The sequence below is a fragment of the Neopelma chrysocephalum genome, unplaced genomic scaffold (assembly GCF_003984885.1).
Source record: "Neopelma chrysocephalum unplaced genomic scaffold, ASM398488v2 Primary Assembly neopelma1_95715, whole genome shotgun sequence".
Classification (NCBI taxonomy): Eukaryota; Metazoa; Chordata; class Aves; order Passeriformes; family Pipridae; genus Neopelma; species Neopelma chrysocephalum.
In genome coordinates, this window is record NW_020924378.1 from 196,864 (window position 1) to 341,042 (window position 144,179).

A 144,179-nucleotide genomic window follows, 5' to 3' on the forward strand; every position below is an offset into this window, starting at 1 on the left:
AAATCCTTGGGGGTGGTCCTGTCTGGGGGGCTGCCACTGCCCAGGGGTGTCCCTGAGGGGTTGGCTGAGCAGGCAGAGCTGTGCTGGGTGTCCCACACTGGTGGGACTGGGGCCACTGCTCTCCGCTGCTGGCTGTAGGGCTGCAGCCGACCCTGGGTGGCACTTTGGTCTGCCCCAGCCAGGGGCTTCCCACAGATCCAGGGCCCCCCAGGGCAGTGTCTGACAGAGGAGGGACACCGTGGCTGCTTTCCAGTGGGGCTGGTGGAGGCAGGTCAGTCTGTGTCCTTGCGGAGCGGGAGACATGGAGGTTGGAGCAGTCACTGCCTGAAGCCATTTGCACACCTGCACAGGTGAGAGGGAGATGTGGGGGCTTGGGGCCAAGGTAGTCTCCTGGGGCACCCACTGAGCCGGCCCTGAAAACAGACATCCCTCTGCTCTGAGTGGGAGCTTCTGTGAGGGACCATCCCTGTGGGGATGTGCCAGGGCCACAGGCTTGCATAGGGGACAGCAAAAAGGGACAGATGGCCCCAAGATCCTGAGAAATTATCTCTAATGATCTCTAAAGAAAGCAGTGCCATGGAAAGGGACCTGGGGGTCCTGGTCGATGGCAAGTTGAATCTGAGTCAGCAGTGCCCTGGCAGCCAGGAGGGCCAACCCTGTCCTGGGGGCATCAGGCAAAGCATTGCCAGCTGGTCAAGGGAGGGGATTGTCCTGCTCTGCTCTGACCTGGGGTGACCTCATCTTGAATATTGTGTGCAGTTTTGGGTGCTGCAATATTAGAAGGATATGAAGCTGTTAGAGAGTGTCCAAAGGAGGGCAGTGAAGATGGTGAAGGGCCTTGAGGGAAAGCCGTGTGAGGAGCGGCTGAGGGCACTTGGTCTGTTCAGTCTGGAGAAGAGGAGGCTGAGGGGAGACATTGCAGTTACAAATTCCTCGTGAGGCAAAGAGGAGGGACAGGCACTGATCTCTTCTCTGTGGTGACCAGTGACAGAACCTGAGGGAATGGCCTGAAGTTGAGTCAGGGGAGGTTTAGGTTGATATTAGAAAAAGGTCCTTCCCCAGGAGGATGGTTGGGCACTGAACAGGCTCCCCAGGGCAGTGGTCACAGCACCAAGAGTTCAAGAATTGTTTGGACAACATGGTGTGATTCCTGGGGCTGTTCTATGGAGGGGCAGGAGTTGTACTTCAGTGATCCCTTCCAGTGTATTGGAATGATATTCTATGATTCTGTGATTCCCAGGCCCATGTGCAAATGAGTTGAGAGAAACGCACCAAGTAAACAGAAATCCCGGATAGTCCCTAGTGTAACTCTACTCATTGCATCTTGCCTGCCTGGCTTCTAGCTCCAGTCACTGCTCAAATGGCTCACAGTCCTACCCTGAGCAAAATCAGAGAGAGCAGTGCAGCCATTTTGCAGATGATGAGAAGGAATCACCAGCAGCACCCTGGTACGAGCTGGTACGTGCTGCAGGGACTGGGAAAAGCACGTGGCCCTCATACATGCTTTGTCCTGGGACAAAGGCATGAGGAGCTGAGGGAAACTAAAGGATGAGGCTGCAATGGAGCTTAATACATGCTGTTGATGACATTCAGCAGCCACCCCAGGCCAAGGTAATTAAAGGTGGAATGCATTGTCATAAATACCCTGCTCCTGAAGGGGCCTGGGGTAGGAAAAAATTTACCAGATTGAAGACACAGTTAGCCAGACACCTTACAAATTGCTGCCTCCTACATGTCAGAGAGAAGCTAGCACTGAGCGCTCCCCAATTCCTCAACACATGGATCTGAGACACTTAGACAAACTAATGACCTGAAGATATTGGCACACAATATCTTTGAAGTGCCTAAACCAATTTCACAACAGACACAGATTTAACAGTAATGTTTGCCAGAGGTTCTCATTTCCACAAAGCAGTGGAAGGTAAGAAAGGTGCCTGTAACTCAGCACCAGCGCATCCTTCTTCCCTCCAGTCAGCTCCTGTCCATAGCATTTGTTCTCACCATAAGCCATACCTACCCTCAAATGTAAACTAAGCAAGGACAACAAGACAAGATGCCTTATTTTTCATCATGGATGCCCTGTAATGCTCATAGGGCCCTTTCTTATTTGATTCTGTTCCTTTAGGTTGTGGTCACCACATTCACACCACTCCTAACCTGTGGGGAGTGAATCAGCTTCGCCTTTTCCTAGGTCACCACCAGCAACAGCACAATAAGCCATACTGTCACCTGCATTTGGCAAACCACACAGCCCCAGCAAAGCCTGGCTTTGCACGGGCCACAAGCTGAACTGCAAAGGATCATCTCCATGGACAAACACAAAAACTCTATCCTTTGGGGCCCCCTTGCGCCCACTCTTTGTGGATAATATCTCAAAAAAGCAAAACCAAAAAATAAACCTGAGAAACATGTTCTGCAAAGAAGATATGATCCTGGCAGTGGTGAATTACCTGCTACATTCACCTCCTCTTCTCTTCACAGACCCTTGAAGGAAAAAAAAGATGATGTCATTTCATCCATTTCTTCCTCAAACACCAACTTCAGGATGGTGATGGAAGAAAAAAAAGTTAAAAAAAATTTTTTTTTTTTTTTAAATCTGTACAATGAACTGTATTTATACTTCCCCATGGACCACCACTGGTGAAAATGGCTCCTGGGAATACAACACCAAGAATTCCCTGCAGAGAAGGAAACCCAGGCAGGTCTTTTTAAGTGTGATTAACACTCATGTCAACACTGCCCTGATCTTCTCTCTTCCTTTATCACCCTCAGCCTTACACGTCATGTCCCATTCTGTTTGCTCAGTGAGGCACATTCTTGATCTGTATTTCTGAGACGATGCCTTCTCACAAGGCCAGGAATAATCAGTAGTATATATACAGCATCACCTAACTTAAGCATGTGAGCTGGAAGCATATACCCTGCAGTCATTAGGCAGAGATAAAGGCTCTTTCAAAGCACAGAGCAAGGCGGTAACCTAATTTAGTTGCACTGCATTGCCCTCTGGAAAAGAACAAGGTGTTTGACGATAGATAATCTCTCTAGATAGTTGAGGATTTACCAGACATACCCAAAATGATGTGGCATGCAAGCTCACAGGCACAGGGACTGCACCGAGTGCTGAAATGGAGACTGGCTGCTCGGCACAACGTTGATGGGGAGCTCACCTGTGGGATGGGACATTGCTCTGCTCAGGCACAGATGTGGTCTCCCAGCAGTTGAGAGCAGATGTCCCCTCACAGCCCCTGATGCCCCAGCCCCTGGGATGGCCAGCAGGTGCCCATCCACGGCCAAGTCCCTTAGCATTTTTATTCTCCTGAACTCTGGCTCAGGGGAGGTCTGTGCTGCAGCACGTGCCATCATGCAGCGCTTGGAGATGAGGCAAACCAGCAGGCAAAGCACAGACCTACTCCTGCTCAGCAACTGCTCAGAGGGTGGTTTCCATTACTGCCTGACCCCCGCGGGCAGGGAAATGGAGTAATTCAGCTGCTTGGCTAAAAATAGGAGAAGAGACTTCCCTTTCCCCCTTTGGCCTGTTCAATGAAAGCTCTCCACACTGATTCAAGCCACTTTAACAGCTGTCTCCCTCTTTCCTTCCCCAGATCTGACCTGATATTCTCTGCCCCTACCTTTCACACCCAGCCTCCACACCTCTTCTCTGCCATGCCACTTTACCCTTTTCTGCCTTCCTACCCCTGCAAGTTCCCTTTCCCCATCCAAATTTGTACTTGAAGGGCATATTTAGGGCATCACACATGCACACAGAGTGTATATGAGACCATCACTTTGAGTACAGCCTCATTGCTACCATGCCCTCTGATGGTGACAGCTGGCAGGAATCTAGGTCTGCTGTAGGCATCTGGGCTGGTGGCTCCCAACCTCTGCAAAGAAGGTGCCAAAAGCATGAGCCCACACACAGCATCTGCCCTCCTGTGACCAGCACAACAGCACTGGGTTAGCATTGGAGAGGAAGGCTGAGGGGCATGTGGCAGCTTGGAGCAAATTGAGTTTACAGTAGCTGTACTTGAACTAATCTTAAATTCTTGGATTTGTTTTGCATCAAAATTAATCCAAATGAGATCAGAACCTGACCCTACATGTGTCCCATGTTTTTTTCCATGTGCTATTACATCATCCCTTCCAAAAGTCTTTAATTGCACTTGTAAATATAGTATCTGTGATACTAGAAAACTTCAGTGGTGTTTCCAGCTAAAATCCTGTGGCCAGAATCCACTGCTCCATGGAAAGCAAGAAGGTCTTGGGCATTGGGTTATTACGAAGCAAGCTGCTTGTAGGTTGTTTTTCTTTCCAGCCTCCAGGGAGGCTGAAGGATGATCTATGCCTGAAAGCATAGGACTAAATGTGCTGATGGCTTTCTTATAACTTCTTTTTGTAGTTTAAGGTGAATGCCTGTTTTGGCCCTGTTTACAAAAGTTCCAGGATAAATGTTAATGAATTTTTGGGAATGAAGTCATCAGAATGATACATGCCCTCCTCATCAGCTTTGGCACAAAGGAGTCATCGTGGAATTCACTGTCATTAGAGTACCTAATATTAAAATTTGTAGGTAGAAAGATAACTGCAGGAGTCAGTATTCTAGTCCCAAAGCTGCCACATCGTGCTTATATAAGAAGAGGAGCACTGACCACTTTTATGGAAATGAATCTACTCTTGTAATGTTTTTTGATATTGTCAGAACTGGGCTATACAAAACAAAAACAACACAAAACTAAAAAGACAAGCTTATTATAGTAACATTGGCATTGTTCTACTGAAAATATAAATCACTGCATATTTATTCTAGATGAACATAGCAGAATCTGTCCTGCTCCTTTGCAAAAATTGCTGTGAAAAGCAGAATTTACACTAGTCGAAGCAAAGCACCCCTGGTGTAGGAGATGCATAACTACATTGGAAATGTATCTCCCAAAGGGAAAAAAACAACCTACAATTTCTCATTAGGATATTGCAGATACTGTCGTGAGACATGTTTTATCTACCCAGAGACTAAATGGCATTCATTCCTCCTGAAGGTGTGAAGGTAGAGCTGCATCCTAGAGTAGCTTAATAAGTTACCACCTCTCAGGAGAAAATAAAAGGTTACCCCTGTGTGGTCTCTATACTGCTGACTCCTAAAGGCAAATTTCTGTAGTCTCCCATAAAAATGCTCGCCCATGTAACTATGCAATAAGTTTTCACTGATTTTGGAAGGAAAAGAGTTTTCTGAGAGAGGCTGCTTTTCTTTTAGTTCTTATAAGAACGAAGGTAAATGGAAGTAGGAACTGAATTTGGTGTCCAGATGCCTTGTGCTGTTGCAGAAAAACTGCAGTGCCAACAACGACGACTTCTGATGTGGCACTCTCACAATAATAATGGCAGCCACAGTCTGTCTCCAGCCCTATTTTATTTTGTTTCTCTAGTACACTGCCTTGTTTGCATCAGGTGGGACAGCCTGGGCAGCATAGAAAACTAGTCAGACTGAGACAGTAATGTCCTCTTGTGACTGGAAAATCAGTAAAACCAAACCAAGGCTTCTCTTGAGCAATCAGTTTTAGCAAGGAACCAAGTACCAGGTGTCGGGGGAGGAGAGTCTCTTCATCTAGAAGAAGAGAACTACTGCACTAGAGAGCAAAAGAAAAAAAGACGAAACAATAGACAAACCGAGCCAAGACAAAGGAGGCTGGAACATGGTGGTAATGGGACAAGTGAGTTTTTCACTTTGGTCTTTGCAGCTACTCTCTAGTTGCAAGCTGCTTGTCTACTACCACCTCACAGACAGCACAACCTGCAAAACCTCCGGTCTTCAGCAGGTGAAAGCCAGAATTCTGCTTTGGGAAAGTTGTCAAACATCACTCCCAAGCTCTTGCTTTAACAACTAGAAGCCTGAGTAAAAGATTAAATTAAAGAAGAGTAGTAGACCTTTTTTTCTTAGTTTAAACCGAACAACATGTTTGGGGAATTTGCAACATGATATCTACTGTGTAAAAGAAACATAGTTACTGGAACCCCTAGGAATCCTGGGATTTTGTCAAGAGGTTAAGTGTTTCTTTGGATACTTTAAAATTCAGGAATCACACAGATATGGCTTTTGAGCTCAACGTTTCTATCTCTTATGGTGTACATGAAAATTTGAAAAGCTTCATAAATGTCCTTCCCGTTCTTCTCCCTGCCCCCAATCTCCCACTCCCCAGAATAAAATAAGGAGAGAAAAAAAAGGGGCCTACTATGATTTTTACATCTCTGTTGTAATATTTGTGTGCCATTGTAACAATATTTCTTGGTGGAAAATTTATGAAAATTTGTTGCTACCACTAAACTTACATTCCTTGATAATAATCTAAGCTGTTAAAACAGATTTTTCCTTACATGAAAAAGACTGGAGCATTTAAATTAGCCTTCAAGTATTAGATAGAGATAATTTTCTCTAATTAACCATTCCAATTTCTTCCTAAATGACTTCCCCCAGTAAGTCAAAGATATTTCCTTTCTTAATTCTGCTACTACTGTGTCTAAAATAAGTCTACACTCAGTTTTACCTTTCATTTTCTGCTACAGTGAATATAATAAAGCACCTGATTTACAGAACAGAATGCACAGTGCTTTGGGGCTGAAGAGAGAGGTTGTCCAAGCCATTGGTTTCAGAGAGTAATTAAAATTTGCTCTCTCTTCAGCTCACAGAAAATCAGAGACATTTTGCAAGCTCGCTTTCCAAAGGTCAGCAAGGAGAACTATGACTGGAAGTAGCAGGAAGATGCTTGAGGTGACGTGCTGTGAGGATCACAGAGCTGGGAAAGCGAGTGGCAAATGCTCGTGCTCACACGAGGTGACCTGTGCTTGGTGCTGCACAGGTGGCCACAACAGGCAGAATGACCAGAGGTTGACAGTGGGGCCAGGGAAAGGACAGGTTCCCTGGGTGAGGACAGGTCACACAGACTTCAGATGAGAGCGACAGCTGGGGGAGGCGATGATAGTCAGGGAGGGACAGAAATCACTGCTCTCACGTCACAGAACAAGAGCATCATTGAACTCTGCAGCAGCTGCCCACAGAATAGGAAAAATTCTTTTACTCAACATAACTGAGCTGTCAGAGGTGTCGAGAACAGGATTTTAGGTGAATTGCCAAAACGTCACCGAATACTATCTCCCATATTATCCCTGTCCAGTAGAGCATTTGTCACTGGTCATAGTCAAAGGCTGGATACTGGAGCTGGGTGATCTCCGGTATGTGTTCCCAGTGAAGCCTTTCCTCCGCTTGATTTATAGACTTCACATGTAGAAGGGAGATCTTAGCCTCAGGGGGAAGATAATCTCTCTCATCTCGTGAAGTAGAAGCTTTCAACAGCCTGTTAACCATGAAAGCATTTTAATCATTCAGTGTCATGCATCTTCGCCCCCAACAGGCCTGCAGTGTTTCTCCTCATGCAGGGTTTTCTATAACAGAAATCATGCCCATGCAGAGAGAGACTTTTTAAAAGGGCATGCAGTGATAGGACAAGGGGGATGGTTTAAAACTGAAAAAAGGAGAGATTTAGATTAGATATTAGAAAGAAATTCTTCCCTGTGAGAGTGGTGAGGCACTGGCATAGGTTGCCCAGAGAAACTGTGGGGTGCCCCATCCCAGGAAGTGTTTAGGGCCTGGTTGGCTGGGACTCTGAGCAACCTGGTCTTATGAAAGGTGTCCCTGCCCATGGCAGAGGATTTGGAACTAGCTGATGTTTAAGGTCCCTTACAACCCAGGCCATTCTATGTCCAGCTCACTGCACAGAACAAGTCCCACCACAGACAAGGCTGTGCAATGATCCCCTGGCATGCTGAGTGACCTTCTCTACATCGTGTACAAAAAGCTCAACACGTTCATTTCAGTGTGTAGCACATACCAGCTCATCTGCAGTGCACAGACTTTAAATTTCTGTGTAATAACTCTGAGCAGGCCATTGAACATCTTGAAATACGGGCAAACATCCAAAGAAGGCAGATTTCAGCCAAACATCATTTTCAGCAAAGATGGCATATCTGGAAGAGCTGGAAGCATAACAGTTTTACAAGCTCTGAGACAACCCAGAACTGAAATCTCCTACTCACTCATTATAAAATCAGTTTCTCTTACTACAGAAAGCAATTTACAGCATTTCTTATGGAGGACATCAGAAGAGCAATCCTGTCTCTCTTTCCTTTCTCCTTCTCCTGCTCAGGTACTAACTCTCTGGTTTTCCTTGCTGTCACCACTGGCCTGACTTCTCTTGCCTTGTTCAAAGCCAAAAGGGTCACTAAATTTTTTTCTGCTGATTCAAGCCCTGAGCACACAAGCAGTCTCCAGAGAGTTTGTCAGGGAAGGATTTGCTTTTATCCAGTCCAAAGCTGTTTAGATTGCAAACTCAAGAGATGCCTCTGGAGTCAATAAAAGGAAGCTGCAAGTGTCCCCTGAGGCCTGCTGTGTCCCAACATTTGCTGCCTCCTCTCTGCTTGGTGAAGAAGTACAGACACGAGCAGGGCAGTGGGGAAAGATGGTTGCCAGCATGGGAAATACTAGGAGTAAAGAAAGAGAAAGAAAATCACAGAGCCAGTCTGTCCCCACACTCCAAACATCAGGGGAAACCTGGACAACATTTCCCTCCAAAACACTAACTCGGCATACACAGTTGTAGGGCCACCGTGAGATGCACATGCAGAGGGGACATCATCTGGGTCTGCAACTTCTAGACTGAAATGTTTGTGACAGTGGGATAGCCAGTGTTAGACCTCCATGTAGAAGAACATTACAGCTTTGGGTAATACATACTCCCTTCTTGTTATCATCTCTGAGGACTGTGTTGAAACAGGTATAAAAGCAACTCGTATCATGCATGCAAGTAGTCTTCTCACCTCCCTCCAGGGAGGAAAGGTTGAACCCAAACAAGTCTTAAAATTTTTTTCCTGTAAAACAAAACAAAAAAATCTCCTCTTTAGAGTACTTCAGTGTTACAGTGCATATTCACAAAGAAGAGCAGAATACCTTTTGCTAGGGAGAAGCAGTTTGCTATTAACAAATGCAGTGCCCAGTGGAGCAGAGCAGCTCACAGAAAATCTCTGTGCTTTCCCTTTTCATTCAAAAAGTCATGGAGTGCCTCAGAGACAGTACCTACTACTTTTGTAGCTACTTCCACAGCTATGAAAGAGCTGTGCATAGCTGTCTGAACACTAGAGTTAGTCCCTGGCACAACAGTGAAAATTTGGCCATTCAGCTAACAATGAAATTTGGCAATTCAGCTAGCAAGGAACCCCCTTCTGAGCTTTTGTGCAAGCTCTTATAAAACATTAATAGAGCCAATCACAGGAATAGGAGTGAAGCTATACTTCAATGCAGCTGTAGACAAAGCCACATCAACAGACCAAGTCCAGGCTCTGTCTTTTTCACTCCCAGAGTCTGGTCCCACATTGGTAGCAATTATTTCATTCAATCTAACTCCCTCTTGGAAGAAACAAGCACACAGCTGACAGGTCAATTTTTCCATTATCCTCTCCAGAGAGATGGAGAGACAGGCATTCTTGGGTGCCTTGTGCCCAGGACAGCTCCCTGTGATCATCCTGTAGACCTCCACCCCCAAAGATTATCCTGTTTCAGGGGCACAAAACACAGCATGAAACCTAGAGGGCAGGAGAGTTGTCTGCCATGAAATGTGGATGTGCTGGTCCCAAGCAGGAGAGACATGAGTCTCAGTTAGCCTGAGATGCTATTTCTTTTATGCAGACCACCTAGAGTGGTGTCGACATAGACAGCCCAAACATGCACACTACCAAAGCTAGGCTTTGACTTTATGATCATAATCCTATGTGTCTTGCCCATTATTCTTTTGACTATGGCCTTCCTTGACTAGGCTTAGGAAGTACTTCCTGCACAGCCTCTACCTCCCCGAAGTACCATGGAGGAAAGGGAGGACCTGGCATCCAGCTGTGGCCCTTTCCCCTCCGTTTCTCGCTCTCCCCCTTGTGCTCTCACCAGCATAAGTCAAAGCAGTACAGACTTGCCTTCCAATTGGATCAACCAGGTTTGGGGCCCAGGTGGAGTTATGGGAGCAAAAGATTATGCTGAGATAAAGGAGTGAAGAGACATGGTGAGAGATCTCTGATTCAACGTCTTCATAAATGATTCAAATGCAGGACTGGAAGGGATCCTGAGCAAGTTTGCAGATGACAACACAAAACTGGGAGGAGCTGTAGACTCCCTCAAAGGCAGGGAGGCCCTGCAGAGAGACCTTGACAAACTGGGAACTGGGCAATCACCAACCACATGAAGTTCAACGAGGGAAAGTGCCAGATTCTGCACCTGGGATGGAGCAACTCTGGATGTTCGTACAGACTGGGGAATGAGAGGCTGGAAAGCAGCACCACAGAAAGGGACCTGGGGGTCCTAGTTGATGGCAAGTTGAATTTGAGTCAACAGTGCCCTGGCAGCCAGGAGAGCCAACCCTGTCCTGGGGGCATCAGGCAAAGCATCACCAGCCAGTCGAGGGAGGGGATTGTCCTGCTCTGCTCTGACCTGGGGTAGCCTCACCTTGAATATTGTGTGCAGTTTGGGGCACTGCAATATAAGAAAGATATGAAGCTGTTAGAGAGTGTCCAAAGGAGGGCAGTGAAGATGGTGAAGGGCCTTGAGGGGAAGCCGTGTGAGGAGCGGCTGAGGGCACTTGGTCTGTTCAGCTGGAGGAGGCTGAGGGGAGATCTCACCACTGCAGTTACAACTTCCTTGTGAGGGGAAGCAGAGGGACAGGTACTGATCTTTTCTCCTTGGTGACCAGTGACAGAACCTGAGGGAATGGCCTGAAGTTGCGCCAGGGAGGTTTAGGTTGGATATTAGAAACAGCTTCTTCCCCCAGAGGGTGGTTGAGCACTGAACAGGCTCCCCAGGGCAGTGGTCACAGCATCAAGCCTGACAGAGTTCAAAAGGCATTTGGATGATACTCTCAGGCACATGATGTGACTCTTGGAGTTGGTCCTGTGCAGGGCTAAGGGTTGGACTCGATGGTTGTTGTGGGTCCCTTCCAACTTAGTACATTCTGTGATTCTGTGATCTGCAGGTAGTCCCTTCTCCAGTGTTCAAGAAGCTGGGCACCACGGGGGCTATCGACAGAGAAGCAACATCTTCTCCCTGGACCCCTGGCAAAGCCATACCAGGTTAGTGGCACTTCCTGCAGTGTCAACACCACGGAGGCTGCCAGTGGTCCAGCCCACCCCAGACCCCCAGAGAGCAGTAAAACAAGCCCTGAGATAAGCTAGGGAGGAGAGGCATTGCCACTGCATTCCTTTCTGATTCCTCCACCTCCTTTGTAGGATGCAACACTTGTAAGTCATTGTGGGGAAGAAGACTGAGCCCCAGTGCAGCCATCCACAGTGCTGCATGACCCTGTGGGTTAAAGCAAGCCTACACTGCCCTGCCAGGCCTCCCCAGGTGAACTGCAAAGTAGGGATTGCTCCTCCACTGACTCCACCTTCCAACTGGCAGGAGTGCTGAGGTTCAAGGGCAACTTCTGGAGCGAGAGATCCCACCACAGCCTTCAATTAACCCAGCTGGTGAAAACTACCCTTCACTTCTGCTTTGAATTTGTTTTGCTTTAACCTGCAGTGACTGGGTCTTGTTATCTGTCTGTCTGCCTTACTGAAGGCAGACAGTCTGCCCTCTGTCATCACATCCCTGTTCCCCGCAGGTATTTATAGGTTTGCATCAAGTAATCCCCTGGCCTCCTGGGTGATAAGTCAAATAAATTGAACTCTCAGTTCTTTCGTTACGAAGTCAAGTTTTCTGGTCTCCTGGTTGTTTTCATTCCTTTTCTCAAAACCTCCTCCAAATTAGGCCCATGTTTCTGAGGTGCAGGCTCAGGGCTGGACGCAGCATTTCTGCTGCAGTCACCCCAGTAGCAAGCACAGAGGTGACACTGTTCCCACACTTCAACCCCAGTGCTGTAGTTTGTGTCCCATGCTTGCTTTAGGATACTCCTCTGTGCAAATATCCAGCATAGGCTCTGTCATGCTGAATATGGGCTGCCTTCTCTGTTGACAAGACCTTTGTCCAAATGGTTTGTCTGCACCCAGGTCAGACTGGTTCCAGGTTCTTTCATAGAGTAGTGACTTTTCTCAGTAATTATTTCCTTTTCCAATCCATGTTTATTACAGTCTTCGTATTGTAATTTCTTTTATGCTCCCTGATGCCTCTATCCAATCCAGCACCACATCCCACAGCTATCTGGCTCTGTAAAGTGGACAGCCAGGTCCCTTCTCTTCTTAGAAACATGGGCAGACTTATCAGAGATGACTGATATGTTGGCACACGTTCCAGGCCACATCAACAAGTCCTGTCCCATTAGCTGCCAGTCTGAGAGGAGCTCCTGGGCAGATGTTACCAGCATGCCAACATCATAGTTGGCTGAAATATGGCAAAACCAGCCAGAAGAACCTCCTGGACGAGACAGTTTGTCCAGGGCAGAGTGGGATTTCAGGCCCCAGTTCTGCACCTTGTTTATGAAAAGCCAATAGCAAGGAAGAGGAGCAGTGGTTCCACAGCCATGGCCTCACCACCACAGAAGAGCAGCACTGCAGGTGGGATCCATGCTCCTGTCCCCTTGCCATGTCTGCTGTGCCAGGCTGCAGCTGTTCCCTGAGCAGTGACACAGCCCAGCAATTTCACGTCATCATGTGAGTGCTGAAGTTCTCACAAGGAAACTGTATCCCCCAGCACCCATCTCATTTTATCCTGCATCATGGCCAGTGCATATGCCTTGAGCACCTGGAACAACTAGGATTTGACCAAGGTGGCAGGCTGCTGGTCTCCAAACCTGTGTCATGCCTTCATCCACCACCCATCTGCAGCAATGTCACAATCACTGTTGTAAAGTTCAAGGTGGCTCCTTGCTAAATGAGAGGAAAAGAGAGTGGAATAACATTCCCTCTCTGTGCCCAGCTGCTGGAAAAAAACCTCAAAGGTATTTCCAGATGTTTAATGTGGAAAGGGTCTGTCCCAGCTCTGCCCCATAGTTGTGTCCTGCCCAAAGGAACAGGAGGGTGCTTCCACATGTTGTGAAAGTAAAGCTATGCTTGGAAACCTCACCTGGGTTCCCTGACCTGTCATCAAGGAGTGTTAAAAAAAAGTACCACTCCATGATCACAAACAGGGCTTTTCTGCCTCATTATTGTTTTCTCCAAGGCACCTATTTAATACACATTTAAAGATTTTGCTTAGTGCTAGTGTGAGCCCAAAAAAGCTCTTAAGCACTGGGACATCAATGGAACGGGGAAACATTTTTTAGACAAAAAATTGTTTAGTGTCTTTTCATTTAGAAGATATTTTGACTACAATTTCCACAGTGGTGTATTCAAACACTCTCTCAAGATCCATTTAATGTGGGTCAGATAAGACATGAGCATAACTGGTTTCAGTTTGGTTTGGATTGATTTTACTGCCTTTCCAGTGCTCTTGTTTGTTAACAAATGTCCGCTGTATGAACTTTTCAAACCAGAAAAGTATTTTAACACCTGCCAGAAGCTGTTTGGCTCCACTACTACTCAGGATGCTCTCAGAAACCTCACATTCCCTTTGATAAACATGGAGGTACTGTTGCAGGGGACTGAACACAACACAAAGGAGCTTGGAGGATGATGCAATTTTTTGTAAGGAGGAAAGAACAAGGGCAGGACTCACCCTTCATTTCTAACAGCATGTCTATCAGTACATTGCATAAGAGAAATTAATTCAGTAGACTAGGGATCCTTTTTTTTGGAACAAATGCAGATCAGACATATTTTGTTTTGGTTTTTGGATGAATTTTGTGTGTGTGTGACGTGTGTGTGCACATGTGCATGTGTGTGTGATGTGTGTTTGCACTGAATTTCTTGGCTAAGTAGCAGCAACCTCTGTAATGAAGTGGACTTAGAAAGAGCTTCAGCAGCCCAAGCGGTGGACAGAAAACTTGTCCTTCAGGACTGAGCAGTCAGAGAGTTATGCCTAAACTTGATGGCTCCAAGCAGCAGGACAAGCAAAAAGGAAGAGCATACAATTCTTGCCATGCTGTGGCTTACGCCAAACTTTTTATCATGCATTCTGGTTTTCTGTGGGAGAATTAGCATTTTATGAACATACCTTACAGAAATGGGGCCAGAAATGGGGATGTGATGACATAAGAAGAGGAAGGTTCATTCTGGATGCTGCAAGAAGAGCTTCAGGGATGGCCCCTGTGACTTACCAGGGAAAACAGGCACTAGTTTTATCATCCCTACAGGTTGGCCTCACCCCGTGGTACTTCCTTCTTTTCAGAATAGCTCCCAGAAGCTTGCAAAAATATACTTGCACACTGCTGCTGCTCCAACGTGTAACACAATTAGCCCCTACCTACCTCCAATACTGCTTCTTGCCACCTTACCACACTGGTCTGATGTGTGGGTCCCTCCTACTCCCACCATTCTGCACCACGGTCTCAGCCTGGGGGGAGGCAGGCAGCCAGTGATGGGATCCCTCAGCTGCTGCTGTCCCACCTCGGCATCACTGCTCTGCTTTCCCAGGGTCATGCAACCACCAGCTCCTCATGTCTGCATGCTGAAAAAGCACGTCAAAGCTTGAAGGGGTTACTGCAGTCACTAGCTGGAGCTCCTGTCCCAGATCAGATGGGGATCCCAAAGCTCCCTGGGGTTTTCAGAGAAGAAAATATTAATGCTTCCAAAATCACAAGGCTCCCAAGGGGCAGCGGGGTGGCCAAAGCCATGTCTGATAAAAACTCACCCCTCTGCATCCCCATCCAGTATCATGTGCATGCCCCTTTCTCTAGTGCATGCCCCTCCATCCAAAAGGAAGACACGGGCAAAGGGTTGTTTTCTCTGCTGCGGCGGCAGTGGCAATTTTCCCATAGAAAAGAAAATTTCCTCCAATGTACAAAAAGAGAAACAATAAAACCAGCTATATAATAACAAATAACAACATTATTTGCTTTAAATTGTCTGAAATTAGTATCTCCATGAAGTTCTCAGATCACAGAAAATGACTCTTAAAGTGAATAACTTTTAAATCTGTTATGTATGCATCGATATTAGTAATGCTACAGCAGTGGTCTGAGAGAGCGCACACAGAAACATCTAATCCTAATTCAGAACACAAATATGCTGTCAGCTCTCTACATTTCCTACTCTGTATCTTTCAACCACAGAAGTCACATTATGATCACTTCCAACTCTAGGAATCTTATTTTGGAAATAATCACTTCAAAATATGTTAATACTTTAAGCATCCCACACAGAACTGGTTGCTCTGAGTTCTCCATTATTCTTTTAGCATAGTGAATGCACACTTAATATCTCCTAATAGATACTAAGAAGCTCAAGGGAGAAAAGGCTTCTAAAATAACTCATGCTATTTTAAGAGGATCCAATTTAAACAAGTGCCAGCTAAAATATTTCTGGATTGAAAAGTTTTCTACAGTAACTTGCAAATGCAAAATCAGTCACCAGGACAGTTCTAGCTGCTATTTCTTTTGTCACAGATCGATACTTCTGTCCAGTTAAAAATTCCTGGTTTGAAAATAGAAGGGTGTGGGATGAGCACTGATTTTTATCTAAACATTAAAAAAACATGTTCATGTTTCTAAAACACAGCTTACATGTAAGGTCAAAGGATAAGCCTATGCAGGAGTTAGCACAGGGCTTGCTAGAGCCTTGCTAGGAAACTGAGCTATAACTTCTGAACACAGGATTGATGGTCAGGCTCCTGCCAGTGTAGGTTCAGGCATGTTGTGGTCAAACACAGCCTTTTATGTGGATCTCACAGATCTTGTGCTGCAGCACCTCAGAAAAGTGCATTTGCAAGATCAAGACCAGAAGACCCAATGCACCTGGTTTTAATCCTGGTTCCCCCTTTAAATTCTCCCTGCAAAGCAAAGCAAAGCAAAAGCTACTTTGTGGTATGAAAGGAGGAAAAACTGAACCTGGACATAAAAAGGAGGTAAAAACTGGATATTATATGTACAAATCTACTGGGTAGTTTTGTTGTTTTGTTTCCAAATGGTTTCTACTCAATCCTTTGGGAAGCCTCATAGTCTCTGCCCATCTGAAAGTAAGGCTGCAGATCTCAGACTCTATGTGAGATTCTAAGCACCCACCTTTAAACAAGTAGTTTCCAGACTCCAGGCTTTTGTCACAGCCTCGTGTGACTCCAGTTGCCCTCACTGTGTCCACCCAAATCAAAGAATCTGTTAAAAAAGGTATGGACATCCCAGGTGTGAAAGGTATGAATCATGTGCTTAATTGCCCAGGCAGGCAGGGAAACACGACACATTCTCTTCAAGATCTACTGCTGCTGTGGCACTCCTGCCCCCACAGTGGTGCTGGGCTGGGTCAGAGAGAGGGCAGCCCCTGCACAGTCCATCTGGGTCCCTGGCCTCAGGCTCATTCTCCTGCTCTGAACAGCATGGGTGACACCTCCCCTCAGGCAGCAGCTCACCTTGTCCCTGCACCAGTCCCCAAGCTCCCCTGCCCCTTTTTCATAGCTCGTTCTTTCTATTTAGCTGCTTTACTCCTAACACTGAAGATTGGTTCCCCTGGAGCAGAGGATGAACTCTGTAAGTGGAAGCAGCAGATAGAATTGCCTGTGCCAAGCAGCAAACAGGGGGAAAAGAGCTGCTTTAGCCCCAAAGAAGTGGCTGTGAAGCAGTGACAGACCCTTCTTGGAGAGATGGAGACTATACAGGTGCCTAGCACAACAGCAGAGCCCGGCACACAGGAAGATTTGAAAGCCTAGAAACTCAACAAGATCAATTTCACCAGGGATGGGGGAGCCAAGGCAGAGAACTAAATAGCACCCACATGCATCACTTCTTCCTCTGGCTTAGCTGGGTAGACAGAGCACGAGCCATCAGGGAAGTTCACACACTGCTGCTTTAAATAGCAGCTAATCCCCAAAGTCCACAACTCAACAGAAAGCTGCCTGAGGAAAAACATTCAACAGCCTTCAAATCCCAAATTAATTCATTCTGATTGCTGCCGCCAAATTATCTGAAGTGGATTAATGGCAGCAGATAGCAGACAACCAAACATAAAGGCTGGGTTTTAACTTGTTCAGTTCACCAGAAGACATCACAGCACAGTCTTCATGCAGGCAGTTCCAGCTGCTCGGTCCCTGAAGCAGCCTTTGTAAGACAGGAGGCCAGGGGCTGGGGCCATGATTCCACCGTGTGTGTGGACATGTATCTGCTTTCAAGAACATGTTGAAAATCCACAGAAATCATCCTGTGGAGACCCAGGGCTGAGTTTTAAACGTTCATGCAGTTGCAGTGCAGCTGCCTTGGCATAAGCAATGAAACCTGACCTCATCCACCCACATCTGCAGAGGCTGGCCTTCCCACGGAGGATCTCAGATGTTCCCATGAACTTACCTGCCATGTTCAAGACAAATTGGCTCATTGCTGTGTGAGAACCCCAAAACAGATCCTTGTGAGGCAGAAGCAATAGTTACCTCCAGGCAGTGCTAGTGCCCAACATAGATATGGGGCTTCTCTTCCCTCACAACCCATCTGTACCAAAACCTCACACTCTGAAAAATAAAATCTCCCAACCCAGCATGTACAAACCCAGGAAAACAGTGGTGGTTTTCTGTAGAGCAGAAGCTAGCCACAGAAATTAAAAGCTTCCCATCTTCCATTTCAGTTGGGAGACTTGTCCCTCGGCATGCCTTGGCTCCTTGAAGCAATGTCCCCAAGGAGCTGCATGCTCACCTCTCAGCACCTCATCAACTGACTTCTTTTGTTGGCTGCACCTCAGAGAGCAGCATGGCCAGAGGCCTGCTCCCCACTAGATTAGACAGTGGAAATCCATGCACACCTTCAGGTTTTTAACAGCCCACAAGCCCCTTGAAACTCTGGGTTGCTTTTCTTACAGGCCTTCTGTCTGGACAAGACATAACCCTTCTCACTCCACACAGTTAAAGAAAAATTTTTGTCTTTTCTTCACAGATTCTCTTTGAGGTCTGGTCTTCAGGTCAATAGAAGGGTCTCCAGCAGTTGGAAGGAACCATTGAAATGTCACTTCTCACACAGAGGACCAGACACAACAGAGAAATCACTCCTGTCCAAACACTTACATGAACATGGACATTCAGAAGTCTGGATGAGACTGCTGAGCCCTATCTCAAAGGACACCAGTCTCATGGAGCACCAGTTGAAAGCTCCTCACAGAGCTGCAGCAATTGGCAAACCCTTCCCTCCTGCACATCAAATGGGAGTTTTCAGGGCTTTGCCCAGCCATCTGTAGTATAGTAATCTGGCTTATTCCACAAGCCCTTGTAGAGGGCCACATCTGTCCACCTGTGGATGGGAGTGATAGAGTGGCTTTGGCAGGTGACTGCCAGCCAGGGTCAACCCACTACAAGGGTAAAAACACATACCAGTATACTTTGAGTAAGTGCTCCTGACTGCTTAGGGCTGGAGGGACTCAGACAACAGTACCCTCATGTTGTTCATGCTCTAATCAGAGATTATGATGGAGAAAGAGCTGCTACTGCCAGTCTTCACACCCATTTGGTGACTGATCTCCAAAGTTTTCCACGTCCCCCCAAAACCATAAAATAAATGTTGGGTATTCGGCCTCGAGTGGGGAAGCTGAGCATGGGTAGAAGCTCATTTTCCTGTGAACACATTAGTCAGACACAGCAGAAAAAAGGATAAGCTAATTCTTCCCCTCATGTCTCCTCTTTGCATGACCAGAACCTAGAGCAGCTGTAGTTTCCAGTCCAAGGCATGCTGCAGGACTCATTAGTTGCCAGACTCATCAGTCACCAGACTCAAATACTCTAGTTTTTGTGAGTGTTGTCTCACACGACAGACAGTAGTTATGAAGAAGCATGCACAAGAGAATGAGTTTGATCTCTGTAATTTAATTTGGAAAAGAATTTAATTTGTTATTTGGTGGAAGAGGATCACACACACTCCCCCCCCCCCCCTCCATATGTTTACATACCAAAAAGCAGTAATTGCCCTATGGAGGTACAAGTACAACTCTACCAACTAAAAGAGCTTTTTTGTCCCCTCTTGAAGCCTAGTTTGGTTTCTTTCAACACAGCTATGTGAAATGCAGCAGATGAACAAACACATACACAGAAAGGCATGCATAAACTTGTGAGATGCACCTTTAAAGAGGCACACAATGGTGATGGTCCCACAAGCTGGCTTGTCTGCAGCTGAGTGGTGCCAAGACTCAGAAGCTGCAGTAGTTGTAGCAAGAGAGAGTAGAAGTTGCCTGAAAGCTATGAGCAATGTCACAGAAATAAGCAAAATAAGCAAATACACATGCTGTCTTCCATTAGGAGTGGTCTTGCATGTTCCTTTGGGAGGTTGTGTTCAGAAAATAAGGGATTTCCAGGTATATTACCTCTTTGCAGGTTGCTGTGTTTTTCTTTCACCAGTAAAACCCTCTCTCTTTAAAGCAAAGAAATTCCCAGCTACTTTCTAGAGTTTTGCTTGGTCCTTCTTAAAACAAGCTTCTCTTCTTCATCCACAAGCTGTGGGCGGACCTTTCTTTAGATGTTACCTTCAGGGACCAAGAAACTCCATGAAGTAGGAGCCATAAAATGAGTGTTTTGTAAAACATTCATGCGTGAAAAAGGAAACTGCTCTGTATTATCAGCTCTAGCAATGCCCAGGGTGTAATGTCTATGGATTTTTGTACATTACATTTACAGCTTTCCCACCCTCTTCCTGCTTTTTGTAGAATGGTTTGGCTTGGAAGGGACCTTTGAAGACCTTTAAAAACATCTGCAACTCTATCATGATGCTCAGAGCCCTGTCCAACCTGACCGTAGAGGTTTCCAGGGATGGGCCATCGACCACGTCTCTGGGCAACCTGTGCCAGTGTTTCATCACCCTCATCATGAAATATTTCTTCCTTATATTTAGTCTAAGTCTCATAGAATCACAGAACATTTTGAGTTGGAAAGGACCTTTAAGATTACCCAGTTCCAACCCCTCTGCCATGGTCAGGGACACCTTTCACTAGACCAGGTTACTCAGAGCTCCATCCAGCCTGGACTTGAACACTTCCAGAATGGGGCATCCTCAGCTTCTCTGGGCAACCTTTTCCAGTGCCTCTGGTCTTCAAATTAGACTGATTTTCCAGCACTGCTCATTTTATCCAGCCTATGTTTTCATACCCTCCTTTATTTTCTTTGCATTTCAATTCAGGAATAGAATCAATTGAAATTAGTCACAAGCCCTCTACAAACACCTTGAAAACAGATTTACACACAGCTTTTTCGCGTTACCAACCAACAGGTTGAAGGATCACTGCCTGACACTGGATTCACGAACTTCATTCTTTTTCTTTTTCCTCTGTTCATTTGTTTCCTGGTGTTCTCTGTGTCCCATCTGGCTACTTCCATCTGGTTCCAAGCACTCCATCCATACTGCTCTTCTCCTGCCTGCACCTGTTCTCACCATCCTTACCCTTCCTTCCCGCCAAACCCCTCCCTCCAGCACTGCTCAGGGATGAGATGCAGCGTGCTTCACCTGGTATCCATCTGCTAAATGCAGACCCCAGCCTTGAACACAAGAGTAATTGGATGTCTGCCTCATCCCTGGAGAGGGCTTTCTCCACATGCCTAAGCATTTTTGGGATCTAGGACTTTGATTCTCAGACCCTTGAGTCAGAGAATGCATCATTCTCTTTGCACGATCAACAGCACTTAAGGCAATTACACTCAGAAAATAATACTCAATATGCATATGCCTACATAAAAGCAGCATGACACTGACAATTCAAATGCAGAATTAAAACTGATTTGGCCTTTATTTTCTAAGAGTACTTAAGAAATCTTAAGCAGTACAGCATCAGGCAAACAAAAGACTTCAATGATGGCAACTGGAAATTATTTGAAATTTAGGACTCTCTTGGCAGTATGAGCAAAATTCCCCTGATTTCAGTGGGGATGGAGTGAGGCCATTAAACAATAAAATTAAAAAGCCCATTCTATGGAAATGGTGTGTTTAGAGGGTTTTTCTGGGGACGTCACACGTAAAAATGTAAGAAAATCTAACTGGACTGATTAAGCCAGCAATTTGATTTAAGCATCTAACAGCAGGTGAAACACTGCCAGGGACGTTACACTTGCTCTGTATTCCACTAAGACATTTTCAAACTATCCCATACCAAAATACAGACTAATTATAATCTTTGCATCAAAGAGGAAAGCTGCCCAATCTCAGAGCTTTTGTTTCATCTAATCTATGTTCACCGCACTCCTCATGCAAATAAGCACATTTGTTACAAATGGAATAAAATTACTTTGCTGATCATTTAGTATTTTATCATGTGAGTTTTTCAGGCTTTAAATATTTTGTTTGTGCATACCTTGCATTGTGGTTAAATGGGAAGGATTCTTACTGAATTTTTTCGTACCACCAGGTAGTTCGGAGCATGGGGGACCGCCCCCTGCCCGAGCTGGATTGTGGAAGACTGTCCCCAGCGTCTCGGGACATGCTGGAATCTTGGGTCCCTGAAGTGGAGCATCCTGGGAACTTAGGAGATAAAAGGCAGGCACGTGGTGGAATCGCCCTCTTGGTGCCTGGTTTTTGCCTGCTGGAGCACCGCGGACTGTTGGAGCCTTTTCCCGGGGCCCACCCTGCCTCAGCTGAGGCTGCTTTGGCATCAGACCAAGGTCACCCTGGGCCCAGCTGAGCCGTCCCGGTGTGACCAGCCACCACACCAGCAAGGACTTTTCTTTAGATGAGATGTCCTTCCAGGGTTTGTTTTAACCTCGAGGAAAGGGGAGTAGCTAGGTAATATTTTTTGCTGTTGTTGGGGGTTTTTTTTGTTTCTTTCTGTTTTTAGTAAAATTGTTATTTTTCCTTCTCAATTCAGACTCCTAGTAATTTTTACCTTGTCTGTTCTGGGGAGAGGGAAATTAAAAATAAATAAAAAAGGAAAAAAAAAGGAGGGTTCATCTCATTAGAGGTTTCACCTCCCAAACCTATTGCCATTAAACCAAGACAACCTGTCTCCTAGCCATGGAATAGCACATAGTATACTTCTGGTATCATTGTGTTTGCTCTGCAAAATTCACCCTAGGGCAAATGAGCAGGCTCCACACAAGTGTTATCCAGGAAATGTGAAAAGACTGACCTTTGACTTTGTGTCTCTGCTGATCTGCAAGCCAGGAGAGTACTGTGTGTCCCTTCTGGTAGCAGACAACCCCCAGTCACATCCCCACAACACTTTGTGAAAGCTCCCAAGTCCCAGGCAGGCTGTGTGACACTCCTGGCTCTGTTTCTATTGAGATGGGAATCCAGTGCAGGCAGTGAGGAGGAAGGATGGAAAGGGTGACTCATTTCTATCCTGCACTTGTACTCAGGAACCAAAACACGCAGCAGCTGTCCAGACTCCACCACAAGGATGCTAAGGCACAGCTGCAGGTGTTGACCATGGCCTTCATCAAAACCTGGTAAATTCTGCTACTGAGGCACATTTGCCAGATGAATCTCTCTCTAGAGAATAAGAAGGACCTTGTAGTATCTTCTTCATTATGCATTTAAAGACCAGGGAAACTAGCAACGCCAGGTCTCAACACCTATATTTGCCTAAAGCCTACGTGCATGGACTGGTCAGGCAGCTGCTGTTGTGTGGGTGGACACTAGCTATGTCCTGACTGCCCAGTCTTTACAGAATCACAGAATTATTAGGGTTGAAAGGGACCTCTTGAGATCACCTAGTCCAACCCTTCTGCCAAGGCAGGGCCTCCTAGAGCAGGTTACATCGGAATGCATCCAGGTGTATTTGAATACCTCCAGAGAGGGAGACTCTATGATCTCTCCAGGCAGCCTGTTCCAGTGCTCTCTCATCCTCAACGTAAAGAAGTTCTTCCTCATGTTGAGGTGATACTTCTTGCATTTTAGTTTATGCCCATTGATCCTGTTGCTGGGCGTCACTGAAAGAAGTCTGGCACCATCTTCATGACACCCACCCTTGAGATATTTATTTGCATTACTGAGATCCCCTCTTAGTTTTCTCTTCTCTAGACTAAACAGGCCCAGCTCCCACAGCCTTTCCTCACAAGAGAGATGCTCCAGCCCCCTAATCATCTCTGTGGCCCTCTGCTGGAACCTCTCCAGTGGCTCATTGTTTTTCTTGCCCAGAGCCCAGCACTGGAGACAGCACTCCAGACCTGGCCTCACTAGGGCTGAATAGAGGGGGAGGATCACCTCCCTCGACCTGCTGGCCACCCTTTTCCCGGTGCACCCCAGGATCCCATTGGCCCTCCTGGCTGCACGGGCACACTGCCAGCTTATGGTCAACTTGTCATCCACCAGGACTCCCAGGTCTTCTCTGCAGAGCTGTTTTCCAGCAGCTCAGCCTCCAACCTGTCCTGGTACTTGGGCTTATTCCTCCCCAGGTGCAGGACTCTACACTTGCCCTTGTTGAACCTCATCAGGTTTCTCTCCACCCAACTCTCCAGCCTATCATGGTCCCACTGAATGGCAGCACAGCCTTCAGCTGGATCAGCCACTCCCCCCAGTTGCATTTCATCAGCAAACTTGCTGAGGGTACAGTCTATCCCTTTGTCCACATCACTGATAAACAGGCTGAATAGGAAACATCACTGACTACAGGCCTCCTGCTGGATTCTGCTACGCTGATCACGACCCTTTGAGCTCTGCCAGTCAGCCGGTTCTTGATCCACCTCACTGTCCATTCATCTTACTCACATTTCATGGGTTTACCTACGGGGATGTTAGGGGACACAGTGTCAAAAGCCTTGCTGAAATAAAGGTAGTAGCAGGGTCATGCCCTGAGATCTTTGTCCATGACACATTGCTGCTGTTTAGCTGAAGGATATGAGAACTCAGAATATCCTACGACCTCTGCTTTGCTCCAGGTTGCTCCAGGCTTGATTGAAACAGGTCAGCAGTATGAATAAGATCACATATATTTTGTTTCCTTACATTCCCCTTTCTCCCCCACCAGCAAAAATCTGAGTATGATGTTGAGATGAAAGCATATTGGAAGTCAGTTGTTGTGAGTTTACGTGTAGTGGAACTATTGCTCCCAGTCAGGCAACTGTCTTGATTATTATGGTTGGGGTTTTTCGGTTGATTTTTTTTTTTGTTGTTTTTTGGTTTTTCTTATTCTGGGGTTTTCATAAAAGGGATTCATTTTGGCCCGCTCAGAAATGTTACATGTGTTAAAAGGGCAGATGGGATGAACAGCACTGTCCCTAGGTGTGATTCAGCAGCATGCTTTCTTTAATTTGGTCTTATGCCCAGCTACCCAGAGGATCTGCTCAACAACTGCTGTACAAACCAACTTGTGCCAAACCAGTAAGCCTGAACAACTGCAGACACTACACCACATTCCAGAGCTGTCTTTGTGACCACAGGCTCAGTTTCTTGAGGGAACCACCCCAGACAAACAGCTTTTTGCAGATGAGAGAAAGCTTGAGACCAGATAGGGCTGTTTTGAATTACTGGGAAATTCTACAGCCTCCAAAACCAGCACCCTTCATTCAAGCAGCTTTCTTTTTTTTCTTTTTTTTTTTTTCTTTTTCTACTATCAGGAACAGTTAAGCTCAAGTCTTCCAGGCTTATCTTATCAGAGGAGATAACCAGGGTCTTCTGAGTGTTTTGGACCTCGTGTCTTCCTGCTGGTGACCAGTACCCCAACCATGCACTACTGGGTGCACATTTGCTGTGTGAGCTGTGCTGTGTCATGTCCTGCATCACCAGTAGCCTTTGCAATAGGCATCACCCAATATAACACACTGCAAAGGTAAAATCAGAGTCCTGAGAAAGGTACAGGTTATGACAGCTTTACCATGCATAGTTCATACTGAGACTAAGTATTATGCTTAAGCCAATCTCTAGTGGCTGGCACCCTTAACTCCTTGACAATAATGTCATGCAAAACCATTGTGCTTTGACCTACAGATTGAACTTGAGTTACACCTTAAGCTAGTGTCATGCTGAAAATTTGTCCTCAGTACCCTGCAAGCGGGGAGGACAACAGTGTTACACTGAGTGGGGGAGAGAGATGCTGAAGGAAGAGGGCAATTCCTCGTAGCAACCCAAGTTTTTTATCAAATGTTGAGATATAACAGGTCCTTTGGGACGAACCTGTGTCCCCAAACAAGCAAACCATAGGAATTACTGTCCATAGGCCTATTTCTCAATCTGAAAACAGAAAAACAACTTCAGAAATTAAGTCACCTATATGTGTCCTACCAAATGTACCTGGCATGGGCCTGCAGAAATCACAGCAAGACCACAGCTACATAAAAGAAAACTGAAATTAACTACAGTTTTCAGCTGTGATGCTTATCTCTTTCAGAAAAAAACATGACACAGATGTTTTATTTTCTGTTGGTTAATTTATTTAACTTTTAATATGAAATCAATGACAAAGCTCTTTCACTTCAGGAAGTAGCCTAAAAAAATGGTGAGTAAGAAATGGCAGAGACAACTTCAAACACAACAAAACCACAGAATGCTTGAAAAATGTTGATGGAGGGCCCCTCTGGAGCTCACACAGTACAACTTCCAGCCACCAGCAGGGGCAATTAAATGAGGTTGCTCCAATGCTGGAAGATCTCACTGGACCCCATCCCATCAGTAAACATTCAGGTGAGAAAAGTGTCCCCTAACCTCTTGGCAATGTCCTGTATTGCAACTTGTGCCTATTGCCTTTGTCTCTACCTGTGCCCTTCTGAGAAGAGTCTACCTTCATTATCTCCATGCCCCACCTCCTGGGAGCTGACTGCAGCCAAAAGGTCTTTGATGCTTCCTCATCCCCGGGTTGAAACATGGCAAAAATCATTGTGAACTTAGGTGATAGAAGTCATGGTTACACAAAGGTCTGGTGAGGGTCAGATGGGCAAGAAATGCAGAGGATCTCTGCTAACCTAATTGTTTGATCAGCAATTTATAGTAATTTATTTAGATGACTATCTAATCACTCACTAAGCAATTGGATAATTGTTCCTGGTGTGAAGCCCACCAGGATTAGTCAACCAAAGAAACTCCTCCCATTGAAGACCTTGCAGACTGAAGGAGCCTGAAGGACCACAGGTGTCATTATGAGATCCACAGGGAAAAGCACTTCAGGATTCTGTAAAACTTATGGCATGTTTTTAAGGGGTTTGATGGAACATGTCAGTCATTATGTAATACTTAGGGAAAGGACCAAATGTAGGGGAAAAGAAGGTTCAAGATGGCTCAGGAAGGAATAAACATGGGAAAGCAGAGGCAAATGTGGATAAAAAGGAATGGCTCAGTATAAACAAGATTCTGTTTATACTGAACAGTCAGTGTTATTTCTCTGTGGGAGTCCACTTCATCACTACTGTGTGCCCCATCCTCTCATTAAATTCTACTTCTTTGTGAGTGCATCCTCTGCTCTTGGCAGGTGCCTGTGAACTTGAGGCTGGAATCACCAGTAACAGGAGCATAGCTCATATCCTCTGGGTGCCAGCAGCAGGGCAGTCCGCTGGGATTTGGGCCAGGTGCTGGACAAACTATCTGTGCAAACACGTGTGTTTGTTTTTCCTTGCATACTGATCAGCTGGGGAACAAGGTCAGGCTATCAGGGCTGCTCACAGTCTCCCTTGCTGCCCAGTGGATCTCCAGAGCTGTTGACCAGCCCATGGGCCCCATCCTGCACCATTACCAGCCAGGGGTATTTGCTTGGATGGTACTGCAGGTGGTCAGCAGCCCATTTCTCCAGTGTTCCAAGGTCCCTCTAAAGGGTGGTCCTCCCCCCCAGCATATACACCACTCCTCCAGTTTGGCAGCATTTCCAGATTTGCTCTGGTCTTGCCATGCCCTCACACAACTTAAGGAAGATTTTAAATTGCCTTACCCTAGCACCGCACTACTGTTATCAGCCCCCTGTGGGACTTCAGACCACTGAAGTCAACCCTTATAGCTCGAAGATCCAGTTCACCTTCAAGCCCACTGATCCACAGCTCAAAACATGGCCACCAAGTACCTGATGCTGAAGGCCTTGCTAAAGTTGTCCAGCATCCAGTGGTCTTCCCTTCTCCACAGAGTGTAGGTGCAGCAGCCTAGCACACGTGCCTTGCCTGCTGGAAAGGTTGGGGTGCACACTGTGGATCTTCTGCTGGCTTAGACAGAGCCAAGGAAAACGGTGGCTTTTTCTTCTAGAGAGCAGAAATAGATATACAGTATCTGAAATACGAATAGATTTAATATTTTTTTCCTTAAACCTGAATTCATTTACAAGAATGAAGCTCAAGCTTCATCATGCTCTGACTCTGTAGGATTGATCCCATGTTACAAGTGAGCTGAGCTGACTGATGGTGACCTGGTGAATCTGGTAAAGGAAGCTACAGACCACTGTAAATGGTTGAACCTGGCCCTGGCCAACAGTAAAGGTGCTGAATGGAAAAAATTAACATGTCAAAACTTTCTCCCCACTGAGAAGATATTCCTCCTCAGAAGGTATTTATGGAGGCGTCTATGCCCATGCACAGGGCATTACGGAGGAAGCTGCAGCCCAGGCTGATCCCACACCAGAGCAGGGACTACTGATGACTTGGACAGAAGCAACTGGTATGCTCAGAATGGCAAAAAAATAGCATTCCTGCTTCCCACAGCACTTGTCTCCTTGACTGAGGGTTTGGAACACGCTGAACATGATATGGGGAGATTGGATGAGAAGGGAGGTGGAACAACCAACTAGTGAGATAAGAATTTGTGTTGAGGCATTTGCATTCTCTGTACATTCAGATAAAATACCAGAACTTGATGTTGATTTAAAATAAAACTATTTTTACATAATTCCCCAGTTAAAGTCTGTTTGCCTGTGGCAAGAACCAACTCATTCCTTCACTGCCTGAGCTTTGCATTGCTATTGCCCATAAGCTGATAAAGCTAAAATATTACTTCATTTGCCTGTGCCCAAAAGGGAAAGGGTGAAAAAGAATAAAAATGGCAATTCTGAAGTTGAAAGGACCATGTTTCTTTCATGTATCCCCTAAACTGTGAGTTAACTTGAGACAGGGACACAGTGTCTTCTTCTTCCTTCCTTTCCTGGTCTTGCAGACCTAAATAACACAGTTTTCCCAGGCCTTTTATTTTAGCCTGGATGCAATCTGGACATCTTCCAACTTCAAAGGAGAAATTATTATTTAACTAAGTAATCTGAAGAACTGCAACCCTAATTCACACACTGTATTTAAGATTCCACTATTTGATAAAATGTCCAAGAGATGTACTAGAAGCAAAAATTATCAGAAGGAAGGAAAAGAGGATCTTGTGAATGTCATCCCACATTGTTTTAGGGTTCTGTACACCAGAAGCAACTTCCTCTCCACCCTTTCCCCCTCTTTATTAGCACTCTTTCTCTCTGAGTCAAATATCTTATAAACATAATCTGTTTGAATGTTAGGGATAACTGCTTGGGAATTAACAAAGAAAGCAAACAGAGAATATGTTGGTAATGCCCACATAGTTGCTCACTAACAGGTAACCAGAATAATATAGGGAATGATAAAAATGATAAATTTGTACTACATTAACACCATATTTTCCAGTGAAAAGTGATTTATTAGAAGTAATTAATTTTACATCTTCCAACAGCTCACAGTGAATGGCAATACGTTGCCAGTGTACTGAACATTGTGGTTGTTTTATAGTTGAAAAAATTTCATTATTAGTGATCAAGATGGCCTCTTATTAATACATAAAAACTAAAGGCCTACATTTTGAGATTTGCTTTATCTGAAGTATGAGATGCAAAGTGTATTAATGAGCCTAACAAATGGGCTATCAGCTCTATAGGTCTTGAAAGCTTTCTTTTTCCAGATTTATAACAAAAGTTAAAGTTCTCTCTATGCTTCTTTTCTGCCATACCTCTAATATATTTAGATTAAATCCTATCAGCTACTAACATGGACAAAAATATGAGGCAAAAAAACACACATGAAGAATATTGATAGTCAGTGTAGTCATCAACATATATCTTCTTGACAGAAGCAAGGAAAACAACATTGTTAGGAATTAATTACAGCACATTCAAATGAGATGGCGAGAGGTCACTGGGGGAAGGTGATGCAAACTGCAAACACATCTTTTATTCTGCTGGTAACTTAGTCCATTAAACTATTTTCCTATTCACTGCTCACAACTCTCTACCATCATGTGGAAAACACGACCAAATGTTCAGCATGGCTGCCACAAACCTGATTTAACATTTATACATTGGTAAGAAGAAACACAACATTTTAGCAGTGGATGGACTCTACAGAAGATTCATTACTTTGTTAGACCATAAGCATTTCTTATTCAGTGCCTGAAGTGCAGATCGAAATCCATTACAGATAATGATTGCACTCACCTTACAAACAAAATGCTGCCTTTAAACAGAAATGCTTGCTGCCCGTGCAAAACAAGCAAAATCTCTTACCTGGGATATTTGTAGAACAATAATTTAGTAATCATTTCAATGCATCCGGTAGAAACAAAACAAACACAAAACCCCCCTGAGGCTAACGGACAGAAGATTTTGTGAACAGCACCAAGAAGTCCTGAATATTTTTAGGATCCTGTAGTCTAAGAAGATAAAAAACCTGTATGTGCAGAAGATTTTCTCAGTGCCCACGAGGCACCGGTCTGTATTTATATTAAGATATACATTTTAAGGTTCAAAACATGTAATATCACCATTCTGTTATTTGGGGAGTGCTATAATGGCAGCTACAGAGCAGAAGTTATCAAAAAACCAGTTCATTTCAATTCAACATTTTTAAAGCAAACTCAATTTTAACACAGGACAGGCCCTTCAAACCCTGATCTTGACCCAAATAAACGAGGTTACTCTTCAAATTCTGCACAACAGTTTAAAGCCTTTATTTTCCTTCTTCCATTCCAGTGACACCGGACTTTGCAACGCGGAACGGCACACCGCACACTTATTTTCAGTCTTGCACTCTGTGAAAGTGGTTCTGATCCATTGCTGTGAAGAACAGGCAGATAGCAGCTGTGATGAACACATGCACTCCCTCATACAGCAGTTTTGGAGAGAAGACACTCCATATGAACAGGTGGTACCGCAGACCCGTCACCAAAACAACGTAGATGGCAACTGGAATTGAGCGCATTAGAGCGTAGCAGAAACAGCCGTGACCCACTGCTGCTGAATTCCTGGCAACAAAAACAGAGGAGCTTATTCTCAGGCAAACTTAGTAAAGACATCGGAGTTCCTCCACTCTTGAGCAGTATTTCGCAACGCAAGGAATACTCACAGATCTCCACTTCATGTTAGAAAGCTGATTATTGATGCAATTATGTAACTAATAAAGCTTGTTCTTATCACCTCTATATATGCTATAACATGTAAGTATGTTTGGTGTAAGCATAGCAACTGTCACTGCAATAAAGGTACCCAGTAGTTCACCTCACACTTAAATGGTTCTGTGCTTTAATATTTTTTGTTCTAATTGTTAAAGTCTCCATTAGGCAGTTTCAAGATAGCTTTGTCTCCTGTTGGCCTTCCAGTGCCTTTCCACAGGATTTGAATGTTAAGAGGAAGAGAATAGACTTCAGTTCTCTTCACAAAGCTTCCTAACCTGTTCAGTGGATCACCATATGGAGTCTGTGCCCCTTGTAAAGAGCACTAGACTTGCCAGAGTACACTGCTGCCCATAGCCAGTAACGCTGTTCAAAACAACATAAAAATTGTGCTATTGGAAAGCTTTGCAAAGCTAGCTAACATAACATTCTCCAGGGAACACCATATTCTTAGGCTTGCAGGAGCAATACACGGCATTCCTGTCACAGCAGCTTTAGCTCAGCTGGGTCTGCTGTATCACAGGAAACGTCTGCCCCATGTGTAACCTGCATGGTCCAAATCTGCCACATTGATGTGGGTGGGTGACAAGAGTCAGATGAAAATGGAAGTGAAGGGGTTTTATGCACTTTGTTCTCCCTCTCCTGAAGTGCCAACTCAAAGCAATGATGCTGGGTTGGCGCCTGCCCAATTTCCCCAGACCACACCTGTAGAGGCTAATTCAGACCAAATTCAGATGTTTTGTCTGAACAGGTAAAGGAAGGAATAAAGCAATTTTGCTGGAATAATAAGAACATTTTCCTCTCCCTATCAAAATATTTTACATCATCAGTTCCCAAAAGAACTCACTGGCAAAATGCAGAAGTGTTTTTACACTGAGGTCCTGATCTGAGAATCTGTTCTGCTCCTCCCAGTTTTTAATCCTGATCTTGTTCCAAGTAATGAAAATTTAACATGACTAGCACTTCTGTGAGATGCAAATTAGTCACTTATGACTAAGTAAGCTACAGAATGCAGTATTTTACATAAAGCATTAAATTTCTTATTCTTTAAATAAAAATAAGTAGGATACAGCCCTGTTTTCCAGTGAAGTCAAGATTTAAATTCCAAAGGCTTTCAGTGGAAGGAAGAACAGGTCGTGTTGAAAGCAGAGTTGAAAAATCAACTAAGAACAGCAGGCATGAATGACTGCAAAACATACATTTAGTTCACAGAAAAGTATCTCCCTTGCTGTTTAGTCAAGGAAACTGTGACTTGGGAGTGAACTAGGCTGCTCCCCGCTTCTGTATAACTATTTTAGTCTTTAGTGAGCTTGTGTAAATAACCAGCTTTACGTTTAACAACCAATTTTGTTGACAACGATTTAACAACCTGCAGTTCACTCAGTCTTAGCTATTTTCATGCTGAGTAAAAACAGTATTTGTAGTAAAAAAAGTAGTTGTTGAACAACACAACGGAATAGACATAGAAAATGGCTTTTGAGTCAGAAAGGGCAAACAGCTAATTTTTAAACCACTTTCTAGAGTCAAAAAATGCACTTCACAGACCATCTAGATGAAGGCTATCAGTGGTTGTGGCTATCACATTTATTAAGCTCAATGATGGGATTTTAAAGGGAATACTAAAAGCAAGAAGTGAGCATCTATGGACTTACATATCCAGGCTCTTTCAAGAGTCCTGTATTTCAAAATTAAATTTCAGTTCATATATTTTTCCGTAGTTTGTGCTAACCTAACAACACATTTAGTGCATTATGGTGAAAAAGATCCTGATCATAAATCAATGGTGTTAAAAATTTTTTAAATGGCTATTTTTTAACTATGAAGAAACTGTCCAGAAGCTTATTTTGAATTGAATCTCTATGTGTTCGCTTCTTGGGCTCAAAAATTTGGTAAACATAATATTTTAGATATTTCATTTTACACTGAAATGAGAGCACACAGGGATCTTTACTAGTAACACTTAAATTTTGCATTTTCATATTCTCATTACTGGCAAAGAATCCCCAAGTCAGTGTTACAATTCTTCCTGCATTCTGATATCATCAAAATGATAGACTGTTTTTTGCTTATATAACAATAGCTTTACTTCCAAAAGGTCTCAGCACTCACTTCACCTCTCAAAAAAACATAGACAGCCACCTGCAGAAGAAAATCTTGGCCAGTTTCACAGTACAATGCAGAGGTGCAATTTAGAGAAGGCAACAAAAGCACACTGTATCCACAAAGTTAAACTGTCAGTGGGGTTCAACAGCAGAATAATTGGGTTTATTTTGGAACTGGTGAAAGGGTTCACATGTGTGTTGTTGAGGAAACAGCATTGGAATGACTGAGCACAAGCCAGTTAGACCGACTTGGCTGTTCTGATGCTACAGCAACAACTTACTTCTTCAAGCACATCACCATCCTTTCTTCTTGCTTCAGCCAGGGACAAAATTTGCTGAACGGCTAAGAATAATGACTTTGTGCACTCCTTCTGCTCATTCTACACACACAGTGACCACAAGAAACCAGGCCACAGAAAGGCAGCAGCCAGGGAACAGGCTGCTTTTGATAACATCACCATGACAATACAGCTAGTTCAGCTGGTTCCCAAGTGATTCTGAAAGAAGCCACCAGAACACAGAAAGCTGGCTGTGGCATGCCACTCATGTATCCTACTGTTTATGATCTGGATCAGCCAGTATTGAATAACCTTGCAACACCTCACTGCTGTTGCAGTAAGAATAATGGAAGACCACAGGACAAATCTAAAGCATCAATCTGTAAATACTCCATACCAAACTGTCTCTTCAGCAGTTAATGTCTTTCTGTATTTAATGGAGAAGAGCATAGAGAGATGTAAACTGGACACACTACGTCCATGTTCTGACAAAACCAGCCCAATACTAAGGCCTCTGCACAAAGAGGCAGTAAAAAAAGGAATAGTCAGCCTAATACTGAGCTCATTTAGCAAGTTCACTTATGAGGACTTGAATAAGAAATCCAAGTGTTAAAGATGACAAAGCATATCCAAACTTCATGCAAGATCCAGAAAAAAACCAATGACTTCGGAGACTTCTGAAGCAAAGAACACTACAGACTCACATCACTAGACATGCCATATTTAGACTGAAAGCATTAAGTGTGGTCTAGAGCACATATTGTCTTTCAACAATAATCATCTCTTTTAATTGAATCTTAAATACATAGAAAAACATGGCCAAGAAATTGTGCTATTAATAGGTTTTCTGCTTCTTTGGATATCCGAAATCCTGATTGCCAATGTTTTGTCAACAAATCTTTCACCTCTCAATCTGTCTCTAAGGTGCCATTAAAATGGGTAAATACAAGGCTTGCAAAATGAAAAAATTATGGTGCCAAAAAAAAAAAAAGAAAGAAAAATAACTCTTTTCTTGTGAAAATGTACCTCCCAGTTATATAGAATACATGGCAGATGGTGGCAACAAATTTTGTAGTTTAAAAATCAAGCAAAAAGCTCCACAGACGGCCCTACAAATGCATCCACAAGGAATTTTAAAATACACTGCTTTACAAGGGTTCCCACCCTTGTTCCAACCCACCAAATCAAACAAACATTTTAGAAACATGCAAGCATACGAGCGAGGAATACCCTAGTATTGCAATTTTTCTAGAGTTGGAGGAGGAGGGTTGTTTCTGGATATTACTGCCTAGATAATCTCTTATTACTGAATTTGCCTACTTGAGGCAATTTTTACTGTATTAACATTTTTTCCTGTATTAAGTGGCACTTTTCTTTCCAGGCATTCTGCAGTTTCAGTTTGCAAGATGTCCCTTTTTAGTGCTCTCTGAAAAATAGTTGGCATTTTGTTAATTTGTCCTGTATATACTAATAAAGGGTTGCAGTCAGAAACAAACCTTTGTAGCACTCCAAGTGCCTGCAACATCTTAAGAGTATCTGCAGTTTGTATGAAATTTCTCTGATCCAAGCGAATATCAATCAGTTTATCAGCAAGAACAAATTTGCTACGTCTCTCCCACATGTCCCACTCTCACCCATTATAATTCTTACAAGGCCTTTTTAGACTACAGCACAGAATCCTGCATTGTCAGGAAAAACACAGTTCCAAAGGAACCTGGAGTCCTTTGGAGATTTACATTCTCAACTCTGGTATAGAGCACCAATTAGAACAAGGTTAATTCTATAAAGTCACAATTTTTGTCGCCAAACACCATCAATGGACAGATGTAAAAAAGGGTGGTTGCCAGCAAGCTAAAAGGGCTATCGGGTATATTCTATTAGCATGGAAATTACGGAACTTGGGGATGATTACTGATTTTCCTGTGCATTCTCCTTCCGAGTAAGAAAGGCAGAGAAGCTACGACTGCCCGAGCAAGGTCAAGTGTCTGTGGCAGTAAATTACAGGGGACTATAGCATATGTGGACTGCAACACAGGGTTCAGCAGGTTCTCATAATGATTTAGCTGTAAAAATCTATTAAGACCTGAAGCTTCAATTCTCTTCATTTCAGCATCAAGAACAGGAAAAATAGAATCATATCAACGTTTTTTCCTGTTTTCACTGCTGGCATAATCAGTTGTGCTGTGAACGTCCTGTCTGCAAAATAAGCAGTCTCACTCACACAGAACAGCTGACTCTTCCCAATGGCACCCACTGCTAGCTAACCTGCTTAGAACAGAACTCTATCTAAAACGCAGGGCATGTATCAATTACGTTTCAGATTCCTTTCTCTCATATTTAGTCAGGCTTCGCCACTGAAAATCATTCTGAATGAACTCCCCTAAATTGCATACCTATCAAAGATTTATATTAGACTGTAAGTAGAAATCCAATTACGCTGGCATTGGGCCGCAAGGTCTGAACAGCCGCTCTCAATGTCTGCTATCATCATTTAATTGCTCAGGTAAGAAATCAACTGTACATTTAGTAAAGGCTTCTAAAACTCCTGGAAATGAGCTCATTTCTCCAAATACTGATCCTGTGGCAATCACCTTTAAAAGTACTAGAAACTCTCTGCTTTTCAGCTTTACTTGATTGGTCTTCACTTTCCTTTAAAGAAATGAGAAAACAGTTCACAAGCTCAAACATCTAAGTCTTTTTCAGGACTGCAGACAAAGAAATAACTAAACTGCACTCTAGGCAACATGGCCACGCAATCTCTAGATTTCTTCATAAGAAGCTACTCTTTTTCAGTAGGTAGCTTTGATTCAGAAAACCAGCTTTCTCCATGTAAGCTATGATGGCTATTGCTGATTTCCAGCCATTCTTCAAACACAGGATTTGCATGAAATCCCAAGTGCTATGCTTGATATGTTTTTCCTCACTACTTCTGTGGTGATCCGTGCTGGTATATATGCAGTGACTGTTCCTGCCTGTTATCATGGCTCCAAGAATTCCCCAAAGTCTCTGTTCAGGTTATCCTTAGCATGTGTTATTCTGTTCAGGTCCGAGAAAAAAAGAAGTAGAATCAGTCTATTCCTGCTGACATCAGTCCAGAATTTAGTGCAACAAGATATAACTAAATCATCAAAATTCCTAACAAGCAAAACACAAATAGTAAGTATTTCAAATCATAGTTATTCCATTTTCTGCAATATTCTTCCAAAATTCACTTAACATTTCAGAAGGCTTCCAGTAGAAAAAAACTTGAACCACTTTACATTGGCATCATACATGCAAGGAGTAACAATGACATTTATAGCTCAATTTTCTGTTAAGCTGTATCTGCGGGCTCCTTGCCCATCTTTGTAAACAGTTATTCTTCATCATCTAGCCAAAGGTGTAAAGAAAAATTGCATCTGGCAATTGTTCTTGACAGGCAGGGTCTGAACAAATTTAACACAGACTGTATCAAGTCTTTCAATTAAATTCAAAATTTATCAGTTTAAAATACACCAGTCTAACAGGACACATCAACAGTGATACAACGCGTTTCTAGAAAGGTGAAGCAGAAATTATTCAAGTATGGACAGGAAACTGGCCAACAACGCCACAGAGGGTGGTGATCAATATTTTTTACTCAGGCTGGCAGCCAGTAACAAGTAGGGTCCCCCAGTGATTGATATTGAGCCCCAAACTGCTCAACATTTTCATAAATTATCTAGATGGTAGGATGATTGAAAGCACCCTCACCAACGTGCTGATGACACTAAACTGGATGGTGAGGTGGACACGTCAGAAGGGAGACATCTGAACAGGCTGGAGGAGTGGGCTATCAAGACCTGTATGAAGTTTAGCAAAGACAAGTGTGAAGTCCTGCACCCAGCTCAGGATAACCAAAGAGCCCAGCACAGGCTAGGTTACATGCAGCTGGGGAACAGTGTTGCTGAAAGGGAGCCAGGGGTGTCAGTCGACAAGTTAAACATGAATCAGCAGAGCACTGCTGCAGCAACAGGTGAATCAGTCTGTGCTGCATTTTCAGGGGCATTACTAGCAGGGAGAGATGTGATCATCCCACTCTACTCAGAGCTTGTCAGGACATACCTGACAAGTATGTTCCTTGTACAATGTTCAGTTTTGGCCCCCACCACTCTGAAAAGACATAGACAGACTGGAAAGGGTCTGAAGGAGGACTGGAGAGGATCAAAGGGCTCTGCAAGGTAAGACTGTAGGAGTTACGTTTCTTCTCGTGGAGAAGGCTCAGGGAGACCTTGTCACAGCATTCCAGTATTGAAGTACGTAAAGGTGGTTACAAAGGGGATGGAGTGCTCTCTTCACCAGGTAGTACGTGGAGAAGACAAGAGGCAATGAGTACAAGTTGCACCAGCAGAGGTTTCATCTCAGTATAAGAAACACGTGTTTTACGGTGAGAACAATCAATCATGGAAACAATTTTTCCAGGGATGTGGTAGCGTCCCCATCACTGCAGATTTTCAACATGAGACTGGAGAGGATGCTAGATGATCTCATGGAGGCTCTCCCTTTCCCATGAAAGGTTGAACCAGATGATCTTTTGTGGGTGTCTCCAATCTGGGCTGTTCTACTATACTGTGAAGCAATGCTCACTCTTCTGCACTGAGGGCAGAGTCAATTCTTTCTTCTATTTTTCCATTACAGTAACTATTTTTAAACTTGTGACAACTAAAATAACAGCTCTCTCCTCAAATTACTCCTGCCACAAAAACAAACACTCAAGAAGAATTTGTGAACTTCAAGAAAAGGTGTGAGAAAAGGAGATAGAAAAATCCTAGATAAATGCAGAAGGACAGTGTCTCATGTACAGTCCTATCCACAGATACCAGAACCAAGGATTCAGTTATCTTGGCCACAGAACCGAGGAGTATGGAAAACTAATGGCGAAAAAGTAAAAAACCTGTGAGAAGAGTAGAACAAGGCCATTAACAGCAAAAAGTACAGGTTACATCCAGAAACACACCTTCAGTGAAGAAGGATGGAAGCAAAAGTCCACAAATATGGTCCTCCTTCCGGAACTGTTCCTCTGAATGGCTCTGCATCTGCTTGAATAGCAGCATAAACCACTGAGAGACCAGCATCGACAAACAGCTCTTACGAATTTAAGAGAAGAAAAAAGCTGGCACTATGCTTTAATCTGTTTCAGAATTAAAATGAAGGAATATCCAAAGTACTGAAGAGAAAGGGGGGACAATTTCTTCAGTGCACTGTGTATAATTCGTGCATTGTATCAGAATACTGCCCTCAACTTTCTTCATAACTTTTTCTGGCACAATGCACAGAGACTCTTTATTCCTTGTGGTGCAATGAAAGGTCTTCTGGGATTACACAGGGATACTCTTACTAAGCCCAAGTATCATACACACTTTTTACTTTGGCAAGTTTAAAGGCGTGTTAGACTTACAAATAATTTACACTAAGCTGAATTATTAAAAAGAACAATACTCGTCATTAGCGTAAAGACTGTAGAGCTCCACACACTTTCTCCTGGGAAAAAAATGGATTACAGTAGGATCTGTAAACCCATACCCTAGGATCTCTGCAAAGGAGGAGACAATGATAATACCGTGAAGCATAAAAGGAACAACAAACAAAAGTGGTTTAATCTTGGCAAGAAATGAAGTGCAAGACCAATTTGATTTTTGAGGAAGATACCTTGATATAGTAGCTGCAGACCCTCTTCCTCACTGGACTCAAGCTGAGAAGGCAGACAAATCAGCACAGGATTTTTCATGCCATAGCTTTGGTGATACTTTAATGGTAATCTTGGCTCTGACACAGAAAATGTAAAGCAAACAGACAGGGCACAACTTTCCGAAGATTGCAGATGTTAACTTTGCACTTTGAGTATGTTCAATAGGGCCTAGGAACTTAAAAGACAGCTCTGAGGAAAATGTGGACATCACCTGTTAGAGAGAGGGAGAGAAAGGAGACAGAAAGAATGAGGGCAATAGCAAGGAAAGGGGAGAGCTTGAGAGCAAAAAGGGGAGAGAGGGGGGAGCAGAGACAGGCAGAGTGCAGGAGGGGGAGAGCAAGGGAGATAGGAAGCAGAATGAGAGGAAGAGAATAAGCAGAAGATGAAAGGAGTGTGAATGAGGAGAGAGGGGTACAGGGAACAAGCACAGTGAAAGAGGGGACAGAGAGGACAGAGGTAGGAAGAGAGGGAACGCAGGAGAAAGAAGGAGAGGTGGATCCAGATGGAGGTATACAGAGAGAGAAAGAAAGGACATGGAGAGAAGTAAAGAAAAAGGGAGAGGCAAGAGAAGAGAAACAGAGAGTAAGGGAGAAAGAGTAGAGGTAAGAGGAAATAAAAGAAAGGTGGAAACCCAGAAAGGAAGGCTAAGGAGGGAAGCAGACACAGAGGGGAAGAAGCATACACAGGGCAAAGAGCGAGGAGGGGAGGAAAGAGATAAAAGTTTGGGGGCTTTATGCAGAAACAGACTGTGAAAGCCAAGTATTGAAAAGAGGAGACAGAGAGAAGGGTGTAGGGTGAAAAAACAGGGGAAAGGGCAAGAGAGTGACAGGAAAGGGAAAAGACAGAAGGAGATGGTGGGGAGAGAGCAATGGAGAAAGAACCTTCAAAGAAACTGAGAGAAAAAAAAGGAGAGAGATAATGAGAGATTGACAAAAGAAGGTGAGGAAAAGGGAAATGGGAAAAAGAAGGGTGAGAAGAAATAAGAGAGGGAGAAGAAGGTGGAAGACAGAAAAGGAAGACAGAGAGACAATGAGGATAGAGAAAGAGGGACAGAGAGGAGAGAGAATGGGAAGAGAATGGGGAAAATAAATTTGACAGAGAAAAGCAGAAGAGAGGGGGAGAAAAAGCAATAAAATGAGAGAATGAGGAAGAAGACAGAAAGAGGACTAGTAATAAGGAAAGATAAATGGAAAGAGAGGGAACGGGAATACAGTGAGAGAGATAAGGGGGAGGAGAAAGAAACAAAAGGAAAAAGAAAGAAAAAGAAAACAAGTGGAAAGGAGAGTAATACAAAGGTGGAAAGAGACCATGCATGAAGGAAACTGCATGTACAATGGAAATAAGAGAAGCAAAGTAGAGAAACTGGGCAAGTGAGAGGGAGGAGCAAGAAGGCTGGAGGGAGAAAGTGAAGAAGACAGAAGAACAAAGGTTGGCATGAGAGGGAGATGAGGTGAAGACAGGCTGAGAAAGAAGTGAGCGCAGAGTAAGGGGAAAGAGGGAGAGATAGGAAGGCAGAGAGAGAGGCATGGAAGAGAATGGATGGTAGTGCTGTGGGTGGCATGACACTGGGAGAGACGAGGAGTGAGTAGAGGGGGTGTGAGAGAGATGAGGGGACCGAGGGGAAAGGAGGGGCGAAAATGGGAATGAAAAAGAGGGCAGTAAGGAGGAAGATACAAAGGTGGAGTGGGACAGCAATGGCAGAAAGAAAGGACAAGTAAGACAAAAAGATATGCAAAGAAAAGAGGGCAACAGAGTGACAGAGACTTGGAAAGGAGCATGTGGGATAGACAGAGTGAGGGAGAGGCAAAGAAATATAAATAGAAGCAGGGCAAAGAAAGCAGAGTGTGATTGAGAGAGAAAAAAAGAGCAGACAGAAAAGACTGAGCAAGGAATAAAATGAGTCAGGCAGAGGGAAAGGAAAGCAAAGGTAAGACAGCAAGCAAGAAGGAAAGAAGAGTGAAAGGGAAAGGGCAAAGCATAGGCAGAGATTGACAGGGAGTGAACAAGAGAGAAGGATGTAGAAGCAAAGAGGTAGCGGGTAAGACAGTGAGGATGACATGACATAAAGAAGGAAAATTGTACAAGGAAGACACAAAGAAAGCCCAGGACAGAAAGAAACAGCATGCAAGAGAAAATGTGCACAAGAGAGAGGGAAAGCCCTTACACGCAAGAAAGAGGGAATGAACATGACAGAAAGAAGAAAGGGCACAACAAAGAGGGAGCACAAGATAAAAGAGGAAAATCACATGTGAGAGAAAGGGACAGTGTGCATGCATGAGAGAGAAGCACCCAAAATTAAGGGAAAGAACACACAAGAGAGCAGAACCTACACAAAATCTATAAATAAAGTGGACAGATAACAAAGTGTTAAAGATAGAGAATGTGTGAGAGGGAGGACAAGAATGCAAAACAAAGTGTGTACAGGAGGTAAACATGAGATATAGAGAAAGCCTGACAAGAAAAAGTGTATAACATAAGGGAAAGTGTTAACAAAAGAAAGTGCAAGGCAGACAAAGAAAAAGTGAGAAAAACACGTGTAAGATACATGAAGTGCAGGGGAAAGTGAAGACCGAGCAGGAAAACAGGCAAAGGAAAAAGGGGGGGCATGAAGAGACAGCAATTGTGGTAAGGCATGTGACAGAGACAGGGAAAATATGCCTAAGGGAAAGAAATCAAGGGAGAAAGAGCAGAAAAGTGCATCAGTGAGAGAAGGATGGTGAAAGAGAGAGAGGTTATGTGCTGTGTGCCAGAGAGGAAGAGAAAGCTCACACATTAAAGGAAGAGTGAATGACAGAGAAGTGGTTAGAACAGGAAGGGGAGGAAAGAGAAATCAAGAAATTATCGAAGAATGTGAAGAGTGTCCAAGAGAGGAACAGATGCACAGGACAGAAGTAAAGCACAAAAGAGAGGGAAGGAAACCTTACACGACAGGGAGGAAGAGAAAGCATGCAAGAGAGAGTGAAACAGGGTGAGAGAGATGTTCAACAAAGGATATTATTTGAGAGGGGAAGTAGGCACAACAGGGGAACATATGTTGAATGAGAGAGATCAAGAGAGCATGAAAGTAATAAACATGCACAGTAGAAACAAGGAATGCTTGAGCAAACAAGAGGTAAAGCGTGTGTATGAGAAAGTGAAAGAGTGTATCAGAGAGGGAATGTGCATGATAGAGCAGAACACTGAGTAAGGGAAAGCACCTGAGAGAAATATGAAAAGCATGAGAGAAAGATGAAAAACATCAGAAAAAAAAGAGGGAAAGCATATCAAAGAAAGAAACTGAAAGTGAATGGGGAGGGTGTGCACATACAGGGAAGTGAGAGGAAATGTGCACATGAGAGAGGAAAGGTGCAACAGAAAGAATGAAAAGGTGCCAGAAAGGGGAAAAGCATGGGAAAATAGATGGGTAAATGTGAGAGAGGGAATGTATGTACAGAAAAAAGGAAAAAAAAAAAGATGTTCATTAGAGATGGAATACGCATGTGAAAGACCAAAAGCATGTGACAGAACAAGAAAGTGCACAGTGAGAGGGAAAGCCTGAAAGTCAGCAAGAGAGAGGGAGGGAAAGGGTTGCATTAGGGAGGGAAAAGGTGCCCAAGAGCAGGAAAGTGCAAGCCAGAAAGAGAGGGTAGGAGCAATCAACAGAGGGAAAGTGGAAGGCTGTAAGATTCAGAAAGTGTGCAAGATAGGAAAAACACAGGCAGAAGAGCGGGAGACACTATAGAGAGAGAAGAAAAGCATGCATGCAAGAGAGGGAAAACTTGAGAGAAAGTAAATGGATGGTAGTGTGTGGAAAAGAGAGGGGGAAGCACACACAAGAGAGGAAAGTGTACAAGGATGAGCAAGGAAAACTGCATTAGACAAAAGCGTGCATGAGAGGGATAGCATTCTAGAAATCTAAAGCATTAACTAAAAGGAAAGTGATGGAATGTGTGAAAGAGGGACAGAAAGCATGAGCAAAAGAGGAGAAGAGGGGGATAAAGACCAAGTGAAGGCCGGGAGAAGAGAGAGGCAGTGTGCATAAGGGCAGAACAAGCAAGAGAGACTGGGAGACTGTTCAACTAAAACTAAATGTGGTAAAGGGAAAGCATTAAAAACAGTGAAGTATAAAAGAGAAACAAAATGTGTGAGAGGGAACTCACAAGAAAAGGAAAAAAATGTAAGGAGTGCAGTAGGGATAGGGAAGAGCATATGCAGAAGAGCCAAGGAAAGCATGCTAGGAAGGGAAACCCTGTGAGGAAAGTGTGAGAAAGCAAGCAAGAACGTGAGAGAGGGAAATGTGTGATAAAGAAAAGGAGGCAGGGTGTGAGAGATGTCTGATAGAGGGAGCCAAAGGGAGAGTCAAGGTGGGAGGGGAGGGACAGCCAGAGAGGGTTGCAAGAGAGAGGGAGAGACCCCGAGAGAGATGGAGTGATGGGGGAGGAGTATGTGAGAGTGACAGAACCTGTGTGTGACAGTGAGTGCAAAGGTATGTGAGAGGCAAAGGGAGGAAGAAAGCAAGAGAGGAAGCGCTGGGAAGAATTTCAAAGGGAAAGTGAGGGGGCAGCAAGACGAATAAAATTATGGAGGAGAGGAATGCAGAGAGAGAGGGAACTAGCAAGCAGACAGTGAGATGAATGCTAGTGAGAGACAGAAAGCAGCAGTGAGAGTGGCAGAATGTGCAGGGGGTAAAGTAAAGTGAGAGACGGTGAAGCATATGAGTGAGGGAGAAAACTACAAGAAGGTGAAGTGAGACAGCATTATGGGGGAAGAGCATAGGGAAGATGGGGAAGAACAGGAAAGCATGTGAGAAGGAAAGGAAAACAAGAGGAAGGGAAAGCAAGAAGAGACAATGAGAGATCAAAAGGGACAGCATGAGAGAGGGAGGAAAGAAACACAGGAAACCGACAGCAGGAGTAAGAGAAGAAGTTCAAGGACGAGAGAGAACTGTGTGCCTTGTACAGCAATGCCAGAAAGGGGGGCAGCAGAAGAGCAAAGTTAACACAGAAGGGGCAAGGTGTGCAAGGGCAAGGTGACAACACAAGTGAGACAGATACAGAAAGAAAGAGAAGGGATGAGAGTGCATTAAAGACAGAGGGAATGCATATTCAGGAGAGAGGACATGAACATGCAAGGCAGCAGTAAGGCCATACGACAAAGAGGGAAACATACAGCGAGAGACAGAAAGCTAGAGAAGGGTAACAAGTGGAACAAGGACAGAGAGCAATAGAGAGCGAAGTAGCAAGCTAGATGGGGAAAGCTTGAGCCAGAGACTGAAAGCATAAGTGAATGCAAAAATCCAAGAAAGAGGAAAAATGTGAGAAAGGTGGGAAAGCATGAGAGAGGAGGTTAGTGAGAAAGACATTACATGAGATAAAATGGGAAACAGTAAAGCACAAGGAAAAGGAAACACATGCAAGAGAAGCAAAGCACGAGAGAGCGAGCACAAAGACAAAAAGCACACGCTAGATAATCAAACTGCATGATGGCAGGAGGGAAGATGTGTGTGAGAGAGGGGATATGAGGTGGAGATGGGAAAAGTGTGTGTGAGAAAGCACGAGGTGAGGGGAGCATGAGATCAGCAAATGATATTAAGTTCAGGAGAAGCACATGACAGAGAGAGGCACTGCAGGTGAGTGGGAGGCAAATCATGTGCTGCTGGGAAAGTGTGTGAGGAAGAGGAGGCAAGTGACAGAGAGGGTGGGAGTTGAAGAAAGAGAGAGGTAGGGGAGAATTGAGGACAAAATGAAAAAAGGAATGAGATGAGAGGGGGGAAGCTAGAGAAAAAGAGAGGAAGCAAGACAGAGAGATAGTGCCAGTGGTAGCAGAAGAGAGGGAATAATGACACTAGCCAAGACAAAAAAGCATGAGTGACATTGCAAGAGCAAACAGGAAGGGTAATTGTGTGAGACAGCATGCAAGAGAGGGAGAAAGACACAGAAATGAAGAGTAAGAAGACGTGAGAGCGGGGAGTGCAAGAGAATGAGAGCAGCAAGCAAGGAAAAGCACACAAAGGAGATAATGAAAGCATGACAGGCAGAATTCATGTGAGAGGGGAAGCACATGAGAGAAAGGGGGGTGCATGCAGGATGGAGGCTGTTGAGACAGACAAGATGCACCACACAGAGGTAAAGGGCACAACTGAAAGAGGAAAGGCTGTGGGAAGCCTGAGAAAGGGAGAAGGTGTGAGAGACAAAAGTAGAAATGCAGAAGAAGGAAAGAGGCGAAGCATCAGAAAGGCAAAGCAAACAGTGATAGCAGGAGGGGGAGGAAGAAAAAGCACAGGTAAACATGCAAGCAAGAGGAAAAATGCAATCAAAAGAGAGAAGTGTGTGAGAGAGAGATGAAGCACATGGGAGAGGGGGAATGCAAGATGAAGAGTTGGGAACAACAGACATTGATACAGGGAAGCATCTGAGAAAGCATAAACACAAGAGAAATGGCAAACAAGTTAAGTGAAGTGAAAGTAAGAGGGAAAACACTAAAAGAGGGAGGTAAAGCATGTCTGAGAAAGAAAACAGAGAGGTGTGATCCATGAGAGAGACATGCACGGGATGGCAGAGACATGAGAAGTATGCCAGTTAGGAACAGGGAAGGGAGAGAAGGCAAGGGGAGGGAAAGGGATCGATGCAGAGAGCAGTAGTGGGAGAGAAGGGACCAGAGAGAGGGTGGCAAGAGATGCAAGGGGCAGCATAAGAGAGACAAGAAAAGCCAACCTAAGAGACTGAAAGCACAGGCAAGAGGGAAATCACATCAGTGAGGGAAGTATGCCAGAGAGTGCAACTCCATGTGAGAGAGGCAAAGCGAATCCACAAGAGCAGGAAAGTATCTGAATGAGGCAAAGCATGAGCACAAGGTAGGCAAAGTGCATATTGGAGATGAAGTATGTCAGGTGGGGTGATCAAGACAAGGCAAATGCTTGAGAGAGAAATCTGGAGGGAAAGGGGAGAGCAAGCACATCAGAGAGAGAGAAAAAGCATGACTGAGGCAATGGGAAAACGATAGACAAAGAGGGAGGGATAACAAGGGCAAAAGAGACGGATACTTAGGGAGAAGTAGCAGTAGCTAGCAATAAGAAGAGAGATAGCAAGCAACAGAGGTAGGGAAAGCATGAGAAATAGAGAAAATGCATGCACCAAAGTACAAAAATGTGTCCTAGATGGAAAAGCACCCAAAGGGGAAGAAAGAACAACAGAGAGAAGTGGGTGTGGCAAGAGGGAAGCGCAAAAGAAAGTAGCAGCACTCAAGAAAGGCAAAGCATCCAAGAGAGTGAGGAAGGTCATGACAGAAGTAGTGTGAGAGAGACAAAGAAAGTAAAGAAGAAGGAAGAGCACATGAGACAGGGAAAGTGAATGGGAAAAAATATCTGAGAAAAGTTAAAGCAAGGGTGAAGAGAGACACAGACTGGGGAGATGGGAACATCCAAGGAGGGACAGAGCGAGGGCGAAGGGAGACGAGGAAAGAGGAACAAGAGATTGAGAAGGGAAAGCAAGAGAAAGAAGGGGATTGAGAAAAACTGATTGTGGGAGAGAGGGACAGCATGAAAGAAGGTGGGGGAGCATAATACACAAAGCATGAGGGAGGGAAGGTACCAACAGGAGAGAAAGGGATTCTGCAAAAGAACGCATGGTAGGAAGAGGGGGAGAGAAGGATAAGCAAGTGCAAGATAAAGAAGAAGAACATGCAAGGCTGAGAAACCATGGAGAGATGCAAAGTGCATGTGACAGGGCAAGGGCACCTGAGAGAAGGCAGGCTAAGAGAGAAGAAAGCATGTCACTTTGGGAAACTATGGAAAGGAGAGGGAAGGGAGAGAAAGCATGCCAGAGAAGAAAGATTATACAGGCAAAAAGCATTTGAGAGAGGGAGAGGACAAATGAAGGGGGAAAAGAGAAGAAGTGAAAGTAAAAGGAAAATAAATTGAGATGGGAGAGCGAGAAGACTGTGAAGGGGAGAGAGGACAGGAGAGTGTGAGAATGAAGGGGGGAAGCAAGATAGATATACGGATAGCAAGGGTTAGCAAGGGCTGGCAGAAGAGAGGAGAAGTACAGGAAGCATGAGCAGAGGGAAAACTGGAAGAAGGAGATATGAAAATTGTGCAACAGGGAGAAAAGCATGCAGGATAAGGAAAGAGAGACTGGGAATGCAAGGCAGAGAAGTAAAAAGCACAAGAGTGAGAAGGAAACACAAGAGAACAAAGAAACAAACAAGAGTCAAAGCACGTGAGACACAAAAGGATAGCATGAGAGAGTGTCAGAGTGTGTGTAAGGAACCGAAATGCAGCCAAGACAGACAGGGACAGTGGGGGGCATGCTGTGCATTAGAGGGAGGGATAATGAATGACAGAAAGAGGAAGGCATGAGAGAGAGACTGAAAGCATAAATGAGGGAATACAATACACAGTAAAGGACATGTTTCAGAGATGGACAAGTGTGCAAGGGGTGACTAAAAATAAGACTGAGCAGCAGAGCAAAAGAGAGGGAGGGAAAATGAGGAAAAACAAGGAAGGGACAGGGGAATAGGATTCAGAAAGATGAGAGGGAAATGAGGGAAAAGGGAAACATGAGAGGGACAACAACAGACAGCAAGCAATAGCACAAGCAAAAGAAAGAGCAAGTGGGAAAGTGAAACCAAAAGAGGAGAACTGCAAAAGAAGGAACATGTTAGAGAAAGAGGAAAAACCTATCAGAGAGAGAAGGAAAGCATACCTGAGAAAGAAGGGGAATTTGGGGTAGAAGAGAGAAAAATACATAAGAAAAATGAGAGCAAGAGAAAGAGAAAGCAATGGGAAGACACCAGGGAGGAAAAGTGAGGAACATAGAAGAAAGGGAAAATAGAAAAGAAACATGCAAGATCACAGACGCTCACAAGAATGTAAGAGATAAGGAAACCAAGAGAGAAGTGATGCATGTGGTGAGGCAACATACATCAGAGAGAGTAGATGTGTTTAAGGTTGTAGGAGAGGAGAAGGGTCTGTGAAAAGGGAGGCTGATCAGAATGGGAGGGAAAAGCACACCTACAAGAGGGAGACAGAGTTTCTATGAGAGGGGAGGAACAAGGCCAAGAGGTAGGGAAAGGTTTGGAGGCCAGAGGAAACTAAGACAGTGAAAAAGTACAATGCTAGGAGGGAAAACATATCTAAGAGAGAGAGACAAACAGAAGGGCAGAGAGAAAGGGTCCAGAGAAAGGCCAAGGCAAGCAGAGACAAAGAGGCAGAAGCTAAACAAAGAGAAGAAAATAAAAGTGAGACTGGGGGTAATTTGTGAGGGGGGAGAGAGAAATACAGGTGTGCTTTGTCTTAGCACATCTAAGACAAAGGGAAAGCCCAAGAGACAGGTGGATAGAAAGGGGGAGAGAGAGTGGGATGCTGAGAGCAAAAAAGGGGGGGTAACAGAGAAATAGCAAGCAGTGAAGGGAAAGCACAAGTGAGAGACTGAAAGCACGAGAGAGAGGGAAAGTGCTTGCAAGGATGTGCCAAGAGGTGGGAAAGCACATGAGGAATGGAGAAAGTGCAAGACATGAAGCAAGGGAGAATGCAAAAAGGGAAGCACAAGAGAAAACAAATCATAGGAGAAGCAAAGTGAGTGAGGAAGAGAGGCAAAACACGTCTGGAAGAGAAGGAAAGCCGTGGAATAGGGATACAACTGAGAGAGGAAAAGCACATCTCAGGGAGAGGGAAAGATAGAAGACAGAGCAGAAGAGATAGAGGTAGCAAAGAAGAGAAGCCAGAGACAGATGGAGACAGAGACTGATGGGGATGAGAAAGGTGAGAAGAAAGAGATGGAGAGTGAGATGGAAAGGTCAAGAGGGAGAGGAATGGTTGGGGGCTGTGATTGAGAGGGAGGGATAGTGAGCAGAAGAGAGTAGTGAGACAGAGAGTGGGACAGCAAGTTAGACAAGGACGATTGTGAGAGACAGAAAGCGTGAGGGAGACAAAGTGCTAACAGGGAAAAACTGAGAGATGGAAACGCAGGAGAGGGCAGGAAAGAATGTGAGACACAAAAGCAAGACAGAACAGGAGAACAAAGTGCCTAAATTGATACACTAACAGCAAGGCACATAAGATAGAAGCAAAATGCATATAAGAAAAGGAGAGTAGCAAAGCATGCACACAAGAGGCAAAGCTCATATGCACAAGAGGTAAAGCATGAGCACAAAAGACTGAGGAGAGAGAAAACATGCATTCAAGCAAAAAAGAGAGAAAGTCAAAGTACATCCACATGAGAGGCAAAGCACAAACGTGGGAGCGGCAGAGCACACGAAAGGTAAGCTCACATGAAAGGCAAAGTGTGTGAGAGAGAAGCAGCATGCATGCAAAGAAAACATGCACATGGGAGTGAAATGTACCTAAGGGGGGGAAGTGTGGAAGAGGGGGTAAATGCATGCAAGAAGGGGAATCACACAAGTGGAGGGAAGTACACACAAGAGGCAAAAGATAAAGCACAAGGGCAAGGTGACAGAATGAGACAGGGAAGTATGGAATTACAAGAAAAAAAGCACGTGAGAGAGGCTCAGCACAACATACAGGTGAAAGGCAGGAGAGGCAAAACATGCAGGAGAAAGCAAGCATTGGGTAGCAGGGAAAGCATGAGAGGAACATACATGCAAGAGGCAGAGCATATAGAATCATCTATGCTGGAAAAGATCTTAAGATCTTTATTTACAACCATTAACCCAGCACAGCCAAGTCCACCCCTAAACCATGTCCCAAAGTGCCACATCTACACATCTAAATACCTCCAGGGATGGTGACTCAACTATTTCCCTGGGCAGCTTGTTCCAATGCTTGATAATCATTCCAGTGAAGAAATTTTTTCCCAATATCCAATCTAAACTTCCCCTCGCACAGCTTGAGGTCACTTTGTTTTGTCCTATCACATGACACCTGGGAGAAGAGACCAACCTTCGCCTTGCTAGCACTTTCTGGTAGTTGTAGAGAATGACAGCCTCCTTTTCTCCAGGCTAAACAACCCTGTTCTCTCAGCTGCTCCTCATAACACCTATGTTCCTAACCCTTCACCAGCTTTTTTGACCTTCTTTAGGCACACTCCAGCACCTCAATGTCTTTCTTGTAGAGAGGGATCCAGAACTGGACACAGAACTTGCGATGAGGCCTCACCAGTGCCAAGTACAGGGGGGCAGTCCCTGCCCTGGTCCTGCTGCCACAGTATTGCTGATACAGGCCAGGATGCCACTGGCCTTCTTGGCCACCTGGGCACACTGCTGGCTCATGTTCAGCCTGCTGTTGAGCAGCACCTCCAGGTCCCTTTCTGCTGGGCAGCTTTCCAGCCACTCTGCCCCCAGCCTGTGGTACCTCATGGGTTGTGACTGACTTTTAGGACCTGACACTAGACCTTGTTGAACCTCATACAACTGTCTTGGCCCATCAATCCAGCCTCTACAGATCTCTCTGCAGAGCCTTCCTACCCTTCAGCAGATCAACATCCCCAGTTAACTTGGTGTCATCTGCAAAGTGACTGAGGGTGCACTCGATCCTCTCATACAGATCACTGATAAGGGTATAGAAGAGGGACAGGCAAAGCACATTAGAAAAAGGCAAAGGCTGTCAGAGAGAGGGAAATATGGGTGCAGAGAGAAAGAGAGGGGAAGTCTCAGAATGAGAGGGAATGTGAGAGGGGGAGAGAAGTGGGAAGGAACAACAGAGAAGGGGAAGAGCAACAAGGAGACAATGACAGAGGGAAGAAAGGAGGGGAAGCCACTGTGTACGTGGAAGGACTTAAGAAAGCTTCAAAGACAGAGACAGGAAATCCCTGAGGGAAGGAAAATGCAAATCTGAGGGGAAGAAAATCAGGTTCAAGACAAGCCAAAAGCAGGGTATGGCTGGGAGAAGCTTTACAGATTTAGTGGAAAAGCTATACAGACAGAAGGTACAGGGAGCGAGTGGGAAGGAGAAAGCACAAGAGAGATTCTGCAAGCTTAAGAGAAGGAGAGTGCATGAAAGAAAGAGAAAGTCTGTCAGAGACTGGAAAGCATACAGAGGAGAAAGAGACAAAGAGGCAAAGTGGCAATGAGGGAGGGAAGGGCTAGGGGAAGAAAAGGTATGCAAGAGAGAAGATGTGAGAGAGGAGGAGGACCCAGGTAAACGATTTAATGTGGGACAGAGGGAGAGTGCAAGGAATTTGAATTTGAAAGCGTTTGAGTCTGTGTGCAAGCTGGAATATCTGTGAGACATAGGAAAGCATGCAAGAAAGGAGAAAAGCTACAGAAGGGAAAGGAAGACACAAAAAGGAAAAACAAGAGAGAGAAAGATGCAAAGACAAAGATACACAGGAGACCAAATGTGCACAAGAAAGTAAGCATAGGAAAGACAAGCACATTCAAGTGAAAGAGGGAGAGCATTCCCGTGCATGTAAGAGGGAGAAAGTGCATGCACAAGGAGAATGCAGGCATGAGAGTGGGAAGCATGCAAGGAGGAAGCTGCAAGATGGGAACCCACAGAGGAGGAAAGGAGCACCCAAAGAGATAGAAGTGTGCCAGCCTGGGAAAGAGCATAAAAATGAGGGAAGCAGGCAAGAGAGACAGAGAGACGCATATGAGAGAGGGTGGAAGGCTGTATGAGAGGGGGAGAAGTGCATTAGAGAAAGTGGAAAGAGCACACAGGGCAGGGAGAACGCACGGGTGAGAAGGAGAAAGCAAGACTGGGAGAGGCAGAAAGTGAGCATGAGAGAGGGGAAAAGCATGATGGGTAGTCATGAAAGGAGAAGTCCGAGGGAGAAATTATGTGAGGAGGAAAGCACACGCGGAAGCATAAGACGGGGGAAGCACGCTTGCAAAGGGACAGAAGCATGAGAGGGACAGAAGTGAAGTGGGGAGGAAAGCAGGAGAGTGGGGAAGCCCATGGAAGAGAGGTAAGCAACTGCAAGGAGAAGAAGCACAAACATGAGAGGCGGGAAGCACAAACGTGTGAGAGGTGGGAAAAGTCTGCACACAGAAAAGGCAGGGAACATCCACGTACGAGGGATGATGAAAGCACAGGCGTGAGAGACAGGGAAAGTGCACAAGGAGGGCAAGGGTCTGTGATAGGCTAGGAAAGCAAGAGAGAGGAAAAGCTGGGGCGGGGGGGACAGGGAGAAGACAGGTGTAGTGCAAGACAGAGAGAGAGACTGGGATAGCAAGAGAGAAGTGCGAGTAAAGGTGTAAGAACCCTGTGTAAAACCACACCCAGGTGCCCCAGTTTGGCTGGGACACCTCATGTGCATGAATAAATATGTACTCTTGTAATTCTGTGCTTTCTGTCGTGATGAGTCAGAGAGAGAGAGAGGGAAAGCACGCAGGAAAGCGCAACTTCATTTTATAGCAGCACCAAGCTTCACAGCCCTTCCTCTACTATCAGCTGTGTGGACTAATTAAAATCTTCTTAGATGCCAGTACAGACAAACCTAACCCCTTTCATCAGAATTTACTAAAATACTGTATCCAGTACCTACTATTTTCGAAAATAACACGCCCCATGACCACCTGTTATCCTGCAATTCTGATGAAAGTTAGCTTTCCTCTGTTATGTTCCAGTAGCTATGGTTCAGTAACAATAGGAAGGACTGCCATAAGTTGATTTACAGACTCAAAACTTAACCAACATTCCTTTCATTATTTTTTCACCTTTCCAGTGGCATTTTAAGTCTTTCTAGAGTCCTACTACAGTTTCTGGCTAGACTGTCATTATTCTTTGAGAATACTCTGTGTGCTTACCATTGGATCACAAAATTTCCCCTAGGTTACTCATGCCCAACATTGTTAATGTTGATTCTCTTAATATATTCAATAAGCTTATGCATGTATTAAGATTGGATGAACTTTTTCGTGTCAGCAGCATTTGGAAACCTAACCATACAGGATGACAGAAAAATATTGTCTCACAAGACAGAGGTTCCAAATTAAAATAAAAGACAAATACAGCAAAGTGACGCTGCATACCTGCACTCTGGGTAGAGTAAGCGACAGTTTGCAGCTCTACAGATGCACTGAAAACTGGAAGACTGTACAGCCAACTAAGCTATACGCTCTTAAGCATACCTCTATAAGTCACATGAACACCAGAAGAGTAAGAGGAAGAAGACAATGTAACCATGACAACCTCAAATCAGAGCTTGGGCAGAAACAAAAAAGATTTTCAGAACGCTTTCAATTCAATACTACCCACAAAGAAAAAGTGATAGACCACTTTAATTAAAAAGCATATCTGATGTGCATACGTGACGCGATCTCTACCCAAGCCTGCAGTTCTGTTGATGAGAACAATCTCATAGCAATGGCAGTACATAGCATCACTAAGACCATTTAAAAGCTGAGTGGCTAACTCTACAATGCATTTGGGCAGCAGCTAGCACACTGGAGCATGAGTTGTCAATTAGGGGCATCAGTCACTACTAGAAAACAAACCTCGTGGTGGATATGCTCACTCTACCGAAAACTACATCATAATTTTTTAAGTTATAAATCTGTTCAGATGCTTACTTCTATCTACAGAAAGCAAAAATAAACTAACCTACCCCAAATCTGTGTATTTATAAATTCTGTGCACACAACTTTCCTTAATATTTACACAGAAAGTGCTTCAGCTCCTAAAGCACAGCTGCAAAGCTGGTCCATGGAGCACGACGATGACATCTGTTTTGCAAATGGCTTTGAAGCAACTTGTCATTCGTTTATGACAAAGGCAACCCTACTTTGCTGGATCACTTTCTAATAAGAAAATACTTTTCAATGCTAAAAGTCATGGATGCCTGATGGAAACCTCATAGGAAAAGTTAGTGTCTCCCCAATATGACAAAGGAATGAATGAAGAGGTATTTACCACAGAGCAGTAACTAAGTCTGAGAGGAATCTTCAGCTACCTCTACAATGACAGTATCTCAGGAAATACTCTTCCAGCTTGTGGCAATAAAACCCCAGCCCAACTTTATCAAATCACTTCCAGATTTCCATGCACATCAACAAACAAGTAAATAACTTCTTCTGCACTGTTTTTATTTATTTAGAGAGTGGGGCTGCTAGCAGCACAATAGATAAAAAGTATTACCATTGTAGAGAATGCAGCAGTGTATATTCTTAGACATAAATATTTTTTTCAGCTTTAATTAACCTAAGAAGAGAGAATGGAGTGAAATCCAAAGAATAAAAAACTACTTGTATAAAATACTGAAGAGTTTAGTCTGAAATGTTTGTATCGTTCCTTTGTCTTTAAGGAGAGCTACACTTTCTGCCTAGGACTCAAAAAAAAGAAATATATTGAAACACTCGCTGCACGTCCAGCTTATGTCAGAAAGAAAAATGGTTAATGTATTAACATGGATTGTGAATGGGGGACTCAATGAATCAAACACATGAGGCTAAAAATGGCAAAAGCTGATATTAACTGCTGAAATTCCTTTAGCTAGCATGCCTTCCTAATTGTGTTTAGGTCAGTATTATAAAAGAATTCACAGCGAAACTTAAGTTTGCTGTGCTGGAATCCCACATTAAGAAAGTCAAGGCATAACATTAAAGTTATGACACTATTAACACCCTCCTGTTGGGCATAACTTCCATTTTCAACATCTGAAAGCCATTTACTAACATGAAAACACCATTACAACTTTTATCACTGAGGAAGAAAAGCCAATAGGCATGCAGCCTTCAATGCTAGGAAACAGCCCCCAGTTCACCCTGACACTTAACTCATTACACCAATTAAAACACAGATTCCAATGTGCAGGTAACCTAAAAACTATCACGATGCCTGGCTGAAGAGTTGTAATTACAGAATACTGTGAACATCACCCACATAACAATTTTGTTTGGGTAGGAACTTGAAAACTGAATCCATCTGGAGTGTACTGCACAGTGAGGCCACATAATATAGGTCAGATGATCCAACAACATGGCCCCTTTCCAGTCAAGGATCCAAAAATACAAAGTTCTACCTCAGATCAGACCAATGGAGTAGTCACTGTAAAAACTATCCTTTACATGAATGAGGTGCTCCCTGGAATTTATGCAAGTCACACACAGAACACTTGGTTAAGTTCAGGCATCAGTTTAATCAGTACTCCCTGTCTCAAAAACAGTTTCAAGAGTTATTGCACAGTTTCCATGGAGACTGAACCTAAAGAATTCTTCTTTCTATTTCTGTCTGTGAAAATCCCATCACATTTAAGCTGCCAAGTTTCTCAGGAGAGCCTGAAGGATTAAAAGTGGCAGTTATATCCATGTTAGTGTCTATCACATGCCACTTAATTATTTTGGAAACATATTTACCTTTCCATATGAGGAAAATATCTTACAGTTTCACATGTTTGATCAGATAGAAGCAAATTATTTAAGGACTTCCAACTACATTTCCACAGCGAATGTATTATCTGAAAACCTCCTTATCTTCTATTCCATCCTACCATACTGGCCAAAGATATATGAGCTACATATATCTAATGCACTTCCACCTCACAGGTAGGCTCTTAATGTCTCTCACTGCATGCCCACAGGCAAACTGATGCAGTCCAGGCTAGGAAAAGTGGATAGTCAGGTGGAATGAAAATTACTGAGATACTGCACAAAGGCTACTTGGAGGCCAGTCACTAGTGATCAACAGGATGTCACACACTGGGGCCAATACCATTTCATGTCTTCATTAACAACCTGGGTGATGGGACAGAGTGTCCCCCTCAGCCAGTCTGCACACAACACAGAACTGGGAGGAGTTGCTCTGTTCAGGAGGTGGGTCTGCAGACGGGTCTGCTGCCACTCAGGGGCATCTCAACAGGCTACGGAAATGGAATGACAAGAAACTCAAGGAGTTCAACGTGCCAAATTCTGCACCTGGGGAAAAGTAAACCCATGCACCAGAACAGGCTTGGGGCTGACCATCTGGAAAGCAGCTTGGCAGAGGGCATATGTTAATCCTGCTGGACAGAAAGCTGAGCATGAGCAAACAATGTTCCCATGAAACAACCCAGGGCTGCAGTTGGAAAAGTAGAGCCAGCAGGTTGAGAAAGGTGATCTTTCCTCTCTGCTAAGCAGTGGTGAGATTTCATCTGGAGTTCTGGATCCAGTTGTGGGCTCCCCAGTACAGGACAGACATGGGTGTACTAAAGTGAGTCCACTGAAAGCTCACAAAGATGATTAAGGGATTGGAGCATCTGACATACAGTGGGAGGCTGAGAAAGCTGGGATTGTTTAGACTTGAGTAGAGTAAGCTCAGCAGGGTTCTCACTACCGTTCATAAATGTCTCATGGGCAGAGGTGAAGCAGATGTACTGGGATTCTTCTCACCAGTGGTCAGTGAAAGGATGAAAGTCAATGGACAAAAACTGATATACAACAAATTCCCCTTAAACACCAGTAAACAACTGGTTAACTGCAAGTGTTGCCATACACTGGAACAGGTTGCTCAAGGAGGCCCTGGAGTATCCCTACTGGCTCTAGCTGACCTTCCTTTGGACAGGAGGGCTGGACTCCAGACTCAAGTATTCTCTGGTTTCATAAATGCAAAATGAAGAAAGAGGGAAAGGTATACATGTGTACTTGCCCTTAGGCAGTGATGCCCAGTGGAACTCAGCTTCAAAGAACTTCACCAAGAAGCTCTGGTAAGCCAACACAACAGATGCAGCTATAAATTACATGGGCTGTGCTAAGCAGCTGGAATAAACAAAAATAGCCCTGAAGTCAGTTTTCCCTGTCTAGGTCAACCTCCTCTTTTAGAGCAACAGCTCTAAAAGAGACTGCAGGATGCTAGGCTCTTTGCTAAGAACGGCACTGCTGAGTGGTTCTGGGGGCATCCATTCATCGAAGACTGTACCAGGATGGGTCAGGAATCCTGACGACATCCTGTGGCAATATAATGGGACCCATTCAGCACACTCCACAAAGGAGGGCAGCTGATTCTTTTAGACCTTCCCATCTGGAGGAAGCAGGGAAAGGATCTTCATCGTGCTCTCAGGACCACATTAGAAAGGAAAGGGTTTGAATTTCACTGACCAAGGCACATTGCTTATAAGACAGTTATCAAGAAGCTTTTATAAAGAACATCCTAAAGCATCTTAGCAGTTTTTTTAAGAAGTTCAGTCTCCCACACATTCAAGAAAACACATGAAGCAGATGACCCTCTGCCTTCTGCATTTCCAGCTTTGATTCCAATGAATATCAACAAGGTAATGGGACAATCATTTGGACAGCAATGGCAAAGCACAAGAGTAAAATAAAAAGCATACAGACCAAATTCTGAGCAGATTAACATACCAATTTAAGTAAGTCCCAGCAGCTAGAGATTCCAGTCCATTTTTGTGCACTGTTTCATAGAGGAAACAACCTTACCAATTGACCCAAATGAATCTTAAAAATGGCTACAGACACAAGCTGCTCAATGGAATCTACTTACATAAGTGATGTGGGTATTACAGGTCGTAGCTACCCACTTGAGCGCAGGTTAAACCAGCACTGTACCTGGCAACACTAATAGCTGAGCTTTTAATCTGCAAAAATTCAACCAAGAAAACATCAGAACAACAACCAACACTACTACAGAGGCATATTATTTGAAACAATATTAAACAAGTACAGATAAAGATTTTGTTACAGGAAGTTTTTCATTATTTTGTCAGAAGAGCTTTCAAAAAACATGCTATATGGTATCATTTTCTCTTCATTGTATGTTAGTGTTCATCACAGCCTGTAGTCTAGGTTTTAAACAATGTTAAAACTGCAGCTTTCTAAATTATGGGAACTCTTACTCTTTCCCCATCCCTCCCCAGACAATGGCATGAGCAGTTTACTGTGCTCACAGTCCTCCAAGCACAAGCAGAAAGTGTCAGTTTCAAAGCACCTACAGTGTAATAGTGAAGAATGGAAAGTGGGCCTGCTAAAAAAAACCCAACACGACACGAACAAGGTTGTGAACAGTGAAACCATACAGCACTGTTTTAAACAAAGCATGGTAGAGGTATAAAGGAATTGGGAAAAACAGGACTTTAATAGAATACAAGCAATACCCGGGTTCATGGGTCACATATTTCCTAGAAGACAAGTGGCAGCACTTTTTATATGTACATGAGCCCCCTTCTTAAAGAGAGTTGAAAGAACGGAGAAAACTTGAAGAGCTTGGATACTAGAAAAATGTATTGATGGAGTAAAGGAGTAACTAAAGCTAAACTGAGGAGCGTTAGAGTTCAAACTTAATCTGGTGTCAAGTCAACAGGTAGTAAGGAAAATTCAAGAAAAGGATCTCTTGTCTCTTAGGATCAAGACATCAATAATTAGTGTATTCCACATCTACTCCTCCTGAAGCAAAAAAAATACCAAAATGAACAGAGTAAAGGCTGGTTTTCAGATGCATTATACAAGAACACCAGTACTTAGACCGTAGGGATCTATGTAAGACCAAAGATGACTTCAAGCTAGCTGGCCTCAGGCTGAGAGGTAATGTTCTAGAGTGAGTCTCAATCTACACTAAAGGCGTGCATTACTAGAGCAATACAATGGCCCAGCACTGGGCTGCATAATTCCACAGCAACCAAGCAGAGTTGCTAGACATCTTTAGAGAGCAATATAGCAGACAGACAAATCAGCCAATAAAGGCTAGTCACTGTGAATACCTGTTAAAGGTGCCTGTTAATACAGAACAATGGACACAGTGACTGTGCAGGGATTTAGTCTGTTAGAACAGGTCCCTGCTGGCTCGAAAACCTCCCCTAGATAGTGCAGCTGGATCAGCTGGGGATCCCATCTCTTTACACCTCTAATGAACACACACCAGCCAACACAAGTTCAGAGTGCAGGCACAGCCCAAAACAAACAAGCAGAAGATGAAAGTAAAACAAAAAAAAAGCACTGACACGATGAGACTGGATGACACTGTAGATAAAAGGGAGTCAGAGATTTACAGAGGATGACCATGAATAAGGCAAAGAGCTGTGATAAACTCAATACTGCCTAAAAATCCCACCTGCCAATCCTACTGCAACATTTTCTTCATCAATAAAAAAAATGCATTTCAATTCCACAGAAAACAGAGAAAAGACACTGAGATGGTAAGAATTTAGTCACTGTCAAATGTTATTTCTGTGAAAATATATCAAGTTTTTGAATTTTGGCATTGATACAATACAATACAGAACTCACAACTCCTCTGTCTATTTTAACATACTGCATCACCCCCTTTGAGTACCCTGAAAAATGAGTTAAAAACAATTTTAGAGAGTCCAATTGGATTTTACATGAACACTCTTAAATTATCTGGCATTTTTCAACTGTCTTCTTAAAACTCTGAAGCACTAACTCATTTTAACTTTTTCGCCACACAAGATACCCAAAGCACAAATATTTTATCTACAAATGACTGCAATAACCAGTAACATACAATAATATAAGTATGGTTTATCCATAAAATGTTGCATGTCACTATGTGAAAGAAGGACAGACATTCAGAGAACACCACGTTAGTTAAGTCTGAATTCTATTCTACTCCTTTAAAAAGTCTTTCTCGGGTCTCTGACTCAGTAAGTTCTGAGAAGAATGTTTTTAGGCAGAACATGCTGTCACAACAAAACGTAATAAAATTTTAAGTAATTTAGCACAGCAAACTGAGAATGCATTCAGAGAAAAAAAATTAGTGAAACATACATGCATGTTCCCAGTGCAAAACTTCTGCAAACGAAATTAAACTGGAAGAGTTAGGTGATACAAATTCATGCCGAAGAAAGAACGTGCATTTTCTTAATAGAAAACTAACTTCCAAGGAAAAAAAAATTACCCGACCAAAAACTATTTCTTTGACAAAACATACACTTTATGGATGGTATTTATATCTGCAGTACACAGAGGAGCATTACTTTAGTTCAAAGCATGATTACCTGCTAACTTCAGAACTTAAGTAGCACAGCAGATGAATGGCCCAAAGAAAAGGTCCCGCATATGTTGCAAATGCCGTAAGGAAGATAGCTGGTATCTCCACATAGCTTTCTAGTCCCACAAAACCTGCTGAAACATCCACAGTAGCAATGCCATTTGAATTTCCCTGAAAACAGAGATAAAATTGCAAATACTCAAATATCCCCAAAGACACATTTAGAATACATTAGAATAATATTAATTGTTGCACCATTTAAAGACTTACTCTTATTCTTTACATCTGAATTTTAATAAAACAGCATACCAAACAAATGCTTTTATTTAGGATTTACAGACTAATGAAGGCATAAACAGCATGCTATTTTGCATATTTTGTCTGCAAATAAACATGACTATTGTTTAATAAATTACATTAAAATTAATCTAAAGAAAGCACCTACACTTGCTGATTTCAGTTGCACTAATGAAAAAAGCATTTTTCAGCACACATGCTTCAAACACAAGATTTTAGAACTGCTGCCTAAAATTACACCAGAAAATAAATATTCCTTGCCCTTAGAGACAACAGGACTCTAATTTAGAGCTGTAATGGAACATTACATCGCCCACCTGCCTGTCCCATGGCACAAGTGTCTGCATGTAAACAGATTAAGACAGGAAAATTTAGAAAGGTTTCTGCTACCCAAGTCTTATATCACAAAAGACTGCACTGAAATGGACCAAAAGTCAGCCTAGATAGCCTGAATCATCAATAAAAGACATTTAAAACCTAGTAAATGAAAAATAGAAGGAACATACAGCAATTACCAAGACTTTTGTATTTTATGTAGTTTTCCAGTAATCAAACCCACTAAATACCAAGGAATAATACGAAATTGAAAGAATTGTTTTTGACTGAAAATCCCCAAGTATTTAACTTTACTCAAATACCTAAAGTAGCAAATACACCCTGTGATTAAGGCAGAATGGCCAGTTACCCCAGGAAAGAAGTGCTATCATCACATACACATCTGTCACAGAGTCCAGAGTGCACGAAGAAGCACCAAACATAGGTAGTTTTTCAGGTACATAACTAGGCAGGCACCAGTGACAGCAAAAAGAAAAAAACTGTTCCTGAAACAACTCTAAATTCTAAGAGGAGAAAGCCATCCATGTTGACAGAACCCTTCAGGGTTCATTATAAGTAGTCACTGTCCTCATGGATCCTACCATGAAGATGTCCTCAACATGTAAGGGGAGCCTGAAGCTGTAAAGAGGGCAGTAAGGTATGAATTTTACAAAGACATCATACAGCAGAAAAATCTTGACTTATGACCGTCAGTCTTCCTCATTTTGCCTTTCATCATGCACCACTGTAGTAAATTGCTGTTACACTGACCGGTGTAATAAATTACTGTTATGCATTTAGTGTAATTTTAAGCAATGACAGGAACAGAGCAAAGAATAACTAATGATGAGCAGCTAAAGAAAAGGCATATCTGTGCCCTAGAATGTGCAAGATGAGATTGGAAAAGAAAGCTGAAAATTAAGGCTACTCCTCAGGTTTAAGGGGTATAGACTGAGGTCATGGCAAGAGCAGAAAGGTCAAGTGTAGCACTTTGAAAGCAGGGCAGGGTGCTGCTCCTCAATGAACAAAGGTTTGACAGGGACAGGTAGGGAGACAACCTGTCTTCTTTTCCCCCGTCCCTGTCCACAACAACAGGTCTTTTCCCCACCACAACTTATTTTTCACTCCCCTCCTTCTCTGCATGATGTGCACAGAGTAGAAAAGCTAAGACATCAGGAGATCGTGCTCATGCCACAAAGAGCTGAAACATCTCTTTAACACTGTTTACTCCACCTTGTTCTACACCTTCATCATTTTAAACAAAGTCAAAGACAGAGGGAGTGAACTCGGTGTAGAAGGAACTCAGGGAGTTGAGGAAAAAGGCGAGAGCACTGTTCCTGATTTCTTCTTGCCCTCACCACCTCCCCAAGGGGAGTACATCTTTTTGCCCTGTTCTGCAGGACCAGTGACATGCACTGCAGTGCTGCATTTATTCTTGCTCTTTCTCACATGTAGTGGGGCGGGGAGGTTCCCCAGGATGCCAAGGTTCTGCTGTCTGCAGACAGACCCTTGCAGGTTTCAAGACCCCAAGCAATCTGGTTTGAACCTCACAGCGGACATTGCTCTGAAAACAGGATGGAACTATGGGCCTTCCGGAGTCCTCCCCAATGTAAATCACCCTACGATGCTTTGAAATCATAACAAGAGAAAGCTACAAGCCATTTGAAAACATCACTCAGACCACCTCTTTACCTAGAGGCAGGATGAATTAGATATAAATGATTCTAAAAATGTACAAACCTATTCTGTTTTCTTCCAATGATAAAAAGCACCAGAAAGTATAAACCAGTCTTAAAGGTTTTGAGACTGTATTTTCTTTCTCCTGTTCTGCAGATATACTGCACTAAGGATGGGAACAAACCCACACAAGACTAATAAATAAACATGTGGAATTTTTGTTCATTTATAAGCTTTACCCAAGGTAATGAAAATATTTTTAAGACATATTTGCTGCAAAATAGATTTTTTAGGAGCTGCTTTAGTTAAGAGAAACAACCAACTCATCTATTCTATTCTCACTGCATTTGAAGGGTAAGTGGCAATGATAAAGATACAGCATACTTTTGAGAAGTTACTGATGAGTGACAAGATGTGGACAACAACTCAAGAGCTTAAGAGAACACAATCGACCATTCAAGCTCATTGAAAAATTCATCAAGAGGTTCTTGAGCTTGCAATATCTTGATAAATGAGAAGCATTCCGACAAAATGTATTAATTTCATATATTTTTGAAAATTCTGGAGTATTTTTAACTTTAAACTTTTGCACAAAGTGTTAAAAAAGCAAAGACCCTACTTACTAAAACAAGATTCAAAAACAAATTGGTTTTACCCAGTTCCACATAAATAACACAGCAGTTTATCCAGAAAATCTCTAAAAACCTCCAAGCATGAAGACTGTACCTACGTGAGCAACCTTTTCCACGGCTTACTATTCAGAAAAATCTTGCTAAAAGACTGGAAAAATGAGATAATATGTAGTTTTCCCATTTAAATTCCAACTGTTTAACAAATTTGCTGTTTAGGTTCAAATTGTGAGAGAACAGAAAAGGCCAGCTGGTTCTGCAAGGGAAGGTAAGCTGCGAAATGAGTGTGAAAACAAGGCAGGTGAGAGCAGTAAGTCAGGACTGTGCAGTGGCAATGTCCAAGTCAGGGCTGGATCTGGAGACAGGGATGAGGGCCAGATGCAATCCAGGGATTGCAAATCTGTCCAAGATTAGGCCAAAAAGCCCAGCCACCAGGTCCAGGTCTAGGTCAGGATCGAGAAAATACAAGACAGGCACAGACACACCCGCTTACTCAGCTGTGATACAGCACAGACAGCATCAGATTAAAGCAGTTCCAAAAAGTAAAGTCGTGTCAGGCCCTTCTAGCTTTTCTCCCAACAGCTCCTGTCTACGAAGGCTGAACTCTGCTAACTAAACTCCTAGACAGAGATGCAATCAGGATCCTGACACAGATGAAGCGTAGAATGCAAAACTGAGTGTAAGATCAAGGTATTTGTTTTCAACCTGGCCTTAATTTGGGGTGTTTTTTCCTACTTATATTCAAAATTTAAAAATTAGCTTCCACACCCCTGCACTTTATTTTTTACCCCATGTTCATCGGTTATACCAGTTGATCAATGAAAAATAGTATCTGTCCCTATGAACCTTGCTTACTCTGTACACTTAACGATTTTCACAGCTCTACGTCCATAAAGTCTTGAAGGACCCTACAGTATTCTTTTGGAAGAACACTGCCTCATTCATTAAATATGCTATCCTGAACAGGGCTATTTTTAGCCAGTATCATATTCAAAAGGCCAGCACTTCCATTCCACGCTCAGCAAGACAGAGTTACTGCTTTTGTCATTTAGTACCCCCTTGTCTACCAAGATTTAATAAGGCTCAGCAACACGGACAAGAAGTCTCATTCTCTTCCTAATCACACCAAGACATGTGCAAAAAGCAGTCCTCCAAATCTCTCTCCTATTTCCAGATGGAAGCGCTTCATATTTATTTTATATTTTTCTTCTCCTGCCTCATTTAGCTAGCACAGTTTAAATTTAGTATCCAATCTGATCGACATCAACAACAAATTTCAGCAGTTTTCAATTTTTGTACTTGAACCTGCTCTCATTTTTATGTGTACATTAGATCTTTATGCCTGTCTGGAAATTAAAACTCCAGCACCACTCTAAGCCCAGTCAGTTTCATAGCAATAGCTCTAGGAACCACAAAACTTGAGGGGAAAAAAAGTCAGGGAAGAATTTAAATCTATGCCAGCAGTGCACACGACACCTAATAATACATTTGTGCTTCCTTCACATCTTAGAATTCTAGCACCAAAAATCAGTCATCCAAAACGTAAGACCTCAGTGCTCATGGTCCTGGTCATGGACAGGACAGGCAACTGCTAAATCTGGGACAGCTGCACTTTACTCAGTAAGAATGGTGTCACTTCACTGTAAGGCACTGAACTAAGGAAGGGATCTGTAAGCCTTCACCAAGCAAAGATCTTCCTGGTTTTCCCACAAGGTAGCAGGTTAAATGGCTTATTCCAACAATTAAAATCGGTTACTAAACCAGCATGGGTACTTTCAGAGTTCCACCTTTCATCACCCAGTTAAGGAAAAGCTGGAAAACGTACATAACCACATGAAATCACCTATGGCTTCACCCAAGGTCACTTGCCTATGGTACTGCTGAGAGATACAATAAATACTTAAAAGTTTGACTGCCTGCATTTCTCACAAGAGGTGTGAGCAAACAGGAAAACTGCATGGCCATGAGAAGAGACTGTTTGGAACACACCTGAAGGAGAGATTATCTCTACGTGTCTGGGAGAGGGGAGTCCCAGTGTAGGGAATAGATTTTTTTTTCCAAAACAGGTATAGAAAATGGCGCAGAAACTGGTAAATGTTCACCTGTTGTATATCTGATACGGATCCTGCATCTATAGTTCAGCAACTAACAGTTAATTATCAATATATAATTGTCAGATAATTAATGTGTCACTAATAAAACAATAAGACACTTCAATCCTGACTTTAAGCTACACAAACTGAGCAGTTTTTCCCTTGCAACAAGTCATTCTGAACTCAAAGGAAAGGGAACAAGAAACTTAAATATATATATATATATAAAAATCCCAATTAATAGGCAGTGGGTTTTTTTAAGGTTATCAGCTTTTAAATTTTAACTGGTAGTGCAGATCAGAATGCTGCATACTGAGCAAAACAATATAAAAAGGTCATGAAATCAAACATAATTTCTGGAGGAAGCTGCTTCTATTCTTGGATCTACAGTCCCAGACTGGAAAAGCTATTCTGAGAATAAATTGAGAGAAATTTACCAAATGAAGAGAGAGCATTAATTAGATTCTAGGGGCCTTTGTAACCTCTGTAATTTTATGAACGACCAGCTCGACCATTCTGCTTTTCTATGCTAATATTTTGTACATCAGATAACTGCTTTCAATTGTGAACAGCAAAAAAACCTGTCCCTCTAAGCCTTGTATGATTTAATTTGTTTCTTTCCATGCCTTCAGAACAGATTTTTTGTCAGAGAATAAAAGAACAAAGGTAACATCCGAAGACTGGTGTTTTGGTCAAACTCTTAATCTCCATCCTAAAAAGGGTATCTAATGTAAATGTACTTACAACACTTTTAAAAGAGAACTGAAAACTTGTTCTCTAAGGAACAGGGGGTGTTAAAGAAAATCTCATCTGTCTGGACTCTTAAAAGCACTTTTTCCTTTAGCAGAATTGATTTCTCTATTTCTGAAACATCTCTAAGATGTTCTGAAAATAGAAAAAAAAAAAAAGAGAAATAAAGAGAGAAAATAGAGAAGTAGGTCCCAATCACAATTCTTCTTTCTCTTCTACTACAATTTGTTTGCCATTTTAGTCAGTCTTGGGCATGGTGACTGCACACACACACCTTAGTAGACAGACACAAAAAATAATTTTTTGTAAAAGACTGTTGGCATGTTCTTTTAAAATGGATACATTTATAAAAAGTCCTATGCTAAAGAGAGTTAAGAATTTGTCAGAATTTTTGCTAAGCTGTTGCTCAATCACAGAGTCACAGAATACACTGAGTTGGAAGGGACCCACAAGGACCATAGAGTCCAACCCTTAGTTCTGCACAGGACCATCCCCAAGAGTCACACCATGTGCCTGGAGTATCATCCAAATACCTCTTGAACTCTGTCAGGCTTGGTGCTGTGATCACTGCCCTGGGGAGCCTGTTCCCGGCCACCCTCTGGGGGAAGAACCTTTTCCTAATATCCAACCTAAACCTCCCCTGACATAACTTCAGGCCATTCCCTCAGGTTCTGCCACTGGTCACCAAGGAGAAGAGATCAGTGTCTGCTCCTCCTCTTCCCCTCCCAAGGAATTTGTAACTGCAATGAGGTCTCCCCTCAGTCTCCTCTTCTCCAGGCTGAATAGACCAAATGCCCTCAGCTGCTCCTCACACAGCTTCCCCTCAAGGCCCATCACCATCTTCACTGCCCTCCTTTGGACACTCTCTAAGGGCTTCATATCTTTCTTATATTGCAGTGCCCCAAACTGCACACAATATTCAAGGTGAGGCTGCCCCAGGTCAGATCAGAGCGGGACAATCCCCTCCCTCGACCGGCTGGTGATGCTTTGTCTGATGCCCCCAGGACAGGGTTGGCCCTCCTGGCTGCCAGGGCACTGCTGACTCAGATTCAACTTGCCATCAACCAGGATACTCAGGTCCCTTTCCGTGGCATTGCTTTCCAGCCTCTCATTCCCCAGTCTGTACGAACACTCAGGATTGCCCCATCCCAGGTGCAGAATCAGCACTTCCCTCTGTTGAAGTTCATGTGGTTGGTGATTGCCCTGTCCTCAATTTGTCAAGGTCTCTCTGCAGGGCCTCCCTGCCTTCGAGGGAGTCAAAAGCTCCACCCAGTTTTGTGTCATCTGCAAACTTGCTCAGGATCCCTTCCTTTGAATCATTTATGAAGATGCTGAAGAGCACAGGGCTTAAGATGGAGCCCCGCAGATCCCCATTAGTTGTACCAGCTGTGATACTCTCAGTTAATTTCTGGCAAGTTGAAGTCCCCCATAAGGACCGTCTCTCATCACATCTCCATGAAAAAACTGATGTAGTCCAGGCTAGGAAAGTGGACAGTCAGGTGGACTTACAACCGCTCAAATGCTGAGCTCACAGGGTTGCCATCAGCAGCACGAAGTCCACTTGGACGCCAATCACCAGCAATGAACCACAAGGATTGACAGTGGGGCTGCTACTGTTTAACATCTTCACTAATTACCTGGACGATGGGGCACAGTGTCCCCTCAGGAAGTCTGCACGCAATACATAACTGGGAGGAGTGGTTGATACAGCAGATGGGTCTGCAAATGGGTCTGCTGCCACTCAGAGACACCCTGACTGACTAGAGAAATGGATTGTGAAGTTCAGCAAAGGGAAATATCAAATCAAACACTTGGGGAGGGATAAAACTATGCCTTTCCTCACACTGGGAACTAACTGTATGGAAAGCAACTTAGCAGTCATTTGCCCTTTGTGCAAAGACCTACAGCACCTAGGACTACATTAGGGAGAGCCTCACTAGCTGATTGAGGGAGATACTCTATTCCTTCTACTAAGCCAGATCACATCTGGGTGCTGGGGTTCAGTTCTGGGCTTGCCACCACAAGAAAGCCACGGCTGTACTGGAAAAAGTCCACTGAAGCACCTCACAAAAATGATGATGGGAAGAAAGCATCTGTAATACAAACAACTATCCAGAAGAGCTGGGTCTGTTTACTCTCAAGAGAAGAAAGCTCAGCAGGGATCATAACAATGTGTATAAATACCTGATGAGGGGGTAGTACAGAAAATGCAGTCAGACTGACCTTTTAAGTCACTCAAGAGTGACTAGCAAAAGGATAAAAAACAACACACACAAACTGAAATACAAGAAGTTCTGTTTAAACATCAAAAAAAGCTTTTTTAATAGCTATGGTGGTCAAGCACTGGGACCAACTGCCCTGAGAGCTTGCAGAGTCTTCATCCTTTCAGATATTTAAAATAGGGAGTGGACATAGTCCAGACCAACCTGATCTATTTGATCTGCTCTTAAACAGAGGGAGGATGGACTGAATGATCTCCAGAGGCATCTTCCAGCCTCAACTCTCCTGTAATTTCATGGTTCTTTGAAATTCTCAGCCAAGTGTGCCAAGAATTCAGCATCACTCAAAATGGATTGCTTTACAAAAACATTCATAACATTCTTTATTGTCCCTTTTCCATAACTAGGATTTTCTTCCCAGCCTTTCCCGCCTATCCACCATTAAATTTCTGGCAGCTGTTTTCACTTGGTACCTCAGTACTGAGAGGGCTCTCTCTTCAGCCTCCTGCCAGCCACACTAAGAGCTGCTCTCTTAGTAATCAAAGGCCGTCATCAAAGCTGACTGGTGAACAGTAACATTGAAAGCATGCAAAAGCCATTCAACCAGTAAATGTTACGTCCTCTGAGCAGGAAAACTGGGTAGGAAGGGAAGAACCACGATGATCTTACTTACATCAGCAATATGCTATCTGGACATGTACTCCCAAAGCAGAGTCAAGCCAATCCTCAGTCTGTAGATATGGAGTAGGACATACCCTAAGCTTGACCACAGTTTTAACATCCCCAGCCATGCCTTAGAAGCAAAGCCAACACAGGCCTCACCTTGAACTTTCACGACAAATCAGAAAACCTCTTCTCCTAAACCAGAAACAACCTGATTCCCAATATCACAAACCTAACTTTAGATAGCCTACTACACTGTTTCCAATGCTATTAAAAGGAGAAAAATCCTGTCCAATGGTAAAGGTCCTTTCCTTCCATGCTAAGGAAAGTTTTTGTGCAATTTCAACTTTATTTGCAATGCAGACAACTATGTTACTGAAATCAGTAAGGCTCCTTAGGAAAGAAGATACAATTAGATAAAATAACAAAGAAAACTAGTTCTGATATGAGAGATACTACATGCCACAGTCTTAAACTGTATGTATACCTATTTTGATGCAACCAAAGTCTTGTAATGCTCAAGAATCAGTGACAAATAGTCATCTGCCTTTTATCGGTATTAATCAACTCAGATGACATTTTTTAATTAATTATCACCTGAGCAGTATTTATGAGGCCCACTAACAGACCAAAATCATGCTGGTATAGGTATCTGATCCTTGCCACACTTTTGGAAATCTGTTTTGAGGATTAGACATCAAGGTATGCATCTTTCCCTGATTCTAAAAACAAAACATTAATAAAACAATTAGAAATCAAACCCTTCTGAGAACTCAGTAAACTCTTCCACCCTAATATTTAGTTACCATTTTATTTACAATGGACAATATTTCTTTGAAAAACTATTCCAGCTCCCACCTCTGCAGCATGGAGAGTGTTCAGCTTACCTGAAAATAGAAGAAAGCTTGGCCAAACCAGTAGTGCATGATAGTAATCTGTGCTGCGTCAAATTTCAAAGGTCTCCAAATGTATTTTGTCATCATCATCTGAATCAGCAGGCAAAACACCAAGACTGGTAAATTGTGAGGTCTAAATAGAAGGGCTGCTAGTAGAACCAATCCGCTATATACTTCCCATAATCCTGTGCTCTTCGTGCTGGAGTCTGCAGAAATAACCTGTGACTTTAGTAAATCTTTAGTGCCAGTGAAGACTATGCCAAGAACAAAGACATAAACAAAACGAGCTTCAGTGATCCCCCTAAAGAGAAAATAAAATTGGAATAAATAAATAAATAAATAAAACAGAAAGATGAGTTATTTACTAATACTTACTTCACACAGTCTTTCAAGAGAGGTCAAGACCAACCAGTTCTGCCAAACAGGTCAAAATCTAAGGTTACTACTGGTCAACTTCATGAGAGAGCTTTCTTCAATACAAAAACCCTAGGAAGGGTTCATACTTGAAATAAAACAACTCCAAATCGACTTCAGCAAAGAAAAAAGCTTGTGCTAAAAAACTAAACTAATCTAAAATATAAAAATAAAATTGTATTTCACAGATTTCACAGAATATTCTGAGTTGGAAGGGACCCACACTGATCATCAAGTCGAACAAGTCACTCTCCCATACAAGGATTGAACAACTAATGTAACCAAAATAAACTTATGCTAATACTATTCAAGATCTAGATCCACAAATATATCCATATAAATATGTCATTTATATAGCATAATGAATGTTAATAAAAAATACTCCTTTGAGAGATATGGAAACTTTATTTCAGAAACTAAATTGACTTAAAAATTCATATATCTTTTAAGCTGTTCAGTGATTTTTCACAACTCATTCACACAAATATGCTTCTTTTTAGCCCACTAAAACAACAGTGAGAGTATTTGAAGATCCTTATTTCAGTCTGAAATCTTTGCATGCTTCAGACATTTTCTCACCTTAGACAGCTGCGTAGATGTACATATGTGCTGGTTTATACCAGCACATTTTTTCCTTGTTAAGTGTAGAGACTTTTCAAATCCATTTGAAAAAAGCAATTCCATTACAAAAAAACCCTGAGTTTTAAGTAGTAAGTGTAATTGGCATTTATGCTATTTTCAAACCACCTATTAATTCATTTGCCTCTTAATTACCAGTGAAAGGCAGCTTCTGAATAAAACACAGCATGTATTCCAAAAAGCTGATAAGGGCAAGGACTAGTAAGCTTAAAAACTGTGACCTGCTATTTTAGAAGAGCAAGGTCTGAAAAATTAAGAAAGCAAAAGCAAATATCCGTCAAAATGTAGTGACATTCTCATGTTTTCTGGGCAAAAAAAAATGGATCACATTGGTGTGCGCTAGGCTGGCAATAATCCAATGAATTCACCAAACGAGCACGTGAGAAAAATCTGTGGTTACAGATCTATTTTTTTATCTTGCAAAAGATAAAAATGCACATTATCTACACACTTAATCTGTAATTTAATATACATTATCCTTAGGTTTCACAGGATCACTGACACACAGAATGGGTCAGGTTGAAAGGGACTACAGAGGGTCCTCTGCTCCAACCTCCAGCAGGTTGGCCCCCAACCAGGTGCAGGACCGTGCATTTGCCTTTACTGGAATTTCAGGTTATTCTCTGCCCAGCTCTCCAACCTGTCGAGGTCCTTCTGAAGGGCTGCACAGCCCTCTGGGGTACTGGCCACTCCTCCCAGCTTTGTATCACCAGAGAACTTTCTGAGGAGGCATCTGCCCCTTCATCCAAGTCACTGATGAACAAGTTAAACAATACTGGGCCCAGTATTGAACCATGGGGGACACCACTAGTGACAGGCCTTCAACGAGACCCTGTACCACTGATTATGACATTTTGGGAACTGCGTTCAGCCATTTCTCAATCCCCCTCACTGTCCTCTCATACTGTTCACACTTCCTGAGTTTGCCTATGAGGATGTTGTGAGAAACATCAAAATCCTTGCTGAAGTCAAGGTCAACAATATCCACTGCTCTCCTCTCATCCATCCAGGTAGTTGTCTATTGTAGTAGGTAATCAGGTTTGTTAAGAACAATTTACTGTTAGTGAATCCATGATGACTACTCATGATCACCTTTTTTTCATCCATGTGGGTAGAGATGGCCTCCAAAATGAGGTGTTCCATCACCCTTCCAGGGATTGAGGTGGCCAGTAGTCCCCTGCACCTTCCTTCTTGAAGACCAGGGTGACATTTGCTTTCTTCCAGTCCTCAGGCACCTCTCCTGATCACCATGACCTTTCAAAGATGATCACGAGTGGCCTCACTGTGGTGTCCGCCAGCTCTCTCAGCACTCGGGGATGCATCCCATCAGGGCCCGTGGATTTGTGGATGTCAAGTTTGTGTAGGTGTTCTCTAACCCAATTCTCCTTGACCAAGGGAAAGTCTTCCTTTTAACATTATTTTACCTGGTCTCCTGGGTCAGAGATTCCTGAGGGCTGGTCCTGTCAGTGAAGACCGACACGAAGAAGGTGTTCAGTAACTCCACCTTCTCTGCATCCTCTGTCACCAGTGTCCCCCGTCCATTTAGTGATGGGGCCACGTTATCCTTTGTTCTCCCTTTCTCACTGATGTATGATGTAAGAGGCCTGTCTTGTTGTCCTTGACATCCTTGGCCAGATTTAATTCCAGATGGACCTTGGTCTTCCTTATCTCATTTCTACCTACTCTGACAACCTCTCTACATTCATTCCAAGTGACCTGACCCTGCTGTATACATATCCTGTGTACTTCCTGATTACACTTGAGCAATGACAGGAGCTCCTTGTTCATCCACATGGGTCTCATGTTCCTTCTCCCCGATTTCTTGCTCATCAGGATGTGTCATTCTTAAGCCTGAAGGAAGTAATCCTTGAACATCAATCAGCTGCCCTGGACCCCACAGGGCCCACGGGATACTCTCAGGAAGATCCCTACAGAAGCTAAAGTTATCACTCCTGAAGTCCATGATTGCTTGCTGCCCTGCTTTCTCTTTGCCCAGTACTGAACTCCACAAGCTCATGGTCACTACAGCCAAGGCTGCCTCCAACCTTCACATCTCCAGCAAGGCCTTCCCTGTTTGTTAGTATGAGGCTGAACAGCACAGCATTCCTTGTGGGATCCTCCACTACCTGTGTCAGAAAGGTGTCATCAATGCTTTCCAGGAACCTTCTGGACTGTTTGTGCTTTGCTGTGTTTCATCCAGATGTCAGGGTTAATGTCCCCCACAAGAACCAGTGACTGTGACCTTGAGGCTGCTTCAAGCTGCCTGTAGAAGTCCTCAATCACTTTCTCCTCCTGATGAGGCAGCTTGGAACAAACACCCATAATGTCACCCTCACTAGTCTGGCCTTTTATCCTCACCCATAAGCTCTTGATTTGCTCATCATTTATCCCAAGATAGAGCTCAATACATTCCAAGTGTTGCCTCACATAGAGGGCTATTCCGTCACTGTGCCTTCCTGGTCCATCTCTCCTAAACACCTTGTGGCCCTTCATGACAAAATTCCAGTCACGTCAGCTATCCTACCACATCTCCATAATCACAGTGAGATCAAAGCCCTGTGACTGCTCACAGATCTCTAGTTCCTCTTGTTTGTTTCCTACACTGCACTGGTGTACAGGTTCTATCTAGAAGTATTTTCCATATAGAAGTATTTGATTTATGTCACTATCCAAGTGGGGGGTGCAAAGTGACAATCCATAGCCCTGTCCTGTGGTTATGTATTTGGCTGCTTGCGTTTGCCCAAGGTATCCCTTTTTAGGACTCCTTTTGCTACTTCTGTGGTTGCTACAGTCCTCCCCTTCCCACACCTTATCTCTGTCAAGCCCAGCTATGCCCCCATCCCCCTTCAAGTCTAGTTTAAAGCTCTCTTAAGGAGTCCTGCTAACTCCTAAGCTATGATTTCCCCTTTTAGACAGGTGGGCAGGTGTTGCCAGCAGGCTCGGTGTCATATAAACCGACCCATGATCAAAACCCTCAAAATTGTGCTGATAACACCAGTTTCAAAGCCAGGTGTTCATCTGCCTGATTTTCCTGTTTCTTGCCCCATCAATTTCTGCAACTAGCAGGACAGAACAGAACATGACTTGTGCTCCAGATCCCTTGACAAGTTGTCCCAAGGCCCTGAGATTCCAATTGATTGTCCACAGACTTCTTGTTAGAACTTTGTTGTTACCCGCCTGGAAAACCAGTAGTGGGCAATAATAATGGCTGTACCAGGCTAGGAAGTTTCTTGGTGATGTCCCTTACCTGGGCCCCAGGGAGGCAACACACTTCCCTATGGATTGGGTCCAGTCGGCAAATCAGGCCCTCCATTCCTCTCAGAAGGGAGTCACCAGTGAGTACTACCCTTCTTTTTTTCTTGAGGAGGTTGTGATGCAGGGGGTGAGCTGCCCTGCCCTAGGTAACCTCTTCAACCTGGATGGCCATCCATTCACATTCATATTTTTCTGGTCCTCATTTCCCTGGTTCTCAGATTCCAGGGCCTCTTATCTATCGTGGAAGATAAGGTAGGTCAACAACTTGGGAAGATGAGGTGGGTCTGGAGGAGATTCCCCTGCCACCCGGAGCAGAAAGCCATTTCCACTCCCCTCCATCCCTAAGGTGCTTCTGGCTGGTGGTGAGAGGGTGGGAGATCCATTACTTCTTGTGGAGTGGATGGTGGGTCTGTTTGTCTAAGGCATGGTAGAGTACAGCTCCACCAGTTAAACTCTTACTACCAGTCCCTTTTTACATGAGTAATGAGTGAACACGGTCTCCTACAAAGTTAATATAATTCACTCAGAAGTGAGGATTCTTGAGTCATCATATTCTTGAGTCATAATATATGGAGGATTAGACCAGGACTCTAAAAATAGTAAGAGTATAGTTATACTCATCTAAGCAGTGTAATTAGCTGACCACAATAAAACACCACTAGTCAAAATTTCTAAAAATAAATCTTATCAACAAAAAATATAATAATTTTGTAAATAAATAACAATTAAAACTTTAATTATTTTTTCAGTCTTTGGAAGGTCACCCTCCTTCTCAACAAATTACTAAGAAATAAGCTTGAATTCAATCTTCCTTTTCACAAACAGGAAAGAAAAAGCAAGAGGAGAAATAACAAGCAGGAGCATTTTCATGTTCAATTTTCTTTTTGCATCCACAGAAACAAGAAATAAAGGCAAAACCACCACACAACACTAATATAGCCCTCCTAAACCTGAATACAATACACTGTTCTGTCTTTTAGCTATCAAAGGTTCAAATTTATACCTAATGGTCCATGCAAAAGGACTTTACTATTTTATTTCCTTAAATAGCAAGCCTTTATAAAAAAACCCTGTAAGGCCCATTGGCTTTTTCTTTTAAGGGGAAAAAAAAAAGTAAAAAACAGTAAAGTTTAGAGAGTTCCTCTGTTTCTGGCTAATGCAGAAACTCAATGACCTTTTTCAGAGTCTCTGATAACTCTGAATACTTATATTTTGTGGTAATAATTACATCAAATATATTCATATGACTTAGAAGTAAAAGTTTAGGAACCAGCTTTGCAAATTGGTCTATTCAATGAGTTAAATGAGAACTGAAATTAACCAGCTGACGCAAATTCAAATAAAAAAATATTTCTCAGGAAATGCACTACTATTATTTTGTGTTAGTACAGTATATACTCATCTTTTTCATTGCTCAAACTACAATTTTTTAAAATAACTGTGAGGAAAACAGAAGGCTAAATTACTTCTTTGCGTTTTTTAATTTAGAGGTTTTCTTAGTGTAAGCCACAGAAAATGTAGAACACTTAAATTGCCTCTTCTCCCTCATCCACCTTCCAGCAGTTGTCACATCCAGAGAAAATCTGCAGTAAAGGGTGCAGAGAGGGAGTGTTTGAGAGCAAAGAGTCTCCATCTTAGAGAAGAATGCATTATGCATTTGGAGTTTCATTTCAGCAAAAATATAGGGTATGACTACTAGATTTTCCTCATATTAATTTTTATCCGACTGGCCTCTGATATGTCACAGTCAAAAGACACTTACTTGGGCTTAAAATTAAACACACAACAAAAACTGAGTGCTGGTCACCTACAAACCAGAGCTCCTTCATAAGAATGTAATTCCAACCCAGACATAACATCCCCTCCACCTCATCCCCTGATATCCAAAGTGTTAACACCTTGCTAGAAACAGTGTAACAGATCTGTTGATTAACTTACTTTGAAATATCTTTGCCACCATGTTGCCATGGAAATATGACATTTCCAACAGCTGCCCGGTAACTGTAGACTCCCAGGAGCCCGAGTGCCATAGCAATTTTTGAAACCAGGGAGCATCTCCTTTGAACCAGAAAGAAGATCATAAGTAGGGAGACTGCAGCCAAGAAGGAGAGTTCAGGTTTATGTTCAGAGCTGGGAAAAAACAAACAAACAAACAAAAATCTTTTAAAACATAAATTAGAGCTAAACATATTAGCTACAGCATCATATTAATCAATTAATAAACCGTATTAATTAATGCAGCACCAAGTTAATCACTGCACTGATATTTGTTATGAAGTTGCTGAGAGGTATGGTAAAATATTTTAGTATTTCTAGAATAGCACTTTTATTAATAAGGTTTTCTATTCAAGTATGCATATTTAAAAGTGTAATTATTGTGTCCCACCATATGCTAGTTATTCTGTTAATTATACAAAAACTGAGCTGCATATTACATCATGGAAAAGGGTCTAATACTTTTAAACTGGGGTTTTGTTGTTTATACATTCTGAAACAGTGCATTTCACTTATACTACAGCATTTTATTTTCTAGCACAATGAAAAAGATTGTTGCCCTACAAGATTCTGTCTTTTGAAGTAACAACACATGTATTTCCTTTGTTTAATTAATTTTAGTCATAGAACACACTACCTACCTAGAATGACCACAAATATACTTACACAGTTTACAACACACATATACAAATTCATTAGCACAATGTGATTCCCTTATGCAACTACAGCACCTTGTACTATGTGAGAGAGAAATTTGCATCATTGACAGAGAATACTAGAGGCACAGCTTGTTTGTTCCTCTGCATCCTCGATAGAGGTAACAGTCATTCCAGAATAGAGGGCATTTAACTGAGCACGCTGCCAATGTTATGTATTTAAATCTTCAATAGTATGAATTAGCACTGCAAAATGTAATGGGGTAAACTGAAGATCTGCAGCCAACCCCTACCACAGCTACCTACACACTTTAAGAAAGCCCACTGTAGTACAAGAATTGCCAACCCACGCCTACTGCAAATATTCCCAGTATCCCAAATGATGTAAAACCACTAATTTTGTTAGATTTACCTTCTGTTAAGAACATCATGTAGAGTGTGAGAGCCAAGGGCTCCGTCTTCTGTCTTCCACATTCAAAATGCCAAGATAAAAGATCACTAACTTCAGAAAACTAAGAGTGAGCCTGGGCTATTATCTGCATTAAATCCCATCACACTTATGAAACTCCAGTTTTATCTCTGATCTAATAAAAATCACTGTACTTCAAAGATGTTTACTTTCCTGTTCCTAGTGTTTGATTTATTATGGGTTTGAACAATAGTTGTTTCAGCTATTGCACTTGGAAAGTCACGAAGGGAAGGTTGTGAGGCAGAAAAACTGTCCTGCTACTCCTCCGTGCAGGACCCAGTCAAGTACTTCATAGAACTTAACAAGACTCCCAAGAGATGCACTGCTCTCTGCAAGCCAGCGGAGAAAAGTGAGAGGAATAAGATCTAGAACACTATGGGAGAGAAAATGCAGTCTTGATGTTTCTTTTTCTATATAAGGAGTCAGCAGAAGCAGTGAATAGATTCCTGCAGCAACCCATGAAGATTGTGCAAGCACCATCTCATATGATCAACACATAATAAACTATTTTGGTAGCCACTGCACCTTTCAAAAGAACATTTTTGAAAATTTTAAGTTTTCAGGTCGTATTCTCCTTGGCTACTCATTGCATGAGAGCAAGACAAATCAGGAATAAATAACATCACATCATCATCACCTTTGTCTCTTTATCTAAAAAACTCACTGTACTTTTGTTAAGAGACTCTTGCAGACAAAGCTAACACAGCAATACAAAAAAATTTAAAAAGCCATTGCTGTCTGTAAGAAGTAACTGCTATTGCTATGTCAAGCCAGACACTAACAGCTGCAATTCGTACAGTGAACATCTGAAATCATACTCTAACACCTCCCCCTGAAAAAATGGGGGCACAGCAAAGTTATGTTCAAAGTAATGTGCACATCAGTCACATGACTTTGCATTCTTGACCGCTAGAGAAGGGGTTTATACACAAATCTGTCCAGGTTTTTGGGTAACAGTCCTCTGTGATTTCTTTTGGGAATTTTTTTGAACCATATAAATTTGCTCAAAAAAACCTACCCCAGTGTTTCACAGTGTTTGCTGAAGAAAAAAGAAAAAGATTTATAGCAAGTGAAGTCAGGTCAGCATAAATCACCTACAGTTTCAAGGCTTTCCAGCCAAGGTTCCTCCAGTTAGTCAGCTAAAAGCATATGTAATTAGCTTGTATCTTGAAAGGCGATGGTAGTTGCTCAACGCAGACACAGAGACTCCAGTCATTTAGCAAAGTTCTAAATGATTTTGATAGTCTACTCAGAAATACAAGCAAAACATGCTACTCTGATCTCAGCTGCAATGTAGTGGGTTTTGCCCAAACCACAAAATGAACCAACAGCTTCCTGAGAGAAAACCTGGCTATATCTTCTTACTGTAACATCTTGTGGTCTACACTCATACTTCTGGTATGCTAGCTTCGGGGAAAGGGAATTTGGGGACGGTTAAGTTATTAAGTTATTCAGATAATTAAAGGAAAATATTATCATCTTTCCATGCTGATGCTTCTCATCACTACTCTTGGAGCTGATTCTGCCATGTAGCAGCTCTGACACCTTTCAAGTATCAGTTCTGACCAAGATAACCAGCTAAATGAAGCTAACTGAATACCAGCTAATTAAAAAGAAAACCTGACTTCCAGTCAGATCTAGATTAAATGTTCTCTTCCATTTCATCTATTGATTTTCTTTTGCTCTTTTTCCCATCAAAGTATTTTTTCCTCTTTGTAGTAGATTTCACAGAGTCTGTCTGCAAATAACAAAAAACATTTTCCTTATTTCAGCACTGCTGAATGCATCTCTAGTAGCCAAATTCAAGACACTACAGGCACATTGATTTTCTGTGTTTTGGTACTTACATTTTTCTATGGACAAACCTGGACAACAGTGTGTCTGTCTCAAATGCTGAGGCCATTAAGCACTGTCCAGATAAGCAAAATATTAGTCTGAGCATGAGCACAGATGTCTAAAAGGTCAATACAGGGGAATAAAAAAAGAGGGCAGTTTGTTCATTAGTTTATTTTAGAGACAAAATAGAAGGCTGTCTAGAAAAAGCCTGAGCAGCTGTAACTCAAACTAACAAGGGTACAAACGATATAAGTAAGGTTCTAAATACTTATTAGTAAAAAGAGAGCTATTAAGACATAACTATGCAAATTAAACTCATGCTAAAAATAAAACAACAATCAACCTTACAGACTAGCAATGCATTTTGGGAAGAGGAATAAGTGCTTTATGCAACTCAGCTTATCACCAACTTTTAATTCATGCTGTTAAGGAAAACACATCACCTCAATCTTGATCAAAACACTAGGGAAACAGACATCTCTACCACCCTGTTCTCTTGTAAAGGAGAAGGAACAAAGACATTAAAACCTCTAAACAAAGAAAATCCAAACATGTTTGCCAAATAGGAATTCACTGACACTTTACAAACCCCAGGATGTGTAAAGATTTAGTGGCATCATTGACTGATCTTTCTGAAGCTTGTCCAGTGAAACACAACAGAACTCAAGAACTCAACTCGAGTCCAAAATCTGTATACTTCAAATGCTGCTAATCTTTTAACCCTTTAAAGCAAATGAAGTATACATCAGCATGGTGACATATTGTATTCTCCTATTAGATTAAAAGCTGCTCCATTGTTAAAGTCAGGATATAGCTCCACAGCAGCCCAAGCCAGCCTGTGCCAGGGCTCTCTTCTTTTCACCTGCTCCCTAAACATATCAATGAAGGGGGGAATGCAGAAGTGTGACAGTCCTAATCACATATACTCTTAGCCTGCCACAGCACTCTGGACTTTTGCATAGTGTTTTTAAGTCCCCCAGAATACAAGTTTGTGAATCATTGCTTCTTTCTCAATCACACTTGAAAGGCATGCACGTTCTTGTAAGGAATGCTTGACAATGGTAGAAAGAAAAGACTGTTTATGTCTGCAGCACTTCAAAAGATACAGATACTTCCACATTCTGTTTCTACAGTAATTTCAACAACAGCAGTGCTGATTTGTACACTTTTCCCTTCCTGCATTCCTGTTACTAGCCAGCCCATTTGCCTGTGAAACCTGATGGTAAATCAGAGCAGGATGTGATCCAACAGAAAGCCAAGTGTTTCCCATGCCATCTTGAGTTATTTTTCCAGTCATATCTATTCAATTATTTAGTTCACCATACTGACATGCAAACAGGTAAAATATAGGGCCAGTGAGGGGAAGAGTAAGAGAGCAAGTACCTTGCCTTGTATGGCAAGAGCTCCTCCAATACACTATTATAGCCAAACACTCAGTCGTAGCCTAAGACTGTAGCTGTAGAACCTTTTCTCTTCTACTTGCTTTGAGACCCAAACAAATACACCCAATGTGAGGCCATAATTTGATAGAGAACACAGGGAGTAATTCACCTGTAAAATTCTGAAGCTTTTTGGTTCTTTGATATCTAGCTGCTGTACTTCAGCCTAACTGAAGGGGGAGGCAGACAGCTTTAATAACACGGCTGTTACAGCTTTATGAAGGAGAATACTTAATCAACCTCACAGACTTTTGTGATGAGATGACAAGCTCAGTGGAAGAGAGTAAAGCAGGCATTGTTGTTTATCCGTGCTTTATCAAGGCTTTTAACACCAGCTCCCATAACATCCCCACTGGCAATCTGATGTGGTCCAGGCCAGGAAAAGTAGACAGTCAGGTGGACTGAAAACTACTCAAATGCTGGATTCACAGGGTTCCCATCAGCAGCACAAAGTCCACCTGAAGGCCAGTCGCTAGCTGTCAACCCCAGGACTTCACACTGGGGCCTATCCTGTTAAATGTCTACATTAATGACCTGACCGATGGGGCAGTGTCCCTTCAGGAAGTCTGCACACAACACAGAACTGGGAGCAGTGGTGGGTCTGCTGACATTCAAAGGCCCCTCGACAGACTGAAGAAATGGCCCCCCAGGGATTTCAAGAAGTTCAACAAGGGCAAGAGGCAAGTCCTGCACCTTGGAACAAATAGCTACACACATCAGGACAGGCTGGAGGCTGACCCTCTTTTCAGAGATGGCTCTGAGCACACTGATGAACTCTTGACTTGATAATCAGCATGCAATGTGCCCTTGCAGCAAAGACAGCCAACAGTATTTGGAGCTGCACCATGAAAAACATTACTAGAAGACTGAGGAAGGCTGTTTCTTCCCTGGTGTTCAACCCTGGGCCCAGTTATGAGTTACTCAGAACAGAGAGAGATATGGACATATTCAAATTCACACAAATTCCAATTTATAGGGACAAAAATGAAACACAAAAATAGCCTCCTCCCTCCCTTCTCCCCACTCCTTCCTCAAAAAGAACAACAACAGAACCCCAGAGGAAGCCAGAACAGGTGTAAAAAGCCTTGGGTTTAGCTGAGTTGGTTGCTTGGAAGCTCCTGACAGATAGTAGGTGTTAGAGCTAGGTGTACAGGATTTCCAAGGATTCCCCAGCTTTTGTTATAAATCAGGAAGCCCTAGAAGCATCTGCTTTATCTGCAGACTATGCTCTACCTGTGCTATCTCCCTGAGATCCTACAGCCCAAGGCTGGAATACATTTTGTTGCTCTACAGGCATACCAAGCACCATGAAATCAGAGGTAGGAGCACATTACACTGAAGCAGGATGTTTGGAAATGAAGTCCAAACATGCATACAGAATTCTTAAAAGGCTGATAACATTTGCAAGAGTTCCTGGTGGACCACATGAGTAAAAGCATATATCTGAAACAAACACAATTTTTCAGCTGCAAAAGTATCAGGTCCTTGTTTCATGCCTTTGTGGCACAAGCACATTCCAAAGAAAAGGCCTGACAGTCTGAAGAAAACATCTGGCTCAGGATGTTTTTGGGCAGAAGCTCAGGATTAACTGTAAAAATCCTCATGCTCGCACCAAATCACGCCTCATCCTGCTCACACATTGGCTTAGCTCATAATGAAGGAGTTATCTATCACGTGGAGTTGATGTTGAAAATATGACATTCTTTCCTCAATCCCTCACCTCATCTCAAGAGCACAAATGCATGGTGAAAGCCCTGGAATAGAACAACCGCTGTAATGTGACAAATTCCCTACTAACTCATGTCTTTCAGCACTCGTGCCTGTCACAGCAATGAGCGTTTCATCTGTGAAGTTGCCAATAAATAACAAGTCTCATATTACTCCATTTGCTCATGTCATTTTTAATGAATGATGAATGACATTTCATCCCTGTGTTGTAAGATACTGGCAAGAAATCTATTCATCTTACACAGCATAGCCTCTTCATCTGCTGCCTGCAAAACCTTGACTAGGCAGTCACAAGGTATCACTTCTCCATCCACCAACTGAAGTACAGAAGACAGGTCAAATATCACACACTTTTTATCACTGAATAATGACTGTAGTTCTGCAAAATACTAAGAGGTAATAGAAAAAGGAGAACCTATTCTCTGGTGTACTTCAAGTTATAAAAAATTCCTCTTCTTATCATATTACACTCAAAAAACTCCTTCAGTTTTCCACCCATACGTTAAAAGCCTGTGATAGACAAGGAAAAATTCTATGTGAGGCATCTTCTCCTATGACTTCATAACATTCGGAATTATGCAGAACCTTCCTGTCTTAATTTCAAGGGTTTAATTCTATTAAGCGATTTTTAATTTCTCAAACCAGACACTCCTGACTTACATATGGAAAATATTTACTTTTTGCTTCTGATAAACCTATCGTGTATAATTGGCATTAATTAGATAAGTCATGGCGCAGGGCAAAGATTATAAACTACTGATAGCACACAGGGAATCACTCCTGCATGAAATAGCAGTGAAAAACTCCTTATGTTACCTCCCTATTTATCTGCTTTGCATGTTTGCAGCAATTTCTAATCACAGACGGCATAGAAATACCTATGTACTTCACCAAATGAAGCATACATTAATTTCTAAATAAGGCAGAAAGTGTGACTGTAAATCAGATACCCACCTTGTCAACCAATGTCCAAAGTCTGGCCGATGAGCCCACTGGACACCTGTCTGATTCAAGGATCGAAGCAGCCGACAGCAAATAAGGATGACCCATGGAGTTGCTAAGCTTATCCACTTATGTGATCCTTTCATGAATTCAGATGAAGACGTCGCCTTGTCCAATTTTGAACTACCTGCTGCTGGAATGTCTATATTCTTGCATTCAGAGGTTTCCCCGAGACTATCAAAATTTTGCTTTACATTGGTGCTATGTTGAGGGTCACATTCTTTTAGAAGAAAATTATTTCTACAAAGCTCCTGACACAGCACCAAACAAAGCGTATTGACAAGAAAATACCAAGTTTGATGTTCCTCTTCTATGAAACTGCTTGCCCCCAAACTCAAAACATGGCCAATCGTTCCAGCCAGAATCAGCACATCTATTTCTGACCAACTAGAACTGGACACAGCTGGATTCTGAAAACAAAAAAACAAAACACAGGAGTGGTGAAAGGGTGTAAAAATTTCTCTTGTGTAAGTATTCACAGTGTGCTTACAGCAATTTCCTCTAAGAAAACAAAATAAATCACAAGACAAGTTATTTCTATCTTAACAAATCTCAAAAACTTACACAAGAATCATTTCAATGTACCATGTTTAGTTAGCATTACAACATAGTAATTATTTTTATAATTGCGTTCTGTTTAAGGGCTCAAACTTCCTATGAACAATCATCATAACTGTGCAGATTCCCTACCATCCTGTGACAGAAGGTTCTAAACAACTTCAGTCTCTGTTGCACATTTGTAGAAGTAAAAACAGAAATCCTGCAGAAATCAAACTTGAGATATATATAATAGGTAATTTTCTAATAGTTTAAACCCGTGATATCCTCAATACAGTGACAGCCTTCACTACTCAAATGAACAAAAGTTACTGCCTGATGGCACCCTTAACCTTGCTTCGCTTAAAATGTGTCTCTCATCACAAAATCTACTTTAAACCTTACCCATCTATTATTTACTTCACACACTGTGCCTATCTAAAACCACAATATTTTTTGTCTAATGCCTCCATTAGTTTGATTTCTTGTTCTCAGCAGATAATTGGAATTGCCTCATCATCACTGCCCTCGATGACAGGGCTAAAAAGAGAGCTAAGGGCATGTGGAAGTTGAGAGCACTCAGCTCATTGATGTTATCATGTAAAGAACCATTCAGCACACAGGGAAAGCCATAAAAAGACCACACAGAAACACAAACATGATAAATAAGCACTAAGGGAGAGCATAAAGATGACCAGAGCTCTTCAGCCATTAACTGACTGGCCATTAGGAAATCACAGGCATAGCTCTGAAGAGTGTCAGTCTGGACTTTATAACAGATAAGACGTGAGTGACAGACCACAGGTATTATGGATATCTGATATCTGACCAACTCCTTAAGCAATGCTTCAGGAAGGTGTCAAAAGTGGGGAAGAGGGGGTGACAGGGAATAGGATGGAAGCAGGGAGCACAGTGAGAGGAGAAAGGGTAAAGGAGGCAGTTACATAAAGCAAGAGCCAGTCAGTGCACTTTTCTGACTGAGCCCCCTAACATACCTTAACAAATAGGGTTATATACTCGTGAAGTATTTTGAGAAAAACACAGTCAAAATCATCCATTACCATTTTATTTTCTCAATTTTTGCTCTATTAGAGAATATTACAAACTATTTCTTAAAACGGCATTTTAAGCACCTGATAACAATTTAAAAGCCTAATTGAAACTACTGTATGCCATTTTTACTTCAGAACAAAGATCTCTGAACCTACTGGCACATTCATTTCTTTAACTGCATATTTCAACCACATCATCCTCCCACATTTGACCTATGAACAAACTTTAAAAAAACATGGTGAATATTCACAGTGATAAAATTCACAGAGAAAATACTCACATTGAAAAATGCAGTGCACTACAATTCCTAAACTGTTTCAATCAAATGTTAGAAGAATATCAAAACTCACTAATCTTGGAGCAGGTAACAAGAAAGCAGGTGTAAACAATACAAGTATCTCTTAGCATCTTAGATGCAAGTCTCTCTTGTGTTTATGACTTACTGACAGCAGCATATGTACTTTTGTTTAATAAGCAGGACCATGTAACATGGAGAAGACAACAAATACACTCGATGCAAGAACCTAGTTAACCCTCTCTGGAACTTTGGTTTGGGGAAAACAACTTTTGCAAGATCAAAATTTTAAGAGACGTATGTGAAAGAATGCAGGAGGTATAGTTACAGTTATCAGCTACTCACAGCCCTTTCATTTCCTCTGTTGTTAAAGAATACATTACACCAAAGTCATTTCACTTTACAAAAGAAAAAAAAAACACCCACAACCAAAAAAGTCTCCATGAGGTTACACACAACAATAATGGGGGAAAAATACTAATAAACTGAAAAAAATGCCCAGGGCCAATCTAAATTTACTAGTATTTGAAATTTCCTTGGTGCTCAAAAGACCACTTTGGTTTGTTTAGTACTCTATTCTGAAAAGCAAATACCATAAGCTGGTATTTGGAATAAAAGGACAAGGTAGTCTGTGCAAAGACCAAAGAGCATGAAATTCACAAAGCTGAGACAAGAATAGTACATGACTGAACTACAGAAAGTTTAAATTCCAATAATTCCATCATGCTGACCTTAAAGATCTTGGCTAACTAAATAATGAGCACGTAAGTATTATCTGCTTGAAGAGACAAAGGAATCTGAGACCCTCAATAAATGACAATGAACAAGTCTTTGAAATAATTCATCTTCTTTATAAGACATAACAGAAAATCTATGGAACAATTGGTCTCTTGTATGTGGTTGCTGCCAGCAACTGATATGAAAACTGAAGAACTGATGCTTTATCAATGAGGAATACACAAAACTCTCATGAGAATGATGGCATTAGTATGAAATGTTCCAGAGTCAAAATCTGTATTTCTTGCCTGCTTGTCTCTCACAACTCCAGTGAAAAGAGAAAAAAACTACTCTTACATTCACATCAAAGGATTAAAATCCAATGATATTTATTGATAAACCACATTTCAGATCAGAGTTAAGTCACTATGCAAAATCAAAAATCATGTTGCAAATTATAATCTCCTGTGCCTTGATAATCTAAGAAATTCTGAAAATATCTCCACTGAGGTTTTCTAAATTTACTGGCAATCCCCTATATATGAACTGTGCTTTATTAGGTATGTCATGAGTCCAGTGTCATACACAGTCTGACCTTAGATTATTTACATTGTACTTAGTTCTTAGATGTGGTTTAAAGGCATAGAAATGTAGGTCTTACTCTGCTATTCACAGCTCTGTCTTTCCAGCTGCTGAACACGTCCAATTCTCAGGAACTCAGCAGTCACTCCAGGCACTAGAACACTTGTACAATTCTCACTGCTATCTTGGCAAACAAACTTAATACAGACTCTTTTGTTCAGAAATTTATAAGTCCCAGGCTTCAAATCTAAGCATATCATCTCCCAAGCCAAGGTAGCTTTAACAATTGATGTACCAGCATTAGTAATTAATACAGAAACTGACCCCTTGCCCCATCTTTGAACACATCTTGCTAGCTTGCAGAAATGCCAGTACATAAATGATAAAGTATGTGAACCTCTGACCAGTAAATTTTGAAACTTTTTCAAAAACTTTGAAATAAAACCTCCTGTAGTCTATCTTCTGTGTCCAATTCCAGTTATCTGGCTTCTGTGATGTTAACCATCCACAGTTAATGCCTGCGGAATTTTGCAATCACTTTTCAGATATGAAACATTTTACTTTTCATGTCCAGCATCACTGCCAATTTAAACACTTAGCAGTTTGCTCCCTTCTGATACTTGAGCTCCCTGAATCCAGTCTTGATTCCCTATGATGGTAACTTTCCCAAGGCAAAGTACTACAGATGACACTTGCCGCTACATTTTTATAGCAGTTTGGGATCATTTTTGTAAGCTATCAGGTAAAGACATCACCCAATCACCTTTTTAATTCCTCAAGTCAAAAAATGCTAAAAAATTTTAGATGTAACTCCATAAAAATGTATCACTGTTCAATTAACCAAGAATATCACACAGGGGAGGAAACCCAAAAATACTGTAAGGTGAACAGGGTACTTCAAAATAAACTGAAAGAGGAACAATTTGTTTATGCAGTAAAAAAACACTATAATTCTGCATAATGAAAATTCTCAAAAACTGTATTTGACAAGCTTTAACTTTTGTGTTCTAGTTTAAAAAAAGCTTAGTTTTTATTTCTATCAGAAATAGGGAGAAAAAAACCACAACTAGTAGTAGTAAATACCATACTTATGTCAACTACCAAGCAATTACAGTGAGGCTATGAACAAAAAGTTAAAATTTTTGATGATTTTCTGGAATTCATAAAGGGCTGCAGAACTATTTAAAGCCTTAAGTATCATTAAAAGAAGGGACTGGTGCTGCTAGAAACATAGCAATCAGAATCTATAAATAACAGTCAGGAAGCAGATGTTAACACTGCCTGCACTGGTCTTCAGAAAATTCATGAACTTGGTAATCAGTTTCTATATTCAGCCACAGTGGGAAAAAAAGCATTACAAATGAGAAGCACTTCAGAGAAATCTTTAGATGTGAACGGAAACAATTTGAAGGAAAAAAGCTCTGAAGCCATTAACAGGAGAGCTTATCTTAATTACTTCTAAAATACCTACATTTTATCGTACAGCTTGAGCTTGGAAAAGGCTTTTTAGCTTTTTTTAACTGGCAAGACCGTAATTCAGGATTCTGCTCCTACCATCAGAAGATCAGGGCTTCAGAGCTCTTTCAGAAGTGGGCCCCGTCCACAGATTCGCACTGTGGAGATGCGCAGGTCACACACACTTGGATTTAGAGTTACTTTAGCATAAATGGTACTCCTAACTCACGCAGAAGGCCCTTCAGGATCAACAAACAGCATACAAACACAACCAATTTCTCCCCCAGAGTCTAGGTATTCTTTTATAAAGGGGGATGAAGGATGGAGGTGAATGTTTGGGACACATCCACACTGCAAGCAGTACCAGACCATACGCTGCTCCTTTCACCTTCTCCAGGATCTATATTTGTATAAGCAGTGACCCTAAAAAATCCCACAGTATCATGCTATAGTAGTCCTCAAACTGGTAAAAATGTTAATCAAAACCAGGTCACTGCTTTTATCCATGACTGGAATGAAGCCTACCTGACTTTGACGAGATGAGGTACGCATCCAGCAATCCAGTCACCTATGGAATAGGACTGAACACAGGAGGACAAAAGGGTATCTCTACAGGTCTGAATACAAAGTCTGCCCCAATCAGAATTACTATGACCTGCACCTCATAAGACATACTCAAGCTTCCCACATTTTCAGATATATCTCAAGTAGGAATATGATCACAGGCAGACCTGGGATGGAGAATCGAGTATTTTTTATTTCTATCTGCCCCAGCCTTGAGAAAACAAACACACGCACAAACCTGGAAAGCATTGCTGAAAACCTCCTCATTTGTGTGTTATCAACTTGAAGCAGCTGATCTGCTTCAAGTGAGCGTGGTGAGGCACTGGAACAGGTTGCCCAGAGAAGCTGTGGATGCCCCATCCCTGCAAGTGTTCAGTGCCAGGCTGGAGGGGCTCTGAGCAACCTGGTCCAGTGAAAGATATCCCTGATCAGAGAAAAGGTTTGGAACTGGACGATCTTTCAGGTCCCTTCCAACCCAGACCATTTCATGATTTTCTGATTCTTTGAGACTATCCACCTGGAGAAGAAACCTATCACCTGTTATCATTGGTCTCAATGCTACTGAAGTGGAATGTCTGTAAATTTTATGCAGGTCTAGAAAGTCACCATATTTAGATTCCTACTGTCCATTAAAATTAAAAAAAATGGTAACAAGATGGAAAACAGCAAGTAAACATGAGGTTTCTACAGAATACACTGAAGCATGAATTATTCCAAGGCCATATTATTTTTCTTTTTCTAAGAATAATTTCTACCTCAATCACAGTAAAATACAGAAAGCTAATAAGAACCCTAAGCAGAACAAATCAGAAATGGCAAAAGTGAACTGAGTCCATTTAAAAAACAGCACACCCCTATGTACCAACTGTGTTAACAAACTGTAAAACTAGACATCTCATTCAGAAGATTTCTCCATTCATGTTGATGAATTTTACCCTCACCTTTCATTTGACTCTAAAAAAAGACCCACACATACATCACTAGCTTTGGCAGCAAAACATTACTACTACTTTGACACAAAACCTTCAGTGCCAAAACCAAACTGTGATTTACACTTACAAAGACTATTTTGTTAGCAGCTATACTCGAGAGGAAACTTCTTTCTCTGATTTGATAAAGCAGATATTTGTAGCTGACCTGTTAATCTATTTCAGTCTCCCTAAACAATCGGACACATCTAAGTCTCATGTGAACGACGAATATAAAAGTAAGAATGATACAAGTTCTATCAACATCTCCTTTTTTCATCACTTTCAATAGACTGAAGTGAATTGCACTGAAGAAAACAGGGTACTGGCAAAGTATTTTCTTCTCAGAACATTAATGTCTGTTGTATTTGGGAAAGGACAGATCATCACTGGGGCATGTTGTTGCAAAGTATCATACATCTTGCTTTAATTGCAAATGTGAAACATCACTGTGTAGCAACATGGAATTTGTACACAGTATAACTGTTTCCGATCTCATGAAGTCAACTGCAAAGTATTTTACAATATTAGAACTTAAGTAATGTCAAAATAAGCACTTCTGTGATCTTTATCATACAATCAGTATCATGCCATGGTGAAAACACCACATTTCAATTACAACTCTAAATTATTCAAATTACATTACAAAATAAACATTTCTTTAGGCACACAGAGAGAAAACTTAAGAAAATTTTAACTGAAAGCACACCATGAAAAGCAAAACATTTTGAACCATAATTAATGCACGCTCTCACCTTCAGTGGAAGTCGGGAATTCTCAAAGATCTTTGCAATAGCAGATAAAATACCGCACATGAGTGCAGAAATCAGCATCATCACTCCAACTGCTGTTAGCCAGGACATACTGCAGAAATAGCACAAACTTTCTGCCGACGTGCATACAATGACATGAACTGCACACAGCATGAGACACATCAAATAAAACAGCAGAGAGAATAGTGGAGGGGAGAGGGGCACTTCAAATTCTGCCCGCTTGCTCAGGGCTTTTGGAACACTGAGCAAAAGCAGCAGCAGAACCTAGAAAAAAAAGATAGGAATTAATACTTTAAAAATTGGGGTTAGCTAAAACATACAGAGAGAATTCACACAAAAAAATCATGCTGTAGTCATTCATGTCACTCTGTTAGTACACGTGCTTCATCAAAAAAAACCCTGTGAAGAACTATGTAGGGGTTTTTCCCCCAGTAAGATAATACCATATAAATGGGAGAATCCAAGATGGTGGTTTCATTTATTAAGGGCTTGGACACACAAGTTCCCAAGTTTAATAAATCACCATTTGCCTCCTCACCTGTGGTAACTGATAAGATGTATGATCTTTATTCCCTGTAAAATAAGAGCTCCCAACATCAAAATAGTTCCTAAGCAAACAAATTTGACCCGTTATTTGTCACCTGTAAATGCCTGAAGTTACATGCACCCTATCAAAGACAATTCACCTCCTATATGAGAGATACACATATATGAGATCCTGCCGAGTTAAATAGCTTCTCAAACCAGGGAAAGTTCTCATACTATCACACAAGTGTATGCTGAATTTCAAGCTTATGAATTTTCCCAGTATTTATTTTTCGTACCTCTCCTCATCTTGATTTATTGGTTTTACTTTAACTTTGCTCTAACCTGCACACAGATCAGGCAGAATTCCAAGTTTTCTCTCAGGTAACTGCAGCAGTGGAGATGAATAATACAATGAAAATTTCTGCTACTGTGCAAACCTTTACAAAAAATAAGAAATTTCAGCCACATGCTAAAATGCTTTGCAAGCTGAACAGATGGAGCTTGGACTACACTGACCTCAATCAGCCTCTGCTAGGGCAAGATTAAAACAAATCAAGATAAAAACAGACCACTGCCAACCTGTAATCTTTCACTGTCACTTGTGAAGACCTCTGCCTAAATTTTTCCCACATTACAGTGAGATACAGTAAAGTAGCCCAAAAAATATTGAATGCATTGCACTCATCTGCTGCTTCATCATATTCTACTCCACATTTCATTTGGTTATGAAAATATACAGCTTCAGAGTATCAAACTGGCTTAGGTCTTACATTTCAACACAACCCTTAAAACTAAAACAAAGACAGCACTCACGGTGGAAGGCACTAGTTATCTACAAAACTAAATTTAGGTCTTTTGAGCAAGTGCAGTATTATCAGTCCATGTCCCAGAGGTATCCTCCTCATCCGATAAATGGCATTTCTAGCACGGTGTAGTCTGAAGTGACATGTGAGTTTCACTACTGTTATTTGTTCAGCAAAGGTGGAAAATACATATCACGACAAAAAGATTTTGGAAAGCAAGGCAGTTTCTTGAGTATTACGCTGGAGAAAATAAAAAACTCCAGCCTCTTTGCACCAATTCTTACAGTGATGCTGAGCACACACTGCTCAATGAAAATTTGAACATTTCCATGGTTAGTAAGCTCCATGTGTCTTTGACGAAGGCCCAGTGAGTATAACACCTAAGATTTGTTTTCTAGAAACAGTAAGCATCTACAAGCATTTCAGAAGATAAAAAATAATCCAGTGGTTCAGCTGTCCACAGCTTGAATCCATAGGTTTCCAAAACAAAGGAACAAAAAAGAAATATAAACACTTCAGCTTTGCACTGAGCTTTGCCCACCTCCAGATCCTCCATCCGTAGAGAAGGAACAGAACTTGCCATCTCATCTACCCAAGGGCACAGTGGAACTCATTCCTGTGAGGGGATCAGCAGAGGGACAAACCCCACCAAGCAGTCTAACCACAAAGCCATTTCAGAAGCACTCTGTATGCAGGGAGCAGTGCATAGGAGACAAGGCACAGAGCCCTGCCAGGACAGAGGAGACTCAAATATTAATGAGCTGCTCACATATTGTTATCTATTCCAGGCACTGAACAGTAACAGAGTCTTGTACAGCACCACATTCAAGGACTAAGCTAAGCTTGTAGTAGGTACCTCCATTCTACGGAAAAATGCTTTTAGTTACAAAAGTTGACAACCTTGTAATCTAAAAGGTGAGTGCAAACTTTGGTAAAAAGAAGTTCAGTGTCCAGGCATGCTATTCCTTCAGCATGGTTCTCAAAGCATTACACTATTTCTAGGCTTTTGATTTTGATTTTGATGCTATTTCCAGCATTTGAGTTTTGCCCAAGAGATCAGTTGAAGAAATCCACTTAAAATTCCAGACATGGCATATCTTATCTTTATTCCTAGAGGAGATACAACGTGGCAACCCAGCACCTCACAGCAAGTATTTATTTCAGGGCCCTAAACCCATCAGCATGAAGAACAACTGGAATTGTGAAAATCGCCCATATAAGGTATTGCCTGTTTTGAGCAGCTACTCTCAACGCTAGATAAACAGGAATGGGTAGGAATCTACTTGCCAGACTTTTTTTTTTTTCAATGCAGTAAAGCTACTCAAAAATAGAAGGCTAACTAGCATGGGAGTAATTTAAGTTGTAGCACTCTGTATATTTACTGTAACTAGCTACACCGAAACATTAGTAGTTCATATCAAAAGCACTCTTGAATCATTATAAAGGCCAGATTATTAAAAAGAGTATTAACCTCATCCAAGCAGAATGTCAGCTAACTCTAAGAATTCACACTCGGTAATTTTTAAGACCAGTAAGTGTATACATTAAATAGTCAAAACCAAGATACTTTTACTTTTGTACACTTAACCTTTTCAGTGAAAGATCTATTTTCATACCTCCATAATGATCACAGTCCCCACCATCATCGAATACATGTCATATTGTGCCACTTGTTTGCTTAGTGAAGAACTCAGAGTCTTGAGGGCCTCCAAGTATTGCTTCAGGACCTTTTTGCCAAGATTTAAGAGTACTTCTGAATTATTCCCCTCTAAATACAATTTGATCCAATTACCATGGGATTTTTCTGCTATCTTAAAATGTTCATATCCAGGATCTGGGGGGTGGGAGAAAAAAAAAGAAGCAAAAGGATCCATGAACAAAGGATGATTAAGTAGCATTGTGATCATATTTTTATATTTGCTTGTATAGTATATAAAAATATATAATTCCTATGGGGGTTGGAGCTTTTTTTCAGACCTACAAAATCACACTATCTTCCTGTAGCAATACCATGATGAGCCAGTTACTCAGAATAAAAGCAATTAATCCCTAACCTAATGAAATGTCAAGACCTCTAGCAGTTGAAAAACTTATTAAATATCCATTCACTTTTGCAAAAAGTTTCCAGGACAAACAATTCAAATGCTTCAGATGTTTAAAAAAAAATAAAATATCAATGTTTTCCACTGGAACCACTCACTATCCTGGGCATATTGTACAAGCTGAATGAGAAATGATCAACTAGCCGATCTCTGGAAGAAACACCAAAGGAGACACACACACTGCATTAGCTGGTAGTGCAGGCTGGATGAGTGGATGGTGAGGTGGATTGAGAAATGACAGAATGGCAGAGGTCAGAGGATTGTAATCAGCAGCACAAAGTCTAGTTGGAGGCCTGTCACTAGTGGTGTCACCCAAGGGTCGATATTGGATCCAGCGTAGTTTGACTTGTTCACCAATGACTTCGGGAAGGGGCTGATGCCTCCTCAGCAAGTTTGCTGACAAAAAAGCTGGAAGGAGTGGCTGATACCCCAGAGGGCTCTGCAGCACTTAGAAGGACCTCAACAGGTTGATGAGACAGGTAGAGAAGAACCATCTGAAATTCACCAAAGGCAAGTGCAGGGTCCTGCACCTGGGGAGGAATTACCCCAGGTTAATAATAACCCCCCACAGTCTGGGGGCCAACCTGCTGGAAAGCTGCTCTGCGAAGGACCTGGGGGTCCTGGTGGACAACAAGCTGTCCATGAGCCAGCAGTGTGCCTGTGTGGCCAAGAAGGTCAATGGGATCCTGGGGTGCAGCAGGAAGAGCATGGCCAGCAGGTTGAGGGAGGTGATTCTGCCCCTCTACTCAGCCCTGCTGAGGCACATCTGGACTGCTGTGTCCAGTTCTGGACTGCTCAGCACATAACACACAAGAAGCTCCTGGAGCAGGTCCAGCATAAGGCTACAAAGATGACTAAGGGACTGGAGCATTTCTCATGTGAGGAAAGGTTGAGGGAGGTGGGCCTGTTCAGCCTCAAGAAGAAACAAATGAGAGGAGATCTTATCAGTGCATACAAATATCTGAAGGTAGGGTGTGAAGAGGATGGAGCCTGATGCTTCTCAGTGGTGCCAAGCAATAGGACAAAAGGCAACAGGCAGAAAGTAGAACACAGGAAGTTCTACCTAAACATGAGGAAGAACTTCTTTACTGTGCAGGCGACTGAGCACTGGAATAGGTTGCACAGAGAAGTTGCAGAGCCCTTCTCTGGAGATATGCAAAAGTCGTCTGGACACATTCCTGAGTAGTTCTGTAGGGGACCCTGCTTGAGCAGGGAGGTTGGACTAGATGATCTGTAGTGTTCCATTCCTACCTTACCCAATCTGTGATTCTGTTTTTAAAATATTGATCACTGAGTATAGTATGTATTCACAATATAAATTCAGTTGACAACACATGGAAAGCAAGAGTGTAACATTCAAAAACTTGCATCTCACTGAACACTATGCTGTGCATGGATATTCACATTTATCTGTATTTCTTGCAAAAAATAAATGTTTAGTTCCACTTCAGATTAATAGTCCTTGCTATTTCCTTGCTATAACTGAAAATTAATGATAACCTAAGTGTAAAAGGGTCAATTTGGAAATTTTTATATAACTTGCAATTCTTCCCTTCTTAGCTAAAGGTAGGGTAATATATTTGCTGTACAGTTTCAGACAGTAAAGGTTAAAGCAATAACTGAAATAACTTTGGTGTCAGAAAGTCTTAAGTTACAGTTCATTTTTACTCCTGGTAGATGAACAGTATATCAGATGTGGAAAAAAAACACTATATTTTTTGTTAAGCCTTTTCAGCAAAAATACATTATTAAATCCAGAATCATTTTTAATTTTATTTCAAGTGAATGAAAATGAATGAAATATGTCTATTCACAATTCTTGCACAGTTATGAAAGAATTGTGCCTACCACTTGTAAGTCTCTTATCACACAAGACACTTTGTGATCTACTGAATTCAAAGTGAGAATTTTAGAAACCAATATTTAACTCACAGTGTCCAGTCTGTTCTACCAGGACTTCTAGCAGACTCCAAACCATGCTGATCCTACAATGCAGGAGGCTTTCAGGCATCTGCTAGAAAGTACAATTCAGCCAGCAGCAAACACTGGCATATCAGGAGAGCTGCCAGGACACATGGATGATTTTATTTCCCTCCTGTAGTTCTTTGAAAAATGAATTCCCTGCAAAGTTTCTCTGACGGTATGCTTGAAATAAGAGTTAAATATTCATACTTTTGAGAACATCCACAAAGGATCATCTAAAATGAGCTTTAATCAAACTGAGATTTGACATGACGCTATTTCATTATACAGAACACTGAAACGAGTTCAAGCTATATTTTGATACATAAATAAATTCCCTCCACATCTTCTGCTCCTGTTCTGCTCACTTTTCATGCTTCTTGCCCAGTCTCCCTCTTCATTTCTTTTAGCATTTTTATTTCGTTCTCATCTACCTCCTTCCATGTTACTGCCCACCAAACTCATTCCACCCATGTTATGTAAGATGACTGTTTAGTCAAACACACATATGAGTGAATGATTTAAAGATCTTGCAGACAGGAATAAAGGACCACAGTTACCAAATTTCCCTTCCAAGTCCTATGATACCTGTTCCATGGCACATTTGTACGCAGGAAGTATAAAGTAAGAAGGGTCACAGGCACTAAGTTGTTGGTAACTGGCAGGTAACACTGGCAAGTCACTCCTGCATGGGATACTCGTAAGACAAGTTAAACTTGAGGAAAAATCCCAAGTGAGTCTGCCCAGTTACACATTTCCCAAAGCACTAGCAATGGTTTACTTTCACAGAATTACATTGGCAATTTGTGCTTGAGCCTCACTACCATCTCATCACAAGCAGATGGCTATGCTTCACAAGCATCTGTTTGACAAAAATTGCACTTAGTTACAGTCACAGGCAGCAATCACTTAGAAAGAGTTCTAAAAGTAGACTGAATAATGTAAAGGTGACTTCTCCAGTTTCAATATATAACTGTTCCAGTAACAGAAAAATTATTTCAATCAACACATGCATCTAAAAAGTTCAGGATCAGTCCCAAATTGAAAAACGGGCACTCATTTTAATAACAACATCCAACTTGTTCTCAGGTGTGACTCTTCAGTCCACTGTGAAGTGCCTTTCAAAAAAAGTCCTAGTTTATCCCTCACATGCATGTTGAGAAGTTCTGCTAGATACCTAGAGCTGCCTATCTCACACTGAGGTACGAACTTGCTCAAAAACCCAGTGTGTTTTCAGATACTTCTTTCAGCTTCCTCATTTTGGCCAGCTGTTTTTATTCTCCTTTTTCAGACTTCTTACTTACTTGCATGTGCCCATCTCTATTAAAAGAAAAACTAAGGCCTGACATTAGCATTTATTAGTATGTTTCAAAAAGTTATTTTTAAAATAATAAAGCTCTTAGTCAAGCTTCAAGTTTCTCATGTAAAATTTAACTTACTTGAAGACAGAAAGGATCAAAATTTGAGTCCCATGAAATGCTGTACTATCTCTTGGCTAGAGAAAGCATGTTTGTATAACAAACACTAGGGGGAAAAAAAAAGTTACTGACCTGTCTTCATTCTGCTCTTTATTAATAGATATATTTAAAACACACTTGAAGATGAAGATATTTTTGTGTACTGTTCCAGTTTACTCTTAACTTTGGAGCAGTTGAATCCAGGGAACTCCATGGCTGCTTCATGAAACAGCTTATAAAGGTCATTCTGCCTTCCCATCTGACTGTGATTCAACTCAATTGACATCTGACTTCATCTTACTGCATTAAAAAGGAAATTCATATTGCACCAAAAATGAATATATATGTTATGCTATAACTTACAATGGATGAAACTTTTCTTACTATGACTGATTCAGTCATCATCCTCATGGTCCTAATAGCTGGTGCCATAACCTCTATGCTGTAAATTAAAATACTCTCCACAGGAATCCCATGTTTTCCCCTTCAGAAGAGCCTATTGGTTTCGACCTCAAGAGTTGAAAATAATAATAATTTTTTTAAAAATACCATGGCTTAGGTTATCCCTGCAAATATCTTTCACTTTAAACTCCAAACACAGACACTTCTCTGAGCATTCAACCGAAATGTTACGATCCACCAGTTGTTCCTAGCTGAGAATCTGCAGAGGAAAGCTTGAAACTGCAGCAGCAAATGCAAGTGAGATGTCTAACTGACTTATCTTCTGGGATTTCTTTCCCTCAAAAAACTGGCAGCAGACCTTGCCTGTGGCATTGAGAAATTATATGGCTCAAGACCTGTCAGCACAATTCTGATGAGTGTCCAGATGTTCTACAAATAAAAATCAAAGGCTTTGAGCAGGATGAGCTAAAGCAGATTGCTCAGATCTGTGTCCAGTCAGGTCTTGCATGTTTTCAGGTATGAAGCCTCCACAACCTCTCTGGGCAACTCATTCCAGTGCTTGACAAACCTTACATAAAAAAAGTTCCTTTAATTCAAGCAAATTATTTTTGTGGGGACCACCAATTAGACCCTGGTTCAATATTCTTTATTCCCTCCCATCACATATTACTTACATTGATAAGAACCCTGTTGAGTCTTCGCCTATCTAAGCTGAACAGTCCCATCACCTTCAGCCTCTCCATGACAAACATTTCAATCTCTTCATCACCCTTCATGGTCATTCACTGCTCTCACTATTTCTTGTTCTGAGGAGCCCAGAACCAGACACAGGACCCCAGATGGGGGCTCCCCACAGCTAATAAGAGGAAGGATTGACCTGCTGATGATTGTCCTCCTAATCCAGCCTTGGATGCTATCAGCCTTCCTTCCACAAGGGTGCATTGCTGGCTAGTGTTCAACCTGGTGACCCCAAGGACCCCTTGGTGGTTGACCACCAAGCTGTTTTTCAGTCAGTCAATACCCAATCTGTACTGATGCATGGGATTATTTCTTTCCAGGTGTAGGATTTGGCATTTCCCTTTGCTGAACTTTAAGAGGTTCCTGTCAGACCATTTCTCCAGCCTGTCAAGGTACCTCTGAGTGACAGCAGACCCACCTGGTGCATCAAGCACTTTTCCCAGTTTTGTACTGTGTCCTCCCCTTGCTGAGGGTGCACTCTGTCCCATCGCCCAGGTCATTAATGAAGATGTTAAATAGTACTGGCCTGTGTGGACTTTGTGCTGCTGATGACAATCACAAGTCCAGCAGCTGAGCCACACTGTCCAGTTATCTAGCCTGAACTGCAACAGGATGGCTGAAGCACCATATAAGCACCATGGATGATGAATATGAGGCTTCCTCTAGCTGTCTGAAAACTTACTAATTCTTCCCAATCACAGTGTCTGTATCAGACACCCATAACAATATTGCCCATATTGGTTTGTGCATTAATCCTGACCCAGAAGTTCTCAACTATTTCAACATCTGCTCCCAGAGCTCCATGCCTGTCATCACTCTCTCACTTTAAGGGCAACTTTCTCTTTTCACCTTCCCAGCTTACAATCACAGAATGGTTCAGGCTGAAAGGGAAGGTACCTTTAAAGACCATCTAGTTCACCCCTAGCAGTGTGAAAACAGACATCTTTCACTAAATCACACTGAGCCACTGACTTTACAGACATGGCCATGCATCCAACTTCTTATTCATTTAAGAGTCCACCTGTCAAACCTGTATCACTCTAACAACAGCACCAGGAATATTGAGGGAGGCCTTATAGAAGTCTAGGTAGATAACAAACATAGCTTTTCTCTAGTCCACTGATGCATTTACCCCATCACAGGACACTAAATTAGTCAGGCCCAATCTGCCCTTAGCAAAGCAGTGTCGGCCGTCTCTAACAACCTTCTTGTCTTCCAGGAGGATCTGTTTCATGATCTCACCAGGCTCAGAGATGAGACTTACTGTTAAGTAGTTCCCAGAGTCCTCCTTTTTAACCTTTTTAAAAACAGGGCAATCTTCTCAGACATGAATCAGATTATGGAATATATTCACTTCTCTGCAAGGTAACTCTTTCTACGGGAATCACGACAGATTTGCATACGTGTGTGTGCCTGTAGTGGGATAGGTGGGATGGCATTCATCTTCACTTAAAAACCATGCAAAACAAAAGGCCATTCATGCACGCTTTTAAATTACATATATTAGCCACTGAGTCAGTGACCTTTTCTTTAATATTTCTACAGCCTGAAGTATCCACATCAATCAAATAACATTAAACAAACAGCACATAACTTTTCCCTGCCAGTCTTAATCATACACACCAAATTATTAAGCAACAGCCTTGCATATCTAGGACACCCTAAAAAAAACAAGACTACTTGTGAAGATATAAACCAGAAGCTGGTAGAAACTTCAGTCTGTTTCACCAATGTGTGAAGAATACCATCAGATGGAGTTTTGTGATAGAAATTTCAGCAACACAGCCATATTCTGAACTCCCCCAAAAGGGCAAGTTCCTCACTTGACAAATGGGTTAAGAGAGGAAATCTGTGCAAAAAAATAAAATAAAATATCAAAATAGGTGGAGCATGGGTCCTGTTATTGACATGTTGCTACCACAAGCAGCAGTTTTGGTTGAGTTCCTGGACAGGGTTTAGTTACGACTAGAAGCTGTGATGTTGAAAGATAATTGATTCTTGACCTACAATGATCACCTTGCAAAATTTTACGTTGTTATCCACTTTCATTATTCATAGCTGCAACACAGCTCTGCATTCTCATCTGGTTATTTTAATGATTTAACAGATTATAAATCAAGTGACAAGCTTCACAGACACTTTATAACAATATCTTCTAAGGTCTAGGGTAAAATATTCTCCTTCATCCTCTGACTCAATTTTTTTCACATAATTATCATATTAACTTCCTTATTTATATTGCAGTTTATATCGTGCTTCTTAACGAAATACTACATTTTGCTAGATTGGGGTTATTTTTTCCACTTGTTTTTTATTCTTTCCTCCAAACACACACGCATGTATTTTTAATAAGCAACTCTGCAGTTCTGTAGGTTCTCACTCCAAATAAACTCATACCTAAGAATGAAATAAAAAGATAACTTACCCTAAATTATTTCCAAGTTTTACTTGAAGAATCTTTTTATTTAAACTAGAAAATTCACTCCGTTGTGCTAATTCTCCAAATAGCTCAGAGTAAGTGCCCTATGTAGGACACCTCACAAAGAGCAGTTACGAAACCACTGAGATTTAACCACACTGGCAGTTTTCCTTTAATCTTAGTCCTTCATCATTATTTCTGCTCTTTTGCCTACTAGGAGTATTACTGGTCATTAAAAAAGCTGTATTCAGGGGCAGTGTATCAAAGTAAGTTACAGTAAAGACTGAACTCAGTATCATTCCTCTGAATATTGCTCTCAAATGAACAGCTACTTTGCAGCACCGTGCTATACTCTTGAATCTGGAAGTCCAAACTGTTTAATTAAAAATCTTCTTTTAGTATCTATGTAACATTTTTTTTATAGCTGATTTACCTTTTTCATATGCAGGCGTATTCTCTTGCAGCAACCTGCTAAGCTGGAACCCATTCAAGTGCACAAAACGTAGTTGTTCTCTCATTGTCTTGCCTCCAACAACTGGCAATATGAGGTTTCCAACACTATTTCTTGAAATTGGCAGACCAAGACCTACTGCCAGTGTGCTGGCTAAATCTGTCTGTTGCACACGTTCAGGTTGGGTTAGAGGACCTAGAATCAACAAAAGAAAAGAACAGGGGGAAAAAAAATGAGAGAGGTATTTCAATAAAAGGCCCATTCTATTTCTCCAGAGACAGCTGGCACCTTATTAGTTTCAAAATTTTTTCATTGCTGTTAGCTCAGCTATTTTAAGTGGTCTACAGAGAGCTGACTGATCTTTTTCAGCTGCTGTCCTCTGCTGCTGTAAATCCAAAATTTATTAAATTCTCAGCCAGTATCACTCTTCAATGCTAACAACTACTGTAAACACAACATGAATGTTATGCAAGTAAGAAAACAGATGGTCCAGGAGATCACCTTAACATCAAGTTGCAGCCCACATCTTAAGAGGGTTTCATAACTTTTACATTAGAAATAGCAGGAACCACTACTGTAGACTAATTTAATGCATGAACAAAGAATGAGAATCTAAAATAATGTTGACAGCATTCTAGAAGCTTCTCAATATAATGCCAACAGCTCAAGATTCAATTAATATCAGGTTGCTAGGCAAACAGAATTAGAGATCAGGTAAAGAATCCTGAGGCTCAGAATCTGTAGCTGCATGCAGGCAAACTCAGTCATTTTTAAAGGGTTCTGTGCAGGATCCCATTAACTTACAGCAGTTATCAGGATTAGCCTTCAGTCCCACAGACATCGGTACACGTGAATGATTTCATTAACATAAGCAACCTTTTGTTTAAGATTGCTGTGCCAATTGTTCCTTTGCATGTTGAACTAGTTACGCAGCAGTGTTTTTCTATTACGCTTTTGTTTTGTCCTCGTTGTAACTCCAGGCACTGAGTGTTTTAACTTAAGCACAGTACAGAAAGAATTCTATATAGTCTTTATTACTCTCAAGGCTCCCTTTAAGAGCATTAAAACTTCTCTCATTTCTCATCTATCTAGCTCCGATTAATCCCATATTTGTACGGAATGCCATAATCCGTAAAGCTTCTTTGCACGAGTGCCTGTATGTCAGCAGTTTTCAGATTTTATCTTTAAAGGCAAGTACTTAACTGGTTAAAAAAAGCCAAACTACCAACTGCATTTAGCCAATCATGGGTGACGCATCTCCGTAGAAGGCTACACGAGTAATATTCTGACAGCATACTAAATGCAAAAAGCCCACAGGATTACTATTTTGAGGTCTACCAAATTAACCACAGTACATTTTGTTTACAGTAGGATCATAAGGAGCAGTCACTAGAATCCTAATTATTGTACCAATGAGAAGTAAACTGCTGGATATTTACAAAAGCATCATTCGAAATCACAAACTCTATCCCAAAAGACAGGTGAAAAGATATATTTCACTGTATTATAAAAACAGCATGTCTAGTTTAAACCTAACAGAAAGCAATCCCAATGAACAGGAGATTGCATTTACAGAATCTATGCTTTCATGGCCTGGCAGTCAACACATACTGGTGAAATTCATAAAGCAAAAGCTTATCCAAGAGCTTTGGTCCACTCTTGACTTTGTTTTGTTTTTAGACCCAAGAAATGTTCAATGAGTCCTCAAGCAATGCTTTCTATTGCAGGTGAATAACAGCCTTATAAATGACAGACAGAAAAATGTACTTTACTGTGCTGCAGGAACCTCCAGCAAGATAAACAAATGAAGGTTCTGCAAACAGGCTTTAAAAGCAAAGAAATCAGATGGAAATGAGCAAGAGGCAGAATGAAAGGCAGAAGAATGCATTATAAGGAAGATAATCACTTCTGGTGAATATCACTTCACATTTCACCAATTCACTCAGTCAAGGAGTTTCTTTAAGCACTACTATAGAAATTAGACTAAAGATTCTCTACCACTCCATTTCCTTCTTGCCTCTTACCTTAAGCTATCTTACTTTTATCTTACATTATTACCTACAAGTAGGAAATCATTTTCAGAAACACACCAACTCACATCAATGATATAAAATTAACTATCACATCAATGATATAAAATTAACTACTTGGCCAATACAGTAAATACACTCACGCTCCATATTCTTTCCTTAAGGCTTAGTCATCAATAGTCATGTTTTCACTGCTGTCACCTCTCACCCCTTCACAAGAGCAATTCTTCCTCCTGCCTGTTAACTCTCAGTGTGAGAAACTAATTCATTTCTCTGTCCTAGCTGTCTGAGAGGGAAGAACAGAGGCCAAGGAAATATTCTGGAAAATGAAAGACAAAACTTAAAACTCACTTCAAATAGGATTTTGCTTCTAAACCTATTCATTTACCAGTAGCCCAGGATCTTGACAACAGATCTTGTTAGCTCTCAACACTCAGGTAGGGCAGTATTGTAGAAAATTATCATCCAAAAAAGACACAATTCTCTCAATGGTTACAAAGCTTAACTCATGGTTTTATCATGATACAGATGCTAGCTTTGGCTAAAACCAGAGTTTTGGGTCACACAGAATGGGCCTTACCCTTTCTTCTACAGATAGCTGTAGAAGAAACCAAAGTACTTTTCAGGAAGAACTCTAGAGCAAGTATAAATTAGAGTTGCCAATGTGTTCTTGGCCTGGTTTCAGCTGGGATAGAGTTAATTTTCTTCCTAGTACCTGGTACAGGGCTGTGTTTTGGATTCAGTATGAGAATAATGTTGCTAACATACTAATGTTTTAGCTGTTCGTAAGGCTTACCCTTACTCAAGGACTTTTCCATTTCCTGTGCTCTGCCAGTGAGCAGGTACACAACAAGCTGGAAGGGAACACAACTGGGACAGCTGACCTGGACTGGACAAAGGAATAGTTCATACCACAGAGCATCATTCCCAGTATACAAACTGAAGGGACTTGACTGGGGGCTGTCCATTGCTTCTTGGGGACAGGCTGTGCACCTATCAGCAGGTGGTGAGCAATTGCACTGTGCATTACTCGTTTCTCTTGGGCTTTATTCCTCTCCCTCTCTCCTTTTCATTACAATAATAATTATTATAATCTACACATAATTATTATTGTTGTTACTATTACAGTCATATATGGTAGTAGTATTCTCAGACTATTAGGGTGCACTATGCACTGGTATCTACTGGAGCCTTACACCAAGTACCACACAACTGCTCACTCACTCACACCCCCACCCTGGGGGGAGGACAATCAGAAAGAAAAGGTAAACCTCCTGGGTTAAGATAAGAACAGCTTAATAACTGAAACAAATAAAATATTATAATAATAATAGCAATGAAAAGGAGAGAGGGAGAGGAATAAAGCCCAAGAGAAAGAAGTGATGCACAATAAAATTGCTCCCCACCTGTTGACTGATGTCCAGGCCCTTCCCAAGTAGAGATTGGCAGCCCCCAGTTTATATACTGGGCATGATGCTCCATGGTTCGGAATATCCCTTTGGCCAGTTCAGGTCAGCTGTCCTAGCTATGCTCCCTCATGGCTTCTTTTACACCTGCTCCCTGGCAGAGCATGGGAAAACAGGAAAGTCCTTGATTCAGAGTAAGCACTAAAATATCAGTGTGTTATCAATGTTATTCTCATACTGAATCCAAAACACAGCCCTGTACCAGCTACTAAGAAGAAAATTAACACTATTTCATCAGAAACCAAGACAGTTCTGAAAAAGGTCATGCTTCTTTGATCCTTACCATTTCTCTTTTCAAAAGCAGAGCTGATAAACAGAAGAGGTGTGTGCACTTCTCCTTCTGAAGAACCACCATGACTACCCGTTTCAGACATCCCATGATCCCCACACACAACTAGCAAGTTGGGCAAAGAAGCTTCTTCCTGCAAATCACAGAAAAAAATTTAAGTTATTGTACTAACATGAGTCATATATATCACTTCACTATCTCTATCATTTTCAAACATGAATATGTCTCAAGGTGAATTTAATTTTTTTAAACTTGCTCACAACACCTGGGGCAGAAAACAAGAGATGTCTGCAACTAAATGTCGTGTGGTAATAGTAATTTTTAGAAATTAAGGCACATACTTACTAACACACTTGTCAATATATTAGGAAAAAAAACCACACAAAAAAATCCCAAACTTTAAAAACCCCTTAATTTACAGTCTCAAGAAACTCACTGAAAGATTAAATAAAGGCTATCACACTGCAGGAAGAAAATCAGGAGTTCAGGAACAGTAGCATTAATAGAGAAGTATTTCCCACTTCTTTTCTTCACCTTCACTGAGTTTTTAGTATACATGCTGAATTATTAATATTGCAAATGGTAATATAATATCAATTTAATATGAAAAAATAATCCTATTTCTAATACTCTCTAGTGTCTCAAGTGTTTTTGGGATCATGACTGATGTTAAACGACGCGTATGCTTCTGAATAAAGAGAACAACAGAAGCGTAAGTGAGGCCTGTCCAAGAATTTTAAGCTAACAAATCAAAGATGGCAGAAAATAAACAGTCAATCCACAACAAAGTCATTTTTTGTCATCTCTAGTTATTACCAGTACCTGTTCTACCCAAAAAGTAAAGTGCCTTTATTATTCCTGTATTCTAAAACTGAGATAAAGGCTTTCAGTTGACAAAAGCAAACATACTAAAAAGCTGTAGCAAAACCACTACAACATTTATGAAACTTCCACATGCAGGATTTAACCTCTCTTTTCATACAACAGTATCTATTTGCCTAAAAGTACTACTCAAATTTTGTGAGCAGCTATTCTGAATTGCAGTTGCCAAAAACAAACAAGAAAAATGCTTCGGGCCACTTGGTAGTTCAACACCCAGACACGGATGTTTAGGTAATTGACAACCTGTATATCCAAATCTAAAAACAGGTTCAGATGTGCTGCATTTAGCATAACACAAAATGCAGTTTACAATCACCATTTCCATCTGAATTTTTCAAATATGTAAGAATTAGGTATGCCTTCATAACTGTAGACATTAGAGCCATTAACTACACATGCCCATTACTCCTCCTGCTGAATTTCATTACTAGAAAGCACACCAACCACCACCATCCTAATTCACGAGTGATAACAGAATTTTGGCATGCATTCCTCTTGCTGCACACCAAGAGGGAGTTATTTCCCACAGCTGCTCAGAGGAGGCTCTTAACAGATGTTACTAAAGTCAGCCAGTAAATCCTTAAAAACACTACACTGTGCTGTTAACTAGGGAATGTCCTGGGAAGGGAAGGAAAAGAACTGAAGAATACCCACTTTAGTCCAGGAATAAACGAGCTACCATCCACAACCAGCGAGCATTTTAATGTCAGTCCACAACTAACAGACACTGATCCAAGAGGAAGCTATATTACCTTTGAAAGAAGAGAAATATGAATCTTCTTCAGTATGTTATCCATTTCACGAAGTTTTGGTCCCACTAATGGGCTGTTTGGTCCACTAATATGTCCAATATGGTCCAATCCCAGGTAATGTAGTATTAGGATATCCCAGTCTTCTCTCTTTAACACTCTATCCAAATGCCTGGTAACATTATCATCAACCTCAAAGAAAAGGAATACAATTAAAAGGTAAAAATAACTTCTCTCTTGTAAAAAACATGGAAAAAATAGATCGCACTACCCATGAAAATTCTGCAGAAGTTGATGAGAATTACAGTCACTCGCAATGTTAATGAGAGAAAAAAAATCAGACCAATTAGTTCAATGTCAGGCAGTGAAATACATTTCTCTTACGAAAGAGATTCTTCACCCCATTTACTTGTTTCTGGTCACGATGCATCAGATTACATACAAACAAGGCAAACGGGTTGCCAAGCTTCCACAAAAACTTAAACCACTTTCATCCTTCACACTCCTGATCTCTCACTTCACGAATTATCAAGTACATAAAGTATCATAAGCACAGGGAAAAGCCTCTGTTTAGTGCTTGGAATCACAGAAGGGCAAAAAACCCACACTTGCTTTTTCAAATCAGTTTTTGCTAGGCAAACACAAAAAGGTTGTACTTACTGCGAGTGAAAGAATTGGTAACATAGCAAGAAAGTAAAATTATTTGAAAAGTGCTATTTGGTGCCTAACTTACCTGTTTTCCTGCTTAGGTTGACAATGCATTTTTAGTTGCATATTTTCTCCCTGGATATTAAAAATTCTTATAATATTTCACATGCAACATCACTTTGTTGACTCTAGATATAACTACCAAAAAAATCTATAAAAAGCTGTGTGTTTAAGGGACTATATTCAGACAGATAAAGACTGTCTAAAGAGTTTGAGAGTTACATAATCACAGATCCAACAGCATACTTGCATTTTTCCACTGCATGTTGAAGCTTTTGCAAGTCTTACTAGTGTAACCAGTTAGAAGTGTCTTCCAATCCATTTAGACCTTTCTAACTGCATTACACATGTTAATAAAATATGTCAGTAGCAGTGGGTCAACAGCCTGAGGTTTAACAAACCATAAAGGTTCAAAAATGAACTAAAATTGCCAAAGCATTTACTCTTCGAGTCCAGAGTGAGAATTTTCACTATTTGTTTCATTTACTTTCTATGCTCCTTCTTTGATAACATAATGAAACACTACTCCTATTGCAATTACAAAAGTGATGCAATACTACAAAAGTATGCCTCTAGAAGACCAAGATAATCTATTAATTGGCCGCTTAAAGACGGCATTAACTAATATAAACATGATAGCAAACTGGAAACGTGGATAGTGGAATTTTTAAACAAAGCAACTGGTCTAACTTCCTACCACAAGAAGTTTTGCAAGGAAATCGTACATTTAGGAAAGTTATACAGTAACTGCATCATTCAAACACTTCCCACAGCATATGCACGAAGGACTGAAATGCTTAGTCCACAGTGCCCGTACCAACCACACATGTAAAACCAATTTCTATTCAATTGCCAGGTGTATATTTCAGAACAAGGATAGCTTTACTCATTCACTCTTACAAGTTGCCACTGTGTGTTTGTATTCACTTATTTACCTTGGGATCATACAAAGCCTCTCACCTCTGTAAAGTCTGACACAAAAAACGATGTAGTTCCATCATATTCCATGAAGTGCTTTGGGAACAATTTAACCCATGTATCATCACCATAAAAGATTATTCTTTTCCCAGCTGCTTTTGCCTGCCATATCAGATTGTCGTCCAACAGAGCTGGAGAATTGAGGTTCACAACAACATCAATGAAACCAGGTATGCTACCTGTCATCAAAGCCTACATGCAACAAGAAAAGAGACAACATTAAACAAGAAGCTTCCAGGGCTCAGAAGACAGTAGCAGTGTAAGCAGGAGGAAGCAATAAACCAGATGGCAGGCAAATTATACTTAAGTAAAGAAACATAACAAAGTAAAAGAACACAAGCTGCCCTGACACATAAGCTCACCTGCCAAAATACAGTTCTAGTTGATGTGAGAGATAAAGATTGCTTTACAAAAGGTAAAAATAATATTGCCTTAACTAGTGGACAGCAAAATGACTTTGTATGACTTAGTTGAAATTTGTTTCATTTACTAGTCATTAAATCACCAAAAAGATAGTTTAGAAGGTCTATAAACTGACTCAACATTCACAATGATAGTACATTTGAAACACTAAATAAGAAACTTCCAGGAAATGAAATTAAGTCCACCTATGAATAGTTACCAGACTGTCTCCCCCTCACTCTCTCACTGGCCTTCTAGTTGACCTACAAAGATCACTGCCCCAGCTTCTTCAATGCAGAGGTGTCATTCAGATCCATCACTAACAAGCCTGGATGATTAAGTATTTTGATGATACCGCCACAATTAATCTTTTAGTTACATGGAACTTCGCACAGTTTCCTTTTTAAGCTCTTCAAAAACATGACAAAACAATTTAATACTAAACTGGATTTTCTATCCAAGTTACAAGAACACAGAGAAATACCAATAAAAATGTTCTTGGATAGAAGTGGAAAACTTGACAACTGAGAGGCTACTGGCCTTCCCATGACTGCAAATAAAGAGATTATGCACTAGGGCCTTAACCTCTGGGCCATGGCAAATCAGGACTCTATCACATGCACTCCTACAGCAAAGAGAGATTCAGCCACAGATTGCCCTAACACAAAAAACCTGTCCTTCATGCCAACTCCAAGCATACAAAACAAACACTTCAAAACTTTCTCAAATGAAATGGGAAAAAAAAAAAACATTTACCTTAATTCGAGGCATAGTCACAGTAGGTGGCTTCGCTTCAGCAATGAAGCTGTAGGAAGTCCCTTTTTCAACAACTTGCGTAGTATATGGCATGAACTGTTTCCCTTTGGATCCAAACACAAAGTCATCCCTCAAAGCATCTATCAGCACAATGACAACTTTATTGAAAAGCGGTGCAGGAATCTTGGTCCAGTTGGAAACCATTCCTAAGCAACAAAAACAGGGTACACAAAAGTCATTAACAAATTTTACCAAAGACTAGGCAGAAGTTAAAAGGACAACTTCACCACAGAAATTAGTGCTTTCAGCTCCTTTATTATTTTTACATTTGGAAATGAGAAATTGCAAACAATGGCCAGTGTGAGAAGTATTCAGAGGACGCTGGATTTTCAGGCCATCCAGCACAGGAATAACACAACTGCAACTCCAATACAGCATCTAGGAAGTAAAACAAAAGGTGAATGGAATGTGTGATGTGAAATTGGGAAAATTGAGGAAAAGCTTTGAAATGGAGAACGTTCAAAGCAATAAGAAGGGGTAGCTGCTGCTTTCTCTCTTGTTAATTCATTAAAGCTGAACTACATATATCTGACAGACTTTTGTTAGAAAAAAGATGCTGCATTCACTTGTACTAACGTACAATTTTGCACATCAGAACATAAGTAAGGCCTCTTAATCAAATCTCACCATAAGATAACAGGAAAATTACAAAAAAAACCATGAGACAGCAGGAAAATTACAAAGACATAGACAATTTTTCTGAAACTTGAAGGTAAAAGATCTGTGCACACTTGCTGCCTTCAAGGCAGAAGAAGATTGAATGCCAGGTTAGTTCAGCCAAAATCCAATTCCAGAATTTCCAGAACAAGGTACATGGGCAGGCACAGCAAAATGCTGTGCATCAAGCAATAGGCAATGTCCTGCCTTCAGGGCCACCCTTCTCTTGCACAGCCTTAATTCTGGCTGCAGCAACTCTTGATCTGCATTGAGTTTGGTCCACATGGTGACATTAAGCTCTTGGCTCACCCTCTACAAGTCTCATTTCTTTACCAGGAAAAAACACAGAAGGGCAAAATGGAAGCAGAATGCATCCTACCCACAGACCTCTATTCAGACAAGATTGTGTTTAATCGACTTCTCAGCACATGCATTACATAAAGCTGGGGTTTCTACACTCCTTTAGAATAAAGTTTGTTTCTGCCTAAGCGGTTGACAATTTGGAAAGGTCACAGATAGCGATGCGTCTAACACAAGAAACTCAAAAAAAAAAAACAACCAAAAAAAAAACCCTCAGAAACTGTGTTTTGGAGTACATAAATAAGCATCAATAAACTGACATTCACAGACTTGTTGCTGCTAGTGATTTTTACAGATCAGGAAATGATGGAGGAGGGCATAGCAGGGGGAAGAAGGAAATCTCAAAAACAACAAAACGCTAACTACCAGTAACCCTAATTAAACTGATAATTTTGATTTAACAGGACTTGAATTATCAACTAAAAGGCATGCTTCGGCTCTCCATGAAAAACAAGAAGGCACCACTGGATGTACTGTCGGTAAAATCTTTCTCATAATTTACTCCTATCCACCTGCTTAGTGAAAGAAAGTTTCCTGGACACCAAAAATGATCAGATCATAAACATATATACCCTACTCCTAAGTTCCTCCTGCAGTGTAATTTATCAGTAAGTCAAAGTATTGAGAAGTTCAAATAAATTTTGAGTCACAAGCTATCTGAAAATACTTATTGCAAGACAGTGAAAACAACACATGGTGCAAGTCTTGGCATGTGGCGTGCTTATTTAGGGTTACTTACTTAGAGAACAGTTACTTTAAATGGAGCTGAACTTCTGCAAGCAGTGAAGAAAACCACAGGTTCTCTATCAAAAACTTCCTACAATGATGTGCTGCAAGGATTCACTATTACAGTCATCCCACAGGCAAGACAGCATGGAGTCAATGGCAGTCAGGACTCACAAAGGAAACAAGCAGGAAATACAGTAGCACTGGGGAAATAATCTTTCCTGAATAGACCTAAAGCAGGTTGAAAGCCTTCTGCATCATGTGTGTAGTAAGCAACACCTTGCCTTTAGAGCTTATTGTCCAGACCAAGAGATCACTGTGCAAGCAAATCATAACCCAAGAACTACAGAAAGAAAGTGCTCTTCCACTGTCACTCCATTTTTGCCTACTACATCTGGGACTACCAGTGACACACCTAAATTTAAACTGCCTGTAGAGCCCTGTGGTGCACACTAACACACTTCAACACAAATCAGTCCTCCCAAAACCCAGTTATCTGACGTCTCCATCCCACCCAAGCAGTCTCCCTCTGCATCAGTCTCCAGCCAATAATCACACGTGAATGCAACATTTCACTCACAGCAGCCTATCAAACATCTCTGGCAGTCTTGGTAAACTCTGGCTAAAAAGCAACCTGCCATCCAGCAGAATCCACTCAGGTCTGTTACCAGATTAGATTCTTTCATTGTTCCTGCTTAATTGGTATCAGCACATCACATTCGAAATTACACAACCTTCTCTTCCCTCCACTGTGTCTCACAATTTAAGTAACGACCCGATGATCTTTGTGGGTCCCTTCCAACTCAGAATATATTGTGATTCTGTAAAAAAAAGTCACACATTTTAGAAGAATAACAACAAATAACAAGCAGCTGAAGACCCAGTTTGGCAGGTACAGTCCTGTTCCACAAAGTTACTAAGTAGACGTCCTGAGCAAGAGCTTTGTACGAGCAAAATAACTCCTACTCCATTCAGCTGCCCACTGAACCTGAAGTTTCACCCTACAAGCTCCAAACACTGGTGAGGAACACTCCTTCAAGTACATAGTCCTCTTCTTCGCATTACTTAAATGCAACTTGAGACTGAACATATAAGAAAGTTATATTATCAACATGTCCTCTACTGACTCCCATTATAAAGATGCTTGAAAACTTTGGTTTCGCCAATTCAGCTACAGAATAGAGCAGGACCTGTAAAGACGGTGATTTCACATAAATAATAATGGACAGCAATACTGTGCACGTTGCAACCCGCATTGCTACAGTCACTTTGTCACTACTGAGGTGCTAAAATCCCAACGAGGTGGCGTTAAGACGCTCACACACCACAGAAGCATCACAGACACGATGGTTCTTGGGCACAACACAACCAGCGAGTTAACTCAGGGGTTTTAACTGAGACGGCATAATTTAATGCAAACTTGCCATTAAACAGGAGGGGTATGACGGCAACATCAGCGTCAGGGAACGGGGAATAAAAGACAGGAAAATCTTCCAGAGACGTGACAGCTGACGCTGGAGGCTTTTTGCCACCGTGAGCAGATGCTGCTGGCAGTAATCGACAACTACATGGAGACCAGCTAAGTTCTAAACTACTCCGGAAGCAGTTCTGGAAGCACGAAGGCGTCTCCAGAAAGGTGTCCCGCGGCACCGAGGGAGAGGGCGCGCTGGGCGGCTGCTCGCGTTACCTGGGCCGGGCGGGGCCGGCTCGGCGGGAGGGTCCGCACGGGCCTCTCTGCGGGGCAGAGACCTGACGGGTACCGGGAAGAAACCGCGGAGGAACAGCGCGACGCCCAGGGCCTGCACGAGGAGGCAGGAGGAGGCGAACACCCCCGAGCGCAGCCGCATCCTGGTACGGTCCCGGTGGCGGTACCGGCACCAGCCCCGACCCGTCCCGGACGGCGCTGCGCCGGCTCTGAGGGGCGGTCCCGCCGGCGGTCCGGCCCTGCCGCCGAGCCCCGCCCCCGACCCGCACCGACCAACCAGCGACCACCGCGCGCGCCCGCCGAGCCCCGCTATTGGCCAGCGGCGACCCCGTCCCTTCGCGGGCGAGAGGCGGCAACGCCGGGCCGGAAGTGTAGCCCCGCGCACCGCCCCCTCAGCAGCGAGCGCGGCTCCGGAACCGGCATCCCGCGTCCCGCACCCGCATCCCGCATCCCGCATCCCGCATCCCGCATCCCGCATCCCGCATCCCGCATCCCGCATCCTGCCCCCGCATCTCAGACCCGCGTCCCGCATCCCGCCCCCCCCCCGCCTGCGTCCCACTCCTCCGTCTCACCCCTGCTCTCCTACCCCTGCGACCCACCCCCGCGTCACACCCCGCCATCCCACCCCGCGGTCCGGCCCCGCGTTCCCCAGCGGAGAAGGAGCCGCTGGAGCGGGAGGTAAAAGGAGACTTTATGTAATGTTGCCACAAGGAGAGCATGGCAGGTGAGGAAGGAGTCCAAGCCGGGGACTGTTGCAGGTGTTTGGCAAAGCAGAACCTTTCCTCTCCACACACGCACACATTTCTCAATACAACTGAGTAGTGATAACCTTTCAGTCTTTCCATTGGAATGGAAACAAACTGGAGCAGGTGGGTCGTGGCAAACAAATGGGGAGAAATAAGTTTTAAAGGTTTAATTTTCTGAAAGAAGAAACTGAAGACACTCTGCAAAGTGAAGCAGTTTATACTGGTCTCACTATGCTCATGGATTTAAGAAGATAGCCTCAGAATTTCGTTCTTCCAAACAAAACTGCTTCTCATCTCTACTGGGGCAGTTCTTGTATGGCCCACCATTCCACCAGCAAGGTGTGGTAGGTGTTTCTGCAGCATACGTGACAAGTCCTTAGCATTACCTGTGAGTGGCACGTTTTCCCTGATCCCACAAGTGCAGTACCCCAAGGCTGCGCTCACATTTACACCTGGACTGGGCTGGCTGGGGTCAGTCCCGGGACGAAGCTGCACTGCCACAGTTTGCAGCCTTCACCCACAATTGTGTGTGTTGATGTGACACTACAAGCGACTCCAGAGCGTTTTTCCTGCTGGGCCTTTTGCCTCAGCACTAAGTGTTACCTGTTTTGTGTCATCATGGCTAGGCTTCGCGACGAAGATTTGGGAAGGGCTCTACCCACGTTTGTTGCAAGCGCGTTGGTGGCTAAAAAGGCCAATACGAGAAAGGCAAGTCCAGTTGCAAAAGGCACAGCAGAAAGACTCCTTAGCTGGTATATTCTGCAAGGCTCGATTCTTTCTGCGTTGTCTTTTCTCCTGAAGGGTGATCCTGCGTGCTTTCTCAAAAGCATCAGCAGCATTATAGATGGTGTGTCTCCAGGCCTCCCGATTGGAGGCCAGAGTAGACCAGTTATGGTGATCAATGTGGCCAAGGCTGAGATGTTGTTTCAGGGAGTCCTTGTATCTTTTCTTCGGGGCTCCTCTCTTGCGGCAGCCGGTAGCAAGTTCACCATAAAGCAGGATCTTAGGGAGGCGGTGGTTGGTCCTTCATCCTTGAGATGTGCCCTGCCCAACGCAGCTGTGTTCTCAGCAACACGGCCTCAATACTTGTGATTGCTGCTTGTTCTAGAACAGATGTATTGGTCACATAATCTGACCAGTGGATGTTTAGGATTGTACGGAGGCAGCGTTGATGGAAGCGTTCCAGGAGACGCAGGTGGTGGCGGTAGATGACCCATGATTCAGATCCGTATAAGAGAGTAGACAGCACTATGGCTCTGTAAACACTGATCTTGGTACTTTTCTTCAAGTGTTTATTTCGCCAGACTCTTTTATGGAGTTTTCCAAAAGCACTATATACCTTCGCTAACCTGTTGTCTATCTCCCCGTCAATCTTATCATCCGAGGAGATGAGGCTGCCCAGGGAATTAACTGCTGGACTGATTTGAGTTCTGATTGGCTGATGGTGATGTGGGGATGATGAAGGACTTCCTGAGGTGCAGGTTGATGGAGAAGTATGGCAAGCATGGTGTTGGAAACTGCAACGATAATGATCGCCTTCTGCTAGAATTCTGTGCAGAGCAACAGTTTACCATCACTAACACTATCTTTCAGCAGAAAAATAGTCTGAAGACAACCTGGATGGACCCCAGGTCTAAGCACTGTTTTGTGTAAAGGCAGGCCAAATACATTGTACCATGCTTTTAAAAATGTCTTCTGGCTGGAGTTTGTCAGTCTGTGGTTTTACTGCCAGCTTTTGCTGGCCAGCTCTCCATACTTTGCAACAGCTGTCACGAGGCAGAGTTGTCCTGATGTGAGAGGCATCTGTGAGTGGGTTTGGGATAAAAGCTTTGTGTAACTTCATATTCCTTTTGGCCTTTCCTATGGCCTCCAAGCATAGAGAAAAAATCAAGGAGCCTTTTGTCCTGTGGGTTCGTGCTGTTTACATGGAAAACTGGGTAATAGATCCCTGAGCACTGTGATACTTTTAGGCTTCCTAAGTGCTTTTTCTGGTCACTCTTTATGCATTATGCTTCTACTCAGACTAATTCTAATGTTTTCATTTCCTAAGAAGATCCAAAGCCGTTATGTTAAGAAGAAATTGCATTTTTGCAGATGCTGTTCACTTGTTTCTTTCCAGAAGCATGACTCTCAAGGCCCATGAAAATTACTATTCAGTAGTTAACTGCAGCTCACTATGGGCAGTGCAACGAAATTCAGAGAGAACATGCAAGGCTTTGGATCAGTACGAAAGGGAAAAAGGAAACTTTTGGCCATTGTGTTCAAGTTTAAATTGGCTTTAGGTAACGTGCTTTAGAGTTACATTATTTATGTTCAGAAAAGCTGTATTTGTTGCTTTTCGTGGGCATTTTCTACTCTCCTTTAAACCTTGAACTAGTGAGTGAGACTCTTCAGGCAGAAAATAAGAAAGATTCACTAACAAATATAAAGCACCGTAGTGTGGGCACTGTTTATAAATCACGAAACAGCATCTAAGAAACATCTTTTTTTTGCTTTCATGGACAAATATTAGTTTCCCTTGCAGGAATAAGGTGGAAATTCCCCAAACACTGCATCTTTCTCCATCATTTACAGACATAGATACACTTGCTGCCATGTGATTCATATTCCCCAGGACTTGTCTCTGGGCATTTACTGAGTACCGTCTTCATTTGGCAAGTTACTGCAGCAACATGCTTTCAAGTCCATTGCTATTGCACTTAGCTGCAGGGATCAAATATAGGGAAAATCCTGATGCTGCACAAGACTTTAAATCTGACTATGAGTCTATGAGCATGTTACAGCATAATATACTCACAATCACTGCTCTGCAATTCTGGGGCCATTTTAAAAGTGTTTGAGTATAACCTACTCTGTTGGGCATAACACATTTACACCCTGTGAGAGCTGGTGATTTCATGAGAATTCAAAGGAAATGTTTGTGTGCTCCCCAGGTTTTAAGCACACAACCAGTGTTGTGTGCATCAGGTTGTGTCAAGGGGCACTGACTGACTTAAATAGCCTATAGAAGGTTAAAGGTTCATGTCAGGATGTCAGAAAAGTGCAATAAAGTGCAATTCAAGTGATTCAGGAGACTGTAGTTTCATCAGAGCCAGCAAGCATTTTAGAACACAGTGCAACTCGTCCATGTGGGAGATGAATTTGCATCACTCCTTGCAGGAGCAGCGTATTGCCACTCAAGCAAACTTACCTCTCTGAGTCTTGAGGAAGAAGAAGGAATTTAAGGTTCTGTGCAGAGCCCTCACTAGAGGCATTTTTCCAAATCTTCTGAGAAATCAGCTGACAGAAAGCCAACCAAGCCTTGTCTTCACCAGGTGTACCTAACACTGGTTCCTCAACCAGTAGGAACATGTTTTGGTGAGCCTCTTTGCAACCAACATTCAAAGCAGCCAGGTGATATTGTTAATCTCTCTGGCATACCTCAGGGCTTTTCTTTACTAAGGCAACAAGTGAAAAGCAGATAAGGCAAAAATTTGGTGTGTCCCATGAGAGAGGAGCACACCACCTTCCAACAGTCTCTGTGGCCTCTGCCAGCACTTAATGAAATGCTGCCCATTAGTCAGCACTCAGCATGTCTGCTTCCCCCGCTCCTTTTCTCCCGATTCTTTGGCTTCTTATATTTCACAATTTGTCGGGGGAAAAAGGCCAAATCTTCCATTCTTCTCTAGTTTCAAACACAGCCAATATGCAGCCAATTTCCTTGGTATCTATTTCTTCTTTCCCCTTCTCTTACTTAACCTTATTCCCTTGTAGTTTTGCTCTCAGGTCTCTTTACCTGGTGTTAATAACTTCTAGGGATCTGCAGCTTACCACCTTGGTCTTTGAACTGCCTCAGGTATTCTCCCTCTCGGGGCCTAATTTAACAGGATTTCACATCTGAGTGTGTGTGTTTAGGTGAAACCTGCACATTTCTTCTGACCTTGATAAGGTCAGATATGTGAACATCTCATGCCAGTGGTTTAAACAAGCATCCTTTTCTGTGATCAGAGTGATACCTCTTAAACTTGCTCCTAATACATTCAATACTGTATTGGGGAATACATAGGGAATGGCAACAGTGGCAAAATTGATGTGTATAAGTAAAAGCCACCATTTTTACACACAAGGGGTGTGAAGCATATCAGTTAAGTGAAACAGGAAGGAAAAAAAAAACAAAACCTACTTCACAAGGTGATCTGACTCTCCGAAAGCACTACGACGTAGTTTGAAATCCAGAAGGACACACAGAAATTTTTTTCTGCAATCATTTCTCCATTCTCCAGTACATGGCAATTTGAATGTATGTCAAGTCTCTGCTGTATTAAGCCACAGTAAAACATCAAAAAAGGTTACCAAAGACTGCCTGCTGAAGTGTGATTCTCCCTCCTCCATCCTGGTGCACTGCAAAGTCTCCAGAGGTTTGTAGTTACTGAGCAAAAAACAATGCAGAAGCACTGTCATTGTAAACCTGCTTCTCATATCTTAGACTGAATAGGAACCTCTGCACATAGAGGAGAATTGAACAGAAAAAAAATTTAAAAATAAATCAATAGTTTTATCCACATCGAATAAATTGATTGTCTATCTTTACAGACACACATGTGCACACACATGCACCGGCTAAACCTGCCTTCAGATTTAGCTACTTTGGAAACTATGCTTGCAGAGCTTATGGGATTTGAGATTGAGGCAACCAAGGGATCACTGTAGAAGATAGCCCCCGATAACCTCTGAGGTGGTGAGCTGTGGGAAGCCAAAGTCTGGTTTGTTTCTGTAGACTGCAGACCTGCTGCTTGCCTGCAGTATGAAATTACTTGCTTTTGAAGGGGAAACCAAGGTGCAGAGCAAGAACTAATTGAAGTAAGAGGCTGCTTGTTAGTTTCCCCCAGAGCCCTGCACTCAGAGCTTACACAGCTTAGTAGCAATATCTCTGTGCCCCTTTCTCTACACAGGGTTGCACAGAGATGTAAGCAGTCATTCTGGCTTAAGAAATCCCTGTCTTTAGAGCTGCATTTAGAGTGCTCATCCAGGCAGGTTCTCTCAGAACTGCAACCATACACTGGGATCACTGAGCATGAACCTCACATGGAGCTGGTGGTTAGAACAGATCACAGGATGCTGTGACCCAATGGTTGTTTTTCATTCAGTCTAAATGGGCTGGATAAAACGTGAACAAAAAGGAGTAAAACCTCAAGGAAAAATTGCAGAGCCACTTAAGTAGATGTACTGATTCTGGTAGTAAAAGTGTCTGAAGCCCCTGCAAAATGCCAGTAGGCTCCACCAGTCATCTAACCCTCGGGGCAGGCACTGCGAGGAGCCAAATCAGGGCCCAGCTAAAGCAACAGCTTTTCATTATGCGTGAAAACTAACCATAATCTCTCCTTCCTAAAATTTTACCCCCTTATCATGCTGTCTCCTCCTTTAATCACATTTTCTTTCCTAATCTGCTTCTTTTTCCTAAGGCAAAAGCTTTTGCAGCCATGCTCTGTGTTTGACAGTCTCTCTCCTGCTCTTCCTGATGGGCTTAGCTCATTTTTAGAGAGGCAGTGAGCAGGGGTCACTCTGATACTAGGTTCTTCCAGGTTTAATGAGAACCTGGAAAGAGCAAACAGATTCTGTCAGTGCCCGAAGAAAACTGTCTGTGGTGTCAGCTGACCCCTTATCAGGTGCCAAAGAATCCACAGGACAGAGGGAGAAAAGGGGCATGATATGAACATCCAATCCAGAACACATGGAACAACCACATTTGCATCTTGGTTACCAGGGAATCCAGCAACTGTGTCCCACAACTGCAAGAAACAGGACTGCCCTTTTCCTGCTTAGCTACTGCTTCTTTGTAAGATTAGTACATTGTCCCCTGCATACAGGTGATGGCTTCAACTCCCTCTAGCCCTCATTGTTTGCCAGATCTGCCTAGTGCTATAGGGCTTTCTTTAGTCACATGGTCTTTGTCCTACTAAGAATTTCTCATGGTACAGAAATCCTCTTTTCCTGGGTCCCTATGAGCAATGGTGATAAACAATTACAATGCTGAAGTAAGAAATGTAGTTACAGTCTTCCATGGCATATGAATTTGCTGAAATAACCTTCCTAAGAAATCCTAGTAAAGATTTTTTTTCTATGTTTATAGCCACCTTGCTTCACATCTCTCCCTTCTCTGAGCCTAAGTCTTCTTTCTAAAGTGAGCTAACTTTGAAATTCACCTGCAGGTGCCAGCTGTTCAGTAGCACTGCTTTAAACGTTTTTTTAATTTACTTTAAACCTAGATATTTTTCAATAGCTAAACACCACGTTGCGTTAAAAAAATACCAGTGCGTAACAGAAGCACTTCTAGTTTTGTAAACCAGCTTCTTCTCTGACACTTCTTACTGCACTTGTTTACACTAAAGAGGTCTTTATGTGTTGCTTTTCACTGCTGGGAATTGCCATGCTGTACCAAGCTAGCATCGTAAGCATACTCGTCTTAGTGCTCAAGCACTATTCAACTGTCTGAGTTAAGAAAGAAGAGAGTGAGAAGGGCTAGCAGGCATTAATAGTGCAGGCTGTTGGTGTGTTTGTTAACTCAAGTGTGCACTTTGTCAAATTTTCATGCTGAATAGCAAAGCCATCGCCAAGGGAGAAGCCCAGCCTATACAAGGAGCCTTAATAAGATGTGTCAGTGGCTGCAGGGACGTCAGGGAAACAAGAACCCGGCCATGGGCAAATTATCCAAAGCGAAAGTGTTTGTGAGGGAGGCAGAAACAGTAACCCAGCTCCCTTTACTCACCTAAGGTAACTAATCAGCATCATTAAACTGTGGTATCAGTAGATTCTCAAAGAGGTTTTCAAGTGCTTATATTTTCAGGATAAATCTCTTCCAGTGCCCTGTAGCTAGAACTTCTTTCTCTGGCAGCTTTGTCACCAGTTAATTAACAGCCTGCCAGGCAGATGTACCCACTTACTCCCCTGTGGGGAAAGACTAGCTGCTCCTGTGTGGGCCAGAGTCATCCTGCAGCATGCCTGGGCCCTCTCTCCTCCAAGCCCTGAGTCAAGTAGTTCTGCAAGACCATTACCTTGGGGGTTCCTCTCAGCTTGTTTCTGCAGTGGCAGAGTGCTGTGTTTTCCATGAGGGGAATTGTCAGTTGTTGCGTACTCTGTGAAGGAGCACAGGGTATCAGAGGGAACTTAGCCTGTCTGGATAGTCTTGTCAGGGAGCCAAGCCTGGTGCGGTGTCACCCGATAGAAGCTGGTCCCTGAAAACAGACAGTCTGCATTACCGCGTTTTAGTTACCCACCTGCTCACTGCAGCCATGCCAAAAAAGTGGTGATTTGCCAGGCAGAAAACCAAAACCTTTTAGGTTTCTTACAGTTTCACTTCTTACAGTGGCTGGAACTCTTGCTTTCCTTGCCATTGAGGCAACTATGAAGTCCCCTGGATTACTAAGGTCTAATGAAGAGAAGTTTTCTTTTTTGCTTCTGTTGTCCCGAACACGGTCTCGTTACCAATTGTGCAGCACCAGCTCACACACCAAGGCAAGGTATTTCAGTTTTTTTGCACAAAGCAGGGAACTGGGTGGTAACCCACAACGGATTGGCTCCTTGATCATCAAACCCTTACACTATTTATACATTTTAAATAAATAAAGGCATCAGCAATCATTGCTTACAGAGTACATGACTTTTTCATTAATTATTACTCAACCCCCTATTTGCTCATTATATCTCTCAATCCTCATGTCGATTAGTCTGCTTGCACCGTTCTTCCCTCCATTTGAGTCTGGGGTCTGTTTTGAGTAGGTGGTCATTGAGCTGATGGTCACAATCTCCCACTGCCAGATTTGCCTTTCCCTCAGTTACTGCTCAGTCCTGCTGACTTCGCTCCTGGTAGGTCTCATCCAGACAGCCCGTTATCTTGGGATTGTCCACCCCTTTCCTTAAAACAAAAGATCAGCCAAGCCTACAACACTGACAATGGAATTGTTTAAGTATAATTGTTTGGCTAAGATGGACTGACATTGACATATAGAGACACTACAAGCTTGTAAGTCCTGTTTCTAGAGGCAGTCAGTCAAGAAGTCCTTCCATCTGATTGCAGTCTGTTAACCTTATCTGCACTAGTAAACTTAAAAAGTTTCCTTGTCTGAGCTTTGTTTTCATTTCCAAAACAGCTTCTGGCATAACCATCAACTGAAGCAATCCTTAAGCAATATTTCTCTCTTACTTAGGCTGTGCTCAGTGCCTATTTTCTCAAAATGTAGATGGAGAGTGAGACTCAGATCACAGCAACACTGAAATTGGCTGAGCTTTTGGAAGATTTTCAAAGATCACCAGTGTTCCTGACAGCAGGAACTATTTTGTGTCCATTTTAATGACTTTTGAAAGCTTTCAATGAGCACAACAATTACTGTAACTAAGAATCAAAAACTGTCAAGAAGATGAGATTTCTGTATGACCCTTAGTGAGAATGGTTTTCCATTCCTTGAATGCCTGTACTATGAGGACAGGCATCTGAGTGTCCTCTTTTATTGAAGCAGAAGTATTCCACTACCCACTTGATTTTAAACTGCAGCAACTCAACTGTGAGTTAAATTATCAACATATGCAGAACACCAAAACAACACAGTATAACAGCTGTAATGGGAGGTCAAGATTTTTTTAATTTGATTTTCCCTCTGTTTTGGGTTTTTTTTTTTGGTTTTTGCTCAGTCCCAAAAACTCTACAAGGAAGAACAAACTGTGACAAATCACATCTCTTTTTTTCAAGCAAAAACGGCACAGAGAAGCAGATGAAGAGGGCACCTCTCAGGCACTGAAACCATCCCTTTCTATCATCTTATATGATGTCTTCCTGAAACCTGTCACACTCCATCTTGCTGTTATTTGGGTTTCTTGGGTTGCTGTTCCAAGAAGATGAGCTGCAAAGCTGCAAATTTCCGCCCTCAGCATTTTGGTGATCTGTTGTTTATGTGCCAGATCTGCATGTCACCCGGCTTAGCTCCTCTCACTCCCAGCAGGTTTTTCTTCCCCTTGCACTGAGGACTTTGTAGAGGACAGCATCATTGCACTTTGGCCCCTTTTGGCTGTGCTGCTCCTGCCAAGATTATAGTTTGTCACACTGGGCCTCACTTCAATATTGCAAGTGACCAGCACTGCACACAGTGTTTCTCAGTAGGTCCTGAGTGACCCCGAGAGTCTCTTTCCTCTCTGCTGGCACTGACCATGACATATGAGAAGAGCTCCTCCACAGTGCCCCACCAGTACTCCAATCATTTTGTAAATGGTGTGCTGTCACGTATTTTGTGTCTCCTACACTGCCTCTCGTGTTTCCAGCTGAGAACAAAGATTCTGGCTGGTGATTTACAAGACCATAATCTTATTGTATTTGGTTACTGAAACTCACTCTGTATCATCACTCTCATCTCCCTAAATAATCCAGTTCTACTTTTTGTGTCAAAAATTATTAGTAAAAATGTGAACAAGTTCCCCTCCATAGGAGATCACAGATCAGTCCTGTCTCTAAATGGGCTATTGCAGTCAGCACCTACCACCTTTGACTTTATTTCTCTTAATCAGCTGTTCCTCAGCATCTCAAGCTGAGCAACAATACATTTGCCTTCCTCATATTGTTGTTTAACAGACGTTTTAACAGACAGGGAAACATAAACAGCCTTGACAGAATAAGTATGGAAATCCAGAGCTGCAAAGAAAGATAGCAGGTTGTGAGTATGATGCTTCAGGATGTACCACCTAAACAGGTACCGCAGTGCCTTGCTATCAGTTTCTTGTTGCCTGCAATACTTGAAGAATATTAAAGGTGACAGAGAAGAAGATCTGTCATAGGAGGGCAGGGGAGACAGGAGGACAGGCTTGGGGAGAGCAGAGTATTGAGAAACACCGACATTCAGAAAGAATGAAGCCACTTCTATGGGGGAGACTCTAAAAATACAAAGAAATAATCCTATCATCAAGCCATGGTTCCTAGGAAGTAGCCCCTTCCTTCTATATGGAAGGAATGTATAGCATTTCTTCAAAGACTGTACACTGCCTCTGAACTTAAAATAAAGAAAGTAAAAAAAAAAAACAAACGTGTAAAATGGCCAAACAGTGCCATCTGGGGACAGTTGTTTTAAGAATAGGATGAACAAAAGCCAGTAAAGTTAATCAAGAACCTGCTTTTCCCACTGAAAATGAACAGAACTTTAATCTGTGGGGAAGTTTAGATTGTTTGCATAGGGCCAGTCTCAGGGTCAGGCACTGACTGGCGCACAGCACTGCATTAACAGTCAGGAGTGCTCCAGGAAATGAACACCAACACATCTCTAAATTCGAGAGCTGGAGCCAAGCAGCAGCTTTGTTATATTTTCTTGATACAAAGAATTTCTTCATTTGAAGCTTGTAGAAAACAGGAGACTACAAAGCCTCCAGAGCACAGTGTTCCCCCATTTAAACCAAGTATTTTCAAGTCATTGCCTGAGGCATTGTTTAAGGACTGCAGAGAAATCAGAGAATGGTTTGGGCTGAAAGGAATCTAAAAGATCATCCGGCTCCAACCCTACTGCAATCAGCTGGGAACTGTCCACTAGCCCAAGTTGCTCAAAGCCCTGTCCAACCTGACCTTGAACACTTCTGGGGATGTGTTGCCCACCTTCTCTGGGCAACCTGTGCCCTCACCACCCTCACAGTAAAGCATTTTTTCCTAATATATAATCTAACCTACCTTCTTTCAGTTTGAAACCATTCTTCCTGGTCCTGTCACTGTATGCTCTTCTGAAAAATCCCTTCCCAGTCTTCTTGTGAGCCCCTTTAAGCACTGGAAGGCTGCTATAAGGTCTCCCTGGAGCCTTCTCTGCTCCAAATGGCAGCAGCTGACAGATACCTTTACTGATGAAGTAAGATTCAGCTTGAAATCCTGCACTATTTTGTCTGTCCTGGGAGTCACTGCAGTGAAGGTGGTTCACTTCTGAGACAAGGCACAGATTTTTACACTGGTGTCTCACACTCTATAGAGATGTGACACAGTGAGCACCACCATGTAGCTGTTTATATAGGCAGTGAGAATACGCCTGTTTTCCCAGCTGGTGCAGCTGATAGGGATGGAAGGACAGCTGTATTGTTTCAGAACTGGCATGGGGCAAAGGAGGCTGCAGGAGCAAAGCATCTGGTACTTCCTTCAGGCAAGCAGATTCAGTCTGGGCTCTTGCAGGAATGCAAGCTTGATGGCTGTCTGGAGGACACACAGGGAAGGTTTGCAGGCTTTTCAGAAGAATATAGAAAACCCAGAGATGGACTAGACCTGCTGATTTGGGTGTTGTGCAAACAAAAACAAAGACTACCTGTTTTTATCCCAAAGTTGCATGAACTAAAAAGAAGTAGGAAAGTAACAAAGGCAATAAATTTTTGCATTTCTTTCAGAGGCCTTAGATTGCTTTGAAGGATTATAAGTATTTTGTTAAGACCCTCAATTTAAGCTGGATCAAAGAGAAAAGAGGAAACAGAAAACGTGGTCTTCAGTAAGAAGCTATAGAAGTAATACAGACTTTTTTTTTTTTGCTCCTAAACTGTATGCAAGCCAGGCTGGTTCTTGTAAAGCCCGCGTAACAAAACTGGGTTAAATCAGAAGTCTGTGCGATGTTTGTCTACCCATCTGTGGTATTTTAACCTGTTCAAGATTTCAAAGTGTTTGTTACACAAGTATTTGCTTCTGTTATATTTATAGGATTTAGATCACATGCTACTTATTCTATTTAATATTTACAGTACAGTGTTTTCAATTCACCTGCTGCGCTACATAGTTTGTTTTCAATACATTACTTCTAATTTCAGTTCCTTTGCAGAATCTGCCTTCTGTTGGGCTAACCCCTGAACCCAGTTCTTATCTAGAGACCAGAGCATGAGAAATCTGCTAAAACAGCTGCACATGCTCTGCATCCTCATAAAACTGCCTGACATGTAGGGTCATCACCGAGCTGATGTTACGCTTGCTGAGACCGGAGCGAGAGCACTAGGTACCAACCTCCTTCCCTCTTACCTATGAAATGGAAGCAGAAAGTCATCCCACCATTACTGCTGGGGTTACATCCATTTTTCCACCTTCCTACTCAGTCTGGACAAACATAAGCAATGTTTTAGCCATCTCTCTGTTGTAGCTACACTCAGCATGGTGCAGCCCTGAAGAGACCATGAACCTTACTGAGGACAGATTTTTGTCAGAACAGGCACTAAACAACCTGCTATAGAGGAAACTCATCATTGGATGAAGAGAAATAAAGGCATAGTACGGGGATTCCCTCCAGCTCACAGCAGTTTTGAGGCTGCGTAGGCAGTTTCTGGCAGGCACACGTGTCCTCCTCCCAGCACTCAGTAACTCACTGCAGCTGCAGCCAGAAGCCCCAGAGGTCCTTGGGGAGGTTTCTCTCAGCTGTGGGTCTGTTCACAGGTGCTCTTTAGCCCATTCCTGAGCTCTCTTGCACTGTCCATTGCTCTTCCTTCTTGCACCCAACGCCCTGGACGGTTTGACATCCCTCCCCACCAGCCTGTTTGGCTGTTGCCACATTGATGCTGCATCCTCTGTTCTCACAAAACAGTGTTCTTTAAAAGGTGTGTTACCACAGACAAGACAGATGCTTGGCAAAAGATAGCTTTTGCTGGTAGAGCTTCTTTTGCTTGCTGGAGTTGCAAAGTCCATGCAGTGCAGGTATACCAGAGGAACTAGACTAACAAGAAAGTTTTGAGTTAGCCCCAATATACAGTGCCAAAAAAAATCACCATCTCTTTTATTCAGTTCTTCAGTCACAAAAGAAATATGTGTTCAGCTCCTTTAGGAATTAAACCATTGACCTTTCTGAATGCCAGAGAGCCGAGAAGTAGGACAGAAGGAGAATGATTATCATATCATTAAAACAGAAGCACTCCCACATCCTACTTAGTGTGAGACCTGACACTACCTGGGGAAAAGGAGGAAGACAGGATGCTGTTGTTAGAGCAGGATCTGTTGGGGGGTGGTTGCACAGAGAATCCAGGCTGACACAGGTTTCTCTGATGTTTTGGGAAGCATTTGACTTACTTCTGCATGACACCTGCAACAAGTCACATCCTTACTATGGTTGTTTGCAAAATGCAGGAAGCAACACTGACCCATATCAGGGGGGCCTCTCCTTGGGAGAACCCTTAGAAATGTGTTTTGGGGGAAGGTGCTCAGGCATATTTTCTCCTGGACACTAGAAGTCCCCGTGATGGTGGGATGCCAGGAGTGGAGCACATATACTGCTACCAGAGGACTTGGTTTCAGGGACATACCTCAGCTCCAGGGCAGATGATGCCAAACCTCTCGCTTGCATGGGACTTCTCCTGGCCCTGGCAGGGGAAGGGGCCCTCGAAAGGCACGTGCAGACCCCCTCATAATTCATAGCAGGTGTACAGGCACCCCATGACAACACTGGTCCCTCTTCCAGCCCACTGTGCTGACTGCTTGGCAGCCTTTGGTGATTCATTTAAAGCAAATTTCCTCTCTTGGGCCTTTGGAGGAAAGAGGGCTCTGTCCATGCCCGGGTTTCAGGTGGTACAAGAACATGCCTTTTAATGGTGTAGGTGTGGACAGCCCTCACTGAAGACGACACAGAGTGGCCAGTAGCTGCCTTAGCTTGAGAGCCAAGTTCACTGGTGCCCAGTTCAGTGGTGCCAGGCCAGGGGTCGGCTGCTGGAGGTGCCTGTGCCTGGTTTCTGCACAGCATGGAGCACTTGCACCTGGAGGAAGAAACGAGTTTGATGCTCAAATATACAAGGGGCTCAAACTCTTCAGAAGCTTGATTCCCCTGGACAGCCAATGGATTACCACAAGCCAGCTTCTACAGTGAATGGAAATGTGGGAAATGTGGAGAAGGCAGCACTGTTGGGAGCCCATTGCTTAGGTAACTGCACCTTCATGCCAGTAGCTCCAGGCACTAGACCCTACATGGGAGGATTACAGTTGAAATACAAACAGACACCTCTTGAGCCACATGTGGAGTCCAGGCTGTATCAGAAGGAACAAGTTTTTCCAATTAGCAGCTGAATCTGCTTGCCTGACTCACCAGTGCATTGGGAGCAGCAAAGGCAAGACAGGTGCCAGGAGAAGCAAACTCTCCAGCTGTAGCATTCTGCAGAATGCAGTGGCAGAGCAGGATGCAGCCATTTGTGGAGATGAGGACCTGTGCCATTTTCATTGTGATAGTATCCCACAAGTGTCCTCCCAGGACTAAACCAGAGCCACTATTGGGAACCATCTCAATTGCAGTGATGAGGCAGGCATTTCCTTTCACAGACCAAGAGCTAGCCATATTTATTTATTGGTGGCTTCTGTTTGCTCAAGATTGTATTGATGGTAACCAGATAACATTTATAAAAGTGACCTGACCCTTATGTTTTGTTTGGTTTGGGTTTTTTAAAAGTTTCTTTCTGCCTTTACTGACACCTGCCCCATGTGAGGAGGCATGTCCTGGACTGACTGTGATGGCAACGAAGAACATTAGTTTTCATAGGATGATTTGACCATTGTACATTCATGATAAACTAAAATGATTTTGGAAATTAAGGACTGCTAAAGACTTTTTGTTTCTGCATCAAAAAAAACCCCAACCAAAACTGTGTTTATAAACCAGTGAGGCAACCAGATTCCTTTACCAACAGTGGTGAGATATATATCTGTTTGGAAGGAACTAGAGTGTACAAGTGGTGGCAGATACATCTCTGCCTATTTCTGTGCTTCCAGGAAGCAGAGTGCAATGTTTCTAGCATAGGAAAAGCTACTTCCCAGAGTTTCTGTGAACACAGCTCCCAGTCCAAGCTGATATGACAGCAGACAGGTGTTCACAATAGGGAGCTGCTGTGTCACACTCAAAGGGGCAGACCTAAGGCTGAATAAATATTCAGACTCCCCTGGTTTAGCAACTGATTCTTGCTTTGAAAGGAGTTCTCTGAAATACAAGATCCCTCAGAGGGGTTTCTCCAGGTGAAAGCTGCTGAATGCCAGGGTTCAAAATAACTGAATCCTTTGTGTTCATATTCATTGTCAAGCAGCTCCTCTTTTTTTTGAAAGTTACTTTGATTCAGGTTCAGTGACTCTCACAGTATCTCATACTGCTCAGATACCAACATGAACCAGAGACACGAGAACTGCTTTTGCACTCCTACGACAGTTTCTGTGAATCTGCTGAGGAATCACTGTGTCTCACAGCACTGCTGTTTGTCTTCATCTCATCTTCTCACTGCCCTGTATTTCTGGGGGGGGGGGGGGGAAACAAACAAAAACTCACAAAGAGAGCTTGTGGTGCAGTCCCAAGGGAGAAGCTGTCCGGATCATCAGTAATGTTGCATTTGGGTTGCCAAAGCTGAGGGAACTTCCCAGAGTGCATGCAAAAAGCACTCTCCATCTGGGAGTTGTGGTTCACGCACTTCTATGCATTGTGACAGACATACTTAAGGAAGGATTAGTGGTTACCTAGGAGGTCAGTTTCCTAAATGAGTATCTATCACTTCTGAGTCCAGTGGTAGTGATAGCTACAGGTAACCAGCTACCAAGGTGTATTTCAAGGCAGGTTTATGTTTCTGTGCAGCTATACTGCCTGAGGATGCACAAGGAGCCCTTGCATCTCCCTCCCTCCCAGCTGCGGTTTGCTGATGTGCTCTCCCTTGCAGCTGTATGCAGCATGGGAGAGTGCTGTGTAGGGTACTGCTTCCTACATCAAGATCAGTCCAGGAACTCACATAATTTCTGTTTCTGCACAGCTAACTCCTACCCAGAAACCTACTGAAAGGGGAGGGGGGGGGAAGCAAAGCCTCTTTATTCGCATCAGCAGAAAGGAGATTTTGTAAGCTACTGGGTAACAGGTGTAAGGGGGTGGTGAGGAGTTACTATGTTAATAAGAATTTTTTTTTAATTTAACAGCTGTGTGGCTTGTAGTGCTGCTTGAAATAATTGAATGTGTATAAGCTCTGACCCCTGGGGCTCTCAGCGATTAATCCACATACAGGGATCCAGAGCACACCTGAAGCTTTGACTAACAACTTTAAGCTTTTCTTATGTGGTAAATATCTAAGGCAGTTCACCTCAGGGACTATTATGCTATCATGGAGCTCTAGACCATTTGAGACCTGCAAACAGGTCTCCACAGAAAGAATCAGAACACCATATGGCCAGTGCTGAACGGGAGCTCAGACGAAAGCTGCCAGGCTGAAGGGGAGCAAGCCTCTGCAGAAATGTGTGTTGGTGCTTGCTGTCCAGCTCTCCACTGCTCTCCTTTTGAGTCCCTTCCCAGAAAGAACCTGGTTGTGTTTGATGGATGCAGCAGCTTTTCATGCCTCAAGGACCATCTCAAACATTGTGTTTGTGCTGATCCCCTGCCAATGTGCAACAGCATTTTGGGCAAGTGTTGAGAAACACGGTGCCCTGGGTTAGCCACAGGAAGCAGTCTCCTTTTTGGCTGTAAAACAAATCCAAATCCCTGGGCAACACACTTTCAAGTAGGGAAGAGAAGGAAGCACTGGGTTTCACCGGAGGTTTTCACTCCAGCGGCTTGGGGACAAACTCTCTAGGAGGAACTATTTTCCAACAGTGGAGGAGTTGGGTTGTGTGCACCTGAGAGAGAAACACCTCTCTGCCATGTTAATATGGACAAATGATACCCTGCCTTCCATCCTAGCTGGACTGGACTGAGATACAGCTCATAGAGGAAGGGTAGAGCTCCCAGTGAGCGTCTCTGAAGAAGCAGAGGCCCCAACCCATGCCATCTTAGGCCCATCAGCTCCCTTCTGGGGGTGTGGTGGGATTCAAAATGCCACAGCTGCAGTGCAGAGGCTGACAGTGGAGTGCTTTGAAGGCTAGACTAGGTGGGAGAGGCCCCTTTTCCTCACTCTGAGAGCATTTGAAAGAGGACAATTGACTCCCAGACCTGTGAGGTTTTCTTCAGAAGACTTTCTTAGTGCTGAAGTTGGTTACTGCACTTTCCCAACCATGCCCCTGCTGAGTCAGGTATGTAGGTATGTTCAGTTTATCTGGGAGGGGGTTGAGCTGCAAAAGGGAAGGACAAGGACAGCAAAGCAGAGGATCAAGTAACAGTAACAGGGTACTGAGGTATGCAGTCAGGGCTGTCCAAGGACAACTTCCACACAGCCGTGCACTGGAGCATCACAGCCTGGGACAGAAAAATAAACCAAACCTTCTTTCTCATCATACCTCATGTGACTGACTGCAGCCAAGAAGGTGAGGAGGAGTGCAAGGAGCAGCCAGGACAGGCAGATCAAACATCCCCATGCCTACACCCATTCCAGACCTGATGGCCTCAGCTTCTTCCTAACACTGACTAGGCACCAAATGCTATGGTTTTAAACCTCCATATTCTCATGTGGACATATTTGCATAGGATTGCACATGTGCTTCCCACCTCCTCACACACACATAATCCCCTGACAGCTTCAAATGCATGTGCAGGGAAGAAGGGAAACCTTTAGTGTGACACACTCTTCCAAGATACCTGGTTAGGTTGATAATGTCAAATGTTGCAATGATATAAAACCATTTCACTCAGGTGCAACTTCAAACTGAAACTCTAAAAACAGATCAGAAGAAAAACACTTTGCTGTTATCAAAATCTTCCAGAAAGCCAAAACACAGGGAGAAGAGGTTTGCTTGCATTAGGCAGGAACAGAAAGAGCAGATGACCAAAAGGAAACCTGGAGTCAAAGCCAGGTGATGAGAGAGGAGACTGATTATGAAGTCTTTCTTGAATCAAAATGCAAACTGAAATGTGAGCAACAGTAAGCACGTCTTTAAGTCAGCCATGAAATGTCCCTATTTTCATATACAATTAGCCTCACTAGAGCAGTAAGAGCTGCCTCAAGTCTCCTTAATGTAATCACTGCTTGTGGAAAATTTCCTCTTGCATTTTTGTTACAGTTTCTCCCACAACATATCTCCCTGAATAGGTGATCATTTCAGTCAGAGTGTGAGGAAACATCTGGGCCCATCTGGCTCAATTACAGTGCCTTGTTCCAAAAGCATAACCCATCATTTTCTGTTCGTCTTGTTGTATTTTCACTTTTGTCTGAAATTAGGACACGCTCGGAAACGTTAATTATTTTATGAATCATCTAACATCAGACTCAATACATCTTTTTTTGTTGTTGTTGTTACGTAAAATCCTTACTTTCGATTCTTTTGTCCACTGATACTAGTGTAATGCTGTCTGGCTTATCTTATTTCACAGGCACTGAAAAAAAAAGCCTTTCTAGCAGTAGAACTGGCCATGCATTCAGCAACGTGCTCTGAATGCCCAACACCTCTGTTTGCTGGCAAATTAAGTCTCTGTGCCCTCTGGCACACAGAGAGTGAGCAAGGAGGAGACAGATCCAGATCATGCTGTGCAGGCGGCAGAAAGGTGATGCTGTCAGCCCATTCCAGCTGACAGGGTGCAGCAACCCAGGGCTCTGCATCATTTGCAACCCAACAAGCCTTTCACCCAGACATGCAGCAGGGCTCCAAAGTACATACATAAGACCTGTTCTAGGGACAAAGCACAATCAGTGCCTGGCTCAAACGCTACGATCTCAGGCCCAGCTTCTGGGCAGCTCCCCGGGCAGAGGATGGGAAGCTCTAAAAGGTGTTGTGCCCCACAGGTCAGTGGAATTGTCAGATGCAGGGGAGCAGGAGGGAAGCCTGTGGGAAGTGCCTGTCCCTTTGTGGTACCAAGGAAGAACCAGGCTGAACAGCAGGGCTTCTTGCACTGTTGTATTATGCAGAGATGGATCTGTTGCAGAAGGGCACGTAGAGTAAGTGCAACTTTGGACCATAAGGAGAACTTTGAGTCCCATGCTTTTTAGCTGCTATGACAGGAAGAGGAGGAGGGGCAGGCCTCTTCAAGACATTTCAGACAGGATTTACAGGACACACAGCAATAGGCTAGTTCCTCTGGTCCATCCAAGCATGAGGTATGTCAAGAGGAAACAGCAGGAGCAGGAGAGAGTGTCTCTAGAGGGCTGGTGGAAGGCACCCAATTCCTTTTATTCAGTTCATTGACCCATGGCACAAAAGGGTACATTGCCATCACATGAGACACTGGAGAAGGGCAGATCCCTTCTCTGATGCTGAACTATTAGACCTGCATTTGCATGGTCAGCTGTTCCAACGTTTCAGGCTCACAGCATCACAGACAGTGTATCGAGCTTTCCAGAAACCCCAAGGTCTGATCAGCCCTGGAGTCACAAAAGCAAACACACCGACATCCAAATCACACAAGACAGGTGGATCTAGGATAGGGTCCCTGGGGAAGCACTGTGCAGATTCCCAGCTATCATGTGCCATATTTCCCAAAGATTTGCTCTGAAATCAGAGGTCCAAGACCACAGCAGGTACCCAGAACCACAGAGCTGCCCTGCTTCCTGCAGCAGTCTCCAAGCACTACAACAAGCTTCTACAAACAGTCCCCTCTGCAGCGATGCAGAGCCAGCTACCTTGTCAGCTTTTGGTGTTGAGTCTGCAGCAGAAGAATCAATTCTGCCTGGGGAGGTATTTCTGCCAGCCAGCACAACCCAGTCACCACTCCGTGCAGCTGCACACTGCTCATGCAAAGCCTCATGGTTCAGTTGGCCAGCAGTGGCTCCCACTGCACAGTGTGCTCCTGATCCTGGTGACTGTGCAAACCATGCCATTGCAAGTAGGGAGGTGGGAAACAGCTTGTGCCGTCTCATCCTCTGTGTCCCCAGGGCTGAAAGGTCTCATTGAAAGCAGGAAAGATCCTATGTAGGTTTGTTATTTGCTAGAGATCAGTTACAGATCAGTGTAAACAGCTGATCTCCCACTGAATTCACTTCTTTATTATACAATTTATTAGAGGATTATTCAGGCAGCTCAGCTGGATCGTACTAGCACATCAATATTTATTCTACCCTTTAGCAAGAAATGGAACTACAAAGCATGATTTTCTTATTAAACTCTCCTTCTGGGAAGGCAGCACCTTGCTAATGCCACAGAAACCCTCTCTCTCCTCCATGAAGGCTTATGGCCTCCCACAGACCCACTCCTGGGCCCAGCTCAGGAGCACAGCCCAGGAAACACAGGCACCACGGTGTCCATGTTTCACCAATGAGGCACATCTGCCCAAGCCAGGCTCCCCACTGCACAGGCTGGTCTCTGTTGCGGAAACCCAAGCTGTAGCTAAAAAGCTAAGTGGAGACATGACTGCGGTTATATTTAATGCCAAGAGAGCCACTTCAGATTTCCAAAAATGCCATAGAGAGAAAAATAGACAAATCACCACTGTTTCTGATGACTCCAGCACTGGAGTTGCAGAGATCAATAAGCAGATCATTCTGAGAAAGCCACATATCTGAAAACAAGGCTCTGCCTCAGCACATATTTGCCTGGAGTGCCAGACTGCTTTCTTGTTCATGCTCACAGCTCCAAAAATAAATCGCTTCAGCATCTATAACTGGATGTGTAAAACAAGGGCAAACATTATCTCAGACACATCAGAAAATAGGAAATACATGGGGCCCATAGGGCCTGTACTAAAGGTACAAAACCTTAGATGTTTTAGAAGCTATCGAAGTTATTCCAAGTGTTGACCTCTCATTGCAGAGTCCTTGGTATTGTAGGCTGTTTGAAGGACTTCATTCCTTGTAACTCTTGGCAATTCCTTACAGAGGAAAGTGTGTGTTTGTTCGCCACAAACACTGGAACAATAGAATTTCTGAAATTTCAGATCTTAAGAGGCCTTGGACTTGCCTTCTCTTACCTAGAAATTGTAACCTTGTAGCTCAGCCACACTCTCATAACAGACCTTGAGCTTTGTAACATTGTTTTATTAGACCTCAGGTTGTGTCAGGCCTTGAATCTAACCTGGCTTGATTTAGCCATCTGTGCAAAATCTGTTAAGATGCATCACCTGCAATTTGCCTTAGGATTAGACACATGCTGCCTAGCTTGTCTCAGCTACAACAACAAAATTGTCTTATGGCCAGTGCCTGCCCTTGCCCTGTGGTTTTGAGCTTTTTTTTTTGAGCTGTTGCCTAAGTCTTTTAGAGTGAGTTTTGTTCAGCCTGTGTAATTATATGGTTCTTCCTTCCTAAGAAATCATGTCTTATACAAAGAAACAGCAAATCTGAATAATTGTGGTTTAATTAACCCTGGGGACCCGCAGGAGGCAAGATAATATAACCTGCTAGCACGTGTGAGGTTGAAACATACAATCATCCTAAATATACTCAAGAATGAGAGGAAAAATATTAACCTCTGTCAACAGAGCATTTTCCTGGAAATAGGGTTTGCATGACAATGAACAATGCACAGGAAGGGCTAAGGCAAGATACTGATGAAGTAACTAGTGCTAGAAGTAAAGCACTGAGCTTTTTAGGATGAACTTTTTACTCTTGTTATGTTGGAGGAGCCAACTCAGATGCAAACCTGTGCCTGCAGATGAAGCCACGACATGTCCAGGTCCTTGGGCTCCAAGAAGACTCCTGCTACTTGCCCTGTCGTTACACGACCTTGAAAAAGATCCCTTTCCCTCCTTTTTGTAAGCTCCCTTTAGGTACTACAAGGCTGCAGTGAGGTCACCTTGGAGCCTCCTCTTCTCCAGGCTGAACAACCCCAGTTCCCTTGGCCTGTCTCCATAGGAGAGGTGCTCCAGCCCTCTGCTCATCTTTGTGGCCTCCTTGGAACTCCGACAGGTCTACAGCCTTATGCTGGGGGCTTCAGAGATGGAAGTAGAGAGGGAAAAATTAGTAAAACTCAAGCCATTTCTGAAAGGAGGGAAGGAAAAAACCACTTGATTTTCTTCACCTTGAACTCTAGTGACTTCCTGGGAGAAATTGCAGGGGTGAGTCTGGCAGGAGGACACAGGTGGATGTGTGCCCTCTCCTGTGCATTGTCCAGGTGGGGATCATCGAAACTGATGCAGCCTTTGTCCTGTTAAGGGATACAAAGCTACTCCAGTTTCTGCAGAACTGGAGCTTAATTTCACAGTTCTGTATAAATGCATGGTCTTCTGACATCTCCTTCCTTGTTTGCTTCCGCAGAACTGCAAATACTTGTGCCAGGAGAAATGTCTTTGGGAAATGCACTTGCATTTCAGACTATCTATGGGAAAGGATACAAAGTATTAAGTGGATCACAGCAATAGATCTTCCAGTCTATGCTAAAGATCTGCTGAAAGATTCATTAGATTCTGATCTTCCAGCATTTGGAGTCATCTTCTAATACTATTTGCATAGCACTGAAATTAAAGAACTGCATTTATGATTTCTCAGTTGAAGCAGACACATCACACTTGACAGCAACAGAATTACAAGCTGAAGCTCGTTTGATTTTATTTCCCTTTACACAAAATGCTTGATCATATTAAAGATGCAGTTTCCAACCATTCATCCAGGTAGAATTCTAACTTTGCTTTTAAGGTCTTGCTGGTATCATCTCCTTGTGAATTGCTGTCATTTAGACTGAACTTTATATCTTCCTGCATGTGGGTAAATAAATGCCCAACAATTTTTCTCTGAAGCTGCTGGCATTTTTTTTTCAGACCAGGAACTTCCCAGGACAGAACTTGATTCATCTCCTGAGTTTAAGTATTTAACACACTGACCAGACCCATTTTGTGGCATTCATGGAACAGGAACACCAGTGAGAGATCAGTTTTTTCTGTGAGAGCATTTGTTAAGGATGAGACTAGTGCTGGACAGTGCAGGCAGGCACCCTTTGGAGTCACCCAGGAACCTCACACCCTGTCACCTCAACAGCCTCAGCAGGGCTGAAGCAACCTGGGCTTAACAGTGAGTACACACTCAGTTCCTGGGAGCAAGTATTAGGACAGTACAGCAGTTTGCACTGCCAGGAAGCTTTGCATGCCTAGTCTGTTCTCCCTCCTCCCACTGCAGACACCTGTGCCTGAGTACCTGCACTCTAAACACTTGCATGTCTGTACTGAAGTCACACCTGCTCACCACAGGCTGGGCACACACAATGCACAGCCCTGGGATGTACCCACTCAGCCCTTTAGTCTCCTCTGCTATTTTCAGTCATGTGTCCCCATCTGTCTGTATCCACCCCTCACCCAAGTTCAGAGACTGCTGTGGTGTGTCTGCTCTTCCTCATTCTCCAGCTCTAAGAAGACAGCAGAGATAAAACCTGAAGGGCTAAGGCAGTGCCCTGGCTGGAAACAGCAGCAGCTGCACAACACAGTCCCCAGCAGAGCTTTGGGAGAGGAGCTGGGTGTCTCTGCTGCTCCAGAGAGCTGCTAGCTCTGCCTCAGGCAGAGCTGTGAATTCAGACATTCAGACAAACCACACAAAGGCATGCAAAATGGTTAGTGTGGCTCAGGCTTGGTTAAATAAACCTGTGTGGTGCCAGTGTGAAATGGCGATGAACACATCATTCTGCCAGCAGATGGCAATCAAAACAAGGAAATAGGATTATCGATGATAAATAATTCCATGTGCAGCCAGGTGCATTTTATTCAAAGGAGCAATGCAGCTGCCACCCACTATGAGGGTGTACATGGCAGAAGGGTGGTCGTCCAAGAACAGGCCAAGAAGAGCTGGTAGCATTAGGAAAAGCAGAGCACAGAACGGAGTCCCTTCTGCCTCTTCCCCTTGGATGAGTTCCCAAGAAGATTTTATAAGAAACCCTCAAACACCCTTTTTTACATCTGGAGATGGTGATCAATTGCAGTTCAACTCTCCATGGGAGACACATTCCTCATGGTTTCCCACACACAGGAGAAGAAATACAGAGGTCTGACAGAGGCTCATGCCTTACATAGGCAGGGAAGAAGCTGCAGCAGGTGGGCACAGAAGCAGACGAGGAGTTTCCAGGTCTAATAAGTGTTAGGCTCATGCTGGTAGGTGAAGCAGAAAAGCCTGGTAGAAGAAGGAAAAGGGTAGGCAGCTTCCATAGTGAAGATAGTTGTGAAAAAGATATTGGTAATCAAACCCTGCATTCATCCCTGGTTTCATGATGAGTCAGTAAGGGCACAAGAGGCAAATTTAGCCACAGTATACAAAAACATCTTGGTGAAATTACATGGAACACGCACTGGGTTCAACAGCCTTAATTCAATCAATTGAAACACACCTAGGAGTCCAGTTCTTGTGGGTCATACATCCCTAGAATAGACCTGGCACCTTTTTTGCCTTTAAAGCATCCTAAGCTAGGATGTGGACAGAGCAGCTGGGCAGCAGGAAAGGAGGACCTATGAGAAATAACAGTGACTAAGTTTTTCAGGTCCTGCTTTGATGAAGGTCAGTTTCCACATGAAGCCTAGTGAATTCATTGCTTTAGAAACTCCAGAAACCCAGAGAAAGATGATATCTTGGAACCAGCGACAAGAGGGAAGTCTTTGGGTCGAACACATCATTAATAGCTGCTAGGAAGGCTGTCAACATCAGCATTTCTGAGCTTCTTAGTGGAAATGACAGGACCTAGCTAGCAGGACAGGAGCAGACCCAGAGGGAGCACCAAATTCAAAACACTAAGCTAAGTAGTGAAGCACTCTGTGCTTCATAGCTCATGACATCCCTGCAATGCTAAACCTTTGAAGAGGCTTGTAATTTAAATTAGCTTCCCGAGCAAGGTGGATGAGCTGTCTCCTAGGTTTCATCCTGCACATTAGAAGTGTGCTGAACACACTACACACTGTTTGGCAAGGAGGCAGCGCACTGACCATCCCATCTCCTGCAGAGTGCTTCTGCTGTCTTCCTGCTCACCAGAACTGTGCACAAGGAAGCAAGCAGTGCAGATAATGGCCATTAGTAAGTGAGGCCCTTACCAAACGTGAGCCCCTAACCCCCTCCTCAAAGATAACTGCTTAATTTTTGGGTCTCCCAGCAGCATTATACACCACAGAACATCACAGCCATTATTTCCTGTGTGCCCAGACCTTTGATTAGGAGCTGAAGCCATTCCAAGAGAACAGCCAGCAGTTTCAGAGATTACAAGAGATGAAGTCTCTTACAAGTTCATACTAAAAGACATCCTTCCAGTTCAAGTCTTCACCTACCTACATGCTCCGTTTGCCCTTCTTCAGTGGTTTTTGCTCAAAAATCTGCCAGAAGTCCTCCTCTCACCCTCATAACAGAGGCAGTGCTAAGTCAAGGCAAATCATATTCTCTTCAGCTCTCCAGCATCCAGATCAGGTGTCTACAAGTACAGACTTGGAAAGCTTTGACTGCTACAGGCTGCTCTGTGCCCCACAGCACTCACAGTGTTTCTGCTGCCTTTTTTTAATCTCCCATTGGCTCTTGCTGTTTTGTTTGTTCTCCTTGATATTGAACTTACAGCCATGCTCTTTCTTTGTAACACTTTCTGCCTGGTGTAATCACATACTGATGTCTGCCAGCTTGACTCTTCGGGGTTTCTATCTGTGGTGGAGTGTTGTCCCTACTCAAGTCTTTCCAAATACATGTCAAGAGTAGCTGGAGGCCTTGTATATGGCAAAGAAAGATGCACTTGACTAATGTTATCCTTCTTTGCTGCAGTGGTGAAGGACTAGAAGTAGGTATCAATACATTTTTCAGCATCTTTGCATATTAGGAGTAAACTGACTTACAGCAAAAGTGGCAGCATGTTCTGTACATGATACAAGGAGAAAGATTATTCGGTGAGGTGCTGAAAGACCTATGTTAAGTTCATGTGAACTCAACAGACTATTCAAAGTAGTAGGCAGAATATGAAAAACATTAATCAATGACAATGGCTTTTCCCTAACAGTGTTTGCTTTGCTTGCTCTTTCCTGATCCATGCACATTCCACCCATCCTTCTTTGGTCACGTCTGTCCACTCTCCTATATCCTCCCTGTTTTCCACCCTTCTCCTTGGGGAACCCCCCTGTGGTAATCCTATACTTTTGTGCTTTTAACTTTTAAAGAAACTTTCTCAGTGTCACTAAGTGGCTTGTTCCCAACTATGAGAGATTCTGCTTGTCCATCCTAGTTTGAGAGCCAAAAGATGCTTCTGAGCACCTTGCTTGTATTCTCCCAGCAGCAACTCACCCTTTGCCATCCAGCATTCCCTCAGATTTCTGAGATCTGCAGTCCTTCATCACCATGTCTCACTCCCCCACCATCTCTACAGGCTGCTCATTCCTCCCTCCTGCCTCAGGCTTGTCCACTTGCTCTTGCTCCCCTTCCCTTTGATCACTGCCAAACACGCAGGCAAGAGCTTCGCCTGGGCAGCAGAACGGCACCACATCAGGTCCTGCGCGAGAACCCCAAGACCCAGCACAGGCAGTCTGGAAAACTGAGCCGCCAAATCCTAGAGCACACTGCAGGGACACCCCTCCAACAGAAGGGGCACTTCTGAAGAGCCACTTGGTTCCCAACAGGTTCAGCCACCTTGAACACACTAATGAGAACCATTTCTCTAATAAATGCATATTGTTCTGAAAGGGGCAGTGGAAATGCTTTAGGTGTTCTCCCTTGCTAAAGAAGGAAACATACAAAGTCATTTTGCTTGTTTTAATTGATCACTGGTTAGGTTGTAATACATTTCAAAGCAAAATATTCTGTTCAAGGACATTGTAACCAAACATTAAATCTACTTTTAAACAAGGCTTAATTTGACTATATTACCTTTATATACATACAGGTATAATTTTCATTTCACTAGTAGCAAAATTACACAATACAATTGCATTTCCTGAAAGATAGCAAAAGAAAAAGGACTGGAGTGTCTGTTCTGTCCTTCCACACACCCCAAACCAGAGAAAAAACACAAGTATAGAAAGTACAATCACAACTACAGATAAATACAGTAAGGATCTCAGAGCAAGCTAAGACCTTATCAGAGAAGACAATCACTTCTAGAAATCTACGTTGCAAATATACAGTACATTCCACTAAAGAGTTTTGGGAGTTCTCACGATGCCTCTTAATCCCCTTTTGGTAATAAAAGCTTCTATGACAACATGTATCCTTCATAAAAATAACTGAATTTGTGTTTTTGGAGCGTATGTTGGAAGCTTAATGCAGTCTAAACTGCAGCCTACAGCAAGCTCACCCAAACAGAGAGCAAGCAAGCACTGCAAGATTGATCAAGGTCAGAAGCACAGCTCAGCTCCCTGTCACTGGGCAACTGGTAGCTTGAACTGCTCTGCACCAGGGACAGACTCAAAGGGTGGGAAATGATACATTCCTTTTACAGCTTCGCAGGTCAGTCGCCTGGAAGTTCCTGACAGAAAATGTCAACTGACTCACACAAGGTTAATTTGAACTTCTTTACAGAGCAGACGTTACATTGCAATCGCTAAGACAATTAAGGACACAGCTAAGGGGCAACAAAATTCCCACATTTATCCCATCCCTGAAAGGATCCTGTGAAGAGCAGAGAATGCAGTGGCCAACAACTATGCAAACACACCGGCACTGCTGGGGAAACTGGTCTGGCCTTGGGAGGTGGAATGGTGCATGTAACCCAGCAGTCCCAGAGAGCAGATGAGATTTCAGCTGCACTCAAACTCTGCTTCGGTTTGTGCAGAATACTCTTCTTGTGCAATGCAAGCTTTGAGATGTAGCCTGCATTCAGAAAGGAACTATTACTCTGCGTTTGGCAAGACATTGGAGGAACTCTCTCGAATTATCAAGAAAATGGAGGTAAACAAGGCATTTTTCATGACCACTAGTTTACCCTCACAAGTGCAACACCAAGGACTTTGCCATTGTTCCAAGGAAACGTACTCCATCAGCACTGTTGTAGGTTTTCCATTCTGTTTCTGCTGAAGGAAACTACCAGCAAAATATCTGAACTTGATCCAACTAAGTGCAGAGGAACTTTTCCTTCCAGGCTTTATGTCTAACTAACCACTAACACTCTTCACTGCTCTTAAGTAACACTGACAGCACTAGGAAACACCAAACAGGCATGCCAAGGTTGAAGACACCAAATGACTTCCTCCAACATGGTCAAAACACATCACTCACCTCCATTAGGCAGGTTCCAGTCACACGCACTCTTAACACCAATTTTTCTTCACAGATCTCTATTTTAAAAAGTTATGCCTGACTCTCCAGATTTAACAGCAATGTAACAAGCAATTTAATTAAAAAAAGAACTAGTGGAAACCTGCCCTATCATTTTATAGAAACTTTATAGAAACTTCTGAGAAAAAAAAAAAAGGAAAGCCAGACTTGGTACTGCCACATGCTACAGTCAGTCAGCAGCACTCTGAAAGGGCTGGAAAAGCAGGCTACAAACCAGGTTTTCTCTACTAGTCTAGACCTGTCTTTAGCAGAGGTAGGTAGGAGTCGGTCAATGAAGAGAGAATTAGAAAACAGTATTTCAGATGTAGTTTAGAGCCTGAGTGTTCTTCTCTACTCCTCCTTTAATCTCTGTTGCTTTGTTTTTCTTTGTTGTTGCAATAACCATGTCAACCTACTTATTTTTAAAAACTGGACCCTGGTAGGCTGCAAAAGATGCACGGCATTAGTCAGTGGTTGCTACCAGAGAGAGGAATGACCAGTGTGGGTGAGAAGGCACCACGATTTGCTGCAAGAGACAAGGAGGTTTCTTCACCACAGAATTTCAAGCACCGCATGCGAAGCCCGGCAGGCACAGGTATCAACCTACTGGCAGAACTCAGTCACCTTAGCCTCAAACTTTGCTGTTGGCAGATGCAGATATAAAAAGTCCAGCTTTCAGGGCATGGCTTCAACACTTCAGAACTTAACTGTGCAATGAATAATAAGCATGAATTGAAAATACACATTTTAAGCAAAGAGAGAATCCAGCCAAGTCTCTGATGAACCATTTTTTCTGTAGCCTGTTCTAAAAGCCTTTCAGCTTGTGGGCACTAAGAATACGGCCACAGTGAAATGTGTGTGTAATCAGTTCAGCCCAGTCCTATTCCAAACAGCAGACAGACAAAGTACAGAGTATGTAAAAGATTGAAAAGCTCTTATTCCCAGATTTTCTACCATTTTTATTACTGTTTTAAGATTAATTCAAACAGAACTACTAGACTTCTCTTCCAAATGGCCCTCTCCTTTAAAAGCAACATTAAGACTTAATATATGTTTATATGAAATGTACTCTCATTTCCCTCTTCCAGGTTCCTGTAACTAAAAAGTTCAATATATAAGCGTAACGCTAAGAAACACCTTTAGTGGTCCTCATGCTGCTTTGTGTTCCACAGAAAACAAAACTTCAGTTTATTATGTTCATAGTCATCATTTGAATTTTTATTTTTTTTTAATTTTTAAATTATAGTTTGCTTACAGAGCCTTACTGAAATCCCCATTTTTTGCATTCTTATATGCAACACAGCTAAATGACAGTCACCTAAAAAGGAAAAAAAAAAGAAACCTATCTGAAATAGTTTCAATATCAGGATTCAAAGGCTTACCAAACCGAGCATCTCCCAGAATCTTAGCAGCAAAATTCAACTACACAGAAAGGAGCAGGACAGAGCAAATCAGCGCGTTCCCCCACTGACAACCAGAGATGACTGAGCCATCTCTGTTGAGTTGAGCTCAGTAAGTTAAGCTTTTCTGTCAACCCAACCAAAATTTTGGTAATTATCAAACAGCTCTTGCAAGAACCAAAGTTCATGATTTCCCATAATTTTAAAAAGAGAGGATCAATTTCAAGAGATCTTCAGTTCCAGATAAGACAATTGCATTCATGTTTCCCTGCCCGCTTAAAATCACATCTAAGGTTCTTCTCTGATGAAAATTTTGCAAGCAGGAGTAGAAAAATAAAAGCAGATTAATGCAGACATCATCCAGAAAAGGTATTTTCCTCCCAGTTCTCAGGTTTTAACTTTTTAAACACCTATTTCAAGAAAAGAGCAATTAAAATTGTGTGCCTCAAAATTAAGTCTCCTGTATGTGCAAACGTGGGGGTTTTTTAAGTCCTTCCTTACTCAAAGCAACTCCCTCAGAAATGCTTTCTGTCTCAACTGTATTTAGGACTGCAGTCAAAGTCATTATATATTTGTATATGTCTTTTTAAACCTATTATTAGATAGCATTTGTCCTAGAACTGTAAAGAGCCGTGCAGGTCTCCCACAAACCTACCCTACCAGCAGAAGCCTTTAATTTCCATGGATGCAAAACACATACACAAAGAGTTAATGAATTGTCCCAAGAAAAAAAAGATTAACTCTTACTTTAAATCAGACAGCAAGTTATATACTTTTATGAAGAAATCTACTGAGACTTGAGACTGCTTCAAAGCAGGAACTGAAATACAACTGCAGCTACGAATAATATACAAACTTTCTGATCCATAACTAATCCTAGCTTCATCTTTAAAAAAAATTTAAAAAAATCACAGCAGCTGAATATATATGCAAATATACACAAAACCCTTGACCAGAGGTTAATAAGTAACTGTGTTGGATCAGAGCTTAGAGACCATAAATTGCAACCTGTGTTCACGCATCTCTAACCCATCAGCTCTTGGGCTGGTGTGGAAGTGGAAAATCTCATCCCACACACTGTTTAGATGACATTAGAATCTCGTGTTTTCTGTTCAGCTATTACTCAGCAGAACAGCTACCTCTGATAATGATACAGCCTCCCTCTCGTATAAAAAGGCAAGATGATCAAAATATCCCCTTGAATGCCCAATTGTACTGAATCAAGAGACTGCTGCCACAGATTTAATGCTCCAACACTAATTTTCAATATTTTCAAACTTGATATGAAAATTGCATTTTTTATTACACGGAGTATAACAGTAATTGGTCATTTGCATTCATCCACCCCAGCACTAGTGCAGAAGTGCCTTCTGAACAGGGACGAGAACACAGGGCAAGTTTTGTTACCAAGTTGTGTCTCTACTCATCTTGCCCCAGGCAGTGCATGGAAGGTAGGTGAACAGAAATGCAACAAATATACCCCATGTTTTCACATACAAGGATGCCATGCCTATCTCAAAAATACAGAAGTTCAGACATGCAGCAAAACATGTTAAAGCACTTTAAACGCTCTCCAGATGAGAATGAGTAATGTAATACTCAGACAAATCAAAGCACAGTAAAACATTTGTGCTTACATTTCAAGTTTCAGAATAACGTTATTTCTATCAGAGTATCTGAAGTGCAACGGAAGGAACGTTCCACTGAAATCAGAAGCAAGAGACACCATTTAAAGAACTAGGAAAATACGCACAGGTCAGATTACCGCCTTATAATAAATAATAAAACAGCAGGAACATGCAGACCTTAAAGTCAAAATTTGTTTCTAGATTCATGATATGTGTAAAAAACAAAAAAGTAAAAATCAAGAACAACCCTGTCTGATTTCCCCACATCTGGGGTCTTTTTGGCTAAACAACTGTCACTTTATTGTAAGGAACACAGGTATTGCCAGAAAACATTATTTACAGAATGATTATCAGATTGATTACATAAAATAGAGATGAAAATATACACCCTCAGGTTTGAGATAAGCCAAGCAAATTCACTGCTGCTAACTACAGCACTTTGAAGAAGGCGACAGGCACCAAATATCAAAGTTGAATCACAAAACTACTCGAAGGAACAGACAAATTTGGGAAGGTAGAGGTACAGCAAAGATCAATGAAGTTGGAATGGTTTATAATTCATACTAATATACCAGAAATTATTTAGCTTCATTAAAACTCTATGTCTCATATATAAAACCGAAGAGAAATCTTTACTCCCAGACTATGATTTCTACAGGTATTGAGCAGCTTTTTTCTTAGTGGATCTATGTAATGCTTTGTACTCTACATCTTACAAAATACATCCCCAC

At 42.5% G+C, this 144,179-nt stretch overlaps 3 protein-coding genes across 11 annotated transcripts in view; all 3 read right to left on the reverse strand.

Annotated features, from left to right (window-relative positions):
- Positions 1-28,537: 28,537 nt before the first annotated feature.
- PIGG (phosphatidylinositol glycan anchor biosynthesis class G) lies at positions 28,538-111,969 on the reverse strand. Of its 7 annotated transcripts, XM_027708186.1 has the most exons (13): positions 111,721-111,880; positions 108,231-108,436; positions 107,055-107,264; positions 105,390-105,578; positions 103,750-103,888; positions 99,953-100,165; positions 92,056-92,273; positions 89,091-89,372; positions 82,117-82,574; positions 74,978-75,169; positions 68,723-69,032; positions 59,200-59,363; positions 28,538-30,149 (listed from the first exon to the last, which is right to left on the reverse strand). In XM_027708186.1, exons 1-13 carry the CDS (start codon positions 111,878-111,880, stop codon positions 29,924-29,926), a joined length of 2,967 nt encoding a protein of 988 aa, XP_027563987.1. In that variant the 3' UTR covers positions 28,538-29,923. The 7 variants fall into 7 exon arrangements, 6 of the variants coding, with proteins under 6 accessions (XP_027563987.1, XP_027563988.1, XP_027563989.1 ...); XM_027708187.1 differs by lacking the exon at positions 59,200-59,363 and having other exon boundaries at positions 111,721-111,969; XM_027708188.1 differs by lacking the exons at positions 59,200-59,363; positions 68,723-69,032 and having other exon boundaries at positions 111,721-111,969.
- LOC113980953 lies at positions 46,055-49,060 on the reverse strand. Its single transcript, XM_027708192.1, has 2 exons — positions 48,577-49,060; positions 46,055-47,962 (listed from the first exon to the last, which is right to left on the reverse strand). The coding sequence occupies exons 1-2, from the start codon at positions 48,984-48,986 to the stop codon at positions 47,395-47,397; spliced, it is 978 nt and encodes a 325-aa protein (XP_027563993.1). The 5' UTR covers positions 48,987-49,060; the 3' UTR covers positions 46,055-47,394.
- A 26,937-nt stretch (positions 111,970-138,906) lies between the features above and the next one.
- The window catches only part of GAK (cyclin G associated kinase), a 73,859-nt gene continuing 68,586 nt past the window's right edge, over positions 138,907-144,179 (reverse strand). For all 3 annotated transcript variants that reach the window (XM_027708183.1, XM_027708184.1, XM_027708185.1), the window contains exon 28: positions 138,907-144,179. This exon is cut by the window's right edge and continues 228 nt beyond it. The gene's annotated coding sequence lies outside the window, so the exon portion shown is untranslated.

Excerpts from the sequence above, each read along its gene's own strand:
- LOC113980953 (XM_027708192.1), bottom strand. The coding sequence starts at position 48,986 with ATGATTCTATATGCTCTGCCTCTTGCATGTATGTTCCTCTCATGCTTT. Across the intron at positions 47,963-48,576 it reads GTTTGTGCTTTGCCTCTCAT|GTGTTTTGCCTCTCTTCCTC; the intron begins GTGGATGTACTT and ends TCTCTTCCAGAC.
- PIGG (XM_027708186.1), bottom strand. The coding sequence starts at position 111,880 with ATGCGGCTGCGCTCGGGGGTGTTCGCCTCCTCCTGCCTCCTCGTGCAG. Across the intron at positions 108,437-111,720 it reads GCCGGCCCCGCCCGGCCCAG|GAATGGTTTCCAACTGGACC; the intron begins GTAACGCGAGCA and ends TTTGTTGCTTAG. Across the intron at positions 82,575-89,090 it reads ATTCCCGACTTCCACTGAAG|AATCCAGCTGTGTCCAGTTC; the intron begins GTGAGAGCGTGC and ends TTTTGTTTTCAG.